Source organism: Ovis canadensis, chromosome 1, assembly GCF_042477335.2.
Source record: "Ovis canadensis isolate MfBH-ARS-UI-01 breed Bighorn chromosome 1, ARS-UI_OviCan_v2, whole genome shotgun sequence".
Taxonomy (NCBI): Eukaryota; Metazoa; Chordata; class Mammalia; order Artiodactyla; family Bovidae; genus Ovis; species Ovis canadensis.
Genome location: NC_091245.1, coordinates 33,962,276 through 34,106,454, shown reverse-complemented (window position 1 = coordinate 34,106,454; position 144,179 = coordinate 33,962,276). Strand labels below are relative to the sequence as shown.

The 144,179-nt window shown below is 41.4% G+C and overlaps 2 protein-coding genes across 10 annotated transcripts; both read left to right on the top strand.

Annotated features, from left to right (window-relative positions):
- Window positions 1-48,128: 48,128 nt before the first annotated feature.
- TACSTD2 (tumor associated calcium signal transducer 2) lies at window positions 48,129-50,137 on the top strand. Its single transcript, XM_069562264.1, has one exon. The coding sequence runs from the start codon at window positions 48,442-48,444 to the stop codon at window positions 49,387-49,389; it is 948 nt and encodes a 315-aa protein (XP_069418365.1). The 5' UTR covers window positions 48,129-48,441; the 3' UTR covers window positions 49,390-50,137.
- Window positions 50,138-70,901: 20,764 nt separating this feature from the next.
- OMA1 (OMA1 zinc metallopeptidase) lies at window positions 70,902-133,352 on the top strand. 9 transcript variants are annotated; one of them, XM_069592805.1, is made up of 10 exons: window positions 70,902-71,018; window positions 80,507-80,645; window positions 80,741-81,025; window positions 84,265-84,493; window positions 90,686-90,859; window positions 90,968-91,075; window positions 93,651-93,779; window positions 97,631-97,705; window positions 115,011-115,160; window positions 132,507-133,352. In XM_069592805.1, the coding sequence occupies exons 3-10, from the start codon at window positions 80,799-80,801 to the stop codon at window positions 132,711-132,713; spliced, it is 1,299 nt and encodes a 432-aa protein (XP_069448906.1). In that variant the 5' UTR covers window positions 70,902-71,018; window positions 80,507-80,645; window positions 80,741-80,798; the 3' UTR covers window positions 132,714-133,352. The 9 variants fall into 9 exon arrangements, with proteins under 9 accessions (XP_069448906.1, XP_069448884.1, XP_069448872.1 ...); XM_069592799.1 differs by having other exon boundaries at window positions 70,939-71,008; XM_069592815.1 differs by having other exon boundaries at window positions 70,943-70,972.
- The last annotated feature ends 10,827 nt before the right edge of the window (window positions 133,353-144,179 follow it).

Here is a 144,179-nt window from a genome sequence, read left to right as displayed (position 1 = left end):
GGGACAGAGGAAGGCAAATAATGAATAAATAAATGTATAGTATATTATATATTGGTAAATGCTATGTAAAAAAGTAAAGAGAGAATGTGTAGGGAGAACTGTTTAAAGAATGGATGTAAGGCTTCCTGGTGGACCAGTGGTTAAGAATCTGCCTGCCAATGCACGGGACAAGGGTTTGATCCCTGGTCCCAGAAGATCCTGCATGCCACAGGGCAACTAAGCCTGTGAGCCACAACTACTGAAGCCCATGCTCCCTAAAGCCCATGTTCCACAACAAGAAATGTCACCAAAATAAGAAGCCTGAACATTGCAGTGAAGAGTAACCCCCACTTACCACAACTAGAGAAAGCCCGTGCATAGCAAGGAAGACCCAAATAAAAACATAAAAAGTGGGGGGGGGGGGAAGTGAGAGAAAAAAATGAATGAATGCAGCTAAATTCCAAATCAGTAATGTTATCAGAACTTAGTTCAAGTTCCCTAGAGACACACTCCAAGCCTGAGTTGCCCTGCAAAAGATTGACTGGGACGTGCTCTCAGGAAAGGTACCTATAAGGGAATGAGGACAGCCAGATTGGGCGGGGGGAGAAGCTGAGCCAAGATGTGATTGCATCTGAGCTCTCAGTAGATGCTACAGAAAACTTGCCATTGTGGGAGTTCCTCAGGGTTGTCTAAGTCAAGGCAAAGGGAGCTGGGTCTTTGTGTCCCCACATCACCAGGCATTGACCCCTGTTATCACTAGGGGGAATTGAAGCCTCCCCCTGTGGCCAAGGGCAAAGCCCAGAGAGAGGCATTTTCTGGAGTCCTGGGTGTTGTTCCTTGACAGTGGGTATTTTCCATCAAGTCTCTTATTGGCTGATGCCAAAAAATTTTTCGCCCGAGTTTTCATCCTTCATCTGTACAAGAAAGGATAATAATATCTCTGTCAGAAAGTTGGCTGTAATGATTGCAATGATAAAATGATGATAAATGACCCTACAGAAACATAATAAAGATGAGATGAATTAAGGTCCCCTATACTGTAAAATGGGTGCTTCCCAGATGGCAATAGTGGTAAAGAACCTGCTTGTCAATGCAGGAGACATGTTAGACCCAGGATCCCTGGGTCGAGAAGATCCCCTGGAGGAGGGCATGGCAATTCACTCCAGTATTCTTGCCTGGAGAACCCCACGAACAGAGGAGACTGGTGGGCTACGGTCCACAGCATCACAAACAGTCAGACATGACAGAAGCAACTTAGCATGCTCTCATACACTGTGAAGTAGTAAAGATCTCATGTGGGGAAAAAAAAAAACAACACAGTACCATGAGGATTCTTTTTTTTTTTTTTTTTTTTACCATGAGGATTCTAATGAAACACAGCAAGCCCTTGTCCATCCTTGGTTCCACATTCCAAAGGTAACCTCATTTAACTCATTAAGCTATCTCACCAGTTACTTCTGTATTTCTAAACAGTATGGTCATTTTACTGTTTCCTGTTTTATCAAGTTTAGACAGTATCTGTTGTCTATTATGATCCGCACACTTAGCATTCTTGTACCACTCTCCCATTCTCCATCTATCCCATAGCTTAAGTAAAGTTGAAAATCAGGGTTTATAACTGTGTAAATGGCTCTTTAGTTTTTAAAAAACTCTTCATCAGATCTCCCAGCTACCTATTCTTTGATTCTTGTTTATAAACATCCTCACATTGGATATTCTGTTTGCCATGTACTGTATCACCTCCTCTTTCTGTTTCTGCATGGGGGAATCTCTCTGGGGGCTTCCGTCCTGCACCAGACAAGTTACTCTCAAGGTCTATCACACAGCAGCCATCTGGGGGAGCCTCTTGTTGCTCTCCTGGGTAGAATCCTCTATTGCCTGGATTTCCTGTCTTTTTTCTCCCCAGTTTTGCTGGAGCACATCCTTTAAGAAAGGAACTTGGCAGGAAGGGGTGTAAGTTTCCTCTTCAATCATCCTCTGGATTTGCACTTGGCCAGAAGCAGGAAGGTGTTCTCCCTAGTAAGGTACCTCACACGCCTGAGGTTAAACAAGTATAAACACAGTGTAACACACTAATCCATTTATTTAACAAATATGGACTTGGATCCTGCCCAGGGATCTAAAATCAATAAGACAGGAACTCTGCTCTCAAGATGTTTTTTCATTGAGGAAAATAAATAAACAGGCAATGACTTAATGTGGTCAATATTATAGCAGACACTTCATAAGGTGGCTAAATAGCCCTCCACCCTCACCCAAAATGGACTTAACTTAGGGAATTCTTAGAAGACTTCTTAGAATTGGAACTACCTAAATTGAGCCTAAAGAATGAGAATGTATCTTTATGTATTGAGTTTATGGCTAAAAATGCATAAGATATTTTGTATAATCCTTATAACTGCTCAGGTATACTTAAATTCAGGCTTCCCAGGCGGTACTAGTGGTAAAGAACCCCCACCCCACCCCCACCCCCAATGCAGGAGACGTAAGAGAAGTGGGTTTAACCCTTAGGTCAGGAAGATTTCCTGCAGGAGGGCATGGCAACCCACTCCAGTATTCTTGCCTGGAGTATCTCATCAACAGAGGAGCCTGGTGAGCTACCATCCAGGGGTTGCAAAGAGAAGGAGACGATTGAAGTAACAGCATGCACGCACACAGCGAAATTCTTCCAGGTACTACAACTGTGCTTCAATCTCCCTGGCCTTCTGAGTTTCGACATTTTGCTCAGTGACTTGAATAGTGCCTGGTACATGATATATAGTTATTGAATGAATGGGTGTCCAATGTGACATTATAAATCAGTGGAGGAAGCAAGTTCTTTTAAACAGAACCTTTAATAAATGGTTCTGGGACAGCTTACTATTAACTCACACAAGAAGATAATGAAATTAGTTCCTTGCTTTTCCTCATTTACAAAAATTTCAGATGAACTTAAAATTTTGTCGATGTTTTGAAGACAGTACAAATGAATATCTATATGACAGAAGAGTAGGGAAAGATTAATTAAATAGGACACAAGGCATAAATCAGAACATTCACATTGACAAGATGGACACCGAAAGACACTTATCACAGAGCACTGCCAAACTTGCCTCTTCTCCTGGACTCCAAAGGTCACATTTGTCAGTCTAATAGACTCTGACTCTGAATGTGACCTTGCTGTTTACTAGCTGTGTGAGCTTGCTCAAGTAATTTAACTTCAGGGTGCCTCTCCTGAAAAAAGAGAGATCATTTTGGAACATTAAGTGATAAGACAACTGTGAAGATCTTGGCAGAGTGCATGGTTCATTTTAGGTGTCCAGAGTGCTAGGCGTTGAGGTTTTCAGGATAACTAATCTGTGAAAAGCAAGAGAGTTCCAGAAAAACATCTATTTCTGCTTTATTGACTATGCCAAAGCCTTTGACTGTGTGGATCACAAGATCACTACGGAAAATTCTGAGAGAGATGGGAATACCAGACCACCTGACCTGCCTCTTGAGAAACCTGTATGCAGGTCAGGAAGCAACAGTTAGAACTGGACATGGAACAACAGACTGGTTCCAAATAGGAAAAGGAGTATGTCAAGGCTGTATATTGTCACCCTGCTTATTTAACTTATATGCAGAGTATATCATGAGAAACGCTGGACTGGAAGAAACACAAGCTGGAATCAAGATTGCCGGGAGAAATATCAATAACCTCATATATACAGATGACACCACCCTTATGGCAGAAAGTGAAGAGGAACTAAAAAGCCTCTTGATGAAAGTGAAAGAGGAGAGTGAAAAAGTTGGCTTAAAGCTCAACATTCAGAAAACGAAGATCATGGCATCTGGTCCCATCACTTCATGGGAAATAGATGGGGAAATGGTGGAAACAGTGTCAGACTTTATTTTGGGGGGCTCCAAAATCACTGCAGATGGTGATTGCAGCCATGAAATTAAAAGACGCTTACTCCTTGGAAGAAAAGTTATGACCAACCTAGATAGTATATTGAAAAGCAGAGATGTTACTTTGCTGACTAAGGTCCATCTAGTCAAAGCTATGGTTTTTCCTGTGGTCATGTATGGATGTGAGAGTTGGACTATGAAGAAGGCTGAGCACCGAAGAATTGATGCTTTTGAACTGTGGTGTTGGAGAAGACTCTTGAGAGTCCCTTGAACTGCAAGGAGATCCAACCAGTCCATTCTGAGGGAGATCAGCCCTGGGATTTTTTTGCAAGGAATGATGCTAAAGCTGAAACTCCAGTACTTTGGCCACCTCATGCGAAGAGTTAACTCATTGGAAAAGACTCTGATGCTGGGAGGGATTGGAGGCAGGAGTAGAAAGGGAGGACAGAGGATGAGATGGCTGGATGGCATCACGGACTCGATGGACATGAATCTGAGTGAACTCCGGGAGTTGGTGATGGACAGGGAGGCCTGGCGTGCTGCGGTTCATGGGGTAGCAAAGAGTCGGACACGACTGAGTGACTGAACTGAACTGAACAAGCTGTGATTCCATCCTTCATCCTCAAAGAATGTACAGTCAATCGGGCAATCTAGACAAACGCTTTCCTCAAAGAATGTACAGTCAATCGGGCAATCTAGACAAACGCTTTCCTCAAAGAATGTACAGTCAATCGGGCAATCTAGACAAACGCTTAACAAATGTCATCACAGTTCTCTTTACTTTGGCCTCTTGTAGATCAAGAAGCCATGGCACCCCAGTCTGGGCTGAGGGGAGCCCCTCTTGGCCTCCTCTGTTAGTCCCGTTCCTTAAGACTCTATTACAGCTTTGTTCTCACCAAGCACTTCTTCCCATGTGACCTCATCTGCTTCTCTGGCCATGAATGCTTCCTCTGCCCTGAAAATTTCAAAACTTGTCTCCAGTCAAGACCTGATACATCCACTTGAATTTCTAATACACATCTCACACTTAGTATGTCAGAAATGAAAAACTCTTAATCTTTCTCTGTGTCTAAATAACCTCTGTCTGTCCACTGGCCCAGCTAGACAAATGATCCTCAATCCACTCATTTACTCCAAGTACTCATGACAAAAATCTGGGACCTGTCTTGATAACTGCCCCTCACACATTGCCTAAACCATGTTCCTTCTTCCTTCAAAATATTTCTTAAACCCATCTACTTCCCTCCATCTCAACTTAACCAACCTGCTCTAAACCATCATCATCTCTCACCTGGATTCCTGCTGGAAGTACCTAACAAACCTCCCTGAATCCCCTCTTATCCTTCTTCCCTTCCTCATTCTTCATGCAAATAGTTTGCAAATGCAAATTGTACGTTTCCCTACATGAAGTCCTCAGTTGGCTTCCCATCATATATAAATGTCTCAATCCCTTGCCAAGGTCCACAAAGCCACGGATTACCTGCCCTCCACCCACTGCTCCTGCCTTGTCTCACTTCCTCTGTTCATCATTTTTCCCAGACGCTGGTCTTCTTCCAATTTCTTCAACACGCTACTCTTCCTGCTTCAGGCCATGGGCATGTATTTTCTTTCTGCCTTAAACAATCCCTACCTCCTCCTTGGCCTACCTAACCCATATCATCTTTTTGGATCTCTCCCTGAGTGCCATTTTCTTAAAGAAAATTTCCCTTTTGCCCCTATCAAAATCAGGTATTTTAACTCTCTAATCATCTCTTTTTATTTCTTCCCTATATTTATCAATTTTAAAATATCTATTTATTTTTTATATTTATTGAATATGTTCATCTCACTTAAGAGACTAGAAGTTTTATAGGGTACAAATATGTCAAACTTGTTCCCTTTACTATTTGCCCTTTGTTATAGCTTATATCCAGCATAGTTTACCATACATGGTAGAGATTTGGCTATCATCCAGGTTGCACAGGAGATTTTATAGGGTGTTATTACAGGCTGAATATTTGTATTCTTCCCTCTAAATTTGTATGTTGAAGTCTAATCCCCAATGTGATAGTATTTGAGGGTGGGACCCTTGGAAGTTAGTTAGGTTTAGATGAGATCATAAGGGTGGGAGCCCCATAATGTGATTAGCATTCAAATCCCAAAGAAAGAAAGAAAGTTGCTCCGTTATATCTGACTCTTTGCGACCCCATGGACACCAGGCTCCTTCATCCATGGGGTTTTCTAAGCAAGAGTACTGGAGTGGGTTGCCATTTCCTTCTCCAGGGAACTTCCCGACCCAGGGATCGAACCCAGGTCTCCCACATTGTAGACAGATGCTTTACCGTTTGAGCCACCAGGGATTCAAATTACTATACAATTGCATTCATTTCATATGCTAGCAAAACTATACTCAAAATCCTTCAAGCTAGTCTTTAGCAGTACCTGAACTTAGAAATTCCAGATGTACAAGCTGGTTTTAGAAAAGGCAGAGGAACCACAGATCAATCTGCCAACATACACCAGATCATAGAAAAAGCAAGGGAATTCCAAAAATGTTTTGCTTCTGCTTCATTGACTATGTTAAAGCCTTGACTGTGTGGATCACAACAAGTTGTGGAATATTCTTAAAGAGTATCAGACCACATTTCCTGCCTCCTGAGAAACCTATATGCAGGACAAGAAGCAAGAGTTAAAACAGGACATGGAAAAATGAACTGATTAAAAATTGGGAAAGGAGTACTCAGGGCTGTATATTGTCACCCTACTTATTTAACTTTTATGTAGAGTACATCATACAAAATGCTGGGCTGGATGACTCACAAGGTGGAATTAAGATTGCCAGGAGAAACATGAACAACCTCAGATATGCAGATGATAGCACTTTAATTGCAGAAAGTAAAGAGCAACTAATGAAACTCTCTATGAAGGTGAAAGTTCAGTTCAGTTCAGTCACTTAGTCGTGTCTGACTCTTTACAGCCCTATGGACTGCAGCACACCAGGCTTCCCTGTCCATCACCAACTCCTAGAGCTTACTCAGACTCATGTCCATTGAACTGGTGATGCCATCCAAGTATCTCATCCTATGTTGTCCCCTTCTCCTCCAGCCTTCAGTCTTTTCCAGTATCAGGTTCTTTTCCAATGAGTCAGTTCTTCACATCCGGTGGCCAAAGTATTGGAGTTTCAGCTTCAGCATCAGTCTTTCCAATGAATATTCCAGACTGATTTCTTTTAGGATTGACTGATTTGATCTCTTGCAATCCAAGGGACTCTCAAGAGTCTTCTCTGGCACTACAGTTCAAAAGCATCAATTCTTTGGCGCTCAGCTTTCTTTATAGTCCAACTCTCACATCCATACATGACTACTGGAAAAACCGTAGATTTGACTAGATGGACCTTTGTTGGCAAAGTAATGTCTCTGCTTTTTAATAGGTTGGTCATAACTTTTCTTCCAAGGAGTAAGCGTCTTTTAATTTCATGGCTGCAGTCACCATCTGCAGTGATTTTAGAGCTCCCCAAAAATAAAGTCTGTCACTGTTTCCACCGTTTCCCCGTCTATTTCCCATGAAGTGATGGGACCAGATGCCATGATCTTCGTTTTCTGAATGTTGAATTTCAAGCCAACCTTTTCACGCTCCTCTTTCACTTTCATCAAGAGGCTCTTTAGGTCCTCTTCTCTTTCTGCTGTAAGGGTGGTGTCACCTGCATATCTGAGGTTATTGATATTTCTCCTGGCAATCGTGATTCCAGCTTGTGCTTCTTCCAGCCCAGCGTTTCTCATGATGTACTCTGCATAGAAGTTAAATAAGTAGGGTGACAATATACAGCCTTGACGTACTCCGTTCCCAATTTGGAACCAGTCTGTTGTTCCATGTCGGGTTCTAACTATTGCTTATTGACCTGCATAAAGATTTTTCAGGAGGCAGGTTAGGTGGTCTGGTATTCCCATCTCTTTAAGAATTTTCCACAGTCTGCTGTGATCCACACAGTCAAAGGCTTTGGTGTAGTCAATAAAGCAGAAGTAGAAGTTCTTCTAGAACTCTCTTGCTTTTTCTATGATCCAACTGATGTTGGCAATTTGATCTCTGGTTCCTCTGCCTTTTCTAAATTCAGCTTGAACATGTGAAGTTCACAGTTGACTGTTGAAGCCTGACTTGGAGAATTTTGAGCATTACATTGCTAGTGTGTGAAATGAGTGCAATTGTGCAGTAGTTTGAACATTCTATGGCATTGCCCTTCTTTGCGATTGAAATGAAGACTGACTTTTCCAGTCCTGTGGCCACTGCTGAGTTTTCCAAATTTGCTGGCATATTGAGTACAGCACTTTCACAGCATCATCTTTTAGGATTTGAAATAGTTCAACTGGAATTCCATCACCTTCATTAGCTTTGTTTGTAGTGATACTTCCTAAGGCCCACTTGACTTCACATTCCAGGATGCGTGGCTCTAGGTGAGTGATCACACCTTCGTAATTATCTGGGTCGTGAAGATCTTTTTTGTATAGTTCTTCTGTATATTCTTGCCATGTCTTCTTAGTATTCTCTGCTTCTGTTAGGTCCATACCATTTCTGTCCTTTATTGTGCCCATCCCATGTCCAAGGGCAAAGGAGAAGCCCCAGTAAGATGGTGGGAGGGGCAAACTAGGGTTTAGAATCAAACCCAATACTCGCCAGAGACGCTTAGAGGGCTCAAGCAAACCTTGTGCGCACCAGGACCCAGAGCCCCACAGAGACTGAGACAGAGCTGTGTTTGGGTGTCTCCTGAAAGGTACAGGTCAGCAGTGGCCTGCTGCAGGGGCAGGGGCTCTGGGTGCAGCAGACCTGGGTGTGGCATAAGCCCCCTTGGAGGAGGTCGCCATTAACCCACCATAGAGCCTCCAGAACTTACACAGGACTGGGGAACTGACTGTTGGAGGGCACAAACAGAACCTTGTGCACCAGGACCCAGGAGAAAGGAGCAGTCACCCACAAGAGACTGGCCCAGACTTGCCTGTAAGTGTCCAGGAGTCTCTGGCGGAGGCCTGGGTTGGCAATGGCCTGCTGCAGGGTCGGGGGCACTGAGTGTAGCAGTGTATGCATGGGACATTTTGAAGGTTGCCATTACCTTCATTACCTCCCCCACAGTTTGACCTCAGGTCAAATAACAGGGAGGGAACACAGCCCTGCCCTTCAATAGAAAATTGGATTAAAGATTTATTGAGCATTGACCATCAGAACAAGACTCAGTTTCCCCCTGAATCAGTCTCTTCCATCAGGAAGCTTCCATAAGCCTCTTATCCTTCTCCACCAGAGGTCAGACAGACTGAAAACCACCATCACAGAAAACTAACCAAGCTGATCACATAGACCACAGCCTTGTCTAACTCTATGAAACTATGAGCCATGCCTTGCAGGGCTCCCCAAAACAGACGGGTTATGGTGAAGGCGAAAGGGGAGAGTGAAAAAGCTGGCTTAAAACTCAACATTCAAAAAACTAAGATCAGGGCATCCAGTCCTATCACTTCATGGCAAACAGACGGAGAAAAAGTGGAAATAGTGTCAGATTTCATTTTCTTAGGTTGCAAAATCACTGTGGACAGTGACTGCAGCCACGAAATTAAAAGACACTTGCTCCTTGGAAAAAAAGCTTTGACAAACCTAGATAGTGTATTAAAAAGCAGAGATATCACTTCGCTGACAAAGGTCTGTATAGTTAAAGCTATGGTTTTTTTCAGCAGTCAGGTATGGATGTGAGAGTTGGACCATAAAGAAGGCTGAGTGCCGAATAACTGATGATTTTGAGCTGTGATACTGGAGAAGACTCTTGAGAGTCCTTTGGATGGTGAGGAGATCAAACCAGTCAATCCTAAAGGAAATCAACCCTGAATATTCATTCATTGGAAGGACCTGATGCAAAGAGTCAACTCATTGGAAAAGACCCTGATGCTGGGAAAGACTGAGGGCAAGAGGAGAAGGGGACGACAGAGGACGAGACGCTTGCATGGCATCACTGACTCAATGGACATGAGTTTGAACAAACTCAGGGAGATAGTAAAGGACAGGAAGCATGGTGCGTTGCCGTTCATGGGGTTGAAAGAGTTGTACACAACTTAGTGACTGAATAACAACAAGAAGAGAAAGACAGATGCCTCTCTCACCACATACACACACAGAGAAAAGGCCATGTATACTAGGAAGCAGGCTCTCACTAGGAACCAAATCTGCCAGTACCTTGATCTTGGACTTCTCATCCCCAAGGACTATAAGAAATGAATGTTGTTTAAGCCATGCATTCTGTATTATTTTGTTACAGTAGCCAAAGCTAACTAGGATAGGTGTTTAATGAAGATATTTATTCATTGAACATGGCTTCAAAAACATGTTGAATCAAGACGTTTTAGGAGAGGAGCCCAGAAATCTGTATTTTTAACAAACTCCAAAAGTGATTCCTACTTAGACAGCCCAGCTCTGATGTTTAGAACCTACCAGTCTAGAGAAAACTGACCAAGATTGGATATCAGATTGGATATGCAGGTTTGAATTCTGCTCTGTAAATTGTTGTGGGTGACATTTAGGGAAGTGATTTAATATATCTAATCTTCAGTTTCTTTTTCTGTAAATTTGGAATAATAACATCTGCTTCAAAGTGTAGCTGTGAGGCTTCAATGCATGATTTATTTTAAAACACTTTGTGAACTGCATAGTAAAGAAATAGACTTTCTACTTGCTAAGGATCCCTTCTATGTCATGCTTAACTTCATTATCTCTGACTACCTGGTGTAACCCACACTTCTCCAGTGAGATAGCATCCCTGTCTTCTTACTTCTGAAGGACTAATAACAGTGATTCACAGAGCCTTTTGCTTTTCCAAAGTTTTGGGCCATCATTATTTAGATATACATCATCACACACCCATAGCCTCAATAGCCCATTTGCTTCTGGGGAGGAAGCTGAGATCAGGCAGCAGCAAAGCTGAGAAGAGAAAGCTTGGCCTCACCTCTCTGGAGATGGTGAGTGTTGTCGATGGAAGATAACAAGGAAAAGCCACCACCTTTTCCCTTTTTCTTCCTTTCTTTGGGAGCTCTCTGAGCAGTGTCTTTTTAAAAAGTAATTTTAAAAATTAAGGTGTAAATGCTTTATAATGTTTTGTTAGCTTCTGCTGTATAGCCATATGAATCAGCCCTTTGTATACATACCCCCTCCCTTTTGTGCCTGCCTCCCACCCCCTCATTCCACCCCTGTAGGTCATTACAGAGCACCAAGCTGGGCTCTCACTATGCTATACAGCAGCATCCCACTCTCTGAGCAGTTCCTTACCTGATATTCACATGCTGGATCCTTTGAAAGCTTATTTTTGGGGAGTGATGGCAAATTCAAGAAAACTGTCTGAGGTGTAATTTTTTTTTTAAATGAACTGTCAATTTTAAGCAATTTGCTGTGTGAATCTAGGAAAATCCTCTCATCAACTTGGCTCTCAGGAGTCTTACATGTGGAACAGGTGGTAGACCAGATACACATATAAACGAATGAATGAATCAGCTCCTTTGCCTGCAAGACAGCGTTTTGTTTTAATATGGCACCATGTAAACACTGCTATATTTTAAATGGATAACCAACAAGGACCTACTGTATAGCACAGGAAACTCTGCTTAATACTCTGTACCAACCTAATTGGGAAAACAATTTGAAAAAGGATAGATACGTGTATATGTACAACTGAATTACTTTGTTGGACACCTGAAACTAACACAACATTGTTAATCAATTGTACTCCAATGTAAAATAAAAAGTCTTAAAAAAAAAAAAGAATGACTGAAAAAAAAGAATATGGCACCAACACCCAGTCACCCACGTCAGACACGTTTATTTCCTGATTCCTCCGAGATCATCTTAATTTCCCTCATCTCCCCCCCCTTCCTCATCCCTGCTACACTGACCTGATCCAGCCCCTAACAGGTTTGCCTTCTTTCATTCATCGCCTTTGTTTGCCCATGCGTTCATTCATCCGGGAAACACCGACTGAAGTATCTTCTCTGGGCCAGGCGTTGTTCCAGGGACGGGGGATCTGACGGTGAACAAGACAAAGTTTCAGGCTTCAAGAAGCTAACATTGTCATTAGGAGAAATGGCTGGAAAACTAGTTAACAAATACACATGGAATACCATTTGAAGTTGTTCAGTTCAGTTCAGTCACTCGGTCATGTCCGACTCTTTGTGACCCCATGAACTGCAGCACACCAGGCTTCCCTGTCCACCGCCAACTCCCAGAGCTTGCTCAAACTCATGTCCATTGAGTCAGTGATGTCATCCAACCATCACATCCTCTGTCGTCCCATCTCCTCCTGCCTTCAATCTTTCCTAGCATCAGGGTCTCTTCCAGTGGGTCAGTTCTTCAGATCAGATGGCCAAAGCACTGGAGTTTCAGCTTCAGTATAAGTCCTTCCAATGACTATTCAGGACTGATTGCTTTTAGGATTGACTGGTTTGATCTCCTTGCAGTCTACAATTTGAGGCTGTGGAAAGTGTTATTAAAAGAATGTGAAAGTTGGCCAAAGGAATAGAGAATAGCATGGGGGGAGAGATCTATATTTTTTTAGGGTAGTCAGGCAAGAATTCTCTAAGGAGGAAGTGGGGGAATGGGCCATGTGAGATCAAGTAGAATATCATTATAAGCAGGGGAGGAATATGCATAAAGATCCTGAGGTGTATACAAGCTTGGTGTGTTCTAGGAATTGTGAAAAGACCAGTGTGACTGGAATGGGGTGAGTAAGGTGAAGAATCATAGGAGACAGGTTTAAGGGGTAGGCATGGACCAGAATCATGAGAAAAAGAGAGATACTAAGAATGAATACTTGACTTTGGGCTTGAGCAACTGAGAAAATGGTGCCATCTGCTGGGTCGGGAAGATGGAAAGAACGTGGACAGGTGCAAAGTTTCAATAGTTCCGTAGTTTCCACTAGTTTTGATAGGCTTATTAGATAACTAAGTGCACATATCAAGCAAGATGGAAAAATAAGTCTGAAGCTCAAAGGAGCGGTATGAGCAGATGCGAATCTGGACTTATCAGATGTTATTTAAAGCCAGGGCACTAGAAAGAGTAGAGATCAGACAGGAGAGATGGGAGGATTAGCCATGAGAAATTTCAATAATTCAAGAACTGGGGGAGAATATGCATCCAGAGAAGAAGGGTGAGAAGGAGCAGCCAGTGAGGTTGGGGCAACGCCAGGCGCGGGATGTGTGGGAGCCAAGAAAAGAAAGCATTTTAAGAGATAAAAATGGTCGCTGTGTCAAGTATGTCTTCTTCTTCTTTTTTTTTTTTCCAAGTATGTCTTCTTTTCTTGGAGGATTTAAATCAATTACATTTCTTTGAAGACTGAGTTATTTGGCCATCTTTCTTGCATCTTGTTTTTTATTTCTATTTACCATGCTTTTTTCTTTGCTTCTTCTCTGCTGATAGAAATTCAGTTTGTAACAGGTTTAGAGGGAGTCTTGAATGGCTGGGTATCCATATGAAATGATTTTAGTTTTTCCAAATGTTGCTTCTTAATGCTGCTATGATGATCCCCTTCTCTCACTGGGTAATGTCTCCCTTAAGGGCATCTTGGCTAGATTACTTAGTGTTCAGGTCAGTTAAGTTCAGTTCAGTCCCTCAGTCATGTCCAGCTCTTTGCGACCCCATGGACTGCAGCACGCCAGGCTTCCCTGTCCATCACCAACTCCTGGAGCTTGCTCAAACTCATGGCCATGGAGTTGGTGATGCCTTCCAACCATCTCATCCTCTTTCCTCCCCTTCTCACCCTGCCTTCAAGGGGGCAGTCTCCTTTGCTGTCCAAGGGACTCTCAAGAGTCTTCTCCAACACCACAGTTCAAAAGCATCAATTCTTCGGCATTCAGCTTTCTTTATACTCCAACTCTCACATCCATACATGACTACTGGAAAGATCATAGGTTTGACTAGATGAACCTTTGTTGGCAAAGTAATGTCTCTGCTTTTTAATATGCTGTCTAGGTTGGTCATAGCTTTTCTTCCAAGGAGCAAGCATCTTTTATTTCATGGCTGCAGTCACTATCTGCAGTGATTTTGGACTCCAAGAAAATAGTCTCTCACTGTTTCCATTATTTCCCATCTATTTGTCATAAAGTGATGGGACCGGATGCCATGATCTTAGTTTTCTGAATGTTGAATTTCAAACCAACTTTTTTACTCTCACTTTCATCAAGAGGCTCTTAAGTTCCTCTTCATCTTCTGCCATAAGGGTGGTGTTATCTGCATATCTGATGTTATTGATATTTCTCCCGGCAATCTTGATTCCAGCTTGTGCTTCATCCAGCCCGGCGTTTCACATGATGTACTCTGCATTTAAGTTAAATAAGCAGGGTGACAATAATACAGCCTTGACCTTCTCCTTTCCCAATTTGGAACCAGTTTGTTGTTCCAAGTCCAGTTCTAACTGTTGCTTCTTGACCTGCAAACAGATTTCTCAGGAAGCAGGTCAGGTGGTCTGGTATTCCCTTCTCTTGAAGAATTTTCCACAGTTTGTTGTAATCTACACAGTCAAAGGCTTTTCTGTAATCAATAAAACAGAAGCAGATGTTTTTCTGGAATTCTCTTGCTTTTGCTATGATTCAACAGATGTCAACAATTTGATCTCTGGTTCCTCTGCCTTTTCTAAATCCATTTTGGACATCCAGAAGTTCATGGTTCATGTACTGTTCAAGCCTGGCTTGGAGAATTTTGAGCATTACAGTGCTAGTGTGTGAGATGAATGCAATTGTGTGGTAGTTTGAGCATTCCTTGGCATTGCCCTTCTTTGGGATTGGAATGAAAACTGAACTTTTCCAGTCTTGTGGCTACTGCTGAGTTTTCCAAATTTGCTGGTATATTAAGTGTAGCACTTTAACAGAATCATCTTTCAGGATTTGAAATAGCTCAACTGGAATTCCATCATCTCCACTAGCTTTTTTGTGGTTATACTTCCTAAGGCCCACTTGACCTTCACATTCCAGGATGTCTGACTCTAGGTGAGTGATCACACCATTGTGGTTATCTGGGTCATAAATATCTTTTTTGTATAGTTCTTCTGTCTATTCTTGTCACCTCATCTTAATATCTTCTGCTTCTGTTAGGTCCTTAATATTTTCTGGTTCTGTTAGTTTTCAGTACCTTTTGACTAATAGCACAATCTAATTCTGTCTTTAAAAACACAGTTCTGTTACTTAAAACCCAAGTTTTTTTCAGTGGAGTACCTTTCATTTGTAAACATTTTAATGGAAATGTTCAAACATGTACAAAACCCAGAGAAATTCTGCTCATTTAAAGACTCAACCTTACATCAGTTTAAAAACTCTTCTCCTCTGGAGGTTGGGCAGGGACAAGCGGGGGACCTACAGTGACCTGCTGTCAAGGAACTCATTCCCAAACTTCCTCGTTGGGGCATTTGGAGATTTCATCATATCTTTTGGCTCCGACCCCACCCCATTGGTGAGGTCATGCATCCAGCTTATTGCCTGTGACTCTCCATCCCCCACTCTTTCTTGGCACTGGAAACACCACACTTCCCATTCCTTCCCAAGATTATCTCTGAGCCCATCTCCCATACGTCTCAGGAACTCAGCTCAAAGGTGGGGGCAGCACCCTATACCCCAATTATGGTCCAGTTCTCTCTCCATGCTTCCTTTTCCCACTACCCCTCCAATTTAGAATTTCATCATATCTTATTTATTTATTGACTTACTCCCTTGTTTCTGCAACAGTGTTCACTGAGTACCTACTATGGATCAGTGTTGTTGTTGTGCTAAGTCGCTTCTGTTGTGTCCAGCTCTTTGCTACCTATGGACTGTAGCCTGCCAGGCTCCTCTGTCCACAGGGATTCTCCAATCAAATATACTGGAATGTGTTTCCATTTCCTCCTCCAGGTCATCTTCCCTGCCCTGGGATTGAACCCATGTCTCTTCAGTCTCCTGTACTGGCAGGTGGGTTCTTTACCACGAGTGCCACCTACTATGAGTCAGGCTCTTGCTCAAAGTGGTGAACAGGTAGATGAGTTTCTACCTTGATGGAGCTCACAGTCCAGCAGGGAAAACAGACTTTAAGTAGGTAATGATAGTAACCTGTGATGCTCTATTACACATTTTACACACATAGATGTTCATCTTTTAAACTCAGCTTAGACATCACCTCCTCTGGCAGTCTCTCCAGATTCCCCTGGCTGGGTTAAGTACTTTCCTAGGTGCTCACTTGGTATCGTATCTCTTGCATACACTTCACACATTGCTCATCATCGTGAACATGCCTGTCTCTCCCACAGTACATGGTGGGGCATCTTAGGGGCAGGCATTGTCTCATTTATTTCATAATCTCTAGTTCAGTTTCAGTACATAGTAGATTCCAATGAATGCTAAGTTAAAGACTGAGTGTATAAACATTTCCATCAGATCCTTCCAAGGAGAGTCCCAATAAATAACCCTCTGAACAATCTGAGAAATAAGTAGAATAAAAACATAAGCCAAATATCACCTTTAGTAATGCTCGGTGCTCTGCTGGAGGATGTAACTTAGTTTGAAGGCCAAATGGGTCTGTCAGGGAACCATTGCATTAGGCAGATGCCTACCCAGGTGAGGGGCTGTCAGGGGCCAGTAGGGAGGTGGGATGGGGAATCACAGCAGAGGGGATCCTCCCACGGGCAGGCTAGCTCCAGGAGGAAAAGGGCAGAGCTGCAAGGAGCAGGCCCAGTTATTCTCGCAGACTTACCATGTGAAGAGTCACCCACCTTCCCAGAGCAAGAGAGGGTGAAAAGAGGCAGAGAGGCCCAGAGAATAGAAGCTACGCTAGTTTGGCTCTTTCACAGGAAGGAAACACCAAATGTCAGCAAGGAATATTCCTCATGATCAACTATACTATATTGGTGAAATAAAATTCATATTTTATGGCAAGACAAGAAAACGTAAACATAAAAATCCCTCTAGTGTGTACTGTCCATCTGCATTAACCAGACCTCCTTAGAAGATAACCTTCCCTCTTAACTTGGTAAGGGGTCATGATGACCCGTGATCACTTCCTGCATGCTGATCCGGACTGCATAAACTGGCAATATGTCATCTGATGTATAATCCTTTGTCTCAAAAACTTACATAACTGTGCTTTGACCTCTATGGGCAGAACGGTGCTCAAAGCTTTCTGAAAGACTGTCTCCTACATTATAATCCTCAAAAATGAAATTTTCCCTTTCTTAGATTGACTCACTGATGATTATTTTTCTGTTGACAGTATCAAGCACTTTTCTAGACCCTTTTGCTTATGTCGGATTATGCAATCTGTACAAAGGCAAAGAGAGGTAGATATTATTCCCATTTTACACAAGATGAACCCAAGGTTCATATTGGCCAAGTCACTTACCTGAGACTGCAAATCATGGAGGTGGTAGAGAGAACTTGGATTCAATTGTACTATCACTAATTACGGTTGAGACGTGTTTAGGTGCTTATTATGTGCTAGGTCCTGGGATAGGTACATCAACACAACTAATCCTCACAGAAACATTATGAGGTAGGCAATTTTTGTTTTTAATTCCACTTTGTAGAGGAGGTAGTTTAGGCCACGGTTACCAGCTCAGGGCTGAGATTCAAACCAGGATGTGTCCTCCAAAGCTTTGCTTTACCTCCAAACTCAGACCATTCCTGCCTCCAGTAAAAAACGTAAGCAAATCCACAGATTACCAGAACCACAGGACAGACTGCATCTTTCAGTGGTCCCCAACCTTTTTTAGCACCAGGGACCAGTTTTATGAAGGCAATTTTTCCACGGATGGGAGAGGGGAGGTGGGGATGGTTTCTGGATGATTCAAGCACATTACATTTATTGCACACTTTATCGCTAATCTAATGCCTCCACTGATCTGACAGGTGGTACTGGTCTGCAACCCGGAGGTTGGGGGCCCCTGCTCTAAGATAAAAAGCTTATTTCTAGGACGGAGATAAAACCTCCAGGGCCTGGGCTTGAGTCTTGCCACTGCTCAGCTGTGGGTTTCTGGGCGTAGCCTCGGTTCAGTCACCTACCAAGGGTGAAAATAACACCCCCATCACAGGTCTGGGCAGACGCAGGACAGGAGGTGAGTGTCCCAGCCAGCACACAGGTCCCAGGTTATCTGGGGGATCTGATGGCCATGCCTCCGGCAGGAAGCAGACTGATGGTTCATCTCCACCCTTCAGGAGCTTGGTTCCACTCTCAGTGTTGTTTTGGTCCAGCCCAGGGTCTTGCCTGTGTCTGAGCTTGGAAAAAATGCCCAGGGATTCAGCTACTTCCTCCTTGCGGGATAGAAGGCAGGACACCCTTGGTGTAGACAGGGACTCAGGTGGCTCTAGTGGTAAAGAACCCGCCTGCCAATGCAGGAGACATAAGAGATTCAGATTTGATACCTGGGTCAGGAAGATTCCCTGGAGGAGGGCGTGGCAACCGCTCCAGTATGCTTGCCTAGAGAATCCCACGGACAGAGGAGCCTGGTGGGCTGCAGTCCATAAGGTCACAAAGAGTCGGACATGACTGAGGTAACAGTACGCAGTGCTTTGCCCTTCTCTGAGCCTGAAAGAAATGCCTAAGGGGTGGCGGGGGGGGGGGCATGCTCTCTTTGAGGGAGATGACACTGGGGTCCTGTGATAGAGAGCAAAAGACAAACCCTAGGCTGGGAGAGGACAGAGCGCGATGAAGTGGTCGGGGCCAGGTGGAACTGCTTCTGAGAACACCAGAGATCGCCTTTAATCCTCCCAACAAACCTAAAAGCCAAGCATTATCTCTTTTCCAGAGAAGTGAAGGGAGGATACTGAAACCAAACCAAACCAAACAGGTGGCAGGAGAAACTGAGCAGGATCTGGGGCTGGTGGAGGAGGCGTACTGAGAAAAGATGACAGGATCACGTACCCACTCTGCTGGGCCCCGCTCCACACCAGACGTGCTTTGTCTTCTGTTCTGCAGGGAGGAAGGAGGTGACCCTGAGTTTTTGGAGGAATGGGTGCAAAGCTGATAATGTTCACTCATTTACAAAAAGCTCTTGGCCCTACCTAAGGCCCACAGCTGAGGGTGGTGGAGAAGCCGGGATTCAGGCTGGCCTGACCCCTGCACACATGGGGTCTCTTTTCTCTGGTGGCTCAGACAGTAAGGAATCTGCCTGCAATGCAGGAGACCCACCTTGAACCCCTCGGCTGGAAGATCCTCTGAAGAAGGGAGTGGCTACCCACTCCAGTGTTCTTGCCTGGGAAATCCCGTGGACAGAGGAGCCTGGTGGGCTACAGTCCATGGGGTTGCAAAGAGAGTCAGACATGACTGAGTGACTAACAGCCTCACCTGGAAGTTTGTTAAAAAGGAGGGATCTAGGGCCCTCCCTGGTGACTGGTGGTTGGGACACCTTGCTTGCACTGTAGGGAGCAAGGGTTCCATCATAGAGTTAGGATCCCCCTCAAGCCATGGGCGGGGCCAAAAAGTAAGGGGGAAAAAAAGTAATCTCAAGTCCTGTCCCCAATTTCCTTGCCAGAATCTACCTTTTAGTGAGATTCTCAGGTGATTCGAATGACTTTACATTTGAGAGGTCCTGTCCTACACTGTCTCTAAGTTATCCCAAGCTTCCTTCATAGCTGCTATTCATGCACAAAAACAACTGCATCCTTATCTCTACTGTGTCTGCAGACCCCATCACATTCTGAGCTTCACAGCAACTTTTTAAAGTAGGTTTTATTATCAGAGTCAATAACTTGCCCAAGCTTTCAGGGCTAGTTTAGATCAAGAAAAGAAGTCCTTTCAAGATTCCCATCTGTGAAATGAAAATATCTCCTGCCGTGTCAATAAACAAGAAATGTCATAGCCATCAGTGATGTCTGGCCTTCAAATATGAATGAGGGCTCCCTAAACTGTGACCCAGCAGATGCTGCCACCCCCAAAAGTGACTGCTGAGGAGCTCTGGGGAATGCAAGAAGTAGCTGTCTGCCACTCCTTAAGGTGAACAAGGAAACAGGAAATGACGCCCCAAAGCTGAAGTGCTATCCAACCAGTCTATCCCAAAAGAAATCAGTCCTGAATTTTCATTGGAAGGACTGATACTGAAGCTGAAGCTCCAATACTTTGGCCACCTAATGCGAAGAACTGACTCATTTGAAAAGACCCTGATGCACGGAAAGATTGAAGGCGGGAGGAGAAGGGGATGGCAGAAGATACGATGGTTGGATGGCATCACTGACTCAGTGGACATGAGTTTGAGTAAACTCTGGGAGTTGGTGACGGACAGGGAGGCCTGGTGTGCTGCAGTCCATAGGGTTGCAAAGAGTCGGACACGACTGGGTGACTGAACTGAACTGAACTGAGCTGAAGTGCCTATGAAGGGAATGAATTCAGTGAGCCCAGAGGCTTGGATCTTCCCATACATAGAATGCTAAATTCCTCAACTTGATTCCTGATCTTTGATGTTCAGACTGTCTGCTCCCTTTGTTGCAAACTTGTATAAAGCCTGACTTCCCCTCCTGACTCCTTGGAGCAGTTTTCTTAGAGCTACTGAGATGCTGTCTCCCAGGCTGAGTCCTAAACATGCCCACCAAATAAAATAACTCTCTACTTTCAGGTTGTGACTGTATTTTCTAGTCGACATGTCTCTTTACCTCTTCCCCCTAAAAGAAAACCACAGTGGCAGTTTGGAGGTTCTGAGACATGGATACAGGATGTGTTTTTTTTAAAGAGGGCATGAGGTTATGGCAAGTATCAACCTTGTGGAATCCCTGCATGAACCCGTGTGCTCCCAGGAGATCAGCCAGTCCTGACTAGGCAGGCTTTCCTTTGAGCACAGAAATCTCTCTTCACTACAGCTGAGGAGCCCGGAGCCTAAAACAAGCATCTTTGGCCTCCAGCCTCAGCTGTCACTCCCTGGCAGACTTGGGTGAAGTGAGCTCAGTGTGTGAAGCACTCAACGCCACGCCACACTCAGCGGTAATTCCTGTTGTTCCCTGGGTCTCAGTTTCTTCATCTGGAAAAGGAAGGTTTTCTGCTGGAATCAGTTGTTTTCAAACTGTGGTCAGAAGAGCTTTGGGGATGTCAGTCTGCATCTGCAACAGGATTTGAGCTGAGATGGAAAAGAGAAAGCACACAGATCTTTGTGCTGTCCCTGATTTTATCCAGAGCACCATGATTTTTAATCCATTTTACCTACAAGCTTCCTCATGTGACTTTCTCTAAATACACACACATAGGAACAGACTCTTTGGTCTAAAATAATTTTGAAAACCACTGTGATGAATATTATGAGGTTCTTTCCAACTAACATAGACTATGATTCCACGCCTGATATTTACTAAGTGAATCACTAAAATATTTGTTGAGCGTCATGATGTCATTCATTGGGTGACACGCCTTGATCTCTGCTCTACCATGTTCATTTTTGGCCACTGTAGGGAAAACAGATCATAGGGGTATGTGTATGACAGAAATCCCAATATCCTCTCGATCTTTCTATAGCATCAGAGCTCTGATTGCAACTGGACACCTGGCTGAGCAGAACAAATGTTTTCCCAGTTAGCTAGGTGTGGCTAGGTTTGAATAAATTCTGACTGATGCATTAATTCGAAATGGGCACAATGTGTGGGTCCCACAGTTAAGGAAAAGAGGTGTGTCCTCCTCTTCTCCATTTTTTTCCTCCCAGGTGGAGGAACCGAAAGTGAACAGGGTGGTGAGCTATGCTGCTCAAAGGAAACACCCTATGGAGGGTGGAGCCACAGAAACAAGGAGTCTGGCTGTCATACAAAGCCGGGACTGCATCCACCCAGATAGCTACATGAGTGACCAACAAAGCCTTGGCTTGTTTAAGCCACTGTTTATTTGGGTCTCTGTTAGAGTAATTAAATGTATATACACATACAACTCTGTACTATACATGTGTATCTATATACTAACCATATACCATATATATAAACTGTGGAGAAGGAAAAATTATTTTCTCTCTACCCTTTTAGGTTCTTATCTGAGATACCCCCTGTAATAAAATGACAGATCAACAGAAGAAAAAGAAAGTTTAGCAAAACGTACATTTCCTGCATACACAGGAGAAACCCGGGAAAACTGAGTAAAAACTCATTGAAATGGCCCAAGACATCACCTTAAATACCATCTTCAGCTACAGACAGATGTTAGGGGAGGACTTTTCTGGTGGTCCAGTGGTTAAGAATCGGCCTGCCAGTGCAGAGGACATGGGTTTGCTCTCTGGTCCAGGAAGACCAATCCTAAGCCCACGTGCCACAACTACTGAGCCCACGTGCTATGACTACCGGATCCTATGTGCCCAGAGCCCATGCTCCACAACAAGAGAAGCCACGACCAGGAGAAACCCAAGCCCCGCACGGAAAAGTAGCCCCCCACCTCGCTGCAACTAGAGAAAAGCCTACGCACAGCAACCAAGACCCAGTGCAGACAAGAATTAAAAACAGAACAACCTTACAAATGCAAAATGTCCTTGTAAATGTAGATGTCTTTTACAAAACGGCTAACTTTTACTTGGTTTTCAGAGCTTCTCATAAGTCTGCAATTTCCTAAGAATAACCAGCCTAAAATAATCCATATGCCAAAGGGGCATATTTGGCGGTGACTAACTGCTCCCCTTTGATACTACCTAATGCAGTGGGCAAAAATGGGAACAGAGAGATGAGCTAGAAGATTTTGAAATAGTCCAGGGAAAGGTAATGGTGGTTTGGAGAAAGGTAGTAGGCTTGGAGGTGTTAACCTGAAACAATAAAGCAGTCAGTTATTTTACCAGCAAAACTGGTTTATTTGGGAGCATCAAAGCACTGCAATTGAGGACATGCAACTATGGCAAACCACATGCAAGTCCAGTAAAGCAAAGGAGAGGAAATTCTTTTATTGAGGAGGAGGGGGAAATGGGAGGGGCAGTTATAAACAAAAAATCCTTTGTTTGGACTTTATGTCAAAGTATAATAGCTTTTCATTGGGTGAGTAACGATAGTCTCATTGGCTGAGCTACTGACGGGGAAGGAGAAAATCTTTTTCCTTCCTGCTGCCAGTTGTAGAGTAGTGTCACTTCCTGTTGGAGATGCAAGAAATGCCTCTCTCTCTTTTTTTAAACAAATAGTTATTTGACTGTGTTGGGTTTCAGTTGCCACCCATGGGATCTTTGTTGTGTCACTGGGACCTTCCATTATGCAGACTCTCTAACTGTGGTGTGTGGCCTTAGCTGCTCCACAGCGTGTGGAATCTTCATTCCCCTACCAGGAATTGAATCCATGTGCCCTGCATTGCATGGCGGATTTTTAACCACAGAACAATGGGAGAAGTCCCAAGATCTGTCTCTTCCTATTGAGTTCTGTATTGATACCAAGTGGTACGTGTGTGAGAGTGCCTCCTTCTGGCCTCCTGACTCCGTTTTAGTGAGGTTGCCCTCTTATTTTCACAGAGCAGGTGAGAAGCTCAGGTGCTCCAGAAGATATTACAGAGATACAGGAGATGCAATTTGCTGGTCAAGTGAATGTGAGGTATGAGAGAAACAGTAGAGTCGTGAATGATCCCAAGATTTGGAAGAATGCACTGCCAGATGGAGAAGACTAGGAGAGAAAGTTCATTTTGGACATGTTAGTTTTGACATTCTAACTAGACATCCTATGTTGACTGAGTCTTTGAATTCAGGCATCAGGATTTCAGAGGAGAAGGAATCGAGTTAAGAATAAAAGCAGAACTTTGGGGCAAAAATTGTAAAGAATAGAATTCCACAGTAAAAATCTGATCAAGCTGCTCCCTTGTCATTTTCTGTAATTGCAAGATGGCTTTTAATTAACTTGCTGTACAGCCCACTGGGCACTGGGAAACCCACAGGACAAATTACAACTCTATGCACTTTGGAAAGTGCATCCTTACATCTGAACAGCTCAGCATTCCCAAGGCACATAATTATCTTCTGAGAAAGCTTTCCAGGGTAAATGGGATTTGGAAAAGCTGGAAAGTTAGGAAACTAGATTGTCAACCAAAAGGCAGAATGAAAAGAGTGGTCAGAAGATCTGACTCAGAGTCCTCAGCTCTCTCTGTGAAGACCTGATGATATGGGACAAATCATCTAATATCTATCCATCATAAATAGACTATCTCCAGTGTCATTTCTTTTCTCTTGAATTGTCCATATTCCTTCCTACACCATATGGTTGGATGGTGGTGCTTGTTGCCCAGATTAAATGAAAGAGGAAACCACCTGAAACATAAAAGGCTATAGAGTACAAAAGAAAAAAGAGAGAGAGACTAGAAATAAAGGGAGGACTTCCCTGGTGGTACAGTGGGTAAGAATCTGCCTGCCAGTGCAGGGAACACAGGTTCAGTCCCTGGTCTGGGAGGATTCCACATGCCGAGGAGCAACTAAGCTGTGTGTCACAACTACTGAGCCCCCGTGCCGCAACTAGAGAAGCATGCGAGCCTACAGCCTGGGCTTCGCAGCAACAGAAGCTGCCGCTGTGAGAAGCCTGCGCACCACAATGAAGAGTAGCCCCTGCATGTCACAACTAGAGAAAGCCCAGGAGCAGCAACAAAGACCCAGCACAACCAAAATAAATAACAAATGATTTTTTAAAAAGATGTTATGGGGAGGGAGGTGGGAGGGGGGTTTCATGTTCAGGAACGCATGTACACCCGTGGTGGATTCATGTCAGTGTATGGCAAAACCAATACAGTATTGTAAAGTAAAATAAAGTAAAAATAAAAAATTAAAAAAAAAAGAAATAAAAGGATATTCTCCTAGAAACAAATGGGTAATGGAAAGTTCTTCCGGCATGAGAGTTTAGGGGCAATTGATACAGAGGGAGAAAAAGAAAACACATTCTGAGGACTGAATTCTTAAAGTAAGGGTTTTGTGAGAGAGACTTAGGGACAATAGTACAGAATAGTTTGTGCCTTGCTTCTCAGGGTCTAACTCTGGGACATGTCAAGTCTCAGGTTCAGTGTGTCACCATGGCCCAGTAATACTCGTCTTTCAGGTTTGAGGTTAGACTTCACTTACTTAAGCAGGCATTCCTTGACCCCCATCTCATCTCTACTGCTGATAATATCCTTATTGCTTTGTAATTTTCCATCGTAAATGATACATTCACCATACTCCTTCTCTAAGAACTTGTCTGTCTTTCCAGCTAAGCTCCATGATGGCTGACACTACATCTATCTGGCTGACCCTTGTACCCTCAATAGCTTGCTCCGTGCGTGGCATTATTTAGTCTCTTTGTAGGAAACTAATGAATGAACTGAAAAAATAAAGAAATGAATGCACAAAGAACAGGCTGGGGATAAATACTGTGGAAGAGCTTATAACCAGGCAAGTACAGACATCAATTGGAGGAGAGTTCCTCTGACATGGTAGGCAGTTTCAGACTCCTGTAATTTATTTTGCAAGAGTGAATACACTGATAAATATAAAATACAGCAGGCCTGAATAACATCTAGAAAAATCCATCACACTCCAAATAATCTTCTTCAGCAACCTTGAATAGAACCAGATTCTCCTAAGAGAACAGCATTTCCCATTAATTGGTTGTTGTTCCATCGTTCAGCCATGTCTGACTCTCCGCGACCCCATGTACTGCAGCACGCCAGGCTTCCCTTCTCCATCACCATCTTCTTCACCATCTCCCAGAGCTTGCTCAAATGCATGTCCATTGAGTCAGTGATGCCATCCAACCATCTCGTCCTCTGTCACCTCCTCCTCCTGCCTTCACTCTCTCCCAGCCTTAGGGTCTTTTCAAATGAGTCGGCTCTTCACATCAGGGGGCCAAAGTATTGGAACTTCAGCTTCAGTATCAGCCCTTCCAACAAATATTCAGGATTGATTTCCTTTAGGATTGACTGGTTTGATCTCATTGCTTTCCAAGGGACTCTGAAGAGTCTTCTCCAACACCACAGTTCGAAAGAATCAGTTCTTCAATGCTTAGCCTTCTTTATGGTCCAGCTCTCACATCCATACATGACTACTGGAAAAACCATAGCTTTGACTATACAGACCTTTGTCAGCAATGTAATGTCTCTGCTTTTTAATATGCTGTTTAGGTTTGTTGCAAAGAGTTGGACACGACTGAGCAACTGAACTGAACTGAGGTTTGTCTTAGCTCTTCTTCCAACGAGCAAGCTGTTGAACAACCATTGACAGGAGAATGTTGGATCTCACCACAAAAAGATACCCTGCATCCAAGGACAAAGGAGAAGCCCCAATAAGATGGTAGGAGGGGTGCAAACTTATTTAGAATGAAACCTCATACCCACCAGGGATACTCAGAGGGTGAAAACAAAAAATGCCTGGGTACACTAGGACCCTGGGAAAGGATCAGTGACCTTCATAAGAGACTGAGACAGACCTGCCTGTGAGTGTTTGAGAGTCTCCAGTGGAGGCACAGGTCAGCAGTGGCCTGCCTTGGGGACAGCGGCTCTGGCTACAGCAGACCTGGGAGGCACGGTGTGTGGCAAAAGTCCTCTTAGAGGAGGTCACCATTAGTCCCACCATAGAACCGCCAAGCAGACAACCCACAAACTGGAGAACAGTTATACCAAAGAAGTTCTTGCATAGCTGCAAAAGTTCTAGGGCCCACAGCAGATTTCCCAACCTGGGAATCCAGCAAAGGGACAGAGAAACTCCAGAGAATTTGACTTGAAGGCCAGTGGGATTTGATTATAGAACTTCTACAGGACTGAGGAAACAGACCCTTGGAGGGCACAAAACCTTGAGTGCACCAGGAGGAAGAAAGGAGCAGTGACCCCACAATAGACTCAGCCAGACTTGATTGTGAGTGTCCGGGAGTCTCTAGCGGAGGCGTGGGTTGATAGCGGTCTGCCACAGGGTCAGGGCACTGACTACAACAGGCCGGGGAGCCGTGGCATGCTGGCATAAGTCCTTTTGAAGGAGATCGCCATTACCACCATTACCCCTATCACAATTTGACTTCAGGCCAAACTACAGGGAGGGAACACAGCCCCATCCATCAGCAGAATATTGGAATAAAGATTTACTGAACATGACCTTGTCCACCAGAGCAAGACCTAGTTTTCCCCACAGCCAGTCCCTCCCATCAGGAAGCTTGCACAAGTCTCTTATCCTTCTCCATCAGAGGTCAGACAGAATAAAAACCACAATCACAGAAAACTAACCAAACTGATCACATGGCTCACAGCCTTGTCTAACTCAATAAAACTATGAACCATGCCATGGAGGACCACCCAAGATGGATGGGTCATGGTGGAGAGTTCTGACAAAACGTGGTCCACTCTAGAAGGGAATGCAAACCACTTCATTCTTGCCTTGAGAACCCTGTGAACAGTATGAAAATGCATTCACGAGTATCTGTCTCCAATAAGGACATGGTCCCTGGAGTACCTGACTTTGAGGAGGCTGGAGATAATCAGATGCTTGGGAGTTTAAACAGTGCAAAATGGTCTTTTGCAGAGGTTGCTCACTGTCTAGTTCTCAGAACAAGCTGAATCTCAGAGAAGGAATATTTCCCATATAGCTCCTGGACAGGTCTGTTTGGAACACAGACTGACTTCTCAAAGGATTTGACTTGACAACATGCTCCCCCATAAGGATTGGGCCTGTAATACTGTAGCCATAGTCTAGCCATAATACTGCAAAGTCATACTTCTCTGAAGAAAGAGCCTACCTTGGAGCTATGTGTTTGCCACAGTAAAGCCAAGTTTCTGGCACATCAGTGTGTGAGAAGCTCCTTTCCTTGCAGAGAGGAATCAATGACATTGGATGGACCAAAATCTTGTCTCAAATGAATGCAAAGCTCACTCCAGGACTTCCAGCCCTTCTGCCTCTTGCTCCAAAGAACTGACTTTGCCACTGAAATTGTTGGCACAGTGAGTTCAGTGACAGACCAGGGGGAGGAAAGAACAAGGGAGGTTGGGCTAGTCAAGGGGGAGCCTTATGCTATGAAGCTTGGTTTTGACACCTGTTGTCTAGATCACTCTTCCTCCAAAGATACACTACCATAGTCAGAAGAACTAAAGTTTGCTAGATTGCAGTCATGTGGGAAAGAGGTATTAATAAGAAATCCATAGTGTGTGTGTGTGTCTATGTGAATATGTAACATAGCTACTTATAAGGAGAAGGCAATGGCAACCCACTCCAGTACTCTTGCCTGGAAAATCCCATGGACAGAGGATCCTCATAGGCTGCAGTCCATGGGGTCGCGAAGAGTCGGACACTACTGAGCGACTTCACTTTCACTTCTCACTTTCATGCATTGGAGAAGGAACTGGCAACCCACTCCAGTGTTCTTGCCTGGGGAAATCCCAAGGATGGGGGAGCCTGGTGGACTGCCGTCCATGGGGTCGCACAGAGTTGGACACGACTGAAGTGACTTAGCAGCAGCAGCAGTAGCAGCAGCTACTTATAAAACATCAATGAACATGTAAGATGCTGAGAATTTACCTGTGCTTCTTCCTCCCCTGGTTTCATGATTGATCTTTTCACTTCACCAATCCAGCCCACCTATGAATCTTCCTTCCTTACTAACAACTCTTCAAAGCCTTTTTTAAAAAAAACAATTATTTTATATTTTATTCCTATCACTTGTGGTTTTGGGGTTTGACAGGGATCAGTGAGGTGTGAGGTGTTTGTTGCTCAGTCCTTCTGATCTCGGATTTCTGTGGTTCCATTGAGATGGCGGCTGCACCTGAAGTCAGCTTTTATACTGACTGTTGGCTAACACCTCCACTGGGCTTTCCACCAGAACACACCCCTCTGTGTAACCAGGCTTCCTCACCATATGACCTCTGGTTTCCAAGAGTGAGGCAAAGGCTCAAGCTTCAGAAGGCATGGGGTGTGTCTCCTCTATACCCTATGAGTCAGGCAGTTTCAGAGACCAGAAGCAAGGAGAGGGGCCGTGGAGCATCACTTTTGGATGGGAGGTGTGTCAAAGAGCTTGGAGGCCACTTTTAAGAAGCAGCTGTCCATGCAGCTTGCAGGGTCTTAGTTCCCTGACCAGAGACTGAACTTGTGCCGCTTGTAGTAGAAGCTTGGAGCCCTAAGTACTGGATTGCCAGGGGATTCCTTACAAAAGCTTTTATTTTTCCTTTCAGTGCTATTATTTTCTTGGTTTAGAATAGTGATTGAGAGGCAGTGCTCTGAAATCAGACTTTCTCAGTTTAAATTCCAATTCTACCACTTGCTTCTGTGTGACCTAGGAAAATTAACCTCATTTCTCCCTGTCTCAGCTTCCACTCTGTAAAATGGAGATTAAAATATCTCTAACTACATGGAATTGCTGTGGGAATTAAATAACATTTAAAACAGTGCTTGGCATATTGTAACTCAATGATATTCATTATCCCTCATAATTATTGCTATTAATATTCATTTGTAGCACTGTTTTATAGTTTAGAAGCGTAGCTTTCATGGATTTTATGTAGTTAGTCAAATTTATGGTTTAAATGACAGCTGGGTCAAAATGGTTTCTCACCCATTCTCCAGTCTAGGGCTTTAAATGCGGCAAGTGAGCTAGGTTGCTCTCAGGATGAACTGGAATGGAAGAAATCAAACTTACTAACCCAATGTCCATATCTCAGAGAAAATCACTATAGCATTAATTAGGCTGCCTTGGGCAGCTACAAATCGTGCCCACACTGGCTTAAGCTAGAAGCAAATGAATTAGCTCACATAGCAGATATCCAGCAATAGGGTGGGCTTCAGGGCTGGATGATTCAGAAATCTGATGATGCTATTTTGGTCCTAGTTTCTTTCCATTTCTCCCCTCTGTCCTTCTAAGTCTGGTTCCCCTTGTGTTCATACAGTGGTTGCCAATGGCAATCAGGACACATATCTGCTTTCCCATCCAATGAGCAAGAAAAAGGCTAGATACCCATGAAAGATTCTCAACTGGCATCTCCAAGAGGCTCTCCTCATGACTCAGGGGACTCCCGGTATCTACCTAGAAAGGAAGACGGTGTTACCATCATTCTCTCAGGCCCATCAGCTGGGGTGAAACGGATGTTGGAGATTCAGTCTGCGGCTTCTGTAGGCACCATAGGAAGAGGCTTTTGGACGGTGCCGGAACTTACCTACTATGGTCCTTGAGTATCAACAAGTGGGGATCTTCTGTTTATCGTGTGTGTGTGCGTGTGTGTGTGCTTAGTTGCTCAGTCACGTCGGACTCTTTGTGACCCATAACTTTTGCCTGGGGCCCTAGACTCATGGGACTCCAGGTGGCTGGTCCTATTTAGGCCTCTGACCCTGGATGGCTGGGGTCTTTTGCTCAGTCCTGACATCCCTTTTTTGTATTTAGTTTTCTAATTTGGCATAGATAACCAACCCTGCCAGTTTTTCCCAAGAGAGCAGGTCTTTTGAAATGATGCATGTACTGCCTTGCCTCAGCCTCCTGGAATGTGACCTCATTCCTTCCCCAGGTCAGTACCCTCATTAAACAACCTGCCCAGTCCTCGTCCAGCAGGCATCCTGCCAGGCATGCACTTGACACAGGAATCCCTCTTCAGGGGCTGGGGCAGCCGTTACTGTTTAAGAGCATGGACTTCAAATCAAATAGACCAAGATCCACCTGAAGTGTCACTTACTAGCTGTATGGTCTTGAGCAATTTACTTATCTGTCTGAGACTTGACCTCATCATTTGTAGAGTGGAATTTTAATAACAGTGCCTAATTCATAGCATATTTGTGAGGATTAAATTACATAATCCCTGAGTCAATAACACATAGCCTCAATAAATATTATTTTCCTACTCAAGGATTATTTTTGCTCTTTGGTATGTCATATATTTCTCTGGGATGGAGCAGGGGTAGAGAGAGAGAGCAAGCAAGTGAACTCAGTGGCTAAGTTGTGTCCAACTCTTAGCAACCCTACAGATTGCAGCCCGCCAGGCTCCCCCGTCCATGGGATTCTCCAGGCAAGAATACTGGAGTGGGTTCCCATTTCCTTCTCCAGGGATCTTCCCAACCTAGGGATTGAACCCACATCTCTGTGTCTTCTACATTGGCAGGCGGATTCTTTACCACTGAGCCACTTAGGAGAGTGAGGGAGGAAAGGGGGATCAGCTCAGTTCAGTTCAGTCGCTCAGTCGTGTCCGACTCTTTGCGACCCCATGAATCGCAGCACGCCAGGCCTCTCTGTCCATCACCAACTCCCGGAGTTCACCCAGACTCACGTCCATCGAGTCAGTGCCTTAAAGGAGGGCGTGGCAACCCACTTCAGTATTCTTGCCTGGAGAATGCCCATGGACAGAGGAGCCTGGCAGACTGCAGTTCATGGGGTTGCAAAGACTTGGACATGACGGAGCGACAGCACAAGCATCTATAATGCACCAGGCACTGTGCTGGCCTGCCCGCTAAACCATGTGACGACTCACGTTGTCCTGTAACATTAGTCCCATATTCCTCTGGATGGAGTGCTAATTGTAGAGGAGACAAACCTGGGTTGGAATCCAGGCTCTGAAACGCACTCTTCATGTAAATCTGGACAAGGCCCTTCCCCTCCATGTCCCCACGAATAGTGGCTGTTCCTATCTCATAGGCTTGCTGCACAGACTGTATGAGCTAGCACTATTAAAAGAAGCTTAGTCAGATGATGCTCAGCAAATGTGAGTTCCTTAATTCCCCTGCGGCCCCTGGTTAAAAGCAGGGCTTGAATGGAGAGAACATGGGGACATGCTAGGAAGAGACACCCTAGGGCATTGGGATTCTGGGGGGACACCTTTCTCTTACTCCCAAGAGAACAAGGCTGTATAAACATCATGAGTGGCCCTCCCGGTTGGGCTGGCAAAAAGACACAGATGGCTGGTCACCTTCATCCCTGGCCTTTCTGGCCCCAGGGCTTGGGAGGGGTGGTAATGATACAGCAGGAAGGAGTTCAAACAGCAGTTCTAAAGGTCAGCACAACTGGGTCTAGCTCTGGCTGTGCCACCTCCCAGTCTTGTGACTTTGGCTCAGTCCTCCTAATCTCTGTGAGCCTCAGTTCCCCATCCAGGTGGGGATAATATCACGTGCTCTCATTACGCATTGTTGCATGGCACACCATCCCAAAACATAATGGCTCACAACAGCAATTCTTACCCCTTAGGGTTTGCGGCTGACTTGGTTCAGCTGGGTGGCTCCTGCTGACGCTCTCATGCAGTTGCAGTCAGATGGCACCTGGTTTGGAGTCATCCTGTTTGGACAGGCTCAGTATTCACAGTGGCTTTTTCATTCACCTGTCTGGCACCTGGGCTGGGTGGGGAACTCTCTTGCTGTTTGGCCTCTCCACATGGCTAGCTGGGACTTCACAGCACACCGATCTTAAGGTAGTCAGACTTTTCCCATGGCAGCTGGCTTCCCCCAGAGTAAGCATGCCGAGAGATCAAGGCAGAGAGGGAAAGGTGGCTTCTCACCTAGCCTTGGAAGTCCCTCTGGGCCCCTGATGCTGCAGTCCACTGGTTATAAGTGGGACACGAGGCCAGCCCAGATGCAAGGGGAAGAGATGGGGAGGGGTGTCAAAGACAGGCCACCATCTTTAACTCACCGCCCCATGTGTCCCACCCTCTCAGGGCTGCTGTGAAGACGTTGAAAGATGGCATGCCCCAAAGTCATTAGTGTAAATCATGAAAGAGACGTGAGGTTACTGTTTCAGATCCATCCCTTCCTCTCTGTCCTAAATCAGGCCCTCATCCTCTTTATTCTGCACTGGGAGCCTTCAGAGCCGACTCCTGTCTCCCCATCAAACGCATCCTTCATAAATGCCGCCAGCCTTGGCGATCTCTCCAGATTAAGAGTGCATCCACGTCTTTAGCCTCGCGGAAACCTGTCATTAGCCCAAGGCCCTCTGTGCTGGGGCTTTCGCTCGCCTGCGCAGCCTTGGCTGTTCTCCGAACCCCACAGTCGAACTATTCCGTTCCCCACTCAGTAGCTCAGTGCCTTGACCTACACCATTATTCCACCCCACAACTCCCTTCTCTTTGCACCTCTGCCCAAATCCCCACCTTCCAGGTAACAATTACTCCTAATTTTTGAGAAAAATGTTGGGCCACACCACATGGCATGTGATGGCATTTTAGTCCCCTGATTAGGGACTGGACTCGCACTCCCTGCATTGGAAGTACAGAGTCTTAACCACTTGGTCACCAGGTAAGCCCCTACTCCTCATTTTAAGATTCCCTTCAAAGTCACCTCCAAGAACACTGACACCAACTCTCCCCTTCTACGAATGCCCCATGTATCTGTTGGATTCAAGCATCCCTTCCATGAGCTCTCACAAAACCAGTGCTCCCTGCAGACTAGACTTCTCACCATTGCCCCAGCAGCCCAAACATGGTCCTGACTCAGAGCCTTTGCCCATGCTGTCCCCTCTGCCTGGGGTTCTCATTTCCTAAAAATTCACCAAATAACTGGCTTCCTCATTTCACTGAGGTCTCCAGTCCAATCTCACCCCCTCAGAAAAGGCTGCCCTGAACAGCCTGTCTAAAAGAGCATGCCCTCCATCACTTTCCATCCCCTCCATCTGCTTCTTGCCTTTCAAGGCCCTTACCTGTTCAGTGCCTACGCGGTGCTGTGTGGCAGCTGGCTTGCACCAGCTTGCCAGAGCCATAGCGTGCATCTTTCTCAACCAGTGTTCCATCATGCCAGGCTGGTAGCTTGAAATTAGTCATGAGGAGAGCATTTTCAACAAGAAAATAAGCAAATGCTGCAGATTATGGTCCTCTTTTTCTGGAGAACCTGTTGCTACACATCTGCCAGCACACTGCTGTGCTGTGCTTAGCCGCTCAGTGGTGTCTGACTCTTTGTGACCCCATGGACTGTAGCCCACCAGGCCCTCTGTCCATGGGGACTTTTCTCCAGGCAAGAATACTGGAGTGGGTTGCCATGCCTTCCTCCAGGGGATCTTTCCAACCCAGGGATTGAACCCAGGCCTCCCGCATTGCAAGCAGATTCTTTACTGTGTGATCCACCAGAGAAGCCCAAGAATACTGGAGTGGGTAGCCTATCCCTTCTCCAGGGGAACTTCCCAACCCAGGAATTGAACCCAGGTCTCCTGCATTGAAGTCAGATTCTTGACCAGGGAAGCCCACCAGCACATTACTGGTGTTTATCTCCTATACTAGATTATAATTTCCATGAAGGTAGAGCCTTTATTAATTCTGTATTCCTGGCATCTGTTGCAGTGCCTGATACAACATGTATATTTAATAATGTTTGTTGAATGAACAAATGTACAAACCAACTATTGAGTAACAATCGTCACACTGAACTGTGAGCTGAGGTCCTCGAAAGCAGAAACTGGCTCTTTTTTCATCTTTTGCATCCAGTAGAGAGCCTGGCCCATAGAAGGAGATCAGGAAATGTTTATAAACAAGAGCATACAGTCTGCAAAGGGCTGATGAACACCAAAAGACTGGACCGGACAACTGCTCTGGTAGTTTCCATTATGTGCCAAAGACAGAAAGAGCACTAATGCAGGCAGGGGAAAAGCACTGACCCAGAAGGCAAGGCTAACGTTTTCTAATCCCAATCTAGCTATCTGATCTTGGGCAAGTCACTTCCCCAACCTGGGCCATAGTTTTCCTATCGGTAAAATGAAGCAATTAGAAGTAGATGATGGGGTCCATTCTAACTCACCAGCTGTGGTTGAGTTTGTGTCTAGAGCTTCCCCAGGAAAGGCTGCTCTAACGTAGGGTAGGTGTGGGAAGAAGGTGGCTGACCTGGCAGAAATGCCCAGAAACCAAGGCCTGTGGTCCCCATTCCAGCCCCTCTTACCTTTCTCTGCCTCATGATGGGGGCATCTGACTCAAGGCTTCCCTGAGAATAATTATAGCATGTTGGCCATTTTGCCTACTTAAGCTGGACATGGATGGGGTCTCAGATGGGGTCTCCCGCACCGGGGAGGAGCAGGAGACTCTACACACCTGGAGACCTGGGCCCATTTGTGGCAAACGTCTCGGCCGAGTTGGTTGCCCAGCCCCTTGTTTCCCGTTGTCATTTATGCTCCATAGAGGAGACCCTGGCACTGAAAGAGCCCTGAGCTGGATTAGGCTGAAGAGTAGAAACTAGCACTTATTGAGTACCTACTGTGTACCAGGTGCTGCGCTAAGCTAAGGGTTGGCAAACTATAAATCTGTGACCCAAATCCTGTTTGTGTGTGGGTATTTGTTTTTGTATGGTACATGAGCTAAGAATTTTACATTTTTAAATAATTCTATATTATCATGTTAGTTGCACAGTCATGTCTTTGCAACCCCATGGACTATAGCCTGCCAGGCTCCTCTGTCCATGGAATTCTCCAAGCAAGAATACTGGAAGGGGCTGCTGTGCCCTCCTCCAGAGGACCTTTCTGACCCAGGAATTGAATCCGTGTCTCCTGCATCTCCTGCACTGCAGGCAGATTCTTTACTATCCAAGCCACCAGGGAAGCCCAAATAATTCTATAGATGTCTCCAAAATAGCCTTGAATTTTGCTCCTCAGCCCACAAAGCCTAAAATACTTAACATCTAACCTTTTACATACATAGTTTGCTCACCCCAGCTCAAAATTTTAACTTGGATGAACTCTTAGCCCTCACAATAACCTTATGAAGTAGGTTCCTATTATCCCCATTTTACAGATGAGAAAACAGAGGCATAAAGAAGTAAAGTGGTTTACTGAAAGTCAAATAGCCAAAAACATGCTCAACCTAAAAGCTGATCATTAAGTTAAGCATTAAGTTAAGTTTTATTGAGGGATCTTAATGAAAACTATAGCCTGGCAGACAGCCTCTCAGATAGCTCTGAGGAACTATTCCAAAAAGGTAAGGGAAGAGTCAGGATATATAGGAGTTTTCGCTGGGAAAGAAAAATAAACAATAAAGAAACCCCCCCCCCCCAAAATGTAGTTGAACATCAAAAGATTAGCCACACACACACACACACACACAAAACAGAACCTCAAATGAATGATTTCAGTGCTTTTCTATGTATGGGAAGATGTACAGTAAGAATCTGAGCTCATTGAAATAATTTCATAGATACAATGTATGCATCAACTATCTAGGGCCAGTATCCATGGCACAGACTGCTTCCTGTTTTTCTCCATCCTGAATTCCCCTCGGGGTGCACCGTGGGTGTGTGTGGGAGGGTGGCTGCAATAGCTGGTGGCTTGATGGGGAGTAGGGTGCAGGGACAAACATTCATTGTTTACTGGAATGGCAGGCAACATTCCCTTTCTACATGGTGAAGTCGGTATTTGAACCCAGGCAGCTGGTTTTTAAGTTCTTTCTCAAAATCAAACTGCCTGATGCTTTCACTAACTGGCACTGTGGGCTTTAAGAAGTCATTCCACTATGTCTGTTAAACGAGGTGAGGGCACTGAACTCTACAGAAATTCTAAACTGGGAATCGGAGAGTCCTTGAGACGGATAAACTCAGGGACTCTGTGGCTCCCACTGGAAACTACACAGTTTAATGTTTCTGCCTTTGTGCACAGCTGTATTTCTTTAAGGAGAAAACTCACCACTTTTCTGAGACGTGGGACCCCACAATTCAAAATAGATTAGAGTTACTGGACTGGCTGTCTTGGAAACTCATTTCCAACTTTAACATCCTTTGATGTTCTTAATTTGGGTTGCCATTTTTGTGCCCCAACTGTTATCTCCTTAGGTTGTCTTTTATGACCAAATGTTATTTATTTCAGGTGCCTTTTTAATGCAAACCTTATCTATTAGATTATGTTTTTCTCCTTGCCCTCAAAGCATTACATGCTCATCACTGACAAAAATGAGAAAAGTGGGAATTCCCTGGTGTTAAAGTGGTTAGGTTTTGGCATTTCCACTACTGCGGATCTGGGTTGATCCCTGATCTGGGAGCTAAGATCCCACAAGCTATTCAGCACAGTCAAAGAGAGAGAGAGAGAGAGCGCTCGCGCGTGAGCAAGCGAGGGAGAGAGCAAGGGAGGGAGGGAGGGAGGGAGGGAGGGAAAAGCATACAAACTTAAGAGAAAGTTAGGTTTTTCTACTGATGTATTCAGCAATTCTAGTTGCATAATCCATATAAGTGGGAAGGACAGGAACTGTGCTTTATAATCCTTTACTGTAATTATTCATATGTTTCTATGATATTTATTCAATATATTTACATTGAGCCCCTGCTTGGCAGCCATAACTGTGTGGACTGTGAGCTCCTGAGAGTCAGGGGTTGGCTGCTATTTGTCTTTTATCCTCCCAGCCTGGTACAGGGATGGTACATGGTGGGCACTCAAAGGGTTTGGAATGAATTAATGATGGGTGACTGACTGGCTGAATGGATGGTGAATGGATGTACAGGAAATCATCATGTGGGTGGGAAAAGGAGGTGCCGGGTCCCGAGCAGGTTGGTTCTGTTGGCTCCTAGTTGCCTTCTAATCAGCAGACTCCGTGTTCTTGGAGAAGCTGTTGAAGGCAGACCTCATTTTCCCATCAGTCATGATTTGAAAGGTTATAGCTGAAGTTTAGCTGACAGAGCCAGGACTTCCCACATGAATCCAAAGAAATGAGTCCAATTTCTTGCATCCTACTTAGGCCAGAGGAACAATGAGGGCTTTCTGGCCCTTTGTCTTGGACCGGTACATCCCCACACTGGAAAACAATGAGATCTCCTCTGTCCTGCCTGTACTTTCTCCTTCAACTCCTGAACTTTTCCCTTGTCCCACTCCTCCTCGCCTCTGCTTCCGTCCCTGGTGTGAGTCTAGTGACTCACAACTGCTGAGAGCATACTCAGCTCCCAGGACAGACATTTGCAAATGATACACCCCCTCATAAGGGGTTAATACCTAAAATATAACCTAAAATATACAAAGAAAGGCAACATAAAAAAAAGTGAAAAATGGGCAGAGGATCTGAATAGACATTTTTACAAAGAAGGTATACAAACGGCCAACTGATACATGGAAAGATGCTCCATATCACCAACGTCAGGGAAATTCAAATCAAAATCACAATGAGATATCACTTCACATCAGTCAGAATGGATACTGTCAAAAAGATGACAATTGTTGGCAAGGATGTGAAGGAAAGAGACCCTGTGCACTGTCAGTGGGATTTTAAATTGGTACAGCCATTATGCAAAGCCAAATGGAGCCACCCCAAAAAATTAAAAATAGAACTACCACATAATCCAATAGTTTTACTTCTGGGTATTTACCCAAAGAAAACAAAAACATTAAAAAGACATGTTTTCCAATGTTCACTGCATTATTTACAATAGCCAAGGTATAGAGGCAACCTAAGTGTCCATGAATGTGAACATGGACACTTAGTGAATGGATAAAGAAAATATGTTTTATATACATATTAGGTATATACACAGTGGAATATTACTCAGTCGTAAAAAGAATGAAATCTTGCCATTTTTAACAACATAGATGGACCTGATGGGTGTTATACAAAGTGAAACAAGTCATACAGAGAAAGACAAAACTGCATAACCTCACTTATGTGGAATCTAAAAATACCTTAAAAAAACAGGGACTTCTCTGGCAGTCCAATAGTTAAGAGTCTATGTTCCCGATGCAGAGTTCAATCCCTGGTCCAGAAACTAAGATCCCACCTGCACAGCCAAAAAAAAATTACAAAAAAATAAAACAAAACAGAAAACCCAGTGAAAACGGACTCATAGAATCAGAGAATAAGCAAGTTGTTGCCAGAAGTGGGGGAGAGGGGCAGGTGAATAAAATAGATACACGGGATTAAGTGGTACAAACCTTCAGTTATATATTAAGTCATGGGGATATAATATACGGCATAAGAAATAATACTATAATAATTTATATGGGGACAGATTACCAGATTTATCATGGTGATCATTTCATTATGTATGCAAATGTAAAATTCTTATGTATGCAAATATAAAATCATTATGTAATATAGTTGAAACTAACATAATATTGCATGTCAACTATATTTCAATTAAAATTTTATAAAAAAGACAAATAGGCAGGGAGCAGCAGAAGTACAGACAACAGAGAAGACTGGGTACTTGAAGCTGTAGAAAGGACAGCTCGAGAGCCGAGAAGCGCATCTGCGGCTAGGAAGAGTGGGAGGTTCTGTCCTGCTCTCTAGCTTTGGCCACGAGCATGCTCTAGGCTGGACTTCCTTCACCTGCACAGTACTGATAATGTCTTATCTGTTTTTCTATAAGGGTGAATTCAGCCAAGATGCCAGAACGCAAAATTGTCCAGTGTTGGATAAAATCTAAGCCATATCATTACTTGGATTCAGTTGAGGGACAACTTTTTTGTTTAAGCATTTTTTAAAATGCGGATCATTCAATTTGTTCTAACATTGCTTCTGTTTCATGGTTTGGTTTTTTGGCCCTGAGGCATGTGGGATCTTAGCTCCCAAATCAGGGAACTCACACCCTCTGCATTGGAATGCAAAGTTGGGGGGAGTCCCTGAGAGATGATTTTGATGCCTTCATTTGGCAGCTGTAGAAGAACAAGAGGTTGGGATGTAGTTTGAACTTGTACATTAAGTGCGGTGGAATTGAAAACCTGTGGGTTTGGAAAATTCACCTGCTCTATAGAGGCTCGGTGTAAATCAAAGAGCATAATCTCAGAGCCAAAAGAATGTGAATTCCGGCTTCGCCGTTTACTGTTGATATATTCTTGGGAAAGTGTCCTTTTGCCTGAGTTTTCATAAGTAAGAATAACAGAACATACCTCATTTAGATGTTGCAAGGATAAAGATAACACATGTTGAGAAGCTGACCGTGACAGCCTCTCAATAAATTGCTGATATTATAAACACTGCCCAGGAATCATGTGTTCCTAGAAAAGAGGAAATTGGTAGCTGAGTATGGGACAGTTTGAATTACACCCACCTTCCTAATCAAAGTATAGAGGCTAGACAACAGGAACAAGCCCTCTGCACAGCTTCCCAGGGATCCTTTGCTGGCAGCAACCCAATTACATGACAACATTTGCTGAACTGGACCACTGATGGAAACATCACAACCCAGGGGGTGAGGCTGGCACAGAGGCGACGATGAGGGAGGAGGGATGTCTCTCCCAGACAGAGGCAAGGGAAGAGGCAGAAAGGGACAGGAGGAGAACTGGGGGACAGAAGAGCTGGCTTCAAATACACACCTGAGGAACCATGAAGTGGAGGATGGAAATCATTTACCCTGTAGTGCTCCGAGAATGGAAATGTGGATCAGTCTGTGAAAATTACAGAGGCACAGAATTTTCCTAAATATGATGAGGAACTTTCTCATAAAGATTCTCAGGGCTGGAATGAGTTGTCTTGTGGGAGAGAATGGATGATTCACCAGCCCAGGTAATGCTTAAGCACCTATTTGGGATTTGGAGAAGAGATTTCTCTCTTTGGGTGGGAGACTGGGATAAATGACCTCTGAAATCCTTTTCAATAATTCTAAGAAGCATCACTTGGACAAGGCTTGCCCAGAAAAGCAGGTTAGTGTAGGGGTGAGACCTCGCACCACCTGCCCCCAACTCCAGAACAGCTAAAAGTGCTAAGAAACAGCATACACCTGCATTCCCCTCTATGAGGAATCACACATCACCTGGCCAGCTCAAGGAAAGGAAACGCCAACACCATGATTCATAAGTGTGGGGTCTGGGAAACTTGGCTGCCTGGGGAATGTTGTGACAACATTACCCAATCTCTCCTCATTTGTTGCCAAGTCTCACCGGAAACTGATGTGCTCAAAAGCCAGTGAGATTAACTACACAGTTACTAAACATAGAACAACCATATGACCCAGCAATTTTACTACTGGCACATACCTTGCTGCTGCTGCTAAGTCGCTTCAGTCGTGTCCAACTCTGTGCAACCCCACAGACGGCAGCCCACCAGGCTCCTCCATCCCTGGGATTCTCCAGGCAAGAACACTGGAGTGGGTTGCCATTTCCTTCTCCAATGCATGAAAGTGAAAAGTGAAAGTGAAGTTGCTCAGTCGTGTCCGACTCTTCACGACCCCATGGACTGCAGCCTACCAGGCTCCTTCACCCATGGGATTTTCCAGGCAAGAGTACTGGAGTGCAGCGCCATTGCCTTCTCTGGCACATGCCTTGAGAAAACCATAATTCAAAAGGACACATGCACCCTATGTTCACAAAAGCACTATTCACATTAGCCAGGAGATGGAAGCAACCTAAATGTCCATGGACAGATGATGGATAAAGAAGATGTGATACACATATACAAGGGACTATTACTCAGCCACTAAAAGGAACAAAATAAGGTCATTTGCAGAGATGTGGATGAACCTAGACTGTCATACAGAGTGACGTAAGTCAGAAGGAGAAAAACAAATATATTGATACGTATGTGTGGAATCTAGGAAAATAGTAGTTAAGTTGCTTCAGTCGTGTCCGACTCTGTGCAAGCCCATAGATGGCAGCCCACCAGGCTCTGCTGTCCCTGGGATTCTCCAAGCAAGAACCCTGGAGTGGGTTGCCATTTCCTTCTCCAAGCGTGAAAGTGAAAAGTGAAAGTGAAGTTGCTCAGTCGTGTCCGACTCTTCACGACCCCATGGACTGCAGCCTACCAGGCTCCTCCGTCCATGGGATTTTTCAGGCAAGAGTACTGGAGTGGGGTGCCATTGCCTTCTCCGGGAAAATAGTAGAGATGAACCTATTTCCAAGGCAGGAACACAGATGAAGACACAGAGAATCAACATGCAGACACTGGGTGGGAAGGGGAGGGAAACTGTGATGGACATATATACATACCACGTGTGAAACAGCTAGTGGGACTCTGCTATGAAGCACAGGAGCTTCAGCTCAGTGTCCTGTGAAGATCTAGATAGGCGGGATGGGTGGGGGCTGGGAGGGGTGGGAGGGAGATTCAAGAGGAAGAGGGTATATGTATACACACAGCTGATTCACTTCACTGTACAGCAGAAACTGAAACAACATTGTAAAGCAATTACATTCCAAAAAAAAAACAAAGTTACTAGGTGGCTTTTCTCCAGTGCTAAAGCCCTGGGGGAAGAAGTCAGCTACCTCTAGAAGAAGAGACCTGAATGAGACGGGAGCCACTTAGGGTTTGCCATTTGTGGCATGGAAATCATGACAAGATCATGAGAAGAAGATGGTGAGTGGCAGATACGGAAGTGACCACGACACAGAGTTTTCGGGTGAGAACGCAGTCAAAAAACAAGCAGAGCCACAGACGTCATAGCCAACCTCTCTTTTAAGAAAAGGAGTTAAGCCCCACCCAGATGAGCACACGCAAACAGAGAAATATGTTGTCTTGCCAGACAAGTGAGAAATCAGATTCCATTCCCTAGGCAGCTGGGTCCCAAAACACACTCAGTTTGCTAGCCCAACATCTTCAAACTACTCTCACTCACTCAAGACTTCAGAAAGAGAACAAACTGTGCCATGGAAGAGTGCAGATCATGTTCAAACCCCTCCCCTATTGATTTCTCGCTGAGGGATCTTAAGCCTCAGCTTCCTGATCAGATGAATGGGGACAAGAATAGTTCATAGAATTGTTGGGGGGATTATATGGAATTTATTTATAAATAATAAATAAAAGCATTAAAGTGCCTGACACAATGTTGGTGATAAATAAGTGCCAGTTCATATTAACAAGAAAAACCATGGAAATGGGGGGGGGAAAAAAAAGTAGAAGCAAAAACAGGAAACTTTACTCCAAGTATTTCCTCCAAAACTTAATTTGAAGGATTAACTAGATTTAAAATTTTTTATTATAAACATTTTCACGATAGCAAATAAGAAAATACAGAGTTCCCATTGCCTGGCTCTTTTGAATTCTAATGGTCTGCAATACTTGAGTTGCATTTTTAAAGAAATGAAGCATTGAAGATAAGAGTCCTGTACCTCTTGTCTATTTGATTCTCTGCACCTTGTCCCCAGGCCCTGGGATGACTTCCCGTTCTTTCTATGGTTCGTTTCTTGGAGCCTCTGTCCTCTTTCTACCCAGTGATCATCACAGCCACCTTCTCTCTGTAGTTTCTGCATTCTGGGTGGCAGGACCACCTGATTCCTCCAAGACTCCAAGCTCCCTCTGAGGAAGAAGAGGAAGCCTGACCAACTTTCAGGCACTGTCCACCATCTCAGTGGCTGCTCCTTATGGAGCCTAAAGCTGACGCTGGTCAGGCCAGAAATAAGAGTGAGGGCTCTTCCCAACATGGCACTAGGCAGCTCCACGGACACCACACCACTGAATCCTCACGTCTCTACGACGCAACCATTATCCCTGTTCTATAAGGAAAGAACACGGTGAAGCACCTGCTCGTAGCCTGGCAGCCCAGAATTCAAATGGAGGCTGCTTTTTCTGCAAAGCAGAGACGTCAGGGACCACTTTCACTCCAGTGTGGGAGGAACGAGTGATTAGCGGCCTAAGCCCTGGCGTTTCCAGGTGTGAGCTCACTGGTGCGCCCTACACAATTTTAATAGCTATTTTGTGCTCTTCATAAAAGCAGAACTTTCTAAAAAGTGTTTGTATAATTAAGGGAAAGAAAAATAATAAAAGACAACCCAAGGAACGTGAGATGAGATTCTAACCCCTTCATACTTTCAATTCCCTTCCATCTTAATTAATTGACATGTGCATCTGTAGTCAGGAGAACTGGATTCTAGACCCGGCCTCTCTACCTATAAACATGTGACCATGAACAAGCCCTCTTCCCCTCCACAGGTCTCTACTTCCACATCAGTAAAATGGGGATAATAACATCTTCTCTGCCTTCCCCTAGGGTGTTGTAGGTACTCCAACAGAAAATGGGAGTAGAAATGCTAACACACTCTAGATCCTCTCTAGATACTCTCCGTATTCCTGCATCCGGTGGGGCGGGGCAATGATAAGGGTTCTCGGGCAGCTCCCCTCCCTAACACCAGCTCCATGCACAGTCCTGTCAGCAATCCACACAATCACCAGCTTTGTGCTTTTATGATCTTAAAGCATCCTCACATTCCTGAGAGGGCTGATAATAATAGCTAAGATTAATTCCACCTAGAATATGCCAAACACGCTGTTGAGTTTTTTTATATTCTTTATCTTGAAACATTAAAATAATTATGGATGATTAGTATTTTATTAATAAACACACTTTTATTTTTGTGTTTTGTTTTTGCGAATCACCTCCTTGAATAGAAAACTGATGTGTTGGTATTGGTCTAATACCAAGGAAAACCAGAACATCAACAACAGATTAGAAAAGAGTACAAGAATAGATGAAGTTCAGTGGAGGGGGAAAGCATGTTCTCAATAATAAGATGGGAAATTATCCTTTTCCCAGATGTTGGGGAAATGTAGGCATTATTATCCCCATTTTATAACTAAGGAAATTGAGACTCAGGGAGGTGAAGTAATACACAGACAGTAAGTGATGTAAAACCAGAATTGGAGGCAAAGTCTTACTATAGAGCCAAAGCTCATTTTCTTTCAACCACACTACACTGATTGCCTCCAGAATCCTTGTCTATTCTAACCCTCATCAGACTACAACCTTCCTTCCTACAGTTATTAAAAGTCTGGAAGTGAAGCTGCTCAGTTGTGTCCGATTCTTTGTGACCCCAAGAACTGGGGCCTGCCATGCTCCTCCATCCATGGGATTTTCCATGCAAGAATACTGGAGTCGGTTGCCATTTCCTTCTTCAGGGGATCTTCCTAACCCAGGGATGGAACCTGGGTCTCCCGCACTGCAAGCAGACTCCTTGCCGTCTGAACCACCAGGGAAGTATATTAAAAGCCTGGGATAAGAGCAAAAATAGCACTCAGGTATCATTACCTGGTCTTCCTTGAAATGAGGTGCTAGGAAGGTAGGTTATGGTGGGGACAGAGGTTTGTGGCTGGGGTAGGTGATGAGAATTGGCCCAGAAGGGAAATACTGAAATGGTCAACAGGAACATTCCTAGGGGTATATGTTGATACTACAATACTCTGGGCACAACTCAACATTAATTAAGCCAATAAATATATTACTGAATACTTAACACATGCTGTCGCTGGGGCTACAGTGCTCAGATGTGGTTCCTGCCCTGATCTACTCTTGTGAATCCTGAATTCATAGAACCCTTTTGTTAAATATTTAAAAGTTAAAAAAGAAAAAACAGAACTAAAGCTAACACATGGCATTTTGCAGACCTGGGTGGGAAACAAAGAATGAAGTGGGTGTCAGAGCTGGGGCTTCTCTTAATAAACCCATCTTGGTGTTTGTGTGCTTGTTAGGAAAAATCTGCCAGAACCACAGAATCTAAGAAAGTGTGTGGGGGGTGGGGAATAGGACAGGGGGCAAGTCATCTTTGCTTCTCCCCATCTTCCATAGACGTTACTGAGGATGGACTCCTGTTTATCCCCTTCTTTGCAACACATAACATGGCTGGAAAAGCCAGGGGTTTGGAGACAAAGCACTAGCCCAAATAAGGCCCAGGCATTGGGGCTGTCCTAGCTAAGTAGACACCATTGTATACATTCCTCAGCTCTGAGACCCTTTTCCCTTCAGCTTTCCTTTTGCTGGTCTGGGACCCATTGGAATATCAAGCAGGTGGCTTTCAGTTATAGGGGATTGTGGCTACCTAGTCACTAGTTGGAAGAGTAAGATAGCTATTTAAATACTAAAAAGGCAGCCTACTATTTTTAGAGTGTCTTACAGCTTATAAAGCTTTGGGATCTACCATCTCATCTATTTATACTGGATCCTCAGGATGATTTATGAAGTAGAGAATTGCTATTATCTCCATTATAGCGGGGGGTTCACCAAGCCCAGAAAAGTTGGTGGTGTCATTCTGGTGTTAGAGGAATTATGAAAGCACAGAGAAGGGGCATCATCCTGACTGCAGCAAGAGGATCAATCAGGGAAGGCTTCCTGGAGGTGACCCAAGAGCTGAGTGTAAAAAAAAAAATCCACAAAATAGGTGAAGGAGTAGAGAGTCCAGGTAGATGACTTCACAAAGGTTTGAAAATATGACAAAGCCTGGAGAGGCAAGACGAAGCAAGATAAACATGGTGATGGATGGGGACCATGACAATAGCTAACACCTATCTATGCTTACGAAGTTTGGATATTGTTAGAACACACACTTTCCTAAGCGGTTTTTTTGGCCATGAAAGTAAAAGACGCTTACTCCTTGGAAGAAAAGTTATGACCAACCTAGACAGCATATTCAAAAACAGAGACATTACTTTGCCGACTAAGGTCCGTCTAGTCAAGGCTATGGTTTTTCCAGTAGTCATGTATAGATGTGAGAGTTGGACTGTGAAGAAAGCTGAGCACCGAAGAATTGATGCTTTTTCACTGTGGTGTTGGAGAAGACTCTTGAGAGTCCCTTGGACTGCAAGGAGATCCAACCAGTCCATTCTGAAGGAGATCAGCCCTGGGATTTCTTTGGAAGGAATGATGCTAAAGCTGAAACTCCAGTACTTTGGCCACCTCATGTGAAGAGTTGACTCACTGGAAAAGACTTTGATGCTGGGAGGGATTGGGGGCAGGAGGAGAAGGGGACGACAGAGGATGAGATGGCTGGATGGCATCACTGACTCGATGGGCGTGAGTTTGAGTGAACTCTGGGAGTTGGTTATGGACAGGGAGGCCTGGCGTGCTGCGATTCATGGGGTCGCAAAGAGTCGGACACGACTGAGCGACTGAACTGAACATTAATTCTCACACCTATCTCGTTAGGTAGATACTTTTATTACAGATGAGGATAGGAAACTAAGGCACAGAGAAATTACATAACTTGAGAAATATGGCCAAAATCACATACGATCTTGTGTGCTAACTTAAGAAGTATGAGTTTCATCCTAAGAGCCAAGGGCACCTCCCACTCTGTGCATGAAAGATTCTCAGCAGAGAGAAGATGGTCACAGATTTGTGATGTAGAAAGCCTTCTGGTGTTCAGGGTGGACTGGGTGTTGGGGAGGAGAAAACTGAGGAGGCTCCTGGTTCAAGAACCTAAACAGAGACAGTGGGAGTAGAGAGCAGAATGCCAGTTCCTTGTGGGTAAGAAACTGACCCCCACGTTTCTGCTTTCTCTGCCTGTAAAGGCAGAATAATATATATCCACCTACCCGCCTCAGGAATTGCTAGAAAATTAATAGGGTAGAAACCTGACTGGCTTTCATGTGTTAAACAACACCCTGAACCACTGTTGGTGTTCTTTAAATGCTGAGCATATAAAATGTGCTCTGACTGGAGGAGCCAGGGATAATTATAGCTTGCTAATCATTGTTAATTTTACCAGATTTGAAATCCTGAACTTTCTCAATGATTCAAAAAAGAGATGGCAACACTTGCATCCCATCCCAGTAGCCACACAGAAGCAGACAAGTAATTTCTCACAAGCTCCATTCATTATTTGCAGTGGTTCGGCTACTTACATGGGGCATAGTGAAAGAAAAGCAATGATTTGTTCTTTTAGAATCAAATTATACAACGAATTCCTTATAGTCTTGCTAGTTCTTTGAAAGAATGTGCTCCTTTTCATCTCCCTATACTGACCACGTGCATAAATATTCCCAGTTTGCGGTGTTTGAAGGAGAGGGGGGAAAGTGTTTAACAGAACTTCTAATATCCTGGCCACCAGGACACTTGGGTTTTAACTGTGCTACGGTAACAGACCTGTTTCTAAACCTTCCTTCAGATTCGGTACCACTATTTCCATAAGCACTTATTTAAGGTGTCAGAACAGCCAGGCAGAGTTGCAAAGGCATCTCCAAGGAATATGAGGAAACTGTTGGCCCGGCGACTTTAAATTCTCTAAGCCTCACCTACACCACCTATGGAATGGGTCTGATAGACAGTGAATACCCGTCAGGACCTGACGTGAGGATGAGATAATGTTTGTGTACTGTAAACTATATGCTGCTGCTAAGTCACTTCAGTCGTGTCCAACTCTGTGCGACCCTATAGACGGCAGCGCACCAGGCTCCCCCGTCCCTGGGATTCTCCAGGCAAGAACACTGGAGTGGGTTACAAACTATTAAGGGAACTGTAAGACTTACGGGGGTTCGATCCCTCGGTGGGGAAGAACCCATGGAGGAGGGCATGGCAACCCACTCCGGTATTCTTGCCTGGAGAATCCCATGGACGGGGGAGCCTGGTGGGCTCCAGTCTACAGTTGCAAAGAGCAGGACGCGACTGAAGCGACTTAGCACGCAAGCAAGGGACTGAGAAAAGAAGCGAGGAAGTGAAAGAACTTAAAGGAGGGACAAGGGCTGGAACAAAACCTGACAGTCCCACGCCATCCTTCTCAATACAATTTCTGAGAACTCCAGCCGGGGAGAGAGGCCTGGACGCCCAAGGTTCTCGGCTGGAGGGCGCGCCTAGGGCGGGTCCCTTCTCGGGTGGGGCCGCGCGGGCCGGGGGCGGTACTCCGCCCCCCGCCCTCAGCCGAGTATCGGTTTTCCTTTCCCAGGCTTTCGGTCCAGAGGAGACGGGACAGCCTCCGCCTCGCTGATCCTATCGCGGGCGGCGCAGGGCCGGCTGAGCCTTCAGTGAGAAGGGGACGAGAACCCGGGAAGGGGCGGGCGGGGTATCTATCACCCAAATACCAGCGGGTGAGTCGGCGGCCAAACCAGCCCGGCAGGTCTGGCGAAGTATAAGAGCTGGAGGGAGCGGCGGGCGGCAGACGCCTGGATACCGTCGCACACGCCGGAGCCGGAGCCCTGCGGAGCCTCCAGTCCTCGCCAGCCCGCGCCGGCTTCTCGCTCCTCCGCCCCACCATGGCCCGGGGCCCGGGCCTCGCGCTGCCGTCGCCGTGGATCCTGATGCTGGCGGCGGTGATCGGCCACGCGGCCGCGCAGAACCAGTGCGTGTGTCCCACCAACAAGATGACCGTGTGCGACGAGCGCGACCCGAGCGGCCGCTGCCAATGCCGCGTGCTCGGCTCGAACCAGGCGGTCAACTGCTCCACGCTCACGTCCAAGTGCCTGCTGCTCAAGGCGCGCATGCGCGCCTCCCACAGCGGCCGCGCGCTGGTGCGGCCGAGCGAGCACGCGCTCCTGGACAACGACGGCCTGTACGACCCGGACTGCGACCAGCAGGGGCGCTTCAAGGCGCGCCAGTGCAACCAGACGTCGGTGTGCTGGTGCGTGAACTCGGTGGGCGTGCGCCGCACCGACAAGGGCGACCTGAGCCTGCAGTGCGACGAGGTCGTGCGCACCTACCACATTCTTATTGACCTGCGCCACCGCCCGGACGCCCCCGCCTTCAACCACTCGGACCTGGACGCCGAGCTGCGGCAGCTCTTCCAGCAGCGCTATCTGCTGCAGCCCAAGTTCGTGCGGGCTGTGCACTACGAGCACCCCACCATCCAGATCGAGCTGCGCCAGAACTCGTCGCAGAAGGTCGCCGGCGAGGTGGACATCGGCGACGCCGCGTACTACTTCGAGAGGGACGTCAAGGGCGAGTCGCTGTTCATGGGCCCCCGCGACCTCAACTTGCGCGTGGGCGGACAGCCCCTGGTCCTGGAGCAGATGCTCGTCTACTACCTGGACGAGAAGCCCCCCCAGTTCTCCATGAAGCGCCTCGCCAGCGGCCTCATCGCCGTCATCGTGGTGGTCGTGGTGGCGGTGGTCGCCGGCGTGGCCGTCCTGGTGATCACCAATCGGAGGAAGTCAGGAAAGTACAAGAAGGTGGAGATCAAGGAACTGGGGGAGATAAGACAGTAACCGACCTTGTAGGTACCGGCGGGGCTGGGGTGGGGTAGGGTATCGGATTTCAGCAAGGTTCCAGACCCAAGTGAGTCAGTCAGCCTGCTTGATTCTTGGCCCCCCGCAGGAGACATTTCTCGTCTCACATTCCTGCCTCCCCCCACCGCCACCATGTTTAATAGATCCTGTTCTCAGGGTTACCTCGCTTTCTGACTTCTGTCCTGAAGAAAGCATTTCTAAAATTCCTTCCCTTTCGGTCCAACCAGAAACCTGACTCCAAGAGTTAAGGGCAGTTTGGCATAGGGTTATGTATAAGAATCAAGTGTCTGTATGATAACCCAGCCTGGTTTACAAATGCGGAAATCCATGCTGAAGGCTTAAACGCTTTTAGCTGGGAAACAGCTGCTGTCTTGGGTTTAAGTTATTTCATTAGCTCCACTTGTCTCGTGGCCTTCCTGATGAGTTCGCTAATTGGGCCCATGTTGTATCTTCATTTCCCATCGTTTGTATTACTGACCACACATGCTTGTTACCGGGAAAGAAGCCTGTCTGAGCTGCCTGCACACATGTTAGATGTCTTTATTGGAGGACAGACTTTGGCCCAGAAACTCAGCATCTGCTCTTCAACTTGCCCTTATTACAGCTGATACTAGTAATGTTTCTTTTATAAAATGTTTGTACATAGGTTGTCTTTGATAATGCTGTTGTGATTTTTTTTAAAAAAAAACATGAATTTAATAAAATATGGAAAAGGCACAAACCAAAACATGGAATTTGTGAAAACTTGCTCCAGATTTATATGATTTGGGACTACTCTAATTTCCTATGACTCAGATTTCTTACTTCAAATTCTAACACTTCTTAGCAGGATGGACCTTTTCCCATAGCCACTCTGGTGTTTCTGAGATCCCTGAGCTGGCCAGTGTAAACACAGGTGTTTCTTTCTTTTTTATTTATTTATTTATTTATTTATTTATTTATTTTTTAAATTTTTCATTTATTTATTTTTTTAATTTTAAATCTTTAATTCTTACATGCGTTCCCAAACATGACCCCCCCTCCCGACTCCCTCCCCACAACATCTCTCTGGGTGTTTCTAAATAAGGTTGTTTGGAAACCCCCTGCAGGAGGGTAGGTCTGAGGGAACCGCCTAGAACCGGCCAGTGTTGTTAGGAAAGGGGACCAGCCTAAGGTTATCACCAAATGAGAATTCTCCCCTGGAGAAGAAGACTCTACCTTTGTCTCTGAGTTAAAGGACTTTCCCACGTGGGCACAGCCAGTCTATAGCCGGCTCGTGCTCTGGCTGTGTGTGTGCATGTGCCCATGTAGTCTGTTTTCCTAAGATTTTACTAGTAAGGTGCTTTAAAAACTTACTGCGTTTCAGCTGCAAAAAGTCTTGTCTCACGTTTATCTGCTTGTTTTTACTCATTCACGCTTATTTATGTGAAGCAGGGTGTGTTAGAAGGTCGCTGTGGGGTAGCCTAGTGGTAAATAAGTTACTGCAGTTCCTGGGAAGTTGCTGCAACCATGGGCATGTACAAAGGACAGAGTGGTACATCCAACCCCAAAGAGCTAGGTCCAGGACCTCATTTTCTTCCCCAGAATACATCTCACATTCCTCCTCTGACTTGCACTCTGGTGTATGCCTGCCCCTCAAGAAAGAAGCACCAGTAAGATTTGGGGTGAGGGAGCTCTAAGCTGCTGCCTGGGCAGCTTGGGGCGGTGACTGATGTGTGCTGAAACAATGATACCTTATGGTCCCCAGAGTCTCTTCAGCCTGCAAGCACTCCTGCTAAGGGAAGGCTCCAAACATCCTTTCAGGTAAAAATGGGGCTTAACAAGGGGAGAAGGCTGATGGAGGCTGGCTGTGGAAAGGACAGCTGACGTGCCTGAGGTTAGAATGAGAACCTTAACAATGAGAGTGAAACAACTCTCAGGCCAACTTCCCACCCCTCACCCACCCTCCGCACCCCCACTCCCCCCATCACTGAAATACCTTAGCTAAGGAGACCTTGGCTATCACCTCTATCCTAACCTCTCATCTTACGGATGAAAGGGTGAGTGACTTCTCAAGGTTAATGTTTCTGTGACCCAGCTGAAACTAGACAGATTCTTGATTCCTCATCCAGTATTCTTTTCACTGTATCACACTGCCATTGTTTCAAGAGTTACTTCAGAAAACTATCACTTGACTGCCCAGAAAGTAAACAGATTAAGGATTGAGTGGGCGGCTGAACAAAGGAAAAAGTTCTGAGCAACCCCATTCTTCATCAGAATGTGGCTTTTGAATAATTTCTAAATGTCTGCATTAATTCTGGGCTGAGTCATTGATTGCACTTTATTTACAGTTTGTAAAGCACTTTCACTTGGATCGTCTCTGAGCTGCTGGCTTACTGACAATCAAGTGTTGACAAACCTGGGTTCAAATCCCACTGTACTGGGCAATAAGTCACTTAACTCTCCAGTTGCCTCATCTGCTAAAAACTACAAATCTCTATTATAAAAATTAAATGAGGGTAATTGATAGGAGTGCCTAGAACTTGGTGTTCAATTTTTCCCTCTCTTAAAGATTAGGTCCCTCATAGCTCAGTTGGTAAAGAATCTGCCTACAGGCGATTCCTGGGTTGGGAAGATACCCTGGAGAAGGAAATGGCAACCTACTCCAGTATTCTTGCCTGGAGAATCCCACAGACAGAGGAGCCTGGCAGGCTACAGTCCATGGGGTCACAAGAGTCAGGCACAACTTAGCGACTAAACCATCATAGATTATGTTCATTTCATATGTCAGGAAACAGGTCCATAGAGGCTCGGGCTGAGTGATTCATGATCACACGTCCTCCATGTGCCAAAGCCAGAATGTAGAACCCTTGTTTCAGCTTTCTAGCCCAGGTTTCTACCCCAGGCACCAAGCAGGTTCAGTGTCTGTGTGCTCAGTTGCTAAGTCATGTCTGACTCTTGGTGACCCTGTGGACTGCAGCCCACCAGGCTCTTCTGTCCTTGGGATTTTCCAGGCAAGAATACCAGAGTGGGTTGCCATTTCCTCCTCCAGGGGATCTTCCCCACCCAGAGACTGAAGCCACGTCTCCTGTGTCTCCTGCATTGCCGGTGGATTCTCTACCCACTAAGCCACTTGGAAAGCTCCAGCAGGTTGAGACATCTTTCCTACTCACTTCTTCCAAGGAAGAGCTCCTCATACTCTGTTCTGTCCTCAGCTCACTTCTTTCCGTCACAGAAATATACTATCCAGAATTGGCTCTCACCAAGGGTTTAGCCACCACCAGATTCTCCCCCCCACCACCACCCCCTGCCCCAACTTAATATTTACTATTTTGAGCTCTAGCCTGGGGCTGCTTTTGACAGGAATGTGAAGAGCAGGTATGATTCACCTTGCAGGTCACAACTTGTCTTCTGAGCCCTGCAGGAGGTTCATTTGATTTCCTTGTTTTGGTCACTAGGGCTGTCTCCACTCTTGCTATTTCCTTAATTGGAGCAATTTTTTTGGACCCGCCTCATGGCTTGTGAGATCTTAGCTCCCCAATCAAGGATTGAACCCAGGCCCTCAGCAGTGAGAGCATGGAGTCCTAACCACCTGCACCACCAGGAAATTCCAAGAGCAATTCTTTAAATCACATCCTTTTTACCTGCTTACATACTTTTGGTGTCAGCGTTTTCCAAATAGAATCACAACGTCAGAGCTGGAAAGAGGACCATTTAGTCCGAGAGTCCATTTTCTGGATGAAGAAACTGAGGCCCAGAGAGGAGAATGGACTTACCCAAGTCTTGCAGATAGTGGCTGAGCTACCCTATAGCTCCAGTACCCTGACTTCTGTCTTGTCTAATGTCTGTTCCACTTGTCTCCCTAGTCTCCTCTTTATTTTCACTCTATCATTTCTGTTCTTAAATTGCAGTGCATTTCCTTTAGTTTCTTAATATCACTGAAATGGGAGTGATACTTTGGTCAAGTGTAAAATGTGTGGGTTTTGAATTTACCTGGCCTTTCAGACCTCTTTTTCCTTGTTTGTAAAACAAGTGAGTCTTGTCTACTATGCTTGGTTTTAAAAATTATTCATAAGAATAGATTGAGTACATATTTAGTAAATGATTGGTCTTGATAGAATGACAGCAAGACCCCTCAAGATCCAACTAACTAACTAGTCACAATTAAACTCTCTCCAATGCAAGGCAAACAGCACTTTCAGACTACTTCCCTATAGGGACTTCTTTGTCCCTAGGTGTCTGCTCTCAGGAAGATGAGAGCAATCTTTGAGGTTACCTGTTTATAGAGGTGAAGTCACAGTCTACCTGGTCTGTATGAAATGGCTGCCAAAGCTGAGCGAGATACCTTCGACTCTGATGTGAGAAAGAAAGAAATGCTTTTGTTTTCAAATTATGTCATTGTTGGGTCTCTGTAAGAGTCTTTTATTTTAGCATAATCTTTTACCCAAACAAGTATTGGTGGCCATATTATTATTCCTGTAACAGACAAAGGAAAAAAAAAGACACTGAAAGTTAAATTACTTGCCTGTAGTCACACATCTAATAAGTGGCATATCTGAGCTTAGAGCGCAGGCGCATTGGCCCTTAAACCCAGGTTCTTAGTCAATGTATTATACTGTCTCCTAGAAATTATAAATTTGCTAGCCAGAGTATACTAGCTTCTGCTACAACATATTACTACAAATCTAGTGGGTTAAACAGTACACATTTATACATAGTTATTAGCTTACAGTTCTCTAGATAAGAAGGCTAGAAAAGAGATAGGTTTCACTAGGCCACAGTCAAGATATCTGCATGTTGCATTCCTTTCTGAGGGTGCTAGGGGAGATTTTGTTTCCTGCTCATTCAGTTTATTGGCAGGATTCAGTTCCTTTTCAGTTATGGGACCTAGATGTTTGGTTTCTTCTCACAGGCTGTAAACGAAGTGCTTTCCCTGGTTTGTCGTGGCAGCCTCTGTTTCTTACCTCGTGCCCCACTTTCTTCATCTTCAAAACCAGTGATGGCAAGTAGAATCTTCACACTCAATCTTTCTCCATTGTCTCATCTTTTTACGAAAAATGTTTCACTTGTGAGGACTTAGGTTGGGTCACCCAGATAGTCCAGGATAAGATTATCTTCCCTCAAGTCCTCTAACTTTAATCATATCTGCAAAGTCCCTTTTGCCATTAATGTAACATGTCCACAAATGCTGGGGATTAATTTGTGGGCACCATGACTGGGGAGGGCATTATTCTGTCCACCCCTCAGAGAATGCCCTGCTCCCCACAAACCCATGCTCTTAACCATTATGCTCTTTCAGGCCTGAGTGCAATGCTGTATTTTGTGATAAAAGATCTCTCTCCCCCATGGCCCTCTGCTTTGTCCCTTTTTGAACAAAGCCTTCACAAGGAGTAAAATGAACTCTTGGGAGAATTATTCCTGTATCGCACACAGGGTCATGCAAGATGCTTAGCACTGAATAGGCTCTCAAGAAATGTGTTGAAATGAAACCATACCAACTACTGGCATTTATTGAACATGTATAATGTGCCAGACACTGCCCTACAACTTTACCCTGATTATCTCATCCACTTCACAACAATCCCACGAACAGAAGATATGTTCTGTTGTTGCTGTTTTACTGCTGAGGAAACCAAGGTATTAATAAGTGACTTGCCAGAAATCACATTGCTCGTAAGGAATACAGCTAGAATGTAAATCCGGGGCTGCCTTCCCCAGAGTCTGTGCTTTTATCACTATGCTCTACAATACCACAGGGTAAAGAACCATGTTCCATGCCAAAAAGTGATGATGCAAGTTGAGAAGCTTATTCTCGGGGACCCAGAGGGAATCCCCTGAAGGACCACGTGGGAACTTAACACATTTCTTTTATAATCAACAGCATATCCTGATGGGCATCTTCCAGTTGTAATTTCCCTCCTGGAGCCATTCTCTGTCATTGCTAAACACCATCGGAGGTGTCGTTACTGCTTTATATGTTGAACTCTAGGAAGGAATTATTGGAAGGGTGGGGATGCGTACTGGGTCCTAGTTTCATTCAGCATTAAGAAGTCCACTGGGCTCAGGAGAACTGTGTCCCCTGATTCCACAGTAAGCTAAGATATTCTCAATCGCAGTGGAAATTCTCAGGTCCATGCTATACCAGGAGGGGAAGGAGGGGAAGAGAAATGTCCCAGAACAACAGTCTGAACACTCTGCTTACCGACACATCGTGTCTTCTTGGACAGACAGGGCCAAGAGTCTCTTGACTAGATCAGTTTAACCTTTCAGTACCTTAGGTCCTTGTGGCTCCCACTCTGGAGCATCGCAGCCCCTTTGGGGTCCCACTACTCTCAACTCGCTGGTTGGTTGGTACTGTTGGAGGAAATGTTCCGATCACTCAAATATTTTGATGGGAAGCACATTATCACGTGCTATCGAAACACAGCTTGATACAGAAGGTGTCAATTCAACTAGGTCAGCAAGGAAGCTTGATGCCTTGGTTCTTTCTTTTTAGCTGTGTGATCTTGAATCTGGTAGTTTATCTCCCTGGTCCTCACATTTACATCATCTAATGGACCTAATAATATCCACTCACTCTGGTTCATAGCACTCTTATCTTCTAATCTCACCTCACTGGGACTAAGGTAAGTGTGACCAAGAGGCTAGTTTGGCCAGTACTAGCCAAACTAGTTGGAGAAGGCAATGGCAACCCACTCCAGTACTCTTGCCTGGAAAATCCCATGGATGGAGGATCCTGGTGGGCTGCAGCCCATGGGGTCGCTAAGAGCTGGACACGACTGAACGACTTCACTTTCACTTTTCACTTTCATGCATTGGAGAAGGAAATGGCAACCCACTCCAGTGTTCTTGCCTGGAGAATCCTAGGGACAGGGGAGCCTGGTGGGCTGCTGTCTCTGGGGTCGCACAGAGTCGGACACGACTGAAGCGACTTAGCAGCAGCAGCAGCCAAACCAGTATTAGGGAAGAGGTCTTTGAGACCCCGTGGACTGTAGCCCACCGGACTCCTCCGTCCACGGGATTTTCCAGGCAAGAGTACTGGAGTGGGTTGCCATTTCCTTCTCCAGGGGAACTTCCCGACCCAGGGATCGAGCCCAGGTCTCCCACATTATAGGCAGATGCTTTACCATCTGAGCCACAAGGGAAGCCCGTTACCTGGACACCCTCCGAAACTGGATGACCTGTGTCCTTAAGAATTCTGAAGGTTTATCATTCACTCATTCTCTCAAATTTTTGTTTGTTTGTTTCATTTTATGCCAGATATTGTACTAGCTTTGAGAGTATATGATGCACTGAATAGACATGGTTTCTCTGGTGTTTGTTTTTTGCTTACCTGGAAACCCTGCAACCTTCTCAATGAGGAGACACAACCATTATTATGTGAGTCTTGGTGAGAGGCTAGGTGGTCCTGCTCCTGGCTGATGGAATATGCGTGTGTGACCTGGCTCACTCAACTGAACTTTTCTGCCTGGGACATTGATCTAGAGGACATGAAACCATCCATCACCTGATAAATTAGTCCCAGCAGCGTTAACTTTGCCAACCGTACAACTGCTTCACAGATGCCAACTGTCCCGTGGCAGCACACCAGTGGGCCATACCGATTAGACTGTCCCATTGCTTGCCTCTGGCCGTATTCCTACTGCCCAGCCAACCTACTTCCTGACTATTTTCTGAATCTGGTTCTCCAGTCTTCACACTGATTCTGTATATTTACCCCAAATCCTCCAATAAATTACTTTTATGGTTGAGTTTAGCCAGAATCAGTTTCTGTTGTTTACAACCAACAACCCAACTGGTGGAGTCCCTGACTTTGTATAACTGAAAGTCCAGCGGCCAAGACAGTCTTTAAGTATATGATCATAAAGGTAAGGGCACAATTGAAAAATGAGATAAGTGCTCTGAAGACAAACAGCACATATGGAAGTTCTGACTCTGCCTTGGAGGGAGTCACATCCTTAAGGAATTAATGCTTGATCTAAGAGTCAGGATATGGGTAGATGTTATTTATGCAGGGAAGGAAGGATTTTAGCAAAGGAAAGTAGCAGGTGGGAAGGTCCTGAAGCAAAGGGAATATGGCTTATCTGAGAACCTCAGAGTAGGCCAGCATTCCAGAATGTAGATAGCAAGGAGAAGGGTGATGCTGCTTGAGGCTGGAGAAGTGGGCTGGGGATAGACTTGTTGTTTAGTGGCTCACTTGTGCCCAACTCTTTTGCAACCCCCTGGGCTACAGCCTGCCAGCTCCTGTGTCCAGGGGATTTCCCAGGCAAGAATACTGGAGTGGGTTGCCATTTCCTTCTCCAGGGGCTCTTCCTGACCCAGGGATGGAACTCATGTCTCCTGCATTGGGAGGCAGATTCTTCACCACTGAGGGAAGCTCCAAGGACAGACTAAGAGAGGCCTTTCAAGCAAATATTTTGAACTTTGTGCAAATTAGTAGGGCATGCCCTCTGTATAAGGGCCCTTCTGATAAGCAGAAACGGGCCTCCTGTCTAGTTGGACTTACCTCTGTAGTGAAGGGCTTGGCAAATGGGTGAGTGGGATCCTGACCCCATTCAAGAGTAGCAATTTTATAATATATTGTTGTGGTTGTTCAGTTGCTCAGTCGTGTCTCTTTGCAACCCCATGGAATGCAGCATGCCTGGCTTCCCTGTCCTTCACCATCTCCCAGAGTTTGCTCAAACTCATGTCCATTGAGTCAGTGGTGCCATCCAACCATCTCATCCTCTGTCATCCCCTTTTCCTCCTGCTTTCAATTTTTTCCAGCATCAAGCTCTTTTCTAGGGAGTTTGCTCTTGGCCAAAAAATTAGAGCTTCAGCTTCAGCATCAGTTCCTCCAATGAATATTCAGGATTGATTTCCTTTAGGATGGACTGGTTTCTTCTCCTTGCTGTCCAAGGGACTCTCAAGAATCTTCTCCAACACCACAGTTAAAAAGCATCTGTTCTTCGTCACTCAGCTCTCTTTATGGTCCAACTCTCACATCCATACGTGACCACTGGAAAAACCATAGCCTTGACTAGATGGACCTTTGTTGGCAAAGTGATGCCTCTGCTTTTTAATACACTGTCTAGGTTGGTCATAGCTTTTCTTTCAAGGAGGAAGTGTTTTTAAATTTCATGACTGCAGTCACTGTCCGCAGTCATTTTGGAGCCCAAGAAAACAAAGTCTGTCACAGTTTCCCCATTTATTTGCCGTGAAGTGAAGGGACTGGATGCCATGATCTTCATTTTTTGAACGTTGAGTTTTAAGCCAGGTTTTTCACTTTCCTCTTTCACCTTTATCAAGAGACCCTTTAGTTCCTCTTTGCTTTCTGCCATAAGCGTGGTCTCATCTGCATATCTGAGGTTTACAATATATACAAACATCAAATCATTATGCTGTATACCTGAAACTATGAGGAGATAAAAAAGCCCAGAAAGTAAACGTACATTTCAAACAAAAATAAGTAGGGCTCCATGACAGTTTTGTTTCTACTATATGTATGTGTATAGGTGGGTAGGAGAGTTGGGTGACAATGTAAATTGTATTTCGTCTTGTGGATTTCTTGTTCAAAAGAGTCCAAATCCTTTGATATAAAGCTTCTTAAATTCCTGTGCAAAGTGACACACGAGCTGCGTTAGTAACACAGGATCATGTAGTTCATAACGTGTTCAACAAGCAATTCATTTAGTGAGAAAAAAGTACAGTAAAAATCATTGAACATACATATATACGTGTACACACACACATACACACATATTTACACAGACATGACATAATCCAATTTTGAAAAAAAATCACTCTGGCTGGAGTCTGGAGAATAGATTGAAAAGGAACAAGAGTAGAGGCGAAGAAACAGGAGAAGACCAGAATCTCACGTGAGAGATAAAGGTAGTTTAGCCTGAGAACAAGTGTAGAGGATAGTGATGGGGATGGAGAGGAATTAGAGGGTTGCAGGGATACCCAGGGCACCAAATCAGTAGGAGTTAGGGCTGGAGTCTACCCGGTGGTGAGGAAGTGGGAGGTGTCAACAACAGTTCTCTGGTTTCAGGCTTTCATGACTGGTTGGAGATACCATTATCCACGATAGAGGACTCAGGAAAGAGAATGTGTTTGGTGGGAGGAAAATAATGTGTGGCATTGGATATGTTGAGTTCAGCCAGGAGCTGGATATAGATGTCTGACATATTATGTATGGGCAGCAGATGGGGATTTGGGAGAAGCTGGCATATAGGTTTTGGGAAGCACTCGTATGTAGGTAGGATGAAAATCTATAATCACAGATGTAAGTGGCTAGGGGAAAGCGATAGATGGAAAAGGGGAGAGAACTAGTTCCAGGCGTCTGAAGACTTCAGTGCTTCAGGACATGAAAGAGGAGGATGAGCTGGCAAAGGAGCCAAGAATGGTCAAAACCAGGCATGGAGATAAAAGGACCAGCCCAGTCTGGCCTCAGGAGATGAGACCGAGTCAGAAGGTGGGGGCTAATGAACAGATGGTTGAGGGGAGCATTGGTGGGAGCAAAGGCCCAGATTAAGAGGCACCTGAGTGTCTGATACTTACAGTTTTTGTCCACCAGCTGCCTGGTCTTTGGGGACAGCTATATGGGAAAAAGGAGAGGTTTTGAGCAGACATTTCAAGAGACTAATCTGTGAGCTGGCTGGGGGTACACAGGAGGCTGAGATTGCCCAATGCAGCTTCTGGTAAAGTTCCTTTTCAGCATATGATTGGACCAAATTGCTTAAACTTCCTGAGCTTCACTTCCTTACTTGTAGAAGGCAATGGCACCCCACTCCGGTACTCTTGCCTGGAAAATCCCATGGAGAGAGGAGCCTGGTAGGCTGCAGTCCATGGGGTCACTAAGAGTTGGACATGACTGAGTGACTTCACTTTCACTTTTCACTTTTATGCATTGGAGAAGGAAATGGCAACTTACTCCAGGGTTCTTGCCTGGAGAATCCCAGGGACGGGGGAGCCTGGTGGGCTGCCATCTCTGGGGTCACACAGAGTCAGACACGACTGAAGCGACATAGCAGCAGCAGCAGAAGGGCTTCCCAGGTGGCTCAGTGGTAAAGAATCCTCCTGCCAAGCAGGAAACTCAGGTTCGATCCCTGAAGAGTAGGGAAGATCCCCTGGAGGAGAAAATGTGTACTGAAGATACCCTGGAGGAGAAAATGGCAACCCACTTTAAGTATTCTTATCTGGGAAATCTCGTGGAGAGAGGAGCCTGATGGGCTATAGTCTACGGGGTCGCAAAGAGTCAGACACGATTTAACAAGTAAATCACCAAACCAATGTACCTACCTCCTCATCAGGTTGGTGAGAGAAGTAAATAGAACAGGTAAAGCACTTAGACTAGTGCCTGGCACACAGGGAGTGCTCAGAAATGTTAGGTCTTATTAATCAATGTATTGAACTTGCATACATAGTGTCCAATGCAAGCTCCCCCAAGGGAAGAACTGTTTCCTTTTGCTCACCTCTGCACAGTTCATGGAAAGTAGCAAGTGCTCAATAATGAATACTGATTCAATGATTGTACAGAGGAGATGGGTGGAGATCTCCCAGAAGGACTAGCTCTGCCTGGAAGTTTAAATGGGGCCAAATATGTTCCTTCAACATCCGGAATTAACTGTTCAAGAGGGTAAATTTCATTTGCTTCTACCTATATCTCACCATCCAAAATAATACTCAGGAGCAAAAGAAAGAAAAAGGAAGCTACTTAGAACTCCAAAGGAAAAGCAATGTGGACCGCATTTAAATCATATATGAGTAAACTAATACAAAACAATGTGCAAGCAACACAGTCAGCACAATATGCAAAAAGTTACTGTCCTTCCTACATGGAAAACGCAGACAAATTGATTAGAAAAACAATGATCTAATCAAGGTCTTAGCTAGATACCTTGGTCAAATTAGAAAGGGTAACCACCCCACCCCCCCGCAACACACACACACACACACTGAGCAGATAAATTAGAAAAAGTCACTCCATATATTTGGACCCAGTCTTGTGGTACAGACTTGCCAAGGACACAGGTAGGTAAGTACTTTTGTAAAGAGAAAATGACTGGAGTCAGACTTGATTTGGGCTACTGTGGCTCAGCTGGTAAAGAATCCTCCTGTAATGCAGGAGACCTGGATTCTATCCCTGGGTTGGGAAGATCCTCTGGAGAAGGGAAAGGCAACCCACCCTAGTGTCCTGGCCTGGAGAATTCCATGGACTCTATAGTCCATGGGGTCACAAAGAGTCAGACACGACTAAGTGACTTTCACTTCACTTCACCCCTTGGCCTTGGTGTAGCACGTACACAGAATGACTTTACAAGATGGCCAGTTTTCAACTAAAAAAAAAAAAAGACAAAGGTCACAAATAGACAATTCTGGAAGAGAAACTAGAAATGATAATAAACATGTTCTAAAAATATAGCTAGGACTTCACTGGTGGTGAAGATAAAATGGAGGAAGTCCTGTTCAGGCTTCAGAAGCAGGAGAGCAGACCTTTGAACTTGCTTCTGACCTGCTTGGACATAGTCCAGATTCTGTGCCTGCCCGCAAGCACAGCTAGCCAGGCGACACTGTAGATAAGAGAGAAATGGAGTGTGTCTTGGAATTCTTGAGCCCCTGGAGGCCTAGCCAACCCCCAGTATCTCGTGAAATCCTATGACTTAAAAGGTGAAAAAAAACAGCATTGTAAAAATGTTACAGGAAAACCAGAGCTGCATTTTTGCATGTAAGATCCTTGGGTCAGGAAGATTCCCTGGAGAAGGGCATGGCAACCCACTCCAGTACTCTTGCCTAGAAAATCCTATGGACATAGGAGCCTGGCAGGCTATAGTTCATGAGGTCACAGAGCCAGACACAACCGAAGTGACTTAGCATGCATGCACAAAGATTTACATATAAGACATGTTCCCTGCAGCAATTGTATAATAACAAAAAGCTGAAAATAATCTATCCAACAACAAAGGGACGATTACACACATCCACAACTCCGAGATCCAATGTGTTTCAGAATCTTTGAATTTTCAAAGAATAATTTTGTGCATAAACTATTTAGCATTTTTAATAAGGTCTGGAGCAATATCATCAACACATCCAGATTTCTGCCATGAAACTTCCTAACAGCCACACTAATTGGTATAAATAGACCATAAATAGCTATAGGCCACTTCTGGTCATTTGTCATCAAATGAGTTGGCACTAAATTTTCAAAAGTTTTCAGAGCATTCTGAATTGGTGGATAAGGGATTGGGGATCTGTATAAATTATGGTATAATCTTTTAGGACTTTTTAATATGGGGAAATGATTACAATATATTGTTAGCTGAAGGAGCGGGGGAGGGGAGAGAGTGCCAAAGTGACACAGTGGCCCCCCTCCACTTTAAAAGAAAAAGTGGGAACAAATTTGTTCATTTAAATGCAAAATTGGCTGTTTTAAATCCAAACTGACCATAGCTGCTTTTGTTTTCCTCTTTTTTTCCTTCTGTTTTTAATCTTCAAGAGCAATAGTATACTTTTTATCAGTGTAGAAATCAGTCATTACTTCACTCAGCTTTTTTTTGAATAATTTTTCTCTTTTGGCCCCACTGCCTGGCAACGTGGACCTTCTCTGACCAGGAATCAAATCCATGCCCCTTGCAGTGGAAGCACAGAGTCTTAGCCACTGGACCACCAGGGAGGTTCACTGGTTTTCTTTGAATGGTCTGCTGGGGCGGGAGAAGGGGAATCCCTCCATCCCACCTCCTACTTGGTGAAGCAAAGGATAAGGTCAGCTAGTAAAGAACCCACCTGCTATGCAGGAGACCAGGGATTGATCCCTGGGTCGGGAAGATTCCCTGGAGAATAGAATGGCAACCCACTTGAGTATTCTTGCCTGAAGAATCTCCTGGGCAGAGGAGCCCCGTGGGCTACAATCTATGGGGTCGAAAAGAGTCTGACATGAGTGAGTGACTAAACCCTTGCTCCCAGGACTGGAGAAAGAAACTAAATTGCTTTGCACAAAGAAGTGGGAGGAAATTTGGGGGGTGTTGAGTGGAAGCAGGGGGGTGGGTGTGGGGTAGAGAGGGTGGAGAGGTGAGAGAGGAGATCACTCAGCATGGGGCTGACCTAATGTGTCCTGGGGTTGCCGTAATTATGCACAATAAGTCTAGTGGCTTAAAATAATACAAAGTAAATTTCTCACAGTTCTAGAGGCTAGAGACTAAAATCAAGGTGTCAGCTGGGCCGCATTCTCTCTGAAGCCTCTAGTGAAGCAGCCTTCCCTGCATTCTCTACCTTCTTGGTTTCTTAGCTTCAGTTCAGTTCAGTCGCTCAGTTGGGTCCGACTCTTTGCGACCCAATGAATCACAGCATGCCAGGCCTCCCTGTCCATCACCAACTCCCGGAGTTCACTCAGATTCACGTTCATCAAGTCAGTGATGCCATCCAGCCATCTCATCCTCGGTCGTCCCCTTCTCCTCCTGCCCCCAATCCCTCCCAGCATCAGAGTCTTTTCCAATGAGTCAACTCTTCACACGAGGTGGCCAAAGTACTGGAGTTTCAGCTTCAGCATCATTCCTTCCAAAGAAATCCCAGGGCTGATCTCCTTCAGAATGGACTGGTTGGATCTCCTTGCAGTCCAAGGGACTCTCAAGAGTCTTCTCCAACACCACAGTTCAAAAGCATCAGTTCTTCGGCGCTCAGCTTTCTTCACAGTCCAACTCTCACATCCATACATGACCACAGGAAAAACTATAGCCTTGACTAGACGGACCTTTGTTGGCAAAGCAATGTCTCTGCTTTTCAATATGCTCTCTAGGTTGGTCATAACTTTCCTTCCAAGGAGTAAGCATCTTTTAATTTCATGGCTGCAGTCACCATCTGCAGTGCTTTTGGCTTATGGCAGCATAATTCCAACCTCTGCCTCCTTCCCACGCCTGTCTTTCCTCTGCGTGCTGTGTTGTGCTCAGTTGTGTCTGACTCCTTGTGAGCCTGTGGACTGTAGCCCACCAGGCTTCTCTGCCCATGGAATTTTCCAGGCAAGAATACAGAAGTGGGGTGCCGTTTCCTACACAAGGGGATCTTCCCCACTCAGGAACTGAACCCACATCTCTCGTGTCTCCTACGTTGGTGGGTGGATTCTTTACCACTACTGCCACCTGGGAAGCCTCTCTTCTGTGTGTGTGTCTGTGTCCAAATTTTTCTCTTCTTATGAGACACCAGGCATTGGATTGGGCTGTGCTGCAGTTTAGTATGACTTCATCTTAACTTGATTGCATCTATGAAGAGCTTACTTCCAAATAAGAGAACATGTACAAGTTCCAGGTGGGCATGAATTTTGGGGGGATACTTTCCAACTTCATCCAGACTATTAGTGTGTGATTTGACTAAGGAATGGAAGTTCTAATATTCCATTTTTAAGAGGAATGAATGAATGAATGATGAATATGGAATTGTGATACAAAATTTCTCTTTGTCTTTACCCCCAGATTTTTAGGGTAAGTTGGTTATGTAAGTATGGAAATCAAGGAAAAGGCATCTCTCTGCTTCTGTGAGATAAGAAGGGGACACACATGAGAAGTGAAATCAGGAATGCTGGAGGGGGGATCCTGAGAAAGTAAGGCCAGGAATGTCCCTGGGGACAAGAGCCAGGATCTGGACTGATCTGGTTACAGATATGCAGAGAAATAAAACACAAAGATTCATCAGTGAGGATAAGGGGGCTTCTCATTTTCTCCAACTGTACTTCTATGTGTATTCCAAATTTTCTATGATGATTATAATTTGTTTCAACAATCAGGGAAAAAAGCAAAAGTTATTTAAAAGAAGCCCATTTAAGGTCATGGATTATTTAGATTTAAATTCAGATCTTCAGAAAATGCCTAAAGAACTGCAAACTGAGCTCTTCCTTTCTTTAAGTCTCATCAGACTGCTCAGTATTATTAAAGCCGTAATCTTCATCCTCCATGAGTATAATTATCCTTTTCAAATTATTCCCTTTGATCAGCTTGGGAGTTTTCAAAAAATTATTACGATGATTTTATTAAGAAATCCCTAAGTTAAAGCAATTAGTAGTTTCCATACTAAAAATTAATCAGGACATATTACAGTTGTCCAGTAGCCACACAGACACACAGACACACACATGAAGTAGCTGTGACTTACAATTGGTCATAGTCTATTGTACCATACTTTGAAAAACAGACGAAGATTGAAGTTGTGAATAAACAGACAATAATCACCTACTACTTTTCATCACTATGCTAGAAACTGGAATATAGCAATAAACAGATTTTTTTCTGTTCTCAAAGGTCTTACATTTCAGTACAGAGGAAGTGTTAGGATTGTTGTTGTTTAGTTGCCAAATCGTGTCTGACTCTGCAACTCCATGGACTGTAGCCCACCAGGCTCCTCTGTCCATGGGATTTCCCAGGCAAGAATACTAGAGTGGGTTGCCATTTCCTTCTTCAGGGGATCTTCCCTCCCCAGGGATCAAACCCACCTCTCCTGCACTGGCAGGCGGACTCTTTACCACTGAGCTACCGGGGGAGGAGGGGGCGACAAAGCATGAGATGATTGGAAGGCATCACGGACTCAATGGACATGAGAGAGCAAACTCCAGAAGACAGTGAAGGACGGGGAAGTCTGGTGTGCTGCCGTCATGGGGTCGCAAAGAGTTAGACATGACTTAGTGAATGAGCAACAACAACCAGGGAAGCAACCTTAGGATAGGGGAATAAATTAAACAGTTACAATGATGTGATATAAGTGTTATGATAAAGGAGTGCCAGGCTATGAGAACATCCATCTGGTAGAACTGATGTAATCCGGGGTGGAGGTGGGGGAAGTTTAGGGAAGGTCTACTCCAGAAAGTTGGAACTGAGATCTAAGGATAAATAGGACTTTGTCAGGTATAAGAAGAGAAGGGAAAGCAGATCCATCAAGGAAGAAATTAGATGTGTAGTACTTGATTGTATTAGCAAGTAAGAACTGTTTCAGTTGCTGGTGTTAGTGACTCAAACTAGTTAAGCAAAAGGAATTTGTTAATTCATGTAACTTGAAGGTGAAGAGGAAGTGTTAGCTTCACATGCGGCCGGATCCAAGGGCTCAAATAATGCCAGGTTTCTGTTTCTCTCTTTATATCTTTATTATGCTCATGACTTGGCATCATTTTCTAGAGCAGCTTCCTCCTCATCTGGAGCAACAGGGCCACCAGCAGTTGAGCCTCTTATTCTACTAATTCAAAAGCCACATAGAATGCTTTCTCCTTCCAATTTCCACTGGAAATAGTATTTGTAGATGTTAACTCCTCTTGGTGATGTTAACTCTGGGAGATGGTGAAGGATAGGGAAGCCTGACATGCTGCAGTCCATGGGGTTGCAAAGAGTCAGATGCAACCTAGCAACTAGACAGCAACAACTCCTCTTGAGAGGAGATCATTCTCACCGAGGGAGGGCCCTAAACCAATGACTGGTGTCCTTAAAAGAATAGAGGACACAGAAACACGGAGCAAACAGTGATATGAAGACCGAGGCAGAGCTTGGAGCTGTGTCTCTACATCCAAGGGACTCACTTGTATGGGAGCATGTTAGTGGTTTCATCCTGGGATTTGGAGTCAGGAGCCAGTCTGGGTCTCAGAGCCACTTACAATCTCTTAGTAGGAAAGACATAACAAAGTGCTGCTGGTGCACAGAAAAGTGGAGCAACTCACCAGGCTCGCTGCGTATGCATGCAGGACTTTTCAGAGAGGGTGATTTCTGCCCTGTGTTTTAAAGAACGCATTAGCTGGGTGACGGTAGAAAAGGCATTTGTAGCAGATGTTAGTGGTGCCCACTTATACCTCCCTGGATGTTGCTGCCTGGCCCAACAGGTGTATTTCTGCACATGCTCATTATACTTGCAAAAATCAGCATCTGAACGCCTCTGCTTGAGGCTTCTGGACCTCCCAGAAACATATGCAAGAGGCTGAAAGTGCAGAGAATTAATCAGCCTCGGAACAACTTTCCCTCAGTGACTGGATAGAGTTGGTAGATAAATAACCAAGCAAATTCATCCTTCAGTTGGGAAAATTCTGAGTGTGTGTTACATAGTACCCCCATACTCATTAGAGAAACTCCGCTTCATTTGACTCCATCTGTAACCAGTTTGTTAATGCATCATTTATTGGCTTCCCTTCCTTTCCCTGTCTCACTTTTCTGCTTTGAACCTCAACTGGTACTTCCTGGGATCATCTTCCAAGTAAATCACTTGCATTTGATTTCTTGTCTCAGGGTATCCTTCTGAGGGAACCCCAAATTAGATAACATTCCACACAGAAAGGACAGCATGTACAAGTGCATGAGAATGTAAGCATGGACGTCTCACAACATATTTCAGACATTATCCAGATTATTTGAGAGTCTGCTGCCTGGTCTTTTGGTCTAAAGTGTAAAGAATTATCTGGAGCTTAGAAATAAATGTGTACCATGTTATAACGACCCCTCTTTTATTCTGGAAATTGTTGGAGTCCAGAAGAAAAGCTGGGGATTGTGTATGTTCCCTGGAGCCCTCAGACCTACACAGGGCCCAGCCTATGGTGTGCACTTAATAAGTATTTTTTTAAAAAAAATACTGTATTGTTGATTGATTGACTGGTTTTTGGCTGTGCTGGGTCTTTGTTGTTGTGCGTGGGCTTTCTCTGGTTGCAGTGAATGGGGGCTATTCTCTAGGTGTGGCGTGTGGGCTCCTCATTGCAGTGGCTTCTCTTGTGGAAGCACAGGCTCTACGCATGCAGGCTTCAGTAACTGCAGCTTGGATGACCCAGAGCGCGGGCTCAGTAGTTATGGCACATGCGCTTAGTTGCTCTGCAGCATATGGGATCTTCCAGACCAGAGGTCAAACCAGCATCCCCTGCATTGGCAGGGGGATTCTTAATCACTGGAGCATCAGGGAAATCCAATAAGTATTTTTTGAAGTGATGATTTTATTGTGTTGAAATTGGGGTGTTGCAAAATTCCAGTGCTTGGTATACAATACCCATCTGAAAAATACTTTTTGAACAGAACTGAAGGACACTTAGCCAAAAAAATTTTTAAAAAAGCCTTTCTTTGACAGGCATTGTGCCACCTAGTGGTGACTTTGAGGAGGGGGACTTTGCAGGCGCTGGTTGTGTGCACTAGACTCTCAGGAACTTCGATTTTAGTTAGGGCGCAAAGTTGTAACGAGAAGGAAATGGCAACCCACTCCAGTGTTCTTGCCTGGAGAATCCCAGGGACGGCGGAGCCTGTTGGGCTGCCGTCTATGGGGTTGCACAGAGTCGGACATACTGAAGCGACTTAGCAGCAGCAGCAGCAGCAGCAGCAGCAGCAGTAGCAGCAGCAGTTGTAAACTCAGTTCTTTGTAAGACCAAAACAATAGAAAAGTTAAATGTCCACAACAGGGGAATAATAAATTAAATGATGCTATATCATTTCCATAAAACATTATGCAGCAATTAAAATGAATTAACTTGATCTATCTGCATCTACACAGAAATTTTTCCAAGACTTGCTATTCAAGTAATAAACTGAAGTCACAGAACATACATATAATATGATGTCACCATGTAAAAAAAAAACTCACCCAAATACACACATATCTTTGCTTGTTTGATTGAATGGGGTGATGAGATGAATTTTAAGTCATTTCCAGTTCTGAGATTCTATAATTTTAAGACAAGTCAAAGTCTATAGTTCCTTTAAAAAACATACTGCTTTGACCCATCATGTAAGAAAACTGTAAAGCTTTATGGAGGGACATAAAAGAAGACCTGTATAAATGGAGACACATGGCAGTTTCCTAGACTGATAGAGTCAACACTTGGAAAGGATGGGTTATTCAGAACTGTTGGGACCACAGTCACCTTGGTGGTCCTTACCACAAGAAGGACATATGCATGTGTTTGTAAAAGCTCCCTGGGCCTAATCATTCAGAAAATATTTTAGGTTACATTATATTACATTCTATAAATGGGCAGCTAACTGGTTTCTGCTTAATATCTATGACCAGAAAAATACAAGAATGGATGAAGAGGAGTCTCAGTGTAGTTATCCAAATAAAAAGTCATGTTCCTTGCTTAATTCTCACATCTGAGTAAATTTTCAGACCCAGACCATGGAACCCATTGACTGGAGGAGGTGGCTAGGTCCCTAGGAAGAAGGACCCTGAAACATTGGGACAAGTATACTGGGGAAACAGGAACATCCAGATATTTCTCAGGATTTGAAAGGATCTTGTTACCCAGAAATACAAAGTACTATCATGGCTCCTCTGGAAGAAAGGGGACTTCTGAGTGTCAGAGAACGAGCAGAGTCCTTGATAACACAGAGCTTACAGTGATCCTGGGCCTACAGACCCACCCATTTCCCCAGACTCTTGAATTCATAATTGGGAATATAAATTGGGCAGTTGGAGCAAGCCTGCACATTAAGTTCTTGGCCTGTATTTCTCATGTGGGGAAGTCCAAGTGAACACCTTTGAAACTATCCCTTCTCTATCAAGTTGAAAAAATAAATTAAAACCAATATTTCATCCAAGGGGATGTGGAGGTGACGGTGGAATGGATGCTACCATGAGCAGCCTAAAGGATGCAGCAATGGGTGCCCCTTAAACGGCCACGTTTCCATTTGGTTTGCCTGTCAGCCCCCTTCAGAAACCAGGAGGATGGCTTACAGACTACTGCAGACCTAACCATGTAGGAGTCCTGATCACAGCCATCGTGTCAGCTCTGTGACCCACATGATACAGAATCTGCACCGCTCGGGCATCCGCCAGAACACCATACCTGTTTCACTGATGACACGATGCTAATCAGGCAGAACGAGCAACAGGTGGCTGGTATGTTGGAAACCTTGGTAGGAAACATGCTCTTCGGAGGGTGGGAGATAAATCTGTGAAGATTCAGGGAACTGCCACTTCAATTTTCAGGGAACCAGTGGTCAGAGATATGCCAACATAGATCCTTTGAAACAAAAGGCAAACTACAAAATACAGACAAGCAAGATAAAAGACAAAATTATTTTAAAATGTTCTAAAAGTGATACCTAAAAACAGTGTTTCTATCCTTTAAGATGTTCTTCAGTGTGCAAAGATATAAATATAACAGACTAAATTTGTAATTAAAGTATCATATCACTATCTAGTATCCTGAAGTCTACTATACACATCACTTTGTAGCCAGCTATTTTCAACTAACGTCCAGATGCTGCAGGTTATCCCTCATCTTCCTTAAAACGTGCCATGTGGAAGCAGACAGTTCTCACACTCTGAAGACTGTTTCTATCAGTGCAACTTCTGAACCAAGAAACCTTAGCGTTATGGTAGCCTTCGAATCACTTTTCTTTCCGGCCAGCACAGCAGGCCATATCTGCAGCGGGCACACCCTTGCCTGGATCACGCTAGTGAAGATGTTCCTCGGCAAGCGGCCTAGCCCATAGTCACGTGCCTCCTCCAGCCACGCGGGGGCACTAGAGCGCCATAGTTCACACGGGACCCCGGCCCTCTGGGAGGACGAATCTGGGCGAGTGTGTTGACTGCCCGGTGTGGGCGGAGCAAAAGGCGTCCCGGTCCTTGCCGGGGGCAGGAAGTGAAGAGGCCGGGCTTCGCTGGCGGGGTGTGCGCGTGCGCAGAGGTCGGGTCGGCGGACTTCGCTTTTGCTACTGCTGGGGTCTGTCCTGGTGGGGACGCCTTTGCTATAGAGTGGGCCGGGCCCCGGGGCGGGGACAGAGTACTGGAGTTGGGAGAGAGCTTTGAGGAGCGCTGGGGTGCGGAGCGAGGACGCTGTGGACCCGGCGGGGTGGGGATGGTGAGGCCTGGGGTGGGGGAGGACAACAGGGCGCCCGGGCGGGAATAGAGGGGGCGGCGTGTGGAGTCGGGGAAGAGGGGCGAGCGGGAAAGGAGGACGTGGGAGTAAAGCCTCCTTGTCCCGCCTGGTCCCCTTTTGGTGTGAATTGCAGGAACGCCAGGGCGCTACCGTGCAGCGCGGGAGTTGCAAATAGACAGGTGGCTGTATTTTCCGGCGAGATAACCCCTCTCCCAGCCTTCTCGTGTAGGGGTCCCTTTTTAAAAGCTGTGTTTCTAATGTAGTATCATGTGCTTCACAGTGACATCTCCCGTGGAAAACCGATTCCAACCGCTTTAGGCATCTTGAGACTCAAACCTCTTTTACTTCCTCACTCTTAAAAGTCGAGAAAAGTTTTCTTACCTAAACCCCAGTGAAAAATAGGAAATTTCCTGTCTGAACAGCTGTAGCGTATTGAAACAATTTCTTCATGAACTTGTCTGCAGAAATCACTTTTTGTGCTCTTTAAATAATGTCTCTTGCTTGTGTAAAGTGGAACAACAGTTACAGTGTGCATGAGACATTTTAGTCCAGGGAAATGAAAATACTTCATTGAGAATTCAGGGATTGATCAGCTATAGTGACTCCAACCAATGCAACCAAATCCTCACTAAAAGGTTTTGGGTTCATATCCATCATTCTCAGCTGTGGTGAAAGGGTGTAGGCTGACATTTGGAAGCCTAAGAACCAAGTCTGTTGCCTTCCAATTTATTATTATTTTTTTAAGCCTTCCATCATGTGTGTACTTTGCTTGAATGATTATTTTAAAGTACATGTCCTATTTTTGCCGATCTAACAGCTGTTGCCATAGAAACTAGAGAAGAAATAGTCATTTTCAGCAGAGTTGTTAAAACTGTCTTCTAGGCTTCAGCTGTGAGTGCCAGTGAGGGCTGTACTTGCACATTCTGAGATGGTGCTTAAAGAATTAAGGCTCTGAAATGTTCTTAGAGGCTAACAATCCAAATTGTTTAATTTTCTCACATCATTCATTTAATAATCCTAGAAGTTTGCCAGCTACGTTTGTTGACCTGCTGCTGTTCTTTGAAGAGGATATGTAAGCCTGGATTCTGCTCTGTGAAGTCTAGTCATTGGCTCTTTGAAAATGTATAGACTCCTTCTCCCATTCTTTACCCATTCTTAAGGATAAAGCAGGGATTACAAACTATCAGGCACTATTTCTGTTCTAAGTGACACTTGTCGGTGATATAAATGATAGTGTTTTTGCTTGTATGTGTAATAGGTATGGTGCTGGGCTTTTGCTTATACCTTCTGTGTCAGTAGAACACTTTACATTTCACAGAAGTCGAGAGTGATGAGCAGGAGTTTGCTTGACATGTGAGCAGAGCTAAGCAGTGTAAATAGATAATGCGCAGACAGAGATGAGAGGTTTTTTTCTTTCTTTCCGCTGAGAGGTGTAAGTAAATCCGTGGGTCTGGAACCTAGGAGTTGGTGAAGAAAGGGTGGGGAAGGTGCCTGGAGAAATTGTGGGAAGTGGTAATTTGCAGGGTTTGGTCTACAGTATGTAGGAGTTTATTGACGTGCATGGAAACCAATGGAAATTACAAATACAGTTGGCTTTATTGGCTCGGGGCTTACAACAGTAGTCACACATTCTGTAAAAATGTAAATAGCACAGAAATACAGAAGATGGAAATGCTGAATCCTTACAGCCATCATCCTGCCACTCCACATAACTGCTGTGAATGCTTTGGTATATATTCCTTTGGACTTATTTATATTTGTGTATACTGCCATATTTTAAGCATTACTGTTTTTGCAAATTAGGTAGTGATTTTTGTCTGGTTTGTTTTCTGTGGTATCCTTGGCATTCAGAAAGGTATGTGGTATGGTATGTAGCAGGCACTTATTAAATATTTAATGTATGAATGAATAATAAATAATTCAGAGGTCAGAATCAAAAGGGACAAACATGGCAGTCTAGGCCTATGCCCCAAATTTAGGCTGTAGAGTGTACTTATAAAAAGGGAGTGTGGTTGGTCAGTGACTGAAACTGGTCCCCTAGAGTAATGAAAAGAGTATGTTGTTTTTGCAGTTTGGACTTTTGGTAGAAGACATTCTATATGTAAACCTTAAGTACACTTTCATATTTGAAATCTTAAGTTTTTTTTTTTTTGCATCTGCCCAAATGGTGTGCATAATTGCCTTTCTGAACTATTTTGCTACTCATGGATATACTTTTTTAAAATTCATACAGTGTATGGCACTTAATAAAAGGCCATGTTTTACTGTCCTTTAATAGTCTTACTAAAGTACTTTCCCCCTAGCCCCAACTAGATTACAACCTCTGTGAGGTCAGGGATTGAATTTTATGCTGTGTCCGTAATTCACATACCACCTAGCCAATGAAGAATCTTCCTAGCTACCCAAATACTAATTTTAAAATGATTTCCAGGCCTAAAATATTTTACCACTTTTCATCTAGGTTCAAAGGAGAAGAAAACTAGAAAATATCTTGTTATTAATGTTAAACTAGTATATACAATATCAGCTTCGACTCTACTGATTTAGAATCGGTAGTAATTCAAAAAGGGTTAACTAGAAGTTAACGCTTGCTTAGCATGCTCTTTATTCAGATTATACATTAATAATGCAAGGGCAGAATGTATAAAGTATGTAAAAATGTTGAGTAGTATTCAAATAGTTTGATATATAGATAATACTATTTATGAAAATTGATGTTCTGAAGCATCTTTCCAGATAATACTATATTAACCTAGACTGAATTAGATTTATGTGTTTTTACCTTCAACTTTTATTGGGCTTCCCCAGTGGCTCAGCTGGTAAAGAACCTGCCTGCCAAAGCAGAAGATGCAATTTTTATTATGAAGATTTTGAAACACTAAAGAAAACTGAAAAAAAAAATTTATGGCACATATATAACCACTACTTTACACAAAGATTGCTACCATTTTTAGTATATCAGATTTATGTCCTGTGTGTATGTATGTAGGTAATTTATTATAGAATTTGGAAGTTTCATTCATGATGAAGAGAGTATTCAGCAAGTATTTCAGTTATAAGATACTTGCCTCCATAACCACATCTTTGTCAACTAAGAAAATAAGCAGTACCTACCTAAAAGAACCTAAAATCAAATTCATATTATCCCAGTAGTTCCAATTGTCTTCTAAGGCTAATTTTTTTCTTTCAAAGTAGGATCTAATCAGAGTCTACACATTGTGTTTGGTTGTCTCTTTTTAGTATCTTTAAAAAAAAATCTTAATGTGTAGTTTATACACAGTAAATTGGACATATTTAAACTGTGCGTATGTTTGGACTTAGTGTATATTTATGAAATCAGCAACACAATCACAATAGTGAGCATTTTAATTGTCCCCCAAACTTTGTAATTCCTCCTCTTGCCCCTCTTTTACCTCTTCAACCTCTGATTTCTCTGTAACTATAAATAAGTCTGCATTTTCTACGGTTAATGTTATAAAGCTGGAATCATAGAGTATGTGTTTTGGAGGAGAGCAGAGTTTTTTCCTGTGTATGGGTCTGGCTTCTCTCACTTGCTAGTATGGAGAAAATAAAATTGCTTTTGTGTATTGCTCTTGTATTCTGCCACCTTAAGCTCATTCTAATAGTTTTTGTTTGTTTGTTTGGTTTGTAGATTTCTTTGGATATTTTGGATAGACAGTCATGTTATCATAACGATGATCTATATTTCTTATCTGGATGCCATTTATTTATTTAGTTATGTACATATTTACTCAATTCAATCACACTCACCAACATCGCCAGTATAATGTTGAATAGAAGTGGTGGGAGTGGACATCTTTTCCTTGGTCTGATCTTGGGAGGAAAGTATATCATTCACCAGCAAACATGCTGTTGGATATAGATACCTGTAAATATCTTAGTTTACTGAGTGTTTCTGAAGATTGGTTCTTGACCTTTCTGGGGGCTGTGTTGGAGCTTCGTTGTTTGATTCTAGTTGCAGTGAACAAGGGCTGGCTGTTCTCCCGTTGCAGTGTGTGGCTTCTCACTGCAGTGGCTGCTGCTGTTGCAGAGCACGGGCTCTCGGGCCTGCAGGCCTCAGTAGTTGCGGCTCCCGGGCTCTGGAGCACGGGCTCCGGGGTTGCGGCTCCCGGGCTCTGGAGCCCAGGCCTAGTGGTTGCGGCTCCGGGGCTCTGGAGCCCAGGCCTAGTGGTTGCGGCTCCGGGGCTCTGGAGCCCAGGCCTAGTGGTTGCGGCTCCCGGGCTCCGGAGCACAGCCTCCGGGGTTGCGGCTCCCGGGCTCTGGAGCACAGGCTCAGGAGTTGGGGCACGCAGGCTTTGTTGCCCCTTGGTGTCTGGGATCCTTCTGGGTAAGGTATTGACCCCATCTCCTGTGTTGGCAGATGAATTCCTTATCACGGAGCCACCAGGGAGGCTCCTGGTTGTTGGATTTTATCAAATGCTTTTTCTGTATCTTCTGAGATGATCATGTGTTTTTTCAGTTAGGGTGAATTACTTTGATGTATGAATTTTTATTCAGTCTTACATTCCTGGGACAAATGTCACTTGGTCATGATGTATTGTCCTTTTAACATATTGTTGAGTTAGATTTCCTAAAATATTAAGAATTTTTGTATCTATACTCATGAGGGTTATTATTTTGTAGTCTTTTGGTAATTATCCTTTTTTTTTTTTCTGTCTTTGTTATCAGGTGATGCTGGTCTTAAGAAATGGGTTGCAAAGTATTCCTGTTTAATTTCCTGAAAGAGTTTCTATAGAATTGTTATTTCTTCTTTAAATGTTTAGTAGAATTCCCCAGTGAAGCCTTTTGGTTCTGGAACTTTCATTGTGGGAAGGTTTTCAACTACAAATTCAATTTAAAGATCGTGTATAAGGTTCTTTATTTCTTCTTGAGAAAGCTCTGGTAATTTGTGTTTTTCAAGGAATGTGTACATTTAATCTAAGGTGTCAAATTTAAGATTTTCTCTTTCATTGGTTTTAAGAAATTTTATATACCTTGGAGTAATTTTCTTTGTGTTTCCAGTGTGTGTGATTTGTTCAACCTCTTGATTTGAAGGTTTACAGTTTTCCTCAAATTTGGAAACTTTTCAGTCAGTCAGTCACTTTAGTTGCTCAGTCATGTCTGACTCTTTGAGACCGCATGGACTGTAGCACACCAGGCCTCCCTGTTCATCAACAACTCCTGGAGTTTATTCTTACTCTTGTCCATTGTGTCAGTGATGCCATCCAACTATCTCATCTCCAGTTGTCCCCTTCTCCTCCCACCTTCAGTCTTTCCCAGCATCAGGGTCTTTTCAAATGAATCAGTTCTTCACATCAGGTGGCCAAAGTATTGGAGTTTCAGCTTCAGCATCAGTCCTTCCAGTGAATATTCAGGACTGATTTCCTTTGGGATGAACTGGTTGGATCTCCTTGCAGTCCAAGGTACTCTTCAAAGGTCTTCTCCAGCACCACAGTTCAAAGCACCAATTCTTCGGCGCTCAGCTTTCTTTGCAGTCCCACTCTCACACCCAGATGTGACTACTGGAAAAACCATAGCCTTGACTAGACAGACCTTTGTTGGCAAAGTAATGTCTCTGCTTTTTAATATGCTGTCTAGGTTGGTCATAACTTTTCTTCCAAGGAGCAAGTGTCTTTTAATTTCATGGCTGCAGTTACCACATGCAGTGATTTTGGAGCCCCCCAAAATAAAGTCTGTCACTGTTTCCATTGTTTCCCCATCTATTTCCCATGAAGTGATGGGGCCAGATGACATGATCTTAGATTTCTGAATGTTGAGTTTTAAGCCAACTTTTTCACTCTCCTCTTTCACTTAGATCAAGAGGCTCTTTAGTTCTTCTTTGCTTTCTGCCATAAGGGTGGTGTCATCTGCCTATCTGAGGTTATTGATATTTTTCCCGGCAATCTTGATTCCAGGACTAATCTCCTAATCTCTTGGGCTTCATCCAGCCCAGCGTTTCTCATGATGTACTCTGCATATAAGTTAAATAAGCAGGGTGACAATATACACCCTTGACATACTCCTTTCCCTGTTTGGAACCAGTCTGTTCCATGTCCGATTCTAACTATTGCTTTCTGACCTGCATACAGCTTTCTCAAGAGGCAGGTCAGGTGGTCTGGTATTCCTATCTCTCTCAGAATTTTCCACAGTTTGTTGTGATCCACACAGTCAAAGGCTCTGGTATAGTCAATAAGGCAGAAAGGGATGTTTTTCTGGAACTCTTGCTTTTTCGATGATCCAGCTGATGTTGGCAATTTGATCTCTGGTTCCTCTGCCTTTTCTAAAACCAGCTTGAACATCTGGAAGTTCATGGTTCAAGTATTGCTGAAGCCTGGCTTGGAGAATTTTGAACATTACTAGCGTGTGAAATGAGTGCAATTGTGCGGTAGTTTGAGCATTCTTTGGCATTGCCTTTCTTTGGAATTGGAATGAAAGCTGACCTTTTCCAGTCCTGAGGCAACTGCTGAGTTTTCCAAATTTGCTGGCATACTGAGTACAGCACTTTCATAGCATCATCTTCCAGGATTTGAAATAGCTCAACTGCAATTCCATCACCACTAGCTTTGTTCATAGTGATGCTTCCTAAAGCCCACTTGACTTCGCATTCCATGATCTCTGGCTCTAGGTGAGTGATCATACCATCGTGATTATCTGGGTTGTGAAGATCTTTTTTGTATAGTTCTTCTGTATATTCTTGCCACCTCTTCTTAATATCTTCTGCTTCTGTTAGGTCTGTACCATTTCTGTCTTTTATTGAGCTCATCTTTGCATGAAATATTCCCTTGGTATCTCTAATTTTCTTGAAGAGATCTCTAGTCTTAAATTCTATTGTTTTCCTCTATTTCTCTGCACTGATCACTGCAGAAGGCTTTCTTATCTCTCCTTGCCATTCTCTAGAAAATTCTGGCCATTATTTTTCAAGTGTTTTTTCCTGTGTGCTCTCCCTTCCCACTCTTCTTGGAGTCCATTTACTCCATTTGAGTTATTCCACACCTCATTGATGCTTTATGCATTTCTTACAGTTTATTTTCTCTCTGCATTCCATTTTCGATGGGTTTTATTGTTATTTCAGGTTCATAAGTCTTTATTTCTACAATGTCTAATTTGCTGTTAGTCTCATCCAGGGTAATTTTTATTTAAGACATTGTATTAGTAGTTTTCTTATCTAGAAATTCAACATCGATCTTTTGAAAAATTATATTCTTTGCCTCTATATAACATGCTCAAACTTTCCTTTAAAATTTAACACATATTCAATGTATATAACTACTTTAATATCCTTGAATTCCCAGCTTCATCTCTTTGATTTAGGAGGACTATTGGGCTGCGCTAGGTTTTACCTCTTTGCATAGTGGCCTGAAAACTCTCCAGGCAGAAGGTTGGGATGGTCGTAAGTTTCCTTTATCTGTTTTCTCCCTGTCTCTCAGGGGTGACTGTTGTTCATTGCCTAATGTCCATATGGTGAAACCTTTGTTTTCAGTTTAGTCACTCAGTCGTGTCCGACTCTTTGTGACCCCGTGAACGGCAGCACACCAGGCCTCCCTGACCATCACCGGCTCCCGGAGTCCACCCAAACCCATATGTATTGAGTTGGTGATGCCATCCAACCATCTCATCCTCTGTCGTGCCCTTCTCCTCCTGCCCTCAATCTTTCCCAGCATCAGGGTCTTTTCAAATGAGTCAATTCTTTGCATCAGATGGCCAAAGTATTGAAATTTCAGCTTCAACATCAGTCCTTCCAATGAACACCCAGGACTAATTTCCTTTAGGATAGACTGGTTGGATCTCCTTGCAGTCCAAAGGACTCTCAAGAGTCTTCTCCAACACCACAGTGAAAAAGCATCAATTCTTCGGCGCCAGCTTTCTTCACCATCCAACTCTTGCATCCATACATGACCACTGGAAAAACCATAGCCTTGACTAGACGGACCTTTGTTGGCAAAATAATGTCTCTGCTTTTGAATATGCTATTTAGATTGGTCATAACTTTCCTTCCAAGGAGTAAGCGTCTTTTAATTTCATGGCTGCAGTCACCATCTGCAGTGATTTTGGAGCCCAGAAAAATAAAGTTAGCCACTGTTCCCACTGTTTCCCTGTCTATTTGCCATGAAGTGATGGGCCGGATGCCATGATCTTCGTTTTCTGAATGTTGAGCTTTCAGCCAACTTTTTCACTCTCCTCTTTCACTTTCATCAAGAGGCTTTTTAGTTCCTCTTCACTTTCTGCCATAAGGGTGGTGTCATCTGTATATCTGAGGTGATATTTCTCCTGGCAATCTTGATTCCAGCTTGTGCTGATACTGAAGCTGCAGTATTTTGGCCATCTGATGTGAACAGCTGATTCATTGGAAAGTCCCTGATGCAGGGAAAGATTGAGGGTAGAAGGGGAAGAAGGTGTCAGAGGATGAGATGGCTGGATGGCAGCACCAATTCAATCGACTTGAACTTGGGCAAACTTTGGGAGATGGTGACGGGCAGGGAGGCCTGGCATGCTGCAGTCCATGAGGTGGCAAAGAGTTGGACCTGAGTGAACAACAGTGATTATAATTAGCAGTGTTGAGCATCTTTTCATGTGCTCGTTGGCCATCTGTATGTCTTCTTTGGAAAAATGTCTATTTAGGTCTTTATATTCTGTTCTTTCAGTTGTTTTCAGTGAGACGATAAGTCCCTTTCCCTCTCTCTTGACCTGAATCAGAAGTGTTTGCATTATATTTGAAAGGAACAAATTGGTATTTTAAAAAATACATTTTGTGTTAGACTTTAGTATTCCATTAAATACTCTTTGATCTGGTTGCTGCCAATTGCTGAAACTTGCCCTGGTGGCTCAGCTGGTAAAGAATCTGCCTGCAATGTGGGAGACCTAGGTTCAATCCCTGGGTTGGGAAGATCCCATGAAGAAGGGAACGGCTACCCATTCCAGTATTCTGGCCTGGAGAATTCCATAGACTGTGTACAGTCCGTGGATTCTCGAATAGCTGGACATGACTAAGTGACTTTCACTTTCTTACTTTCAGTCCTGTTTTTGTTTAATCTATTTCTTGTTCCCCAAATAATTTAGCTGATAAAATAAAAATAGACTTCTTTCAACTAAAATTTTTAAAAAAGAAGAAAAAAGGCCAGATTTGGACATTGTAAGTACATGTTGCTGAGTTAAAAAAAAAGTTAGTAAAACCTCTTTGGTTTTTGTTGTTAAGAGGAATTGCTGCATGAATGGTGAGTAGAAACCCAAGGAAATTTGGTTGGAGACCTGTTGAAGGAAGAACAACTTTTCAATGTGTTATATTTCCAGTTTGGTAATAAATATTTTGCTGGGATTATTTATAGTTTATATTTTGTGTCCCAGATAATCAAGTAAAACAAAGATGAGCTTCATCTATGGACTGCAGCCTGCTGCTAGAAACTGTTTTTTCTTCCGATTTAATTTACTGACCAACTGGAGAAAATGTAACATGCAAGCTGTAACCTCACGAGACTTTCATCAGGTGAAAATTAACCATATAGTAAATAAATCTCCGGGCCTGGGAGTAAATCACGGTGATAAATGGACTCTTCTGCCTGAAAACTTTCTCTTCTATAGGACTTTTAATACCAAAAGAAAAGGCTGCCTTTTGAGCACCAGAAGTAAGGAAATTTTGATGATTAACCGAAAATGTACTGCATGCACTGACTCTCTTTCAAGACAGCTACTGATGAAGGACGTTCCCGTAGTTCCTGCTCATTCAGTGTTGCATCCCTTGAACTGTTTACTCACGAGAGACTTCAGGAGTTTCCACACTTCTCCACGGTGCCAAGCTGCTCCTGTTCCTCTGTTGTTGATGATTCTTAAGCCAGTGCAGAAACTGCTTGCAATCATTGTGGGCAGGTAAAATGCTTTTTAAAATATAAGCTTTTATATTAAAAGTTTGTATAACTGTACTTTTAAAGAAAAATTGGTAGATTTCCCTCCCATGATTAGTGTGGAAGTTCAGTTTCTAAATAGTTGGTGTATATATATATATATATGTATATATGCTTTAATAATCTTGAAATCATTTGCTGCATATATAATATAGAAATGGGATCTGTAAAAATTATTCTTATATATCTTATCTAGACACTATTTTAAAGATCTTATAATTACAAAAATCAGAAATGTTTGTTGCAGTTCATGTGTAAGAACCGTACTTACAAACATTCCTTTTTAGTTCATGAAATTTGGGGCAATGAATCATGAAACTGAAGAACTTTGCTCATTTAAGAAAGAACTCCTAGCCAAGTTAACTCTTAATTAGTATTTGTTTATTTTTCTATTCTATTTCCAACAAATCTTTGTTTTCTCTTGGTGATCCTTTATAGCACTTAATGTTTTTAAAGCTAAATAGTACTTCGTATTTAACTTAAAACTCCTCCCTCATAATTAATCTTGTTTTCTCTTATTTGCTCCATGAAGATTGAAGAAAGGTAAAGTTAAGCATTGTCTCCCTATAAAGTTATTTCATATTTGGTAGCTATGAAGTGCCTTCTAGCCTTTTTACTTCCATAATAATCAACCCAGTTTTCTCTTCATCCAAAATCGAGAACTTGTGCTCTAATTTATGGTGTTCTTTATGACTAAGCTTTGGCACTCAGAAAATATACAGTTAATTTAGCTCTCAATTTAAGTATGACTTCAAAGAAAGCTAGAGCTAGGCAGTCATCAAAGAAGTAAAACCAGCTTTTATTCAGAACTTTTGCAGTAGGAGAAAAGAGACCTCAGTATAGAACCAGAGTCAGTTCTGAATACACCATGGGCTGTGCAGGTAGTGTGGGGGTTGGTAGATGGAAAACTACAGAGAGGAAACATCAGGAGCCAGGAGGGATTCTACTCAATCTGGTCTACCAGAGTTACTGCCGAAGACAGGTGAGAGTGATCAGATACCACCCAACTATGGTGCCTATCCATGGCCTGTTTAGAAATGCAACTTCACAGCAGGAGGTGAGCAGTGGGTGAACAAGCGAAGCTTCATCTGAATTTAACAGCTGCTCCCCATCACTTGTATTACTGCCTGAGCTTTGCCTCTTATCAGATCAGCAGCAGGATTAGATTCTCATAGGAGCATGAATCCTACTGTGAACTGGGCACGTGAGGGATCTAGGTTGCGTGTTCCTTATAAGAATCATCCCAAAACCATTCCCTCACCACCACCCCAGGTCCATGGAAAAATTGTCTTCCACAAACCAGTCCCTGGTGCCAGAAGGGTTGGGGACCACTGACCTGGAGGATAACGGAAAGGCAATGGCACCCAACTCCAGTACTCTTGCCTGGAAAATCCATGGACGGGAGAGCCTGGTAGGCTGCAGTCCATGGGGTCGCTAAGAGTCAGACATGACTGAGCGACTTCACTTTCACTTTTCACTTTCATGCATTGGAGAAGGAAATGGCAAGCCACTCCAGTGTTCTTGCCTGGAGAATCCCAGGGACGGGGGAGCCTGGTGGGCTGCTGTCTATGGAGTCGCACAGAATCAGACATGACTGAAGCAACTTGGCAGCAGCAGCAGACCTGGGGGATGATGAATGATAAGTAACAGGTTAGATATCACGAGTAATCAGATATGTAGGATGAGGGATTCTGACTTAACTGACCTGTGCAGAGATGAACACAGGAGTCCTGAAGTCAAAATATTCATGGGAGTCTAAGTAGAGTTTGGTCCAGGAGAGAATCTTTGTCGCAATTCAGCCCAGGTTCTTGGGCTGGTAGATCTTTTTCCTCCTTTTAAATTATTTAACTTTTTGTTATTACCGTTATAAATCACCTGAAATTTTGTTTTAGGTTATGTGTTCATGCATTTTAAATAATAGTGTCATACATTTTTAAATTGGAAATAAGTATACTTCATAGCTTGATCTAAGTCTTTTTAGGTTGAAACACTTTAAGGGCCTTTTAGGTATATCACTTAGCAGGACTAAAATAACTTAAAGAAGTTGTTTTATAAAATAAATTTTGTCTAGAGAATGATAAATATATTTTAAATGTTTGTTGCAATTTCACAGATGAACTCATAGGGAGAATTTTTTGTTCAGGTACTGAAAACAGCATTGTTATTTTAGTGGCTAAGTCATGTCCAACTCTTTGTGACCCTGTAGATTGTAGCCTGCCAGGCCCCTATGTCCATGGGTTTTCCCAGGCAAGAATATTGGAATATTTCCCAGTCAAGAATATTCCTTCTCCAGGGGAGCTTCTAAACCCAGGGATTGAATCTGGGTCTCCTACTTTGGCAGGCAGATTCTTTACCACTGAGCCACCTGGGAAGCCACTGAAAACATTACTGGTTGTCAGAATGTCTGTGAATCCTAGGAAGCAGCAGAGAGTATTGTTGCCTGGTAGAGCTGGACCTCCTCAGATGTTATCCATAAAATCTCTGATTTCTGTGTTGACAGTGCCTGCGCTCTTATAACCTCTTCTTTGTCGTGTTCTCTGTAGCTTAGTGGAGTTTCTGCTACTGCGCAATATTTGTTTCTAAAATCAGTGCTGAGATCGTTTCCCTTGCGTCTGACTGAAGTACCGGCAGATTGTGCCAGATGTCTGATGTCTGATGAGCAGTGGGGGGAGTGGTTAAAGGTGAAGATTTATTGTACTATAAGCCTTCAGTTGTTTATTTGCGCAATTTATCCCTATTATCACATTGCCTTCCTGATTTTCCTCTTATTAACTCTCTGGCCTTGGATAAGTTGTTTAACTTCTCTATGCCTCAATTTTCTCTTCTGTAACAGGGTTATTATGAAGATTAAATGAGATGACATACGTACAGCAATTAGAAGAGTACCTTGAATGTGCTCAATAGTCAATAAATGGGAACTAATGGTAGTTAGTGTAAAACGACTTCTCACTTAGCTCGTTTAAAATAACTGAAGAAGAAAGTTCAAATGAGCATTAGAATTTTTAACTATAGCTCTGTATAATTGATTGCTTTTTTATCATTTGGCTAAGAATTTTACAAACTGGAAAAAACCCATCTATACAGAGAAATAGAAAAACTCAAGCCTTTGATGGCAAAATTTTAGCATAAGCATTAAGTTTTGGTGGTATGTACTGATTTTGTTATCAGAACTTTTTGTTATCAGAATTTTTCTTTTTGCTCTAGGGGCATAAGAAAATGGTGGCAGGCACTTCCTCCTAACAAGAAGGAACTATTTAAAGAAAGTTTAAGGAAGAATAAATGGAAGCTCTTCCTTGGCTTGAGTAGTTTTGGATTGCTTTTTGTAGTGTTTTATTTTACACATCTGGAAGTGAGTCCGGTCACAGGAAGGAGCAAGCTACTGTTATTGAGGAAAGAACATTTCAGACTTTTATCAGAACTGGAATATGAAGCAGTAAGTAGAAAGACTCATTTTTAAATTAGATTCCTTGATACAATATTCAAAGCAGGAGTTTCTTAAACATGAACAATGCACTACTTTTTAATTTTAATCTCTGACGGGGAATTAGCCTTTTTTTCCAAAAAGTCTCAGACCTTTCATGCTTTGTATTCCTGCCCTCTACATCGCCTTTCCTCACCCAGCCGACTCCTGATTGCAACATGTCACCTTAAATGTCACTTTCTCAGGAAAGCCTTCCTTGATTATCCCGACTGGGTTAAGCAGTGAGGCTGTGTTAGGCCCTACGGGATATCCTTCATAACAGACTACGTTATGAATCAGTCATTTGTAGCTTGATCACTGCTTGGCTATATTGGGGCTAGGTATCCTACTTTTATTTTCTCTTTGCATACTGTACTTTCCTTTTAAAAACACTTATCATGAGGGTAGAAGCATCATAATTATTTGCATAATTATCTATTTGCTGATCTGTCTCCCTTGCTAGACTAACTCCAGGGGTTCAAAGAGCCTGTTTGTTTTGTTTATCATTTTATTTTAAGTACTGATACAGTGTACAAAGTATGCTTACTATATTTTTTTTTAACAAATAGATCTGTAATTTGAATTTTTGTATCTTGAAAATTAAGTAGAATAACATAGTTTGCCATCCCCTAAACATCCATTTGGGCAGTTGATTATGTATATATTTTCTTTCTCATTAAAAAAAAAATCTATAAATTTATTGGCTACTCTGGTCCTTCACGGCTGCATGAGGGCCTTCTCTAGTTGCAGCAAGTGGGAGCTACGTTCTAGTTGCAGAGTGCAGGCTTCTCATTGAGGTGGCTTCTCTTGCTGTGGAGCACAGGCTGTGGGTGTACAGGCTTCACCGGTTGCTGTGTGGGCTCAGTAGTTGCAACTCCTGGACTCTAGAGCACAGGCTTCTGTAGGCCATGGGCTTAGCTGCCTCGTAGTGTGTGGAATCTTTCCAGACCAGGGATCGAACCCATGTCCCCTGCATTGGCAGGCAGACTCTCAACCACTGGGCCACCAGGTTGCCACAGTTTATTATGTTCTTTTAAAAAATTTTTTTAAAAATTATATTCTTTGAATACAAAATAAAGTCGGATATCAGAAGCCTTAACTCCTTGGAAAGTATAGTAACTCAAGTGACATCTTACACCCCTAGTGAGTTTGAGGGCAGATCATCTTTCTGTCCCTCATGCTTAGCACACGTATGGTATACAAACTTCATTTTATTGTTATTTGCTTTATTACACTTTGCAGATACTGCATTTTTAAACTTTGGAGGTTTGTGGCAACCTTGTGTCAAGCGAAGCTGTTGGCTCCATTTTTCCAGCAGCATTTGCTCACTTCCTATTTGTGTCACTTTTCAGTGATGCAGTATTTTGAGTCTTTTCATTATTATTTGTTAGGCAAAAGAGATTATGTCTCTCTCAAGGCCTAGATGATGCTTAGCATTTTTTTTAAGCTATAAAGTGTTCTTTAAGGTGTGTACGTTGTTTTTTTTTTAGACATAATGCTATTGCACACAATAAACAGTGGGAAACCAAAAATTCTTGTGACTCGCTTTATTAAGATATGCACTTTGCGCTGAATAGCTCAGTAAAGATATTGAGAACTGGAACTGAACCCACAGTATCTCCAACATGTGCTGTATATGCTAAATTAATATTTGTTGAATTTATAGCCTCACTTGACAACTTTGCTGTGGTTAGATTTTTATATACCAATATTTTTATTGATATATAAAAATATTTATATATTTTTATAATGTTGAGCTTCTGAGTTTGTCAGTGGAAAGTTACCATAAAAAAGAAATAACAGATTTTTCACTAAAAAGATTGTTCGATTGTTCTTAATAGAGATGAATCTCTTTTATACAGGTTATACAGAGATTTGAGATGTTTCTTAGAATAGCCTAGTCAGAAGCAAGTTTGAGAAAAGTGTTTTATTAAGGTTGATAAAAGCCTAGTGTTAAATTAGTGTATGTTCTACCATTTATATCACTAAGAAGTTATAAAAAATTACATACATGTACATATTTTTTTACTTATTTAGCCTATGCATGTAATACCTGCTTGATATGAAAATTCAAGCACATGTTTTTATGGGATTATTATAAAGTACTGCAATTACATATAATCTTGTTGTGTCTACTTCAGTAGTGTTCTTTTAGACAGTTTACATTGGTGATGTGTGCTTTTAGAAAATACTGTGTAAAGATTTTAAAATTCATATTCTGTAAAATCATGTTTATAATGCATTATCAAGGTTACAGACTTCTTAATTCATATATGAAAGAAATTACACATTTTATGGAAATTTAGTAGTTTCAGAACATCCTTAATTTTCAAATGGATGTCTGAGGAACTTTACAAATAGCTGCTGCTGCTGCTGCTAAGTCACTTCAGTCGTGTCTGACTCTGTGCAACCCCATAGACAGCAGCCCACCAGGCTCCGCTGTCCATGAGATTTTCCAGGTAAGAGTACTGGAGTGGGGTGCCATTGCCTTCTCTGTACAAATAGCTGAGGAAAGAAGAAAAGTAAAAGACAAAAGAGAAAAGGAAAGATACACCCATCTGAATGCAGAGTTCCAAAGAATAGCAAGGAGAAATAAGAAATAGCAAGGAGAGATAAGAGCCTTCCTCAGCAATCAGTGCAAAGAAATAGAGGAAAACAGTAGAATAGGAAAGACTAGAGATCTCTTCAAGAAAATTAGAGATACCAAGGGAACATTTCATGCAAAGATGGGCACAATAAAGAACAAAAATGGCATGGACCTAACAGAAGCATAGTAAGAGGTGGCAAGAATACACAGAAGAACTATACAAAAAAGATCTTCATGACCCAGATAACCATGATGATGTGATCTCTCACCTGGAACCAGCCATCCTGGAGTCTAAAGTCAAGTGGGCATTAGGAAGCATCACTATGAACAAAGCTAGTGGAGGTGATGGAATTCCAGTTGAGCTATTTCAAATCCTAAAAGATGATGCTATGAAAGTGCTGTACTCAGTATGCCAGCAAATTTGGAAAACTCAGCAGTGGCCACAGGACTGGAAAAGGTCAGTTTTTATTCTAATCCAAAAGAAAAGCAATACCAAAGGATGGTCAAACTACCGCACACTCATTTCACATGTTAGTGAAGTAATGCTCAAAATTCTCCAAGTCAGGCTTCAACAGTACATGAACCGAGAACTCCCAGATGTTCAAGCTGGATTTAGAAAAGGCAGAGGAACCAGAGATCAAATTGCCAATATCAGTTGGATCATCGAAAAAGCAAGAGACTTCCAGAAAAACATCTGCTTCATTGACTACTCTAAAGGGTTTGACTGTGTGAATCACAACAAACTGTGGAAAATTCTTAAAGAGATGGGCATGCCAGACCACCTTACCTGCCTCTTGAGAAATCTGTATGCAGGTCAGGAAGCAACAGTTAGAACTGGACATGGAACAACAGACTGGTTCCAAATAGGAAAAGGAGTACGTCAAGGCTGTATATTGTCACCCTGCTTATTTAACTTCTATGCAGAGTACATCACGAGAAACACTGGGCTGGAAGAAGCACAGCTGGAATCAAGATTGCCGGGAGAAATATCAATAACCTCAGATATGCAGATGACACCACCCTTATGGCAGAAAGTGAAGAGGAACTAAAAAGCCTCTTGATGAAAGTGAAAGAGGAGAGTGAAAAAGTTGGCTTAAAGCTCAACATTGAGAAAACAAAGATTATGGCATCTGGTCCTATCACTTCATGGGAAAAGATGGGGAAACAGTGGAAACAGTGTCAGACTTTATTTTGGGGGGCTCCAAAATCACTGCAGATGGTGATTGCAGCCATGAAATTAAAAGACGCTTACTCCTTGGAAGGAAAGTTATGACCAACCTAGATAGCATATTCAAAAGCAGAGACATTACTTTGCCAACAAAGGTCTGTCTAGTCAAGGCTATAGTTTTTCCAGTAGTCATGTATGGATGTGAGAGTGGGACTGTGAAGAAAGCTGAGCGGCAAAGAATTGATGCTTTTGAACTGTGGTGTTGGAGAAGAGTCTTGAGAGTCCCTTGGACTGTAAGGAGATCCAACCAGTCCATCCTAAAGGAGATCAGTCCTGGGTGTTCTTTGGAAGGAATGATGCTAAAGCTGAAGCTCCAGTACTTTGGCCACCTCATGCGAAGAGTTGACTCATTGGAAAAGACTCTGATGCTGGGAGGGATTGGGGGCAGGAGGAGAAGGGGACGACAGAGGATGAGATGGCTGGGTGGCATGACCGACTCGATGGACGTGAGTTTGAGTGAACTCCGAGAGTTGGTGATGGACAGGGAGGCCTGGCGTGCTGCAATTCATGGGATTGCAAAGAGTTGGACACGACTGAGCAACTGAACTGAAGGCTGTGTATTGTCACCTGGCTTATTTAACTTCTGTGCAGAGTACATCATGAGAAATTCTGGAGTAGATGAAACAGAAGCTAAAATCCAGATTTCTGGGAGAAATATCAGTAACTTCAGAGTATGCAGATGACAGCACCCTTATGGCAGAAAGCAGGGAAGAACTAAAGAGTTTCTTGATGAAAGTGATAGAGGAGAGTGAAAAAGCCAACTTGAAACTCAACATTTAAAAAACTAAGATCATGGCATCTGGTCCCATTGCTTCATGGCAAATAGATGGGGAAACAAAGGAAACAGTGACAAACTTTATTTTCTTGGGCTCTAAAATCACTGCAGATGGTGACTGCAGCCATGAAATTAAAAGCACTTGCTCCTTAGAGAAAAGCTATGACCAACCTAGACAGCTTATTAAAAAGCAGAGACATCACTTTGCTGATTAAGGTCCGTATAGTCAAAGCTGTGAATTTTCCAGTAGTCGTGTGTGGATGTGAGAGTTGGACCATAAAGAAAGCTAAGTGCCAAAGAAGTGATACTTTTGAACTGTGGTATTGGAGAAGACTCTTGAGAGTCCCTTGGACTGCACGGAGATCAGACCAGTCAATCCTAATGGAAATCAATCCTGAGTATTCATTGGTAGGACTGATGCTGAAGCTCCAATACTTTGGTCACCTGATGTGAAGAGCCAACTCATTGGAAAAGACTTGATGCTGGGAAAGATGAAAGGCAGGAAGAAAAGGGGACTACAGAGGATGAGATGGTTGGCTGGTATCACCGACTGGATGGCCATGATTTTGAGCAAGCCCCGGGAGATTGTGAAGGACAGGGAAGCCTGGTGTGCTGCAGTCCGTGGGGTCACAGAGTCAGAGATAACCAAGCGACTGGAACAGCAAAATTTTTCAAAGTATACTTGAAAGAATCTCTCATGAGTATAGCTTCAGAAAAAATGTCTTTGTATGGTGGTTAGTCTTAACACAGTAAAAAGAAAATGATATGCTCATTAGTTCTACAGTTTCAGTAATTTCCTTTCAGTCTGTGTGAATAAGACACTTTAATGAAATGTTGTCCTTTTTCTGGTAGAACTTTAGCTTTCTTATTAAGCATAGGGTGTTTTATGTTATGAAAGAAAGTTTTCATTAATTTTTATTAGAGTATAGTTGCTTTACAGTGTTGTGTTAGTTTCTGCTATACAGTAATTTCTTTTGTGTTTTGCTTTCTTATATAAAATCTTTATGTTCTCTAGGAAATGCTTTGTTTTCTAAAATATTTAGGAAAGTAGAAATAATACTTAAGCATTTTATTTGTTTATAAGCTAATAGAAAAGATGAATGAAATTTTTATTTCAACCAACATATAGGAAAAATCTTAAGTTATTAGAACTTACTCCATTTGTGAGAAGCCAAATTTTTGCCTTTGCATAACTAATTCAGATTTGAAAAATTTGAGTATTTAATATATGCAGATTTTCCCATAATTAAAAATTATTCAACAACATAGTGCCATATAAATCACTCCTTAAAATAAAGGCTTCCCTAGTGGCTCTGTGGTAAAGAATCCACCTGCCATTGCAGGAGATGAGGGTTCCATCTCTGGGTTGAAAAGATCTGGAGAAGGAAATGACAACCCGCTCCAGTGTTTTTTCCTGGAAAATCCTGTGGACAGAGGAGCCTGGTGGGCTACAATCTATAGGGTCGCCAAGAATCGGGTACAACTTAGTGACTAAACAAACAACAATAAAAACAATATAAACATTTTGTAGAGCTAACATTCTCTTAGAGACGACTTTTCTTTTTAACCTTTCAGTGGATGGAAGAATTTAAAAATGATATGCTAACTGAGAAAGACGCCCGATACGTGGCTGTTCAAGCAGTGGTTCATCATTTAATTGAATGCAATCAAGATATTCCAGGGATCTCTGAGATCAGTTGGGTTATTCATGTGGTTGATTCCCCAGATATAAATGCCTTTGTACTTCCAGTAAGTAAATGTTACCCAGCCTAATTTTTAATTGTTAAATTTAATGTCCTTGTTTTTTTTTTTTTAAATGGTGTTCTCATTGCTTGCATTATTTTCATTATGGTGCAGAATGGACAAGTGTTCGTCTTCACTGGACTTTTAAATAGTGTGACTGATATCCATCAGCTCTCCTTCCTTCTGGGCCATGAAATAGCACATGCAGTACTTGAGCATGCTGTGAGTATCTAAAGTGAATGTTCAGTTATTGAAATACTCCTTTGAAGTTAGCAAATTAAATCTTACAGAGAACTGGATCTTTTCAGTTTATTTAAATTGATGGTATTTTAGTTTTTAGTAATTGACTTATTCTGTTGCCTGAAAAAGTATGACTGGATAATTTTGAGAATTTCTATAGTCTTTAGTGTTTGATTCTGAATAATTAGTGTTTCTCTTAAATACTGTTTTTATCACCTGTCTTTTTTGGTAAGAAGTAATTATTCTCAACCTCTAATTATTTCAAATTAGATTTTAAACTTTCCATAATTATTAACCTACTTATAATCTAGTCAGAAAATTAACTGGAGGAAAGCGATATTACTATCCAAGTGGTAAATCAGTTTTCTTGCCTTTTTATTCATTCTCAGAGAATAACTTAGAGCATCTTGGAAAATGTCTAGAATGATATGCTGTATATAATGAATGCAGAGTAATAATAATGATACCTTGCCATTTTACAGTTTACTGAGCTTTTTAATATATACGTTCTCATTAATAATTTCAATACTGTCCTCATGAGGTAGGTATTTAGTATCCTTATGTTATATACAAGAACACTAACATTTAAAAAGAACTTAAATAAAATGACTAATCTGACAAACTGGCAGAATTTGAACTTTAATCAAGGCTTTGTCTTTGCCAGTCTAGCACTGCTTTCTTTTACCACAGTTACCTGGCTGTTTTCAAGTCAATTTATCATACAATTCAGGGCGATTAATGCTCTTGTGAATACACGTCTGTTTGACTTGGTATGAATCTAAGAAAAATATTTGTTTACTCATACTTTTATTTTGATGCACTAAAAATGTATATGGCTCATTTGTCCGCATGAGTAGAAAAAGGTATATTTTCGAATTGAAAGCACAAAGGTAAATAGTGAAAGGATTGTAAAATGCTGTATCAGAAATGCAAGTAATATTAACTTTAAGTGGAAAAGATAATGTTATTAATCCTTCTAAAAGTCATCTCAAATTCTGTCTTTGCCTTAGAGTATTAATAAGATGAGATAGGCCAAAGTTGTGCTCTTCTGGAGTGCAAATAGTAATTATCACCTTTATTTCTTCTGAGTTATAGGAAAATTAAAAAAAAAATTTTTTTCCTTAAACAGATACATGCAAGAATCAGTCTAAGCAGTTGAAATACATTATATCTTTCTAGAAATGGTTTCATAACTGCAAAATCAATTTTGGTCATTTTTAGCTTTTAAAAAGTATTCATTTCAGTACATTAATTTTCCTGGATCTAGATCAATGTGTTATTCAGCATAATGTTGTCATCTCTGTCTCTGTAAGAACAATAATTAGATGAGACATAAGAAGCAAATAGCAGGCTCAAAAACAGGAAATAGTTATGAATATTTCTTTGTTAGGCATCTTAGCCATTGTCTATACTATGTTTTCTCTTTCAAGAGTCTCCATTTTTATTTGATGATGTTTAGTTATTCCACAAATATGGATTTAAAATTTTTTTTTTAGTTTTCTAAGATTATGTAATAGCAATTATATTTTTTAGTAATTACAAGGATTTTCTCTTCTATAATGATTTCCTCACTTGGAGTTTTATTCTTTAGTGCTAAAATAATTCCGTAATTGTTTATCATGACTCTCAGTTCTTATAATGAAGCAAAAATTGCTTTGTGAGGGCAGATTATATTAAGAAGTATTCTAGGTGATTATTTTTAGTTGTCAGCCATGTTTCATACACTCAGGTAATGTTTCCTGTATTATCAGTGTCAGCATGACAGTAACATTTATTAATCAACAATAGTGGGGAGTGGTGAACTGTCCAGTGCATTAAACTTATATGTAGATATTGCTATTCAAAACAAACACTTTAGAACTTTTTTTTGCTATAAGTAAATACAAAAAAATCTTATAACTAAATTTCCTGGTGGGAAGTATCAGACTGATAAAATTTCAAACTTGCTTGACTTTTCATATATTAGGTCGTGAAGTCAAAAAATTTTTATTTAAAATAATTTCCAATATTTTCCTGAATTGTTCTTGTTTTAACTTCTTCATATGTTCAAGAGTGTTTGATCTCTGTCTAAAAGTATAAACATAATAGACACATTTATTTGATTTTTAAAAAATATTTAGTGACAATATTAGAAACTAGTAACTTCCTAGGTTTGATTCCTTGTTCTTTTTACTAGCAGCTGTGTGAATTTGGGCAACTCCTTTAACCTCTCTTCATCCCAGTTTATCTATAAAATAGAAAACAATTGTACATATTTTACAAAGTTAGTATGCTTGTTAATATAAGACTCTGTAGGTTAATGAACCTGTTATTATATCTGAATAGTGGTATTAGCTCAAGCAGATATTAGTTGTATGAGTAAATGAATACATAATGTGTAAGCAAGAGACAGAAAGGATAAAGCTCACAGAAGAAAGAGAACTTGCAGTCTTACTTGGCGAAGTTCAGTTAAACACGTGTAATTATGTAATGTGGCTATACATAGTGAACTAGAAAATGTCAGCCTGTACTGTCTGAATTTATTAAGTATAATATTTATTGTTTTGATTTTTCTCAGGCAGAAAAGGCTAGCTTGGTTCATTTATTGGATTTCCTAGGTCTGATTTTTCTTACGATGATTTGGGCCATTTGTCCTCGAGATAGTTTGGCACTTTTGGGCCAGTGGATACAGTCTAAACTGCAGGAGGTAAGTCTGAGACAAAAACTTGATTTTGCAATAGCCTGTGGTGAAGATATTTTAATATTACTGTAAAGAAAAAAATATCAGAAATCTTTTCATATTTTATCCTTATCATGAAACATGGGTACTATGTTTTAGTGTCTTATATTTTCTCATTTTTAGTGGATACTCTTAATAATAGGCATTTAAATTAGAAAATACTACTACTCTTAAATGATGGAGATAGATGGGTAGGAAGGGCTTGGCAGCTTCTGCCTAACATAATTTTTTTGGCATCTTTATTGTTTCTACAGAGAGAAAACCCAGTCACAACCCTTTCCTTCTGTTGTTTACCTTCAGATGTTCCTTTTGTCTCTCGTAGTGACAGTGGTGTGCTCACTGGATGACTCTTCCTTTTCCCAAATATTTACATTTTGATGGGGAACTTTTTTTTTTTTTTGAGGATAATTGCTTTACAGTGTTGTGTTGGTTTCTCCTGTACGACAGCATGGATCAGCCATAATTATACATATATTCTATCCCTCTTGAGCCTCCCTCTCCCCTCCCATCACACCCCTCTAGGTCATCACAGAGCACCAGGCTGGGCTCCTTGTATTGTATAGCAGCTTCCTACTAGTTATCTGTTTTACACATGGTAGTAGTGCCAGAGAAGGCAGTGGCACCCCACTCCAGTACTCTTGCCTGGAAAATCCCACGGACGGAGGAGCCTGGTGGGCTCCTGTCCATGGGGTCGCTGTCGTGCCTGACTCCACTTTAACTTTTCACTTTCATGCATTGGAGAAGGAAATGGCAACCCACTCCAGTGTTCTTGCCAGGAGAATCCCAGGGACGGGGGAGCCTGGTGGGCTGCCGTCTATGGGGTCGACACGACTGAAGCGACTTAGCAGCAGCAGCAGCAGCAGTATATATATGTCAGTGGCACTTTCTCAGTTCTTCCCACCCTCTCCTTCCCCACCTGTGGCCAGAAGTCCTTTTTCTATCTTCATTCCTTTCCTGCAAATAGGTTCATCAGCACTCTCGGGGAGCTCTTAAAACCTGTAAACCTGGGCACAGGGTTGGCAGAAGCTGCCTAATTTCTCCCACCGCCTGACTCCAGCTAAGCTAGTATTACGTGGTAAATATTGAAAGGACAGTTTTAATAGGTGTTTGTTAACTTTTGCTTTATGCATAATGGTAGTCATCTGATAAAATTTGTGGGGTCCTCCATCTTGCTCAAAACAGTATACTACTGAAAGGAGGTCTTGCAATCTTAATATTTGCTTTGTTAGCTGTGATTATTTTATTTTACGTCTTTCATCACATATTTCCTCTTGTCCTGGGAGGTTTGGTTATTTAGGAACAATCTGTTATTTGTGTATATTCAGTGATTTGTGGAGCACCCATCAGAGTGCCATCTGGGTGCTGTTTAAATCTAATCTGTAAAATTCTTTGAGACAAATTGCTTTGGAAATTGAATAACTAAATCTTTTATTCAGTGTTACCGTATCGTTTGGTTTCATTTTTATTGAAATAAAAGTTCTTAAAGGGAAAAAGAAAAAATGGTTATTGCTTAAGTTACAGAATCTCATAGTTTGAATTTTATTTTTATCATTCATGTGCTGGGAAGTCAAAGAAGGTAACGCAGGTTTTCCACCATTTATCAGTAGATAGCATTTTGTGTAATGGAATCAGAAGATTAAGTCATAAGGAAGATAACTGGAAGCTGTTTCTCTGTTGAAATACTTGATGATCCTGTTGCTTGAGTATAATTCTTTAATAGTTACACTGAAACTCAAGTAAGGATTACTTCTGTTTGAACTCTTTTTGTTTTTTCCTCTATTGTTTTCTCTGAATCAAGGCCCCGTCCCAATAATTTTGGTGATGAGGAAATGTTTCTTTCTCTAGAAGTCTTGCTCATGGTGATTGGAGGGCAGAGGTGATTCTGATAGTGAAGTTATTGAGGGGAAAATGCTGACACTCTTTTGTCAGAGAAAGGAAGAGAGGAAGGAAGAAGGAGGGGCTCTCTTCTAACCATTTGGATATAGTGTAGCAGCCCTCATAGAGCGCTACCAGTTAAGGTTTTGAGAGCTATTAGTAATACAGTAGCTAGCATTTATTGAGTACATACTATATGGTAGGCACCATGATAAACACTGTAAATTGATTTTGTACAGGGGCTAAGAATACAGGCTCTGATCAGATGGATCTATGTTTGAATTTAATCTCTAGTAGGTTTAAATTCTGTAGAACTTCAGTGGATTGCTGCACTTGTTATAGGTCTCAGTTTCTTTATCTGTAAGTTCGGATAGTAGTAGTGGCTAACTCAAAGCATTGTTGAAGGTTTAATGATAACATTTAAAGCAGTATTTCTCAATATAAGCACTATTCACATTTTGAATTGACAAAGAATTGACAAGATAATTCTTTGTTGTGGGCAGTTGTCCTCTGCATTGCAGAAAGTTTAGTAGCCGCCACACATTTAGATGCCTCTACCCACTAGATGCCAGTAGCTCTCCCCACTTCTCCCCACCCCCAGCTGCAGCTGTGACAATCAAAAATATCACCAGACACTTCCAAATGTCCCCAAGTGATAAAAATCATGTTCTGTTGATAACCACTGGTTGAAAGCATTTAGTCCAACACCTGGTATAAAGTAAGGACTCAAGAAATAGGAGTTATTACTTGCTCATTTGAACCCTCTCTGCAACTCTAGGAGTTTGGTACTATATGAAGTACTGCTATACTTTGCCACTATATGAAGTCACTGCTTCATTTTACGTATGATGCTATTGGGCTTAGAAGGGTGGAAAAATACAGCCCAGAGGTAATAGTTAATAAGCACTCAGGCTTGAACATGTTTCTCTCCTTTAAAACCCAGTGTTTTTCATCAGTTTATACTAGTTATACTATTAATGCCAGTCAATTTGTGGGGACACCTGTAGACTGCTTGTGGTGAGCGAAGCCAGTGTATAATATAGTTCAGCAATCTAAAACAGACATGATCGAGAAGGAAGCAAGTCATATTTAATGGTCATGTACTGTGGACTAGATTGATTAAGTTATTTCTAGCTATCCCTGACAGGTAGTTAATTGCTTCCCCAATTAATAGCTCTTTTCTCAAAAAGTCCTGCCTATCAATCCATCTTCTACAAAGTTTTATTACTTACCAAAAATTAGTATTAACTGGAAAGCATTCACATAAATACAAGTAATTAGGAAAATTAAAGTTGCAATATCTATTTGTATTTTTTTATTGAAGTTGGAAGAAAAGTTCATTTTCCTAACTAATCAATACTTAGAAAACAAAGAAGAAATTAAGATAATACATCAAAGAAAGAACATTGTGCTATATGGTTAATTTTCTAACTGAAATAAATCTCCTAGTAGTGTCACTGGCTACTATATAGCTGCAGTTTTTCAATTTTCTTTTAAGACTGAAAGATCAGAATGTTTCTTGGCCATAATAAAAAAAACCTATGTCAGTAAACTTTCTCAGGGAATCCTCTGCATAGTAAGTGGGGTGGATTCATGTCAATGTATGGCAAAACTAATACAGTATTGTAAAGTAAAATAAAGTAAAAATAAAAATTAAAAAAAAAGAAGAAAAACAAAAAAATAAAAGGACTCTGATACTGTGGACTCTCCAAAAATTTGTAGGCATAGTTTTTTCCTATTCTTTCCTTGTTTTTAAAATATTAATCTCTGATGGGGGAAATAAAGGCTGCATTGTTTTATACCATGGTGTGCTTTAAATGTTATTCATAGCATAAGAACTATATCCTAGATAATCCATGAAATTTATTTTAAAAATCTCATTTTGTTGCTGCTTTTTTAATGAAATAAACAGCCTTAATGGAACTTTCTTTCTTATTTCTTAGTTTTTGTTTGATCGACCATATAGCAGAACGCTGGAGGCTGAAGCTGACAAAATTGGACTACAGCTTGCTGCCAAGGTACAAAGTTTAGAAGTTGAAGATACACTGTCTCCTTCATACAGCAAAATATAATTGTATGTTGTCTTAACGAGGTTTGGCGTGGGCGTAGAATGAGAGTTTGACTATGTGTAATTTTTCACTAATGCCTTTTTAAAAATAATTTCGTTTGTTTCTTTTTGGCTGTTCTGGCTCTTTTTCGCTGCATGGCTTTTCTCTAGTTGTGGCGAGTGGGGGCTCCTCTGTAGTTGAGCTGCGTGGGCCTCTCATTGCAGTGGCTGCTCTTGTGGAACACGGGCTCTGGGGCACATGGGCTTCAGTAACTTGCCACGTGTGAGCCCAGTAGTGTGGCTCCTGGGCTCAAGAGCACAGGCTCAGTAGTTGTGGTGCGCAGGCTCAGTCGCTCTGTAGCATGGGGGTGGGGCGGGGAGGGTCTTCTTCCTGCCTTAGCAGGGGGATTCTTTACCACTGAGCCACCAGGGAAGCCCGTCATTAATATCTTTTTAAGTCTGTCCCTGCTGGAAGCTATTGCTGTCTTTATTTGACTCTTTTCCCTTGTTTTGCTGATCTAAGGAGGCTTTCTGAGTAAGATGATGTGTAACTGTTTTTTTCCCACTTGGAAAAGGGTTTATCTTGTTATAGCTATAATCTCAGCTGAACAAACTGAATTTTTACCATTTAAGTAAATGGTAGAAGAACAGTCTTATTACTTTGTATCCTTTAGGTTATAATTTTTGTTTTGGCAGATGACTTATTTTTGCTAGCCACAGAGAGCAGCTCTGGGCTCTTATTCTGGTTTATGTTGGATTGATTTGAAGCTACTTCATGTCTGACTGCTGTTTTTTATCATCTGTGATAACTGTGAATTAGTAGTATTTAACATGAGAAGTAAAACTGCATTTTTAAAAATTGGTGAAAACCGTGCCACTTCACATGTTAAATTCAAATTGTATTTGATTCTTTGTTGAGTTTTCAGTAGTTATCAAAAATCCTATTGAAAATCACTCTTACCCGAATTTCTCATTATGAGTTTTATGTATTTAATTTCATAAATTGAGATAAAAATTCTAAGTTCAAAGAATTCAATAAATCCAAAAAAGCAGTGTTCTTTGAATGTTGCATAAGCAGAATTAAATGAATTTTCAGACCTCATAGATTAAGAGGTTCCCAAATAGTGAGCCACAGGTTGACTCTGTCAAGAATATCCCAGTTTTAATGTACTACAGTCTGTGAAATTTTCACTCTAGTTAATTGCCTTCTGTGTTCTATTTCAGAAATATTTGCTTATTTCAATAAGTGTTCCTGTTTTATTTCCAAGAAGTTTTCTTGTGTTGTTAAATATAAGGAAGAGGTCAAGATAATTTTTCCCCATGTGGATATCTAATAGACTCAGCATTGATTATTGAAGATTTTCTTTTCTCCACTAAACTTCAATTTCTCTTTCATGAATGTGGGAGGCTATGTATAAGTCTGTTTCTGGACTCCCTGTTGTATTCCACTGGTCCGTTATTTATCTTTGAGCCAATACCACCTTTTCATTGTAACTATGTAATAAATTTTGACATCTCATATCTTGATGCTGAAGCTGAAGCTCGAATACTTTGGCTACCTGATGTGAAGAGCCAGCTCATTGGAAAAGATACTGATGCTGGGAAAGATTGAAGGCAGGAGAAGGGGGCAGCAGAGGATGAGAAGGTTAGATAGCATCACTGATTCAGTAGACATAAATTTGAGCAAATTCTGGGAGATGGTGGATGACAGAGGAGCCTGGCAAGCTGCAGTTCATGGGGTCACAAAGAGTTGGACACAACTTAGCAACTAACAACAACAACATGCCCAGTGGTGGGGTTACCGGATCATATGGTGGTTTTTGGAGAAGAAAATGGCAACTCACTCCAGTATTCTTGCCTGGGAAATAAATCCTATGGACAGAGGAGCTTGGCAGGCTGCAGTCCATGGAGTTGCAAGAGTTGGACAGGACTTCGTGACTGAACCGCCACCAGGGTGGTGTTATGCGTAACTTGTTAAGGATCTCCATGCTGTTCTCCACATTGACTGTATCAGTTTACCTTCCCGCAACAGTGCAGTATGCTTCCCTTTTCTCCACACCCTCTCCAGCATTTATTGTTTGTAGTTTTTCTGATGATGGCTGTTATGATTGGTGTGAGATAATGCCTCATAGTAGTTTTGATTTTCATTTCTTTAACAGTGAGTGATGTTGAACATCTTTTTATGAGCTTCTCGGCCATCCCTGTGTCTTCTTTGGAGAAATGTCTGATTTCTAAGTTTTGACTCTCTAGTCCCGATAGACAAGTCAAAGGCTCTTCTCAGTCACCTCCTTCTGCTTGGATTTCTTTTGATTTCAGCATATATTCTTAGTCTCTTGCTCTTCACTGCTTAAAATTTAATAAGATTTGCTGGTTGGAATTGTGAAACAGAGGATCAGACTCACCTCAGTGAGCTTTCCTTCTTTCTGGGATTTTGTCTTTTCTAGTCTTGGTTGACTTGGTAACTCTCCAGTACCTTTGAACAAGTATTATTTATGTTTTATCCAAATTTTCTAATCATTTTTGATGGAAACATTGGTCTGCTATAATAAGCTACTTGACTCTGTCACTGTTAGGAGAGAAACTCCCTAATGCAGTCTTTTAAATAGCTATCTAATATTCTGTAATTTGGATAACTCATTTAACTGTATGCTTATTGATGAACTTCTGGAGGTACTTCTATTTTTTGTTGTTGTTATTGTTACTGTTTTTATTGCAATAATTCTGAAATTGGCAACCTTATACACATTCCTTCTGTTCCTTGGGCTTTTATAGCTATAGGGTGGGGTTGCTGGCATTTCAATTTTTACTTTAAAAGACACTCAATTATTTCAGAATGTTACTAGCAAGTCTTCCCAGTGACAAACCAGAATGCTTTTTTAAACTCCCCTCAATAGCACTGTTTTTAATCCCTTTTTTGTTAATTTGGACAAAAACTGAGATCTCATTGCTTTTAAAACTTGAATTTTCTTGCTTAGCAGTAAAGCTGAGCATAATGTTTTATTTTCATTGGCTCTTTTAAAATGATTTCTTCTTTTGTGGCTTGCCTTTTATTGTGTTTTGATGAGTAGATTTTAAAAATACATATTCTAGCTTCCCCCCTTGGAAATTCAGAATCAGTAGCTAGGTGACCAAAGTCTGAGTCTGAGTGTGTTTAGGAGCTGCAAGTGATTCTGATATCCAGGCAGATTTGGAAATTACTACTTTGAATAATCAAATGTCAGTTTTGTGTTTTGAGGTCACTTGGTAAGTTAAATTTCCTATTTTATTAAAAAAAAGAGGAATTAAACTAGAGAAGTTATTAAAGAAATATTGATATTCCTTTGATTATTTATGATATGTAATCCATATATATATATATTTTAAAGAGTATATCTGGGTAGATAAACCTATGATTTCATTTTCTTTGTGTTGTGGACTAGTGACCTTTTACCAGTTGTGATATTATGGTTTATTTAGTTCAAAGGAGAAAACAGTATTGCTGCAGATGTTGAGTCATGCATCCATAGTGATAAAGTAATATCTTTATTATGGAGCACTTAGGATATAAAAATGCCATCTCTGAATGCAAGTATTTCTTTTCCTGCCAAAGGGAGAAATAAGTATTAAAACCTCAATTATGTTTATACTACCACTTTATTCTGTGTCACCTTTATGGATAGTAACACCATTATCTGCCACTTAATATTTATTATATTTTTATACTTTGCTTAGCATTTTATATGATCAGATTGATCATATTCTTTGCAGTCAAAGGTGGAGAAGCTCTATACAGTCAGCAAAAACAAGATCGGGAGCTGACTGTGGCTCAGATCATGAACTCCTTATTGCCAAATTCAGACTTAAATTGAAGAAAGTAGGGAAAACCACTAGACCATTTAGGTATGACATAATCAAATCCCTTGTGATTATGCATGGAAGTGACAAATAGATTCAAGGGATTAGATCTGATAGAGTGCCTGAAGAACTATGGATGGAGGTTCATGCCGTTGTACAGGAGGCAGTGATCAAGACCATCCCCAAGAAAAAGAAATGCAAAAAGGCAAAATGGTTGTCTGAGGAGGCCTTACAAATAGCTGAGAAAAGGAGAGAAGCGAAAGGCAAAGGAGAAAAGGAAAGATATACCCATTTGAACGCAGAGTTCCAAAGAATAGCAAAGAGAGATAAGAAAGCCTTCCTCAGTGACCAGTGCAAAGAAATAGAGGAAAACAATAGAATAGGAAAGACGAGATCTCTTCAAGAAAATTAGAGATACCAAGAGAACATTTCATGCAAAGATAGGTACAGTAAAGGACAGAAATGGTAGGGACCTAACAGAAGCAGAAGATATTGAGAAGAGGTGGCAAGAATTAGCAGAACTATGCAAAAAAGATTGCCATGACGCAGATAGTCATGATGGTGTGATCACTCACCTAGAGCCAGACATCCTGGAACACAAAGTCAAGTGGCCCTTAGGAAGCATCACTATGAACAGAGCTAGTGGAGGTGATGGAATTCCAGTGGAGCTGTTTCAAATCCTGAAAGATGATGCTGTGAAAGTGCTGCACTCACTATGCCAGCAAATATGGAAAACTCAGCAGTAGCCACAGGACTGGAAAAGGTCAGTTTTCATTCCAATTCCAAAGAAAGACAATGCCAAAGAATACTCAAACTACCACACAATTACACTCATCTCACACACTAGTAATGTAATGGTCAAATTTCTCCAAGCCAGGCTTCAGCAGTTTGTGAACCATGAACTTCCAGATATTCAATCTGGTTTTAGAAAAGGCAGAGGAACCAGAGATCAAATTGCCAACATCCATTGGATCATTGAAAAAACAAGAGAGTTCTAGAAAAACATCTTCTGCTTTATTGACTATGCCAAGGTCTTTGACTGTGTGGATCACAACAGACTGGAAACTTCTGAAAGAGATGGGAATACCAGACCACCTGACCTGCCTCCTGACCTCCTTACGCAGGTCAAGAAGCAACAGTTAGAACTAGACATGGAACAGCAGACTGGTTCTAAATTGGAAAAGGAGTTCATCAAGGCTGTATATTGTCACCCTGCTTATTTAACTTTTATGCAGAGTACATCATGAGAAACGCTGGACTGGAAGAAACACAAGCTGGAATCAAGATTGCTGGGAGAAATATCAGTAACCTCAGATATGCAGATGACACCACCCTTATGGCAGAAAGTGAAGAGGAACTAAAAAGCCTCTTGATGAAAGTGAAAGAGGAGAGTGAAAAAATTGGCTTAAAACTCAACATTTAGAAAATGAAGATCATGGCATCTGGTCCAATCACTTCATGGCAAATAGATGGGGAAACAGTGGAAACAGAGACAGACTTTATTCTTTGGGGCTCCAAAATCACTGCAGATGGTGACTGCGGCCATGAAATTAAAAGACACTTGCTCCTTGAAAGAAAGTTATGACCAATCTAGACAGCATATTAAAAAAGCAGAGACATTGTCAACAAAGGTCCATGTAGTCAAAGCTATGGTTTTTCCAGTAGTCATGTATGGGTGTGAGAGTTGGACTATAAAGCTGAGTGCTGAAGAACTGATGCTTTTGAACTGTGGTGTTGAAGACTCTTGAGCGTCCCTTGGACAGCAAGGAGATCCAACCAGTCCCACCTAAAGGAAATCAGTCCTGAATATTCATTGGAAGTCCTGATGGTGAAGCTGAAACTCTCAATACTTTGGCCATCTAATGTGAAGAACTGACTCATTGGAAAAGACCCTGATGCTGGGAAAAATTGAAGGCAAGAGAAGAAGGGGAAAACAGAGAATCAGATGGTTGGATGGCATCGCTGACTCAATGGACATGAGTTTGAGTAAACTCCAAGAGTTCTTGATGGACAGGGAGGACTGGCGTGCTGCAGTCCACGGGGTCGCAAAGAGTCAGACATGACTGAGCAACTGAACTGAACCTCGATGGTCAGTTTGAATATCCAGAACTTGACTCTTATTTGTGGCGTGTGTCCTCTCTTTGGACACTGGTGCATCAGACTCTGTTGACTTCTTGCCACTTAATAGTCAGATCACGTAATTCTTTTATTCCTAATCCTTTCCTTTTCAAGCAACCTTCTGATTATAGTCTGGCTTCCTTTGCCTGGACTGCCTTGCCTGCGAGGGAGAGAACATGCTGACTTGAGGACACAGATGCCCTGTGCCCTTGTAGTTGGGGTAGTTATAGTTACTGCTGTCACCTAATAAGTTGGCGTTCTAATTTTACGTCAGTCTAGTGAGCTTGGTTAATGGAAACTGTTCCTGAAAGATGGATCTGTTGGTCATGTGCTGTCCCATTGGATTTATGAGCTTTTAAGGCCAAGGGCTAAATAGAAATATGGAAAATCCATTAGAATCAAGTTACTCAACATGCCTCTTTCATGGAAAGTAGCTTCTCTGCTCTAGAGACACTCTGTGTCTACTCTGCTCTTGGCTGTGAGTGAGTTTGTTTTTTATATTTGCATTCTTACAGTTGTAGTTTTAATTTTTCATTTAATTTTTATAAAAATTTTAAAATATCATTACGTAAATAACCAGAATGACAAATATAGTTGTAAAAACTGGTAGAACCAAGGTGTCCTAAACACAGAGTAACAGCTAACTGTCCAGCTGACAAAAAGATAGCCTGATTTTGTTGTGTGTGTTTATTCATTTGTCCCTGTAAAAAGAATTTGACACTTTACAGTCATTTACACAAATTACTTTTATTTGTTTGATTTCACAAAAAGCTGTATCAAGTTCGTATATTTTTTGAGTATCTGTTTCTTAAATATGAGAAAGAAAACTAGTTTTCTTTTGTTTGTGCTAAGCTGGGGAACAGCCCCTTGATTATTTTTGATTGTCCTACTGACTGTGGAGGTAGGATTGCTGGTGTTTAATGGGCATGCAGAGGGCAGGGATCTTAAATACCCTGTAGTGGCCCAGAGAGCTCTCCAGAATGAGGTATTGTCCAGCCCCCAAATCTGGAAAGTGCCCCTCTTAAGAAACATAGTTGGCTGATTGCTTCAAGTGATCTGAATAACTGTGCACATAGCACCATCTAGTGGGGGAAATGTCAATAGGTAGTAAGCAAACCCTCCTTTCATAGCAGGAATGAGAATATTAAAAAAATCTGAACTCTCTGTGAAATGATAAGTTATAGAATCCCGGATTTTTGAAGCAGGAAGGAAAACTGGAGATAATCTGATCCATCTTTTCCTTTTACAGATGGGAAAATTAGGGCCCAAAGAGGTGCAGTGATTTGTCCAGTAACATATGTGTGTGCGTGCGTGCTAAGTCGTTTCAGTTGTGTCCAACTCTGCAATCCTATGGACTATAGCCGACCAGGCTCCTCTATCCATAGAGTTCTTCAGGCAAGAATAATGGAGTGGCTTCCCTTGCTATGGGCTTCCCAGGTGGCACTAGTGGTGAAGAACCCACCTGTCAGTGCAAGAGATGAAGCAGGCACAGGTTCAATCCCTGGGTTGGGAAGATCAAGGGCATGGCAGCCCACTCCAGTATTCTTGCTGGAGAATCCCATGGGCAGAGGAGCCTGGTGGGCTGCAGTCCATAGGGTCGTAGAGTTGGACACAGCTGAAGTGACTTAGCGCGCAGTTGGTATTACAGCAAGAGCCAGGGCTAGAATTCAGATCCCAGTTTTCCAGGTTGGTAATCTGAGCCTTTCACATAGCAGACTGATTATTTTTGTGTCCTATTTGTGTTAAAGTCTTATGTTTTTAGTGATTTATTTAAGAAAGAAAAAATAATAAATGAGAACATCTCATTTACTAGGTGTGCCATGAAGTAAGCTCCCATAATGCATGTATTATAGATTACATCTTATTTTGAACCTGATTGTTTCACTTAGAGAAATGAGACGAGCTGTTGTGATTTCATTTAATTTTTTTTTAATTGCTCCGATTTCAGCACAAGTTTTTGAATCTCGTGATAAAACTTTTTAGGATAAATAAATAAATGCATGAAAATTTATTAAAATATTGTAGAACTGACATGTTGGCAATCAAAAATGCAGAAAACTTTAAAATGAAATGAATTATAAAATAATGGAAGTTGTCATTTTTCCTCTTTGTTAGGGTACATAAAATTGGTTTTGATAGGTCATTTTTTTTTTCTTTTTAAGTGAGTGGGATTGGCATGTATTGAGAATAGTTTAGCAATAACCATCCCCAGGACTATGTCATGTTTAGTTGGAAAAGAGCCGTTTTTAATTATTGACTGGAAAATGTTGCTTAAACAGGAAGTGGGTTATAAGGTGAGCTTTAACAAACAAAATGTTGCTTAAACAGGAAGTGGGTTATAAGGTGAGCTTTAACAAACGGTCTGCTGATGGATAATAGCGCATAAATTCCTTAAGCTTTCTTCACTCTATTATTTTTGGTTGGTTTGTTTACTTCTCTGACGAGATGATTTCTAATGCCTTGTCTTCGAGTTCACTGATCCTTTCTGGATCTACTCTGATGTTGAATCCCTCTACTGAAATTTTTCAGTTTATTTATAGTATTCTTCAGTTCCAAGATTTCTGTTTGGTACTCTAGTAATTTCTATCTCTTGGCTGCAATTCATGCATTTCTCCTGGGAAAAGGAACCTGTAAGAGACTGAAATAAAGTGAGACATCCTGGTAGATGATGATGATAATGGTAGTGATGGTAACGATGATGATTTTTGACAACTGATAATAATAGTTCACATTTCTTTATGTATGTGTTTTTAAATATGCTACCTCTTTTAATCTTCATAGCAACCCTGTGAAGTACAATTACTTTCTCATTTTTATGGATGAAACTGAGGGACAGAGAAAGCAAGTAACTTGTCAAAGGGCTCACAGATAGTAAAGTTTTCCCCTCCTACTTCTGAAATGGAACTTTTTGATGATATTGGATTGGCCAAAAGTTTTGCTCTGTAATATGGTATGGAATAACTCAAACAAACTTTTTGGTCAACACAGTACTTTAACCTGCTAGGAACAGTTTTAAACATCTGTCCTGTTGTCCATAAAATGACCATTTTTATATATGTTTTCAGTTCCTTTAAATTTAATTTTAAAATAGCCTCAGTGTATTCTACATCTAAGAATCCAATTACCCTTCAGCTACAGTTCTTTATAGTGTTATCTCAGATGGCTGTTTTATCTGCCACATGTCTGTAGAATACAGGGGAGAATGCCAGAATGACTCGGACAAGTGTAGGGTGTTACTGCCATTCCAAAGAAAAATTCAGAACTGCTAGTGTCAGAATTTACCTCTTAGAGAACATGATATCTGGCAGGAGTTTGGTTGGAGAGTCTAGGTGAATAGAAAGAGCAAGATTTAGAGATACTTTTCTTCTGCCCCATTTCTCTTTCTCTCTTCCTCTGGGCTTCTATAATGTATAAATTGGTCTGCTGATGGATAATAGCGCATAAATTCCTTAAGCTTTCTTCACTCTACTATTTTTGGTTGGTTTGTTTACTTCTCTGACGAGATGATTTCTAATGCCTTGTCTTCGAGTTCACTGATCCTTTTTGGATCTACTCTGATGTTGAATCCCTCTACTGAAAATTTTCAGTTTATTTATAGTATTCTTCAGTTCCAAGATTTCTGTTTGGTACTCTAGTAATTTCTATCTCTTGGCTGCAATTCATGCATTTCTCCTGACCTCGATGAGCAGCTTTATGGTGGCTGGTTTGAATTCTCTATCAGGTAAATCACACATCAGTGTCATTAGGGTTGATTTCTGGAGATTTAGCTTGTTCCTTCAGGACTCATTTCCCCATTTCTTCATTTCCCTTGACTTATTGTATTGGTATCTTCACAATGGAAAAAACAACCACTTCTTTCAGTCTTCACAGAATGGCCTCAAACAGGAGGAGGTCTTTGCTGATCAGTCCAGCCAGACTTAGGGCAACCTCTCAAACATTCAGGCCAGTCTGAATCTGTCTTTGGTCTTTGTGCTCCCCAGGCATCTAAAGTATTCTAGAGTCTATCCGTGCCCTTAGGTAGGTGTGACAGTGGCTAGTCCCTTGGGCAGCTCCTAGAAAGGTAGGAACATTACATGTGTGGTTCACCTCCTGCTGCCCCAGGACACTGGGATTTTTGTTGTTGTTGTTTATGTGGTGTATCACATTGATTTATTTGTGGGTATTGAAAAATCCTTTATCCCTGGGATAAATCCCACTTGATCATGGTAAATGATCTTTTTAATGTATTGTGGGAATCAGTTTGCTAGTATTCTGTAGAGGATTTTTGTATCATGTTCATCAGTGACATTGGCCTGTAATTTTTGTGTATATGTGAGATCTTCACCTAGGTTTTGGTGTCAGGGTGATAAACTGGCCTTATAGAATGAATTAGGAAGTGTTCCTTCCTCTTTGGTTTTTGGGCATAGTTTCAGAAGTATAAGTGTTAACTCTTCTCTATGTTTTTGGTAGAATTCACCTGTGAAGCCCTCTAGTTCTGGACTTTTGTTTGTTGGGCGTTTTTAAATTATTAACTCAATTTCATTACTGGTAATATATTTTGTTTCTTCTTTGTTCAATTTTGGGAAATTGTACCTTTCTAAGAATTTGTTCATTTCTTCCAGGTTTTCTATTTTATCATCATATAGTTGTTTGTAGTAGTCTCTTACGATCACTTGTATTTCTGTGATATTGATTGTAGCTTCCCCTTTTTCATTTCTAATTTTATTGATTTGAGCCCTCTCCTCCCCTTTTTTTTTCTTGAGTCTGGCTAAATGTTTATCAGTTTGTTAATTTTTTCAAAGAGCTAGCTCTTAGTTTCATTGATTCCCCCCCCCTGCCCCCCATTCTTTTTGTTTTGTTGCTGTTTCTTTCCTTCTACTAACTTTGGGTTTGGGGTTTTATTCCCCTTTCTCTGGTTTCTTTATGTGTATGTCAGAGTTGTTTATTTGAGAGTTTTCTTGTTTCTTGAGGTAAGTGTGTATCACTATAAATGGCCCTGTTAGAACTGCTTTTGCTGTGTTTCATAGGTTTTGGTTCATTGTATTTTCATTTTCACTTATCTCTAGATATTTTTTGATTTCCTCTGTGATTCTTCAGTGATCCATTGGTTGTTTAGTAGCATAGTGTTAGACCTCTACTAAAACAGTATACTTTTAAACAGGCAAAGAATTTAAAGAAGAAATCACAAGGGAAATTAATAAATATAGAGATGAATGAAAATGAAAACAACATACCCAAAGTTAGCTCTCAAATATACAACCTGACTTTACAACTTAGCTTGAAAAAGAATAGACTAAACTCAGAGCTAGTAGAAGGAAAACTTAAACAGATTAGAGTGGGGATAAATTAAATAGAGAATAGAAAAACAACAGAGAAAAATCAACAAGACCAAAATTTTGTTCTCTGAAAAGATAAAATTGACAAATCATGAACTAGCTGGACTAATAAAAATATAAAGATGAGTCAGATTACTAAAATCAGAAATGAACTTGGGGACACTTTTACTGATTTTGTAGAAATAAAAAGATTATAATAGTGTGCTGTGAACAGTTGTTTGCCCCAGATTGGATAGCCTAGATGAAATGGACAAATTCCTAGAAACACGAAACCTACCAAGACTAGATCATGGAGAAATAGAAAATCTGAATAGACCCATAACTACTGGTGCCAGTGGTAAAGAACCTGCCTGCCATTGCAGGAGACATAAGAGACACAGTTCGATCTCTGAATTGGGAAGATTCCCTGGAGGAGGGCGTAGCAACCCATTCCAATATTCTTGCCCAGAAAATCCCATAGACAAAGGGTCCTGGTGGGCTATAGTCCATGGGGTCGCAAATAGTTGGACATGACTGAAGTGACTTAGTACACATAACTAGTAATTAGATTGAGTCAATGATCAGAATCTTCCGACAGAGTGAAGGCTTAGATCTGATAGCATCACTGATGGATTCTGCCAAATATTTAAAGAATTAATATCAGTACTTCTCAAATTTCCTAATAAGATGGAAGAGGAGGGAATACTTCCTTATCTGTGAAACCAGTGTAATCCTAATATCAAAGCCAGACAAAGACGAACTACAAGAAAAGAATATCCCATATGAACATCGGTGCAAAGATTCTCAAAAGAATACTAGCAAATAGAATTCCAAAGCCTATTACAAGGATTATACACTGTGGCAAAATGAGATTTATCCCTGGAATGCAAGAATGGGTCAATATACAAAAATTAATCAATGATATGCTATTACCAACAAAATGAAGGAAAAAAGCTGTGTGATTGTCTTAATTGATACAGAAAAAAACATTTGACAAAATTCAGCACCCTTTCATGATAAGGAACAGGCAACAAAAGAGAGACAAAAAGAAAACTGTATCACTGCAATGAAAACCATACATGAAAAACACACAGCAGCAAAGACTGAAAACTTTTCCTTTAAGATCAAGAACAAGACAGGGATGCCCACTTTCACTTCCATTCAACATAGTAGTAGTGGAACGTTTAGCCAGAGCAAGAAAAAGAAATAGAGAGCATCCAAATTAGAAAAGAAGAAGTAAAGTTATTTCTGTTTGCAGATGATATGATCATGTCTGTAGAAAATCCTAAAGACTCTACCAAAAAAGCTGTTTAGTAAGTAGTCAAAAATAATTTCATTTGTAATAGCACCCATAGGAGTAAAAGACTTGGGAATTAACTAAGGAGGGAAAAGGCTTGTACGGTGAAAACTACAAAACATTTCTGGAACAACTTAAGACATGAATGAATGGAAAAACATCCTGTGCTTAGGGATTGTGAAACCTAATATTGCTAAAATGTCAGTACCGAAACCAATCTACAAATTCAATGTGATCTCTGTGAAAATGCCAGTGATTTTTTTTTTTTTTTTTTTTTTGAGAAATAGAAAAACCCATCCTAGAGACTTCCCTGGTGATCCAGTGGCTAAGAGTCCACCTTTCCACTGCAGGGGTTTTAGATTCAGTCCCTGATCAGGGAAGTTCCACATGCCACATGGCATGGCCAAAAAAAGAAAAAAGAGAAAAACCTATCCTAAAATTTGTATACAATCTTGAGGAACCGAACAGCCAAAACAACCTTGAAAAAGAACAAAACTTGAAGACTCATGTTTCCTGATTTCAAGACTTACTCTACAAGTGTGCAGTAATCCAAGCAGTGCGGTGTTAGTATGAAAGACTTATAGACCAGTGGAATAGAGTAGATAGCCCAGAATTAAACCGTCATGCATATGGTCAAATGATTTTTTGTCAAAAGTGGAAAATGGGTAAAGGACAATCTTTTCAGGAAATAATTCTTAAAAAAAGAAGATCAGTTCAGTCACGTCCGACTCTCTGCGACCCCGTGGACTGCATCACACCAGGCTTCCCTGTCCATCACCAGCTCCTGGAGCTTACTCAGACTCATGTGCATCGAGTCGGTGATGCCATCAAACCATCTTATCCTCTGTCGTCCCCTTTTCCTCTCGCCTTCAGTCTTTCCCAGCATCAGGGTCTTTTCCAATGAGTCAGTTCTCCGCATAAGTATTGGAGTTTCAGCTTCAGCATCAGTCCTTCCAGTGAATATTCAGGACTGATTTCCTTTAGGATGGACTGGTTGGATCTCCTTGCAGTCCAAGGGACTCTCAAGAGTCTTCTCCACCACCACAGTTCAAAAGCATCAATTCTTTATCACTCAGCTCTCTTTGAAGTCCGACTCTTACATCCATATATGACTACTGGAGAAACCATAGCTTTGACTGTATGGACCTTTGTCGGTAATGTCTCTGCTTTTTAATATGCTGTCTAGGCTTGTCATACCTTTTATTCCAAGGAGCAAGCGTGTTTTAATTTCATGGCTGCAGTCACCATCTGTAGTGATTTTGGAGCCTAAGAAAATAAAGTCTGTCACTGTTTCCATTGTTTTGCCATTTATTTGTCATGAAGTGGCAAATGGGTTCAGATGCCATGATCTTACTTTTCTGAATGTTGAGTTTTAAGCCAACTTTTTCACTCTCCTCTTTCACTTACATCAAGAGGCTCTTTAGTTCCTCTTCACTTTCTGCCATAAGTGTGGTGTCATCTGCATATCTGAGGTTATTGATATTTCTCCCTGCAATCTTGATTCCAGCTTGTGCTTCATCGAATCCAGCATGAAGCATAATGTACTCTACATATAAGTTAAATAAGCAGGGTGACAGTATACAGCCTTGATGTATTCCTTTCCAAATTTGGAATCAGTCCATTGTTCCATGTCCAGTTCTAACTGTTGCTTCTTGACCTGCATACAGATTTCTCCACAGAAGAGTGGAGCTGGACCTTTATTAACACTGTATACAAAAACTAACTCGGACCTAAGTGTAAGACCTAAAACAAAAACTCTTAGAAAAAAGCACAGGGCAAAAAAAAAACCCTTCACAACATTGGTTTCGGTAATGATTTCTTAGATATAACTCCAAAGGCACAATTGACAAGAGAAAAAGTACACAAATTGGACTTCATGAAAATTAAAAAAAATTGCATCAAAAGACACCATTCACAGAGTGTTAGTTGCTCTGTTGTGTCCAACTCTTTGTGACCCTATGGGCTGTAGCCCGCCAGGCCCCTCTGTCTGTGGGATTTTCCAGGCTCGAATACTGGAGTGGGTTGCCATTTCTTTCTTCAGGCGACCTTCCCAACCCAGGCATTGAACCTGGGGCTCCTGCATTTCAAGCAGATTCTTTACCACCTGAGCCACCAGGGAAGCCCTATCCCCAGAGTAAAAAGAGACAACTCACAGAATGGGAGGAAATATTTGCAAATCATATATCTGATAAGGGATTAACATCTGAATATATAGAGAACTTCTAAAATTCAACAACAATAAAAACCTGATTCAAAAATGGGCAAAAGACTTGAATAGACATTTCTCCAGAGAAGAACTATGTGAATTGCCAATAAGCACGTGGGAAGATGTTCGACACCACTGATAATTAGGGAACTGCAAGTTAAAACTGCAATGAGATACTACTTCACATTCATTAGCAAAGCTCTTATCAAAGTAACATAAAATAACAGGCATTGTCGAGGATATGAAGAAATTGGATGGAAATGTAAAATGGTCCAGACACCATGGAAATGAAATGTTGGTTTCTGAAAAAATTTTAAAATAAAATTACCATATGATCCAGCAACTTCTCTTACGGGTATATTCCCTGGAAGATTGAAAGCTTGGTCTTAAAAAGATATTTGTACGCCCATGTTCATAGCAACATTTTCCACAATAGCTAATGTGGAAGCACCCCAAGTACCCACTGACTGTTGAATGGATAAACAAAATGTGGTACATACATACAATGAGATATCATCCAGCCTTAAAAAGGCAGAAAATTCTGTAATATGCTGTAATATGGATGAACCTTGAGGACATTATGCCCAGTGAAATGCCAGGTGTAAAAAGACAAATATTGTGTGATTCCACTTATTTGAGGTATTTTAAGAGTAGTCAAAGTCATAAAGACAGGAATTGTAATAGTAGTTGCCTGGGGCTGAGGGGAGGGAAGAATGGAGGTTATTGTTTAATAGGTACGGAGTTTCAGTTTCACTAGATGAAAAGAGTTATGAGTCTAGTTATGGGTACAGATGACTGTACAACAGTGTGAATGTAGTCAGTACCACTGAGCTGTATGCTTAAAAGTGGTTAAGATGGTCAAATTTGGTATATGTATTTTACCACAATAAAAAAAGAATGGTGTTGCTTTAAACATTGACTAAAACTTAAATTTCAGATTTTTTTCTTTCCATTTTCCGAGTATTTAAAAATGGCTTTAATGGTGTTTATTAAAAATGCTGTGGCATAGATGTTGACTGTCTAAATTAGCATACGGTGTTCTTTATTTGTCTTTTCATGTATCACAGTTGCACTGTTTTAAGGCTGATAGCATATTAAGGCTTTTGATAGCACATTTTAGTCAATACAGTGTAATTTTAAAAATCTTTTTAATCAAAAGTAAAACTGGTTGGGAAATACAATATAATCACTTTTCTCCCAGACACTTTTTATGGGAAAAATAAGAAGTGTGAAAAAATTGAATAGGTTTATAATAATATTTACTAAATCACCTTATGTAGGGTTTAGAAAATAAATTTTAGTATAAAATTAATATACTTTAATACATTTCAGAAATAAAAGTCTTGCTCCTCCTCAACCATCAAACACCCCATTTATCTCTTAGGGTAGCTACTATTAATGTTTCTTAAATAGCTTTCCAGAAATGATCTATGAATAGGTAAGTATATGTATATGAGTATATGATGGAATTGTACACACGCATACACAAAATCTATAAACCCCATCTTTTTTTTTTAAAGATTCATTTTCTATAAGGTATTTTGAATGGCTTAAATATGTTCTTCAGTAAGTTCAAGGAAAAGTAGACAAATTGATGTGTACATTAAAACTATAACTGTCTTTAACAGAAAACAACAAAATTCTGTAAAGCAATTATCCTTCAACTAAAAAGTAAATAAATATAAAAAATACATTACTCATACATTCATAAATGTTCACTTCAAGTGGATTGATGAGGTAAATGTAAACAGATGTATTAAAAATAAATCATAGAGTAATATCTCTGATTTCAAACTTGTGAAATCCTTCTTAAGCATAAATACAATAAAAAGAAATTTGTAAAGGAGAAAGTTAAGCTTTGGCCAAAAAAAAATCAATAAAACCTATAGTGTAGGTTTCAGTTCAGTTCAGTTGCTTAGTGTATGTTTAATATCCTTTAAAAAAGATTTCCAGGAGGGAATGACTGATTTTAAATGTAAATACATGCTAATAGTAGGTGGAATCAAACAGCATAAAAACATTAACTTTTTTCTGGAGTCAACACTTTAATCTTACATTCTAAAATGCAGAACCATTTTTGTAGTAAGATATAATCCAAATAAAATTGGAATTTCATATAAAAGTATAACTGTCTTTATTTGAGGTCTTCTAATTATTCTGGTGGTATAGATGAGTAAACTTCCTTTATTATAGTTTGTTAACAGATTAGATTTTAAAATCTTTTTATGAAAACCTAAAAAATTTTAATTTGTATGGAAGATTTTTGCCCTCAATATACGTTCTTAATATCCGTCATACTTCTTGGGAGTGGGATTATTGTGAACATTGTATAGTGGGAAGGGCAAGGGAGGAGCATGCTTTATCATATTGTTTAGAGTTTTTTTTTTTTTTAAGCAGTGAGCATATTCTACTTTTATTAAAATGATAATGGTAAATATTTTTAAGAAATGTAATGACATAAAGGTAATTTTAAAATAATGTCCTCATTACTAAGCTTACTTTGTGCTTTTATTAATTTTGGTTTTAGGCCTGTGTGGACGTCAGAGCCAGTTCAGTGTTTTGGCAGCAGATGGAATTTGCAGAAAGCCTCGATGGTCATCCCAAGTTGCCAGAATGGTTGTCTACACACCCTTCTCATGGCAATCGAGCTGAGCACTTGGATAGGCTCATACCTCAGGTGGGCTAACACTACATAAGGCAAGCCTTTATTGTTATGGTCTCATTTATTTTTAATACTGTTACTTCTTGTGCCTAGAAAAAGAGCACTAGCCTGTCAACCATTTTTATTACCATCAGTTTTCAAAGGATTTCACTGGAAAGTAAGAAATCCTGCTAGTCCACAAGTCCTGGTGAATAAATAGGAATGCATAGCTGACTTTTCATGACAGTCAAGGTTTAGCAACTTTTAGTATCATACTTTGTAGTTTTAACTGATTTGGTGAAAGTCTAAAAGTCAAGGTATGTTTTTCATCATACTGATCATAATCTTAGTGAATTAAGCTTATCATTACAAATACCAGTTAATGAATTATGTGAAATTTTGGGTTGAGTATTAATTCCAGTAGTGATGCTGGAATTTGTTTTCCTTTTTTTTTTTTTTAGGAAAAAAACCCTTCAGATTAGTTTGCTTTCTGGTTATTTCTCTCAAAAGATAGAATAAAGTATGTGCCGTGTGCTCTTTTTTTTTCTTTGTAGAATTCATTAATGGATCAAGCTGAAACAGCTTTCTCCCAAGTAGCATTCACTCTCTTCTAAAAATCTTTTGATTTAACATATTCAGAATGTTTTCTGTGCTTTCCACATAGGTACAAAATGAATGTCAGTCATCTCTAAGGCAGCCTACATCCTCTCTTCTGCCTCACTTGCTTAAAAGCAGAATATTCGTTACCAATTTAAGAATTAGTCTTGGGCTAATTGCTAAAGCGATAACACAACAGATACAGATATATTTATTATAAACATCTCTTTAAATATGACTTCAAATTCAGAAGAACAAACATTGAGTACCCTCTATAAGAAAGATGCAAAAGAAATAATACATAGTCTTGATATTTTAAGATGCTAAAATAAGTAAAAAATCATTCTTAATATAATAAGGAATATTATTTATCATAAAAAAGTAGAATACAATGGTATATATTGTGAAGGAAGAATAACCTTATTACTTGGTGTAATAATAATAACCTTATTTTGGGGTAAGCCCCTTATTTGTGGTAAGAAACTACCACAAGATTCATTCATTTATTCATGTGATCACCATTTATTAATATTCATTGCTAATGTACTGTTTTGTGTTGTATTGTGCCGGGGAGTGAGCAAGGAACAAAACAGCCTCTTGTTTTCTTAGAGCTAACATTCTAGTTAAGGAATACAAGTAATAAACAAGCCAACAAACATACATATAGTAGCGGTTATAAGCACGTTGCAGAAAAACAAAGCGGATGAAAGGTGGGAGAGAGGCCTGGGCAACAGAAGGTATACTAGTCAATGTTTGTCAAGGAAGACCTTAATACACAGAATCTGGAAAGAAGCAGGGGAGCAAGTCCTGTGGATATCTGGAGGAAGAGTCTTCTAGGCTGAGGAAGCAGCTGATGCCCAGGACCGGAAGTGAGACTGTGCTTGCTTGGTATATTCAAGGAATAGCAAGACATTGGGGCTGAAAGGAGTAAGTGAGGGGAGAATGGTTGAGGTGTGAGGGGTCTTCTAAACCACTGTAAGGTCTTGATTCTTATTTCAAGTGATATGGGAAGTTAAGCGAGGGCTTTGAGCAGAGGAGGCTTGATCTGGCTCAAGTGTTTTATAGTGATCACTGGGTCTCTTTTGTGGACTATAGGGGAGCAAAGGTGGAATCAGGAAGCCTATTTAAGAGGCTCTTGCAGTAATCCTGGTAACAGATGATGGAGGCAGAAGAGCAGGAGAGAAATGGTCAGATTTTGGTTGTATTTTGAAAAGAATGATGACTGGATTTGTTGATATTTTGAGCTTACTTTATGCCTTTTATGAGCACTGGGTCAGCCAGACATAGGTTATTGAGACCTATCCTAAATACATTTCATTTATACTCTTAACTTTAAGGAAAAATACGTGAGAAAGAAAGAGCAGTGAAATTTACTTGATACAATGTGTAGTAGTTACTCACCTTGAGAGACAGCATGGGACTGGGAGAATCAGTTGCATAAGTAACTGATTTGTATTGAAGAGCACTGACTCTGAGAGTCTTCTTAGTGGCACCCCAGACCCAGGAACCTCATACTACCCTGGGAGTGGCTTAACCTATCTCTAAATCCGTAATAACCATATGGTTTTCTCTTAGAATTTCCTTTGCTTTTTGCTTAATGAAATTCTAAAAATACATGGTTTGCTTAAGTTGGGTAATGAGTTCTACCTATCTTTTATCTGAAGCCGGTTGTAAATTCCAGGTTTTTGTTTCATCATCAGATACCTAAGGATCTTTAAAGAAGTAAATGTTCTTTAGAAAAGTCTTTAAAATAATAATGAATTGAGTAGTGAGTATGAAAAAAAAAAAAGAAAAAACGGTTGGAGAAACAGATATGTTATTTGGAAGTCAGTGACAAAGAAAAAAATTAAGAGATATTTTTCTTCTAAAAATAAACTATTCTAGTTCAGAAGCTTAATTTGAAAACCTCATATAATTTCTTGTATTTTTTCCCCCCAAGTGATTAAATTCAATTTGAAGGTAATAAAACTCTACTACAATATTGGGAGTAATTCAGTGGTTGAAGTGAAACTGATAGTACAAGAGTATATTGTTAATTAGAATACATAGTCATAATTCAGAGATAGGAATTCCCTACTATCATAGGTCTAATTTCTGTAATGAAAGAAAACAATTCCTCAGGCAATATATGGGATTATGTGAGTCTGTGTCCTCTTAGAGACTATGTTTTTTGGGTTAGATTTTCTTTAAGGTTTCTTTCCTACTAAAGTGAGGACTGTGTTGGGTTCCACCTAAAGCTCCTGTCCTTTGCCACTTCAGACAGTGATGTGCCTCTAAAGGGTGGTTGGGAATATTGCACCAGTGTGCAGAGGTGTCTTGGTCAGAGATGAGGATTTCAAAATCACCAGGAAATCGTGGTAGTTAAAGTGGTGAGAGTGAGTGAGTTCACTTAGGAGGTAAGCAAAGGAAATGCTCCTGGACACTTAGGTGTGTTAGGTAGAGTCCATGCTTAATTGGCAGGAGGAAGAGCCTGTAGTAGATTAGGTTCACAGGAAGAGAAAAGACCAAGAAGGTCAGGAAAATGAGGTTCCTTGGTCCTCTGAGAATACAAATCTTGGTAACTTTGATGTTTTAAAATTTAAGTTATTAATGGTTGTATGTTTTTCTTTTTTATTGTTTTCCTGTAGATCATTACAGAAGTGTATTGCCTTACCATAACATATTAATGTTTATGATGTTTTAAATCTATATTTGATGCATTTTTCAACAAATATTTATTACCTCTTACGTGCTAGATTATAGGTATTGTAGGTGTTGTGACCAAAATAGACAAAACCGCCTGCCCTCAGGAAGTTTATTTGGCAGTAAAGGGTGAGAGACAGCGAATAGAATAAGTTAGTAATATACAGAAGAAATCACCAATATATTGCGTGTTAGTCAGTAAGAAGTGTAAAGGAGGGACATAAAGGAGGAATTGTGTATTATCTTGGGCTGCCATAACAAAATCCATAGACTTGGTAGCTTAAGCAACAGAAATTAATTCATTCACAGATTTGAAGGCTAAAAGTACAAGATCAGGGTTCTGCCTTAAGCAGCAGAAATACACTTTTCTCAATTCTGAGGGCTGGAAGTTCAATAATAAGGCTCTGGCCAGCTCAGTTTCTGGCGAGGTCTCTCTCCGTGTCTTGTATATAGCTGTCTTCTTGCTGTGTCCCGCGTGGTATAGAAAGAGTGATTGCTGTTAGGAGGCACTGTTCCATCACAAGGTCATACCCTCATGACCTCATCTAAACGTTATCTCCCAGAGGCCGCATCTCTAAATACCATCACATTGGGAATTAGAGGCTCAACATATGCATTCCCAGATGACACAGTTCATTCCATAGCAGATAGGTAATGTGTGAGCAGAGGTAGTCATGGTTGCTGGAACAGCTGTGTGAAATGGGGTTGGGTCAGAGAAGCTTTCACTGGGAAGAAGGTATTTGAAGGAAGACTTGAAATAAGGGAAAGAGTGAGTCATGTGGCTTCCTGGGAGGAGGAGCTGTCCAGGCAGAGGGAATAGTAAGTACAAGTCCTTGCTCAGGAGTGAGCCAGCTATGTTTGAGGACCAGCAAAGAAACCAGTGTAGCTGTTTGGGGTTAAACGAGGGAAGGTGGAAGAAGCAGGTTTTATAGGCCACCAAAAAAAAACAAGGTGGGGGGCTAGGTTTTGCTCAGAGATAGAGCAGCAGTGGGGGCTTCCCTGGTGGTTCAGTGATACAGAGTCTGCCTGCAGTGCAGGAGTCGTAGGGGACTCGGGTTCCATCCCTGGGTCAGAAAGATCCCCTGGAGGAGGGCGTAGCAACACACTCCAGTATTCTTGCCTGGAGAATTCCATGGACTGAGGAGCCTGGTGGGCTACAGTCAATAGGGTCACACAGAGTCAGACATAACTGAAGAGAGCCTCAGTGGAGTGTTTTGAGCTGAGGACTAGAGGAGTAACAGGATCTGTGTTGTATTTGAAAAGAGTGTGATCTACAGCTCCTACAAAACAGTATAATCATGTAATTTTGGAGTGTTTTAGTTTAGTATATTGTTCAGAAAATAAGCCAGTTCCTTTTTGTGTTTTGTTTCTAAATCAAGCCTCCAAATTGGAAAAAAATATCCTTGCTTTTTTAAAAAATGTGAATGCTTAGATAATGCATGTGTAAATGCCTTTAGTTAAATATAGTCCTGTGATCCACTAGTATTTAAAAAGGATAAATAAAGAGTTATAGTAATGATATTATTTGTAGTTAATGATACGGTATGTTATAATTTTATTTACTTGAAATAATCAGTTAAATTTAGGAAACACATACCCCACATATTCCGTTACCATAACAACTTGGGTGAAAAATTGAAGAACAGATGTTATATCAACCTGTTGATGTTTATTTAATAGTATGACAATTTTAAAATTATATTCAAATTTTAAATTTATATATACCATACATAGTCCTTGAAAGAGATATCTTATTTAATTTTTTTCTGTAAGTATCATTATACTATATGAATAGATGTTAATAAGAAAAACTGTATAATAACCTGGGGTTGAAATTTACTTGAAGGATTTATTTTACAACTGAAAGCATTTATACTAAATTTTTTTATATTTCTTCTCTCACCAACTCTCTGTCATCCTTTCCTTGGCATAGGGAAGGGGAAAGAGAATAATAGAGTATCTAGGGAAAGCATTTAATTTGGAATTACTAGTTGTCTGGGGTTATGTTGTTATAATTTTGAAAAGGATTTATTTTTTAATACTCTTAGAACTTTCAATGTCAGCTTTATTTGTAAACTGTTTTTTAAATCTTGAGTTTCAAATTTACTAGATTTAATTTTTAGGTACAAGAATCACTCAGTGGCAGACCATAAATGCATTCATTTTAATCTCATTTTATTTCAGATTCTTTAAACTTTCAGGAAGCTGGGGGTTTTAACTCACGTGTAAATCATTCTTACATATTTATAATTGGACAAAGTAAATGCATAAATCATTAATATTATACGTCTCATAAGGAGAAAATATGAGGGTGTTTAACATTGAAGTGAAATGTCATTGTTGGCCAATGTACACAAACATACTGTTCACCTTACAGAATTTCATTTTGTCTGACATGAAGAGTGTTGAGGAGAAGGCAAATATCATAGCAGCTACTGTAATTGAATTGGCCTCTGAATCATATAAAACCAGTAAGCCTGACAGTACCATTGTCTAAAACCTTAAAAAAATATTATGGTGCATTTGATGTGTATCTACTTGAGGCTGAAATGAATGGGCTATTAGAAAAAAATTGCTTTTGGGAGGAAAGGGGAGAAAAGTAATGATATTTCTAGAAAAACGTGTTTAAAAAAATGGAGGTGATTTTTTTTTTTCCCTTTGAAATGTCTTGGTTTCTATTTTCAAAGGAGGCTTTTAGCCTAACCATGAGGCTTCTTTGGCGTTAATTTTTTTCCTGTTCTCTTTCCTTTTTCTCTTTTGAACTTAGTTAATTTTTTATGCATATGTAATTGCTGTTTTACTTGATATGTAATACCAGATATAGTTCATTTCCTTTTCTGTGGACAAGTATCATTTACAGTGTTTAAAGTTTTCCACAACTTACACTGTGGTAAAATAGCTCTAAGGCTATGAAAGACAGAGATAATACCCAAGGATGCACTTGGCAGGACCCCAAATGATCTTTTACTACTCATTTCATATTCTTTCACAGTTTTTCTCTTTGTTTCCTATTGTCTTCTGTTAACCTTTCAAGTAGACCCCAGATCAGATCGTCCTGTCAGACTAATAAAAAACAAGTTTTCTGGGTATTTTTAAGTAGACACACATTGTATTGTGTTTTCTGTTGTATTTCCTGTTCCTTGAAGTGGTAACCTTCTTATTCTCATTATTTTCTCTTAAGTTTGTTTCTAGTGAGTTTTAGCACTGAGGTTATTGATACTAAAATTTCAGGTCTTTTGAAAAGTATATGCTTACCTTCAGAAATTAAGGAAGAGAGTTGGAAATTCAGAGGATGTAAAGGGACTGCTTTCATATTTCAGGAAAAACATTTAAACCTCTCATGAGTCATTTAGAATTAAAAGATATTGATGCAAAATCAAGGTTGAAGTTATAGAATTGTAAAAATGACAAAGGAAAAGTGAAGATAGAAAAAAAAGGTTTTTTTTTTTAAGAAAAGATTTTTAGTTTTATTTTTGATGGTAAAAATGTTAAAACATATATAAAGATAGAGAATAATTTAAATAATTTAATGAACCCCCATTTTCACTCACATTCAGTAGTAGTAACTTTTTATACATTTGCTTCATTTGCCCCTTCTCTTATTTCTTTACCCTGAAGTATTCTAATGCAAAACTTACAACATGAGGGCTTTCCCTCCTAATACTTCACTGTGCATTTTAGAAAGTAGTACTGTTTTCTTCTGTAATCACACCATCATCATAGCTAAGAAAATTAAGTAATTTCCCCTTAATAAAGTTAAATATCCTTTATATACTCAAATATGGCCCCCAAATATAGTTCTATAATTAGTTTATTCAAATCACGATTCAGCAAATCCATATAGCATTTCCCTGCTTTGTCCCTTAAGTCTGTGATTTTAGAACAGTCTCCCTGCCCTTTGATTTGTTTGTTTTTAAACATGTTATTGATGTGTTGAATAAATTTAGACCCACATTCTAGATTTATCTGATTGTTTCCTTGTGGCCTTGACCAGCTTCTTTCTCTGTATGCTTATAGGTGTCCGTTAACTTTTGGCAAGAATAGTTTATAGGTGGTGCAGTTATACTTCATATGCCTTCACATCCGGAGTCTTTTAATCTGGCTGCTCCATGTCCAGTGATGTTACATTTGATCAGGGGGTCTGGAGGGTGATACCATAACCCCTCCTTTGGGAATATGGTTTTCCCTCTCATAGCCAGCAAGTGATTGTGAGGTGATGATATGGCACTCTGCCAAAGATCCAGTTCTTCAGCAACCTGAGAAGTGTTTTTAATTGAAGAAATATCCTCCTCTCTCTCAAAAGGCTAAGCTGATGGTGTCTTCAGAAAGTGAAAGTGTTAGTCGCTTCAGTCGTGTTCGACTCTTTGCGACTTTATGGACTGGAGCCCACCAGGCTCCTCTGTCCACGGAATTCTCCAGGCAAGAATACAGGAGTGGATAGGTAGCCATTTCCTTCTCCAGGGCCTATTCCCAACTTAGGGATCAAACCCAGGTCTCCTGCATTGCAGGCAGTTTCTTCACTGTCTGAGCCAGCAGGTAAGCCCCGTGTGTCTTTAGGAGGAATCTGCCTATGTAGAACAGTGAAGAAGGAACTCAGAACAGCCAAGTCAGCTCTCATGGAACAAAAGATGTTGCAGGCACATTTTTCTCCTATTTAAGAGTAGATTTAAGACGTAGATAAGAGAATTATTTCTTTTAAATCACAATGATGATGAGTACATAAGAGTTGAAAGGAAGGTTGGTCACAGATAATTGTATTGATATTTAATACATAGGTAGTGTCTGAGAGTCCTCCACTAATAATACCACGAAGATCTTCATCTCAACTAAATCTAGCATTAACGACAAAAACCAAAGCCCCCCAAATGCCCATTTTCCTCAAATAAGATAAGCTTTAAATAGAAAAACTAAAAAAAAAAAACACAGAATCTCAAATCTCAAGCTAATTTAAAAAATTAACTTCATCAGAGATGCTTCCCTGGTGGCTCAAGTGGTAAATAGTCTGCCTGCCAATGCAGAGGACTTGGGTTTGATCCCTGGGGCAGGAAGATCCCCTAGAGGAGGAAATGGCAACTCACTCCAGTATTCTTGCCTGGGAAATCCCATGGACAGAGGAGCCTGGAGTGCTGCAGTCCATGGGGTCACAAAAGAGTTGGACACAACTTAGCTAGTGAGCACATGCAGAGGCAGCACCATGTAAAGCTGCATGATAAGGCTGATTCAGCTACATGGAAAGTGACAGGAAGAAGGAAGAATGACTTTACAAATGTAAGACACACCCACTTCAAAAAGTTTCTTCACTTGTGAATACTGCAGAGCAGCTATTGCAAAGAGCAGAATTGATGCTCCAGAGCAAAGACTTATTGATGCTCGGAGATAGAGCGACATACATAGCACATCCAAATTAGAACATCCGAAGCTAAAAAAGGTGTTTAAAAATGGAAGCGTATTGAAGACACAAGGTAATCCAAGCTGCATATAACAGTGATAAGGGTTATTTGTTTTGTCTTTCGACAAGACAAAAGACATTTCTTTAACTTGTTTCTATGTCACATTTTTAATTTAGATAACGTTTCTCAGGATAAGTTTTTAGAAGAATCCCAGAGCATCATGCAAGAGAAACCTGACGTGAACAGACCTAGATACATACATTTATCAAATGTTTGCCCTTCATTGCAAAGACAGGCTTTTACAAGATGCCATGGTATAAAGAGAAATTTTAAAAACACTTAAAGAGACTTTGGATCTTACTTTTCAGACTTTGGAGAAGTGTAAGAGTTTAGAGGGGAATGGAACAAAACCAACCAAACAAAAGCCAGTGGAGTGAATACAGTTTGCTGTGGTATCTAGCCAGACCAACTTGTCTTGCTTTTAAGATGGTGTGTGCTCACTCAGTCGTGTCTGACTCTTTTTGACTCCATAGATTGTAGCCTACCGGGCTCCGCTGTCCATGGAATTTTCCAGGCAAGAATACTGGGGTGGGTTGCACTTTCCTACTCCATGGGATCTTCCTGACCCAGGGATCAAATCCACGTGTCCTGCATTGACAGACAGATTCCCTACCACTGCACTACCTGGGAAACCCCTTTTGTGATGAAAGATCCCTTAATAAATGAAACACATACGACAAAGTGTCGGTGAAGTACTCAGTAGCAGTAGTGAACTTTCCAAATCCACTGATGCTTGAGAATTAGATAAAATATATAGTTTAGCTTGCTATTTAGCAATATATAGGATTGGGATTATAGCTTGCACCCTGCTCTTCTTAGAAATCCAGAGATCACGTAAAGAAATTAACAGAGAATCGAGTTGAATAGTACAAAAATAAGATTTAATGGACATTATAAATTAAATGCTTGGAAATGAATGTTTATTTTCTTCTTTACTGTGTGCGTGCTTAGTTGCTCCAGTTGGGTCCAATTCTTTGCAACCCTGTGGACTCCAGCCCACCAGGCTCCTCTGTCCAAGGGGTTCTCCAGGCAAGAATACTGCAGTGGGTAGCCATTCCCTTCTTCTCCAGAGGATCTTCTCAACCCAGGCATGAGGTGGATTCTTTGTCATCTGAGCCACCGGGGAAGCCCTGGTGGCTTCCCAGGTAGTGCTAGTAGTAAAGAGCCTGCCTTCCAAGACAAGAGACATAAAGAGATGTGAGAAGGAAACTGAGATAGTCTCTCCTGGATGTTTAATGAATGTTTTATGTATTTGTGTGGAGATCATGCCTCCTTCTCTCTTGGCCTAAGAAAGGGAAACTTTCTCCTTCCCTCTTTCCACTATAAGATGCTTTAATGATAAGTATTTAACACTGAGCCCAGGATTTCAAAGTAGTTCTTATCATAACACCAATTTAGATAAAACACCTGGCACAGGGCAAGACACATAGAAAATGAATGGTGAATGTTGGTTTCTTTCACTCCTAGTGGAAATCTTTAGGCTGGCTAATCCCATATTTAATGCTAGGTCTTCCATGGGATTCTTAGAACTGTATATTCTTATGTGACTACATTCCTGCTTTCTCTTAGGCTATAAAAACTCTTAAGAATGTTTTTCCTATGACATTTATCATAATGATTTATTCATAGCTTGTGTTCTATAAATGTTTGTTTAAAATTCAGCATGCATTTATTAAGTACTATTATGTGCAGTGCTTGGGTTTAAATACAGAAAACAAAGTAAGGGAAAAAGCATATTCTAGTTACATAGTAGGAAAGCATTGCTTACTTCAAGAGAGGAAGGCATATTAAATAAGATAGATTTGAGTTTATAAAAAATAAAAAGTGTTGATACCACAAAGCATAATAAAATAAATGTGGAAAGGAAAGTGAAAAAAAGAATGTTTTACCAACATATGTGATAAAAATCTTACTATGCAAAACAGATGAAGACTTGATGAAAATATATGTGGTCTGTAACAGGATTCTGCTTGATAGGTAGAGGAGAAAAACAGTTGACATGTGAAGAAATACTAATATAAACCCTTATGAAGTATATATAGTTTTTCTAGCAGTTAAGGAAATGTAGCTCAGATGTTGCTGAAGTTCGTTTTGTTCAGTAAAGGATTACTCAGGAAACATAATGTGCAAAAAAAAGAAAGAAAAACCATTAGTACATGTAATGCAGAAGTATAAAAAACAAAACAACAAAAGTGGGTTCTAATTCTTTTTTTCTAAACCTTTTTGCTTTTCCGTGTGCTGTGCTGTGCTAAGTGGCTTCAGTCATATCTGACTCTTTGAGGCCCCTTAGACTGTAGCCTGCCAGGCGCCTCTGTCCATGGGATTCTGCAGGCAAGAATATTGGAGTGGGTTGCCATGCCCTTCTCCAGGAGATCTTCCCAATCCAGGGATCAAACCTCATCTCTTATGTCTCCTGCATTGGCAAACGGGTTCTTTACCACTAGTGCCACCTTGGATTACTTCCATGCCAGCTTTTGAAAAAGATAGTTTTGTTTTTAAGACACATCTTAGGTTCATAACAAAATTGAATGGAAGATACAATTTCCCATCTACCTCTTGCTTCCATGTGGGCACATCCTCCCCCTCTATCAAAATCCTGCACCAGAGTGGTACATTTGTTACAGTAGATGAACGTACATGGCCACCATTATTATAGCCAAAGTCCACAGTTTACATTAGGGTTCACTCTTAGTTGTACATTTGGTGGTGTTTTGACAAATGTATAATGACATGTATTTATCCTTATAGTACTACATAGTGTAGGTTTCATTACCCTAAAAATACTCTTTGCTCTATTCATCCTTGTCTCCCTCCTGCCCCCTAACAAACAAGGATCTTTTCAGTGTCTCCATAGTTTTGCATTTTTCTGAATGTCACATATATAACTGGAATCACACACTATGTAGCCTTTACAGATTGGCTTTTTCTTCCCCTCTTAAAAACACACATTTAAGGTTTCTCTATGGCTTTTTATGGCTTGAAGATTTTTCTTATTGGTGCTGAATAATATTCTGTTGTCTGCTTGTTCACCTACCAAAGGACATCCTGGTTGCTTCCAAGTTCTGGCAATTGCAAGTAAGTAAACAAATAGTAGGCAGTGTTTTGTTTCCTCTCTAGGGTTCAATTTGCTTCTCTGTAAAATTTAATGCATGATTTCTAAGAATTCTGAGGTTTGAAATTATGTGGTTATCTAGATAGAAATCATGCACTCTTAAATAGATTAGGTCAGATATGATTGTATGCTGATGACATTATAAGGTGATAAACCCTGGTGAAAGCAGTCTGGTCCTGTATCACAAAAATTACACTCTGTTCTTATGCTTTTGATCAGATCATTTTATTTTGGGGTATTTCCCTTCCCAACTGGAGGTTAGAAAATAACATCTTTTTTTTTTTTTTAAACAAAGATTTTCATAGCAGGGTAACTTATAAAAGCCACATAAAACAAAACTATGGAAACTATTCACAAGCCCAGTAATGGGGAAATGCAAAGTGAATTGCCTGAGGGCAGGGATCATGCCTGTTTGTTCTGATTCGAGTGTACCTAGCACTTGACTCAGTATTGTGTTCTAGGTTTCTGTTGAAGGCAAAAGTATTGAGTAGAGTAAGGGAAAGAGAAGAGCTTTTACTGAATATAAAAGACTATTGGAGATGGTACTCTCTTCTCTTTGTTTGCTTTTTCACATCTCTCATTGTTAAACTCAGTTGTACCACCTGTTAGCTGCTGAGCCCCACTCTAGGGCCTTTACTGACACCTGGGAAGGCCTTGGGGGTATGATGTAGCAGCCATGACAGAATGGCTCCTCACTTGGGAAGGAACATCAGCCTGGTTATAAAGGAGTTAAAGCAAGAGTGGTATGTCCCAGTTTTGCCAGGACAGTCTCAGTTTGTGCCTGATGTCTTGGTGTAAATCTTACTTAAATAGCATTTCCTTTCACTCTCAAAGGTATCCTTGTTTGGACAGTAGGTCACCATTTGGCTGAGGGTCTGAATTTCTGTTTACTTTAGTGCTGTAGCTGGGAAACATTGTTTTTCTTTTTTCAGTTCAGTTTAACAAACATTTACTTAACGCTGAGTACATATCACATTCTGTCATATTGTGAGATACAAAGAAAATTCAGACAAGACCTCTGTCACCAAAGAATTTCACTTCAGTGCTTTTTCCTCTTTATTTTGGTAACTCACAGCCTCATTCAGAGTCAGAGTCCTAGACCCAAGCTCTTGCCCTGGCCTCAGCCATTTAAAAAGACCCTTTTCTGACTTGCCTCTGGTTGTATGCCCTCCTCTCCTGTGAGACCTAAGGGAATAGTCCCTTTTAAGAACCTATGCTGTCATCATTTGGGATAATGGAATTCCTCACCCAGATCCTTTGGAGTCTGTTTCCGGAGCCTGTGTGGACCTCTTCCCTTGGACATGTGCACACAAGGTTCTTCGTAGTGCCAGGTGGGCAGTGGTGGGGGAAGGGAGTGGACAGCAGGCCAGTGGCAGCAGCCAGGGTGGGCTCCCTGCAACCTTACAGTGAAATTCAAGGATGCTAATTTTGTGTTTGGCCATCATCGTCATTTTGATTGTCTGTTCCTCAGAGTAGAACAGAACATTTTTGTGTAGTCATTTTAGATATTTAAATATATGGTGTCTGAGCCTCCATTTGCATTCTTGCCATGGACCCCACAGATGTCAGAAGCAGGTGCATTCAGAGGAAGACCCAGATCCCTTCCCTGACCCATGAGATCCCACACGACCTGCACCTGCCGCATACCCACTCTGCTGCAGCTGTCCTGGCTTCCTCACTGTCTGGAACGTGACTCTCCCATCTCGGGTTCTGGCACTCACTGCTGCATTTTGGAATTATCTTCTTCTGGATACCTGAGTTATTTCTTCCCTCAGGTCCTGTCCTCTAGGTCTTCCCTCCACCCCTCCAGGTCATTATTTTATCAGTGAGACCTAATGAAATGTTCAGTTCAGTTCAGTCTCTCAGTCATGTCCCACCCTTAGCGACCCCATGGACTACAGCATGCTAGGCCTCCCTGTCCATCACCAACTCCCGGAGCTTACACAAACTCATGTCCTTCGAGTTGGAGATGCCATTCAGCCCTCATCTTCTATTGTCCCCTTCTCCTCCTGCCTTCAACCTTTCCCAGTGTCAGAGTTTTTTCCAGTGAGTCAGTTCTTTGCATCAGGTGGCCAGAGTACTGGAGTTTCAGCTTCAGCATCAGTTCTTCCAATGAACATTCAGGACTGATTTTGTTTAGGATTGACTGGTTGGATCTCCTTGCAGTCCAAGGGATTCTCAAGAGTCTTCAGCACCACAGTTCAAAAGTATCAATTCTTTGGCACTCAGCTTTTTTTTTTATAGTCCAACTCTTATATGGAAAAACCATAGCTTTGACTAGACAGACCTTTGTTGGCAAAGTAATGTCTCTGCTTTTTAATATTCTGTCTAGCTTGGTCATAACTTTTCTTCCAAGGAGCAATCATCTTTTAATTTCATGGCTGCCGTCACCATCTGCAGTGATTTTGAAGCCCCCCAAAAGAAAGTCTGTCACTGTTTCCATTGTTTCCCCATCTATTTGCCATGGAGTGATGGGAGTAGATGCCATGATCTTAGTTTTCTGAATGTTGAGTTTTAAGCCAACTTTTTCACTCTCTTTCACTTTCATCAAGAGGCTCTTTTGTTCTTTTTCGCTTTCTGCCATAAGGGTGGTGTCCTCTGCATATCTGAGGTTATTGGTATTTCTCCCAGCAGTCTTGATTCCAGCTTACACTTCATCCAGGCCAGCATTTCGCTTGATGTACTCCGTATATAAGTTAAATAAGCAGGGTGACGATATATAGCCTTGATGAACTCCTTTCCTGATTTAGAACCAGTCTGTTGTTCCATATCCAGTTCTAACTTGCTTCTTGACCTGCATGCAGATTTCTCAGGAGATAGGTAAGGTGGTCTGGCATCCCCAACTCTTTCAGAATTTTCTGGTTTCTTGTGATCCACACAGTCAAAGGCTTTGTTGCAGTCAATAAAACAGAAGTAGAAGGTTTTCTGGAACTCTCTTGCTTTTTCTATGATCCAACAGATGTTGGCAATTTGACCTCTGGTTCCTCTGCCTTTTCTAAAACCAGCTTGAACATTTGGATATTCACAATTCACCTACTGTTGAAGCCTGGCTTGGAGAATTTTGAGCATTACTTTACTAGTATGTGAGATGAGTGCAATTGTGCAGTAGTTTGAGCATTTTTTGATATTGCCTTTCTTTGGGATTGGAATGAAAACTAACCTTTTCCAGTCCTGTGGCCACTGCTGAGTTTTCCCAATTTGCTGGCATATTGAGTGTAGCACTTTCACAGGATTATCTTTTAGGGTTTGAAATAGCTCCACTGGAATTCCATCACCTCCACTAGCTTTGTTTGTAGTAATGCTTCCTAAGTAAGGCCCATTTGACTTCACATTCCAGGATGTCTGTCTCTAGGTGAGTGATCACACCACTTTGGTTATCTGGGTCATGAAGATCTTTTTTTGTATAGTTCTTCTGTGTATTCTTGCCATCTCTTGTTAATATCTTCTGCTTCTGTTAGGTCCATATCATTTCTGTCCTTTATTGTGCCCATCTTTGTATGAAAAGCTCCCTTGGTATCTCTTATTTTCTTGAAGAGATCTCTAGTCTTTTTCATTTTTTTGTTTTCTTCTGTTTCTTTGCATTGGTCACTGAGGAAGGCTTTCTTATCTCTCCTTGCTATTCTTTGGAATTCTGCATTCAAATGGGTATATCTTTCCTTTTCTCCTTTGCCTTTAGCTTCTCTCCTTTTCTCAGCTATTTGTAAGGCCTCCTCAGACAACCATTTTGCCTTTTTGTATTTCTTTTTCTTAGGGATGGTCTTGATCACTGCTTCCTGTACAATGTCATGAACCTCCGTCCGTAGTTCTTCAGGCACTCTGTCTATCAGATCTAATCCATTGACTCTGTTTGTCACTTCCATTGTATAATCGGAATGGATTTGATTTAGGTCATACCTGAATGGTCTAGTGGTTTTCCCTACTTTCTTCAGTTTAAGTCTGAATTTTGCGATAAGGAGTTCTGAGGCACAGGTAACTCTCAGTCTTGTTTTTACTGACTGTATAGAGCATCTCCATCTTTGGCTGCAAAGAATATAATCAATCTGATTTCATTATTGACCATCTTGTGATGTCCATGTGTAGAGTCATCTCTTGTGGTGTTGGCAGAGGGTGTTTGCTATGACCAGTGCATTTTCTTGGCAAAACTCTGTTAGTCTTTGCCCTGCTTCATTTGTATTCCAAGGCCAAATTTGCCCGTTACTCCAGATATTTCTTGACCTCTGCTTTTGCATTCCAGTCCCCTTTAATGAAAAGGACATCTTTTGGGGGTGTTATTTCTAGAAGGTCTGTTAGGTCTGCATAGAACCGTCCAACTTCAGCTTCTTCAGCATTACTGGTTGGGGCAGAGACTTGGATTACTGTGATATTGAATGGTTGCCTTAGAAATGAACAGAGATCATTCTGTCATTTTTGAGACTGTACCCAAGTACTGCATTTCAGACTCTTTCATTGACTATGAGGGCTACTCTGTTTCCTCTAAGGGATTCTTGCTTCTAAGGGATTCTTCTAAGGGATTCTCAAATCCCCTTCCCTGCTTCTCTTCCCTTAATGTGCACCACTATCCAAGATTTAGAAGCGGTAAAAGACTAATTTTTTCCCTCAAATATGTTTCTTTCAAAATCCCTTAAGAATCAAGACTTTCTTCTCTTAAAAAATTTCTATTTTGGTTTTCATGGTTTAAAATCATCCATATACCTGCTTTAAAGAAGTAGGTACTAGTTCTCTGAGGCTAGTATGTGAAGCAACAGTCTCCCTATCATGCTTCCAGTTTCAAGGGTAACTGCAACTCTATAAATTGGTTCTTTCAGTATTTCCTACCATGTCCATGGAACATGCTTATATGGCTACTTCCTAACTTTTTGGTGTTGGGTATCATATGTTTCTTTTCTCCCCATGGAGGATGAGAATTAAGGTCTCTCTGACCACTGTCACATCCTGTGCATACGCAGGCATGAATATAGCTCTCCTCCTTTTGGTTAGATAAAGATAGATTTTTTTAATATTGTAAACACTAATCACAGCTGAGCCATTTGTATACTATGCTTACTTTTCTTTTTCCTGCAGCATTTTATTTTCCCTGGAGTTAAAAGGTGTTGTGATTTTGATTTGCTTACTTGTCTAGGTTACTAGCATCATTTCCACCCCAGACTGTCCCACTTATGTATATCTTCTTTCAGTGTGTTCACATCTTTTTTTTTTTTTCCTCTTGAATAAAGTCTCTGAGTCTTCAGATCTTTTTGATCGGAATATTATTCTCAGGATTGGCTCGAGTTTGACAAATCATAGAGATACCTTCAAGAAGCCTTGTTTATCCCCAACAAGACAGTGGGCAGTCATTGCAAATACAGTTGTTCTTTGCACATACCTTATTGTATGGATAAATCACGTAAATATGACTATCTACTATGAATTTACATATGTTCTCTTTTACATGTTGTATTTAAGATTCCTTTATTGCAGAAATACAGAATGTATTCTTATTTTTCGTTGTTTTAATTAATTTGTATGTGTGTATATATTTTGTATTGTATTCTTTCTTTATAGGCTCTCAAAATTAGAGAGACCTGTAATTGCCCACCACTTTCGGGACCAGACCCTCGATTACTATTCAAACTCAGCATGAAGAATTTTCTTGAAGCAGAGAAAGAAGACCTAAATATCACTGTTAAACAGAAAATGGATGCTCTTCCCATCCAAAACCAGAAGCAAATACCATTAACATGTATAGTGGACGAAAGAACTGGCAGCTGAATTAAAATTTATGAGACACAGGATACATGAAGAATGCAGCAGTCCTTATCATTTTCATGTTATTTTTTTAAAAATGATGTTTGAAAGGAAAAAAATGGATACTCAGGGTCAAATCATGTATATTACAGGTATTATCTAAATTCTTATACTAGGTATTTATTTTTCATGAAATATTGATACATTTAATAAATTTAAAAATATCTTTAATCAGGAAAATGTCACAGAATAAATTTGTATTACACATTTTTTTGAATCTTGATTTTTTTAATCCGCAAAAGTGAACTAGCAGTTATATTTCTTATTTTCTCTGATGTTTCGTTTCATTACCTTGTGGTAACTCAGATGTTAAGGGAGTTGAATCAGGCTGATACCAGTATGAAGATAATTTAACTGATCAACTCTTTCTAACACAGAATATTAAGCCTGTTGTGTATCTTTGTCATTGGTGCCAGCACTAGATCTACTTTTTCACTTCTAAAAATAAAACAGACTAAGAAATCATCTTGGTGGTTAGCTATCAAACGCAGGAGTTTGGTTGACTGTTAAAGATAGCTGACTATAGATGGAGGGTTTTCATGGACAGTGAATGGAACTGCTGGATGATAATTTGGTAAATATTAAAGAAATGGTGAAGATGGATTTCTTAGCTCACTGTTTTGTTCAGGCATTGTGGTCTCAACTTACTTGAATATCTCCAGATGTTTAATATCACTGATTGCCCTTAAAAAAATGTTATGTAATGTTTGATACATGGAAAAGGGTATACAAATACACTATAAATCTATGGGTAGATTTGAATGAGGAGATACCCCTCATCCAAAGTAAGGAGCAGCGGCTGCGCTTTGCTGGAGCAGCCGTGAAGAGATACCCCACGCCCAAGGTAAGAGAAACCCGAGTAAGATGGTAGGTGTTGCAAGAGGGCAACAGAGGGCAGACACACTGAAACCATACTCACAGAAAACCAGTCAATCTAATCACACTAGGACCACAGCCTTGTCTAACTCAATGAAATCAAGCCATGCCTGTCAGGCCATCCAAGATGGGCGAGTCATGGTGGAGAGGTCTGACAGAATGTGATCCACTGGAGAAGGGAATGGCAAACCACTTAAGTATTCTTGCCTTGAGAACCCCATGAACTGTATGAAAAGGCAAAATTATAGGATACTGAAAGAGGAACTCCCCAGGTCAGTAGGTGCCCAGTATGCTACTGGAGATCAGTGGAGAAATAACTCCAGAAAGAATGAAGGGATGGAGCCAAAGCAAAAACAGTACCCAGCTGTTGATGTGACTGGTGATAGAAGCAAGGTCTGATGCTGTAAAGAGCAATATTGCATAGGAACCTGGAATGTCAGGTCCATGAATCAAGGCAAATTGGAAGTGGTCAAACAAGATGGCAAGAGTGAATGTCGACATGCTAGGAATCCGTGAACTAAAATGGACTGAAATGGGTGAATTTAACTCAGATGACCATATATCTACTACTACGTGCAGGAATCCCAGAGAAGAAATGGAGTAGCTATCATGGTAAATGAAAGAGTCTGAAATTCAGTACTTGGATGCAATCTCAAAAACGACAGAATGATCTCTGTTCGTCTCCAAGGCAAACCATTCAATATCACAGTAATCCAAGTCTATGCCCCGACCAGTAACGCTGAAGAAGCTGAAGTTGAACAGTTCTATGAAGACCTTCAAGACCTTTTAGAACTAACACCCTCAAAAGATGTCCTTTTCATTATAGGGGACTGGAATGCAAAAGTAGGAAGTCAAGAAACACCTGGAGTAACAGGCAAATTTGGCATTGGAATGCGGAATGAAGCAGGGCAAAGACTAACAGAGTTTTGCCAAGAGAATGCACTGGTCATAGCAAACACCCTCTTTCAACAACACAAAAAAAGGCTCTACACATGGACATCACCAGATGGTCAACACCAAAATCAGATTGATTATATTCCTTGCAGCCAAAGATGGAGAAGCTCTATACAGTCAACAAAAACAAGACCAGGAGCTGACTGTGGCTCAGATCATGAACTCCTTATTACCAAATTCAGACTTAAATTGAAGAAAGTAGGGAAAACCGCTAGACCATTCAGGTATGACCTTAATCAAATCCCTTATGATTATACAGTGGAAGTCAGAAATAGATTTAAGGGACTAGAATGAGGTTCATGACATTGTACAGGAGACAGGGATCAAGACCATCCCCATGGAAAAGAAATGCAAAAAAGCAAAATGGCTATCTGGGGAGGCCTTACAAATAGCTGTGAAAAGAAGAGAAGTGAAAAGCAAAGGAGAAAAGGAAAGATACAAGCATCTGAATGCAGAGTTCCAAAGAATAGCAAGAAGAAATAAGAAAGCCTTCAGCGATCAGTTCAAAGAAATAGAGGAAAAGAACAGAATGGGAAAGACTAGAGATCTCTTCAAGAAAATTAGAGATACCAAGGGAACATTTCATGCAAAGATGGGCTCAATAAAGGACAGATATTGTACGGACCTAACAGAAGCAGAAGATATTAAGAAGAGATGGCAAGAATACACTGAAGAACTATACAAAAAAGATCTTCATGACCTGGGTAATCACGATGGTGTGATCATTCACCTAGAGCCAGACATCCTGGAATGTGTAGTCAAGTGGGCCTTAGAAAGCATCGCTATGAACAAAGCAAGTGGAGGTGATGGAATTCCAGTAGAGCTATTTCAAATCTTGAAAGATGATGCTGTGAATGTGTTGCCCTTAATATGCCAGCACATTTGAAAAACTCAGCAGTGGCCACAGGACTGGAAAAGTTTAGTTTTCTTTCCAATCCCAAGGAAAGGCAATGCCAAAGAATGCTCAAACTACTGCACAATTGCATTCATCTCACATGCTAGTAAAGTAATGCTCAAAATTCTCCAAGCCAGACTTCAGCAATATGTGAACCATGAACTTCCTGATGTTCAGGCTAGTTTTAGAAAAGGCAGAGGAACCAGAGATCGAATTGCCAGCATCTGCTGGATCAAGGAAAAACCAAGAGTTCCAGGAAAACATCTATTTCTGCTTTATTGACTATGCCAAAGCCTTTGACTGTGTGGATCACAATCAACTGGAAAATTCTGAAAGAGATGGGAATACCAGCCCACCTGACCTGCCTCTTGAGAAATCTGTATACAGGCCAGGAAGCAACAGTTAGAACTGGACATGGAACAACAGACTGGTTCCAGATAGGAAAAGGAGTGCGTCAAGGCTGTATATTGTCACCCTGCTTATTTCACTTCTATGCAGAGTACATCATGAGAAACGCTGGACTGGAAGAAACAGAAGCTGGAATCAAGATTGCCGGGAGAAATCTCAATAACCTCAGATATGCAGATGACACCACCCTTATGGCAGAAAGTGAAGAAGAACTAAAAAGCCTCTTGACGAAAGTGAAAGAGGAGAGTGAAAAAGTTGGCTTAAAGCTCAACATTCAGAAAACGAAGATCATGGCATCCGGTCCCATCACTTCATGGGAAATAGATGGGGAAACAGTGGAAACAGTGTCAGACTTATTTTTGGGAGCTCCAAAATCACTGCAGATGGTGACTGCAGCCATGAAATTAAGACACTTACTCCTTGGAAGAAAGGTTATGACCAACCTAGATAGCATGTTCAAAAGCAGACGTTTCTTTGCCGACTAAGGTCTGCCTAGTCAAGGCTATGGTTTTTCCACTAGTCATGTATGGATGTGAGAGTTTGACTGTGAAGAAGGCTGAGCACCGAAGAATTGATGCTTTTGAACTGTGGTTGGAGAAGACTCTTGAGAGTCCCTTGGACTGCAAGGAGATCCAACCAGTCCATTCTGAAGATCAGCCCTGGGATTTCTTTGGAAGGGATGATGCTGAAGCTGAAGCTACAGTACTTTGGCCACCTCATGTGAAGAGTTGACTCATTGGAAGACTCTGATGCTGGGAGGGATTGGGGGCAGGAGGAGAGGGGGACGACCGAGGATGAGATGGCTGGATGCTATCACTGACTCAATGGACGTGAGTGAGTGAACTCTGGGAGATGGTGATGGACAGGGAGGCCTGGCGTGCTGCGATTCATGGGGTCACAAAGAGTCGGACATGACTTAGCGACTGAACTGGACTGATAACTCTATAAATTAATAGAACATTATCAACACATTGAAGGTACTGTGTGAGGAGGAGCTTAACTCATTTACTTCATTATTATAGCTTACTAAACATTATTCGTCCATAATTAAATACTTCTAGAATGCCACTTCTGTGTCTTCTGCCAGCTCTCTGGTGTGAACCTGGGGTCTTTATTGCTCAGTCGGTTCAGTGTTTGAGAAAAAAAGAGCTAGACATGGACCAGAGGGGTGTTAGGATGGGCTGGAACTGGTAGTGTCAGTATCTGTGACCACATCTAACCAAGAAGAGAAATCCTATGGCTGTCTCAGTTCCTCCTCTGGCATCTGAAGTGAATTCCTCTTTTGCCCACCTCTGCCTGGAGCCGTTTGTGACCAGGGATTCTAGGACATGTAGTTCCCCCTAAGTCAAATTGCTACAGTGTAAATCTGCGCAGGTTCCATTCCTATACTTGTTTGTTGTATTGTAAACAAGAGACATTCATCATTATTTCTGCTTAGAAAATATCAGAAGAGTTATTTAATATATCAGAATAGTTTAAAAATAGAGTTTAACGAGTATGTCATTGTTTTGTTTTCCATTAAACCATATCTTTTATTTTCAAAGCCATGAGATAACTTGAGATAGGAGTAATGTAATCTTACCTTCTTCTGTTGAAAGAAAGAATTCTTTAATTTGATAAGTAAGTTGAACCTTGAGCTAAAAAAATTTTTTAAATTATCCAGTACAGTGCTATCTAGTGATAAATAATTTACTTTCTGGTTGAAGATCACTGCTACATTTTACTTCTTGATAAATCAAGAACCTCACTTAATCATGCCTAACTCCTTTTTTGTTTTTTAATTCTGGAACAAAAATACATTTTATTTATTTTTTATTTATTTTAATTGGAGGCTAATTACAATAGTGCAGTGGTTTTGCCATACATTGACATGAATCAGTCATGGATGTACATGTGTTCCCCATCCTGAACCCCCCCTCCCACTTCCCTCCACATCCCATCCCTCTGGGTCATCCCAATGCACCAGTCCTGAGCACCCTGTCTCATGCACCGAACCTGGACTGGCGATCTGTTTCACATATGATAACATACATGTTTCAATGCTATTCTCTCAAATCATCCCACCCTCGCCTTCTCCCACAGAGTCCAAAAGACTGTTCTATACATCTGTGTCCCTTTTGCTGTCTCGCATATAGGGTTATCGTTACCATCTTTCTAAATTCCATATATATGTGTCACTATAGTGTATTGGTGTTTTTCTTTCTGGCTTACTTCACTCTGTATAATAGGCTCCAGTTTCATCCACCTCAGAACTGACTCAAATGTATTCTTTTTAATGGCTGAGCAATATTCCATTGTGTATATGTACCACAGATTTCTTATCTATTCATCTGCTGATGGACATCTAGGTTGCTTCCATGTCCTGGCTATTATAAACAGTGCTGCGATGAACATTGGGGTACATGTGTCTCTTTCAGTTCTGGTTTCCTCAGCATATATGCCCAGCAATGGAATTGCTGGGTCATATGGCAGTTTTATTTGCAGTTTTTAAAGGAATCTCTACACTGTTCTCCATAGTGGCTGTACTAGTTTGCATTCCCACCAACAGTGTAAGAGGGTTCCCTTTTTTCCACTCCCTCTCCAGAATTTATTGTTGGTAGACTTTTGGATCGCAGCCATTCTGACCGGCATGAGATGGTATGTCATTGTGGTTTTGATTTGCTTTTCTCTGATAATGAGTGATGTTGAGCATCTTTTCAGGTGTTTGTTAGCCATCTGTATGCCTTCTTTGGAGAAATGTTGGTTTAGTTCTTTGGCCCATTTTTTGATTGGGTCATTTATTTTTTTGGAATTGAGCTGCAGGAATTGCTTGTATATTTTTGAGATTAATTCTTTTGTCAGTTGCTTCATTTGCTATTATTTTCTCCCATTCTGAAGTCTGTCTTTTAACCTTGCTTATAGTTTCCTTCATTCTGCAAAAGCTTTTAATTTTAATTCGGTCCCATTTGTTTATTTTTGCTTTTATTAACATTACTCTGCGAGGTGGGTCATAGAGGATCCTGCTGTGATTTATGTCAGGGAGTGTTTTGCCTATGTTTTCCTCTAGGAGTTTTATAGTTTCTGATCTTACATTTAGATCGTTAATCCATTTGAGTTTATTTTTGTGTGTGGTGTTAGAAAGTGTTCTGGTTTCATTCTTTTACAAGTGGTTGACCAGTTTTCTCAGCACTTCTTGTTAAAGAGATTGTCTTTATCCATTGTATATTCTTGCCTCCTTTGTCAAAGGTAAGGTGTCCATAGGTGTGTGGATTTATCTCTGGGCTTTCTATTTTGTTCCATTGATCTGTTTTTCTGTCTTTGTGCCAGTACCATACTGTCTTGATGACTGTGGCTTTGTAGTAGAGCCTGAAGTCAGACAGGTTGATTCCTCCAGTTCCATTCTTCTTTCTCAAGATTGCTTTGGCTATTTGAGGTTTTTTGTATTTCCATACAAATTGTGACATTAGTTGTTCTAGTTCTGTGAAAAATACCATTGGTAGTTTGATAGGGATTGCATTAAATCTATAGATTGCTTTGGGTAGTGAACTCATTTTCAATATATTGATTCTTCCAATCCATGAACATGGTATATTTCTCCATCTATTAGTGTCCTCTTTGATTTCTTTCATCAGTGTTTTATAGTTTTCTATATATAGGTCTTTTGTTTCTTTAGGTAGATATATTCCTAAGTATTTTATTCTTTTCATTTAAATGGTGAATGGAATTGTTCCCTTAATTTCTCTTTCTATTTTCTCATTGTTAGTGTATAGGAATGCAAGGGATTTCTGAGTGTTAATTTTATATCCTGCAACTTTTCTATATTCATTGATTAGCTCTAGTAATTTTCTGGTGGAGTCTTTAGGGTTTTCTATGTAGAGGATCATGTCATCTGCAAACAGTGAGAGTTTTACTTCTTCTTTTCCCATCTGGATTCATTTTATTTATTTTTCTGCTCTGATTGCTATGGCCAAAACTTCTAAAACTATGTTGAATAGTAGTGGTGAGAGTGGGCACCCTTGTCTTGTTCCTAACTTTAGGGGAAATTCTTTCAGTTTTTCATCATTGAGGATAATGTTTGCTGTGGGTTTGTCATATATAGCTTTTATTATGTTGAGGTATGTTCCTTCTATTCCTGCTTTCTGGAGGGTTTTTTAAAAATCATAAATGGATGTTGAATTTTGTCAAAGGCTTTCTCTGCATCTATTGAGATAATCATACGGTTTTTATCTTTCAATTTGTTAATGTGGTATATTACATTGATTGATTTGCAGATATTGCAGAATCCTTGCATCCTTGGGATAAAGCCCACTTGGTCAGATGTATAATCTTTTTAATATATTGTTGGATTCTGTTTGCTAGAATTTTGTTAAGGATTTTTTCATCAGTGATATTGGGCTGTAGTTTTCTTTTTTTGTGGTATCTTTGTCTGGTTTTGTTATTAGGGTGATGGTGGCCTCATAGAATGAGTTTGGAAGTTAAACTTCCTCTGCAGTTTTCTGGAAGATTTTGAGTAGGATAGGTGTTAGCTCTTCTCTAAATTTTTTGGTAGAATTCAGCTGTGAAGCCGTCTGGACCTAGGCTTTTGTTTGCTGGAAGATTTCTGATTATAGTTTTGATTTCCATGCTTGTGATGGGTCTGTTAAGATTTTCTATTTCTTAAAGGTTCAGTTTTGGAAAGTTATACTTTTCTAAGAATTTGTCCATTTCTTCCAAGTTGTCCATTTTATTGGCAAATAATTGCTGATAGTAGTTTATGATCCTTTGTATGTCTGTGTTGTCTGTTGTGATTTCTCCATTTTCATTTATAATTTTGTTGATTTGATTCTTCTCCCTTTGTTTCTTGATTAGTCTGGCTGATGGTTTGTCAATTTTATTTATCTTCTCAAAGAACCAGCTTTAAGCTTTGTTGATTTTTGCTATAGTCTCTTTTGTTTCTTTTTCATTTATTTCTGCCCTAATTTTTAAGATTCTTTTCTTCTACTGACCCTGGGGTTCTTCATTTCTTCCTTTTCTATTGCTTTAGGTGTAGAGTTAGGTTATTTATTTGACTTTTTTCTTCTTTCTTGAGATAAGCCTGTATTGCTATGAACCTTCCCCTTAGCACTGCTTTTACAGTGTCCCATGGGGTTTGGGTTGTTGTGTTTTCATTTTCATTCATTTCTATGCATATTTTGATTTCTTTTTTGATTTCTTCTGTGATTTGTTGGTTATCTAGCAGCATGTTGTTCAGCCTCCATATGTTGGAATTTTTAATAGTTTTTCTCCTGTAATTGACATCTAATCTTACTGCATTGTGGTTAGAAAAGATGCTTGGAATGATTTCAATTTTTTTTTAATTTACAAGGGTAGCTTTATGGCCCAGGATATGATTTATCCTGGAAAAGGTTCCTACTTGAGAAAAGGGTGAAATTCATTGTTTTGGGATGAAATGTCCTATAGATATCAATTAGGTCTAACTGGTCCATTGTATCATTTAAAGTTTGCGTTTCCTTGTTAATTTTCTGTTTAGTGATTCATCCATAGGTGTGAGTGAGTATTAAAGTCTCCCACTGTTATCATGTTATTGTTAATTTCCCCTTTCATACTTGTTAGCATTTGCCTTATTTATTGCAGTGCTCCTATGTTGGGTGCATATATATTTATAATTTTTGTATCTTCTTCTTGGATTGATCCTTTGATCATTATGTAGTGTCCTTCTTTGTCTCTTTTCACAGCCTTTATTTTAAAGTCTATTTTGTCTAATATGACTATTGCTACTCCTGCTTTCTTTTGGTCTCTATTTGTGTGGAATATCTTCTTCCAGCCCTTCACTTTCAGTCTGTATGTGTCCCTTGTTTTGAGGTGGGTCACTTGTAGACAACATATACAGGGGTCTTATTTTTGTATCCATTCACCCAGTCTTTGTCTTTTGGCTGGGGCATTCAACTCATTTACATTTAAGGTAATTATTGATAAGTATGATCCCATTGCCATTTACTTTGTTGTTTTGGGTTCAAGTTTATACACCCTTTCTGTGTTTCCTGTGTTTCCTGTCTAGAGAAGATCCTTTTGTATTTGTTGAAGAGCTGGTTTGGTGATGCTGAATTCTCTGAGCTTTTGCTTGTCTGTATCAGGGAATCTACCTGATAAGGAATTCAGAATAATGATAGTAAAAATGATCGAAAATCTTGAAAACAAAATGGAGTTACAGATAAATAGCCTGGAGACAAGGATTGAGAAGAGGCAAGGAATGTATAACAAGGACCTAGAAGAAATAAAAGAGTCAATAATGAATAATACAATAAATGAGATAGAAAACACAGCACCAGTGATGAAACATCTTGGTAAAGAATCTGCCTGCAGTGCAGGAGACCTGGGTTTGATTCCTGGGTTGGGAAGATCCCCTGGAGAAGGAAATGGCAACCCACTCCAGTATCCTTGCCTGGAAAATCTCACGGACAGAGGGCTGCAGTCCATGGGGTCGCAAAGGGTCGGGTACGACTGAGCAACTAACACTAATGATGAAAAGCTTCCCACAGTGAGGGACACCTGGAGAGGTTCACGGAGTTACATGGAGAAGAGAAGAGGAAGGAGGGAGTTAGAGGTGACCAGGAGGAGAAGAGGGGGAATCGAAAGGAGAGAGACAGATCCAGCCAGTAATCAGTTCCCTAAGTGTTCTCCACAGTCCAAAACACACAGAGATTCACAGAGTTTGGTAAAGAAGAGAAGGGGGAGGGAGGAGAAAAAGGCGACCTGGTGGAGAAAAAAGAGAGTCAAAAGGGGGAGAGAGCAATCAAGCCATTAATCACACCCCCAAGTTAAAATGGGTACTGAAGATTGGGTTCTTAAAGGTACAAACTTGATAGCAAATACCAAAAAGCAAAGATTAAAAATCTAGAGTAGTGGTTAAATTCTCAAAAATACAATATTTTAAAAAGTCACAAAAATTATATGTATATGAAGTTTGCTTTAAAAATAGAGTCTTTTTTGCAAGTTAATAGTAGGTTATAAAAATGAAAATTGAAGTAATAGAGGACTTAAAAAATTTATTTTTCATTTTTTAAAAATTTAAAAAGAGATGTTATGGGGAGGGAGGTGGGAGGGGGGTTCATGTTTGGGAACGCATGTAAGAATTAAAGATTTTAAAATTTAAAAAATAAAAAACTAAAAAAAAAATAAAATAAAATAAGTCAATTTATGCCAAGAAAAAAAAATTTTTTTAAGTGATAATAGTAAAAGTATATCTAGGAACTTCTCTGGAGCTGTTGCAGGCAGTGTGTGGTCAGTTCAGTTTCAGATAGTTCCTTGATCCAGCTTATACTTCTCAAGATCTATAGGCCCCTTCCAGTGTAGTTGGTGCTAACTAGAGGTTTTAATCTGTTGCACCTGTCACTTGCAAAACGATTCCCTCTGTTTATTTTACCTTCTTCTGTTTGCTGCTCTCTTCAGTGTCTAATTTCCTCCCTGACACACGGGGGCAAAGGTGGTCACTTATTTAGGCTCACTTGTTCAGTGATGCTGTGGGGAGGGAGAAACACTGCAAACAAATACCACTGGCGTGTGTGGGGAGTGCTCACAGTGCCTGGGCCACACTGGGTGCTCCCGCTCATGGCACATGTGCTTTCCCAGTCTACACTTCTCAGGCTCTAGGTTGCTTTACTGGGAACTGTCTGAGGCGAGCCCTGGGTTGTATGCACTTCCCAGGTCTAAGCCGCTCAGGTTCAGGTTCTCGGGTACTCCACAAAGGCGCAGACTCAGTTGGGTCTGTGTTTTGTGCCCTTCCCAGGTCCGAGCAGCTCAGGTGACCAGGTGCTTGGCGAGCGCAGTCTCCCCAGGTGGGGAGTGTGTCTTGTAACCTCCCTGGTCCCAGCAGCTCAGTTTCCTGGGTGGCAGCGGGTGCGCCGTCTCAGGTGTGCCGTGCGGTTCTTCTGGGGAGCTGGTCTCTGGCTGCGACCCTCCTGGCAGATGTCAACCACCCAGAATCCCAATAAGTCTTGGCTAGCAACTGGGAGCCTGCTTGCAGTTTGGTAGAGGATGCCATCTCTGGGGCTGAGATTGCCCCTTTCTGGCTCTGGCTGTCCCCGCCTGCCTCCCTGTCTCCAGCGGGGGATGGGCTGGTCTGCAGCTGGCTAGCTCTCCTCTGGTATTCGCTCAGTCCTCTGTTCTGTGAGCGGACCTGGCAGTGCCTTAGGTTAGGGCTTTTCACAGGATAGTTCTCTCTCTCTCTCTTTTTTCCTCTCTCTCTCTCTCTCTCTCTGTCTATCCCACAGTTTGGGTTGCTAACTCACGTTAGTTCCCTCAGATTGCCCTCAGAGCATTCAGGCCCTGTCCTTACTCTA

Coding starts and splice junctions, on each gene's coding strand:
- TACSTD2 (XM_069562264.1), top strand. CDS start 48,442: ATGGCCCGGGGCCCGGGCCTCGCGCTGCCGTCGCCGTGGATCCTGATG.
- OMA1 (XM_069592783.1), top strand. CDS start 80,526: ATGAGCTTCATCTATGGACTGCAGCCTGCTGCTAGAAACTGTTTTTTC. Junction 84,494..90,685: donor CAGAACTGGAATATGAAGCA/GTAAGTAGAAAG, acceptor TTAACCTTTCAG/TGGATGGAAGAATTTAAAAA. Junction 115,161..132,506: donor TGGATAGGCTCATACCTCAG/GTGGGCTAACAC, acceptor CTTTCTTTATAG/GCTCTCAAAATTAGAGAGAC.